The sequence below is a fragment of the Carcharodon carcharias genome, chromosome 17 (assembly GCF_017639515.1).
Source record: "Carcharodon carcharias isolate sCarCar2 chromosome 17, sCarCar2.pri, whole genome shotgun sequence".
Lineage (NCBI taxonomy): Eukaryota > Metazoa > Chordata > Chondrichthyes > Lamniformes > Lamnidae > Carcharodon > Carcharodon carcharias.
Window position 1 is genome coordinate 113,351,750 of NC_054483.1, and position 130,923 is coordinate 113,482,672.

General features: G+C 46.4%; 2 protein-coding genes and 1 long non-coding RNA gene across 4 annotated transcripts in view; 2 read left to right on the forward strand and 1 right to left on the reverse strand.

Moving 5' to 3' along the window:
* Nucleotides 1-2,855: 2,855 nt before the first annotated feature.
* Nucleotides 2,856-16,406, forward strand: LOC121290087. The gene is made up of 2 exons (XM_041210244.1): nucleotides 2,856-3,172; nucleotides 14,287-16,406. Exon 2 carries the CDS (start codon nucleotides 14,387-14,389, stop codon nucleotides 15,002-15,004), a length of 618 nt encoding a protein of 205 aa, XP_041066178.1. The 5' UTR covers nucleotides 2,856-3,172; nucleotides 14,287-14,386; the 3' UTR covers nucleotides 15,005-16,406.
* Nucleotides 16,407-28,296: 11,890 nt separating this feature from the next.
* LOC121290206 lies at nucleotides 28,297-61,582 on the reverse strand. The gene is made up of 3 exons (XR_005945721.1): nucleotides 61,235-61,582; nucleotides 44,547-44,617; nucleotides 28,297-28,596 (listed from the first exon to the last, which is right to left on the reverse strand). It is a non-coding gene; the product is annotated as an uncharacterized LOC121290206 (long non-coding RNA).
* A 61,345-nt stretch (nucleotides 61,583-122,927) lies between these two features.
* Nucleotides 122,928-130,923, forward strand: part of slf2 (SMC5-SMC6 complex localization factor 2) — a 103,837-nt gene continuing 95,841 nt past the window's right edge. The window contains exon 1 of one of the 2 annotated variants that reach the window (XM_041209783.1): nucleotides 122,928-123,071. In XM_041209783.1, coding sequence (XP_041065717.1) covers nucleotides 123,037-123,071 — 35 coding nt within the window. In that variant the 5' untranslated portion in view covers nucleotides 122,928-123,036. The remainder of the gene's footprint in view (nucleotides 123,072-130,923) is intronic. The other variant, XM_041209784.1, reaches the window with a different exon arrangement.

Here is a 130,923-nt window from a genome sequence, read left to right on the forward strand (position 1 = left end):
TCTCACATTTATACAGCAGCTTTCACATCCTCAGGAAATCCCAACCCACTTTACACTGTTGCAAAGAGAGGAAACACAACAGACAATTTGCATACAGCAAGTGACAGCAGTGAGAGTTAATGACCAGATAACCTGTTGCTTAGTGATTCTGATTGACGAACAGCAGTTGGCTGGGAGAATGGAAGGACTATACTGCTCTTTTTTAAAGTGGTGCCTTGGAATTTTTTAAAAAAAATTTCTCTGAGATGGAAGGCAGTTGCCTCAGTTTAGCATTTCACCTGAAAGACATTTCAGCAATCTCTCAGTACTGCGCTGAAGTGTAATCTTGGATAATGTGTTCAAGTCGCTGGAGTGGGGCTTGAACCCACAATATTCCGACTGAGGGGCAAGGGTGCTACCACCAAACCAAGGCTGACACCCTGGAGTGTTTCTGACACACAGACCGCTCCTCCACTCCAAGGCAGATAAATGTGAGCTGTATAGGAAATAGCTGGAATCTAACTGCTCACACAGGTTTTGCTGCATTTGTTCCTAAATAAGCGCACGTCAGACAAGTCAAACCAGTAATGATGCTAGAGCTGTCAAGACTCACATTCTCTCTTTCTGTAAACTAAACATGGCTGTGTCAACAATATCTCCCATTACAAGGTTCAAAATGACATTTTGGAACCAACAGCCCTTTAGACATTGGGCCATTGTTGCCTAGATGCCTAGTGGTGTAAACAAAAAATAAAGGAGACAAACGCTTCCTCTGTGCATGTGCCAAGTTCATGTTCCTTGTCAATCTCTGGCGTAAAACCACAGAGAGTAATTTTGAGTTTGAGTGCCAGTGTAAAACAATCAATATTAGATTGACCACTGTCAACTCTTGCTGTAGACTCTCCCCTTCTGACCCTTTCCTATTACTCTGCTGTGCGACAGCTCTGTTGCTGCTCCTAACTGCTTCTCAGCTGTCCCATGAAGTTTATTGCACTTTTTTTTAATGGTATAACACTAATAACTTGTCTGACGTGCGCTTATTTAGGAACAAATGCAGTAAAACCTGTGTGAGCAGTTAGAGAATATCAGATTCCATCTATTTCCTATACAGCCCATATTTATCAGCCTTGGTGTGGAGGAACAGTCTGTGTGTCAAAAATACTCCAGGGTGTCAGCCTTGGTTTTGGTGATAGCACACTTGCCCCTCAGTCGGAATATTGTGGGTTCAAGCCCCACTCCAAGGACTTGAACACATTATCTAGGATTAGACTTAATAGATAGCGTCCCATTTGCTGACAATGTTCTACACTGACCAACATCAACTAACTATGACCCAGCATATCATTTCCCTCTCTGTAAGATGATCAGCTCTCGGAGTTATCTCAGTTACATCTCCACCAGCTCCTTTCACACATCCAGCCACAACATTTCCTGAGGGCATTTCTACACTATCTGATTCAGTTCCATAGCTTATTCTCTTCTGCAGAAACACTTGTTTCACTGATTCAAACATCAATGATTTGTTTCAACATACCATGGTTCAAAATATATAAAATGCATCATGTCCCTGTACATTAGAATCTAACACCATAATAATGGAAACACCTGCAAACAATATCACACTAACAAGTCTGATCAGCGAATCAGACAGGCTTGCTGCATTATCCATTTCCACCGTCATCTCTGACATTCACCCAAAGTCTCACCCAACGGAATTAAGGTTGAGTTGGTTGGTACATGACCTCAGTTAAGCTGTAGATGGAGCAAAGTGTATAGTTTTGGTCATCCATTAGAGGCAGGATATAAAATTAATGGGAGAAGTTCAATGTAAGACTCAGTGTAGGAAGCCAACAGATGAGGGGTTACAGCTATGGAGACTAACTTAAGAATTGGGATTTGTCTCACTTTAGTTCAGAGAGCTGGGCAGTGGTTTAAAAGACGTTCTCAAGCTGATGTTGACCCTGAACTGTCTGAAGTATTTGAAACTCAGTTGTATCAAACTGCGATCTGCAGTAGTTCAAGCAGAAGGCCCTCAACCACATCGCCAAAGGCAGCTCAGGGGTAGGTAATAAATGTCAGCCTCGCCTTGCGTGTCCACATGCTGACAGTGAATTTGAATAAATGAAGTTAAAATAAATTTAAATTAATAATCCACTAGTTTGCGAGGTTGCAACGAGACGAGAGACATTTAAGGTTATCACAGGAAGGATTAAAGCGGTTAGTAAATGAATTCATAAATAATAATATAAAACAAAAACAGAATTACCTGGAAAAACTCAGCAGGTCTGGCAGCATCGGCGGAGAAGGAAAGAGTTGACGGTTCGAGTCCTCATGACCCTTCAACAGAACTAGGTGAATCCAAGGAGAGGGGTGAAATATAAGCTGGTTTAAGGTGGGGTGGGGTGGTGGTGGTTGGGTGGGGGGAGAGAAGTGGAGGGGGTTGGTGTGGTTGTAGGGACAAACAAGCAGTGATAGGAGCAGATCATCAAAAGATGTCACAGACAAAAGAACAAAAGAACACAGAGGTGTTGAAGTTGGTGATATTTTCTAAACGAGTGTGCTAATTAAGAATGGATGGTAGGGCACTCAAGGTATAGTAAATGAATTCTTTCTCTCTGTTTTGGAGAGGGTAGCGGGTTACCATTATTCCTCCTACTTTTAATGCTTTATTCTTCCCTCTGGCACCACTTCCTCCCTCCTCTATGCTCTCCTCTTCTTCTTTACTGCTTCCCACTCTCTTTCATCCTCTTGAGTCCTCCTCCACCTCTTTACCTCCTCCCTCCCTCCCTCCCTCCCTCCTTTCTTCTGTCTTGTTTTCCTTTCACGCCGCTTGGTTACCTTGGCGGATGTGACGGTCTGTGTGTGTTGGTGTTTGGGGGGTGGACGGGTGCCAGGGTGTGGGGAGCGGCAGCCGAAGGTGCCAGGGACACCGGGCACCCATCCACCGGGCACCCATCGAGGTGGCTGTCCCTCCAGCAGCAGGTTCGGTGTAGCAGTGATCATCCGCTCCTTCCAGTCACTGTGGGCAGCCGGCTGCATTTCACCCTTCTGCACGGCAAATTCTGCTTCTTGTTGCACTCCCCTGAACGCACTCCTCGTTTGGTCATTCTTAGCACGTCCGTCTGTAAGTTCCCTAAAACTTTAACGAAAAGCGGGTTCGGCCTTTCTCCAACCGGAGCACAACCAGATTCAGGTAAACGTCAGTTCAAGTCAAGCTGAAGAATTGTATTAACACATCAAAATCAGGTGTCAGATTGCGATAGACTATCCTACTCCGGCCCCCTTCCACAACTCTTTCTCCGGTACATCGATGATTATTTCGGTGCTGCTTCATGCTCTCGTCAGGACTTGGAAAAATTTATTAATTTTGCTTCCAATCTCCACCCCTCCATCATTTTCACGTGGTCCATCTCTGACACTTCCCTTCCCTTCCTTGACCTCTCTGTCTCAATCTCTGGTGATAGACTGTCCACTAATATCCATTACAAACCCACCGACTCCCACAGCTATCTCGACTACAGCTCCTCACACCCCACTTCCTGTAAGGACTCCATCCCATTCTCTCAGTTCCTTCGCCTCCGTCGCATCTGTTCCGATGATGCTACATTCAAAAACAGTTCCTCTGACATGTCCTCCTTCTTCCTTAACCGAGGTTTTCCACCCACGGTCGTTGACAGGGCCCTCAACCGTGTCCGGCCCATCTCCCGCGCATCCGCCCTCACTCCTTCTCCTCCCTCCCAGAAACATGATAGGGTCCCCCTTGTCCTCACTTATCACCCCACCAGCCTCCGCATTCAAAGGATCATCCTCCGCCATTTCCGCCAACTCCAGCATGATGCCACTACCAAACACATCTTCCCTTCACCCCCCTTATCGGCATTCCGTAGGGATCGCTCCCTCCGGGACACCCTGGTCCACTCCTCCATCACCCCCTACTCCTCAACCCCCTCCTATGGCACAACCCCTTGCCCACGCAAAAGATGCAACACCTGCCCCTTCACTTCCTCTCTCCTCACCGTCCAAGGACCCAAACACTCCTTTCAAGTGAAGCAGCATTTCACTTGCATTTCCCCCAACTTAGTCTACTGCATTCGTTGCTCCCAATGTGGTCTCCTCTACATTGGAGAGACCAAACGTAAACTGGGCGACCGCTTTGCAGAACACCTGCGGTCTGTCCGCAAGAATGACCCAAACCTCCCTGTCGCTTGCCATTTTAACACTCCACCCTGCTCTCTTGCCCACATGTCTGTCCTTGGCTTGCTGCATTGTTCCAGTGAAGCCCAACGCAAACTGGAGGAACAACACCTCATCTTCCGACTAGGGACTTTACAGCCTTCCGGACTGAATATTGAATTCAACAACTTTAGGTCGTGAGTCCCCTCCCCCATCCTCACCCCCTTTCTGTTTCCCCCTTCTCTTTTTTTTTTCCCAATAAATTATAAAGATTTTCCTTTTCCCACCTATTTCCATTATATAAAATAAAAAAAAACCCACTAGAGCTATACCTTGAGTGCCCTACCATCCATTCTTAATTAGCACATTCGTTTAGATAATATCACCAACTTTATCTTTAACACCTATGTGTTCTATTGTACTATTGTTGTTGACATCTTTTGATATTCTGCTTCTATCACTGCTTGTTTGTCGCTACAACCACACCAACCCCCTCCACCTCTCTGTCTCTCTATCTCTCCGCCCCCCACACACACACCTTAAACCAGCTTATATTTCAGCTCTTTCCTGGACTCGAACTCAAGTTCTGTCGAAGGGTCATGAGGACTCGAAACGTCAACTCTTTTCTTCTCCGCCGATGCTGCCAGACCTGCTGAGTTTTTCCAGGTAATTCTGTTTTTGTTTTGGATTTCCAGCATCCGCAGTTTTTTTGTTTTTATCTCTGCGATAGACTATTGTTGGGCTGGTTTTATTTTTAAAATTCACCTTCAGAAGCATCATTGGATTCTTCATTTTCATGATCCTTTTTGAAGCTATAGCTTATTTTAATATAAAAATTACATAAAATAGCCTTTTGAGTTTCAAACCAGCCAGTCTCACCTCTTAATTTTGCTGATAAAAATACGGGGAATTACTGTTCCTGGTAGAGAGCAGGACTAGGACTATCTGTACCTTGCTTGTCCTGCTTTCTACTCTTGATTCCTTAGATAATATCATCACTTTCAACACCTCTTTGTCCTTTTGTCTGTGACATCTTTTGGTTATCTCCACCTTTCACTGGCCCTCTATCCAGCTCTACCTGTCCCACTCCTTAAACCAGCTTATATTTCACCTCTCTTCTATTTTTACTTAGTTCTGTTGAAGAGTCATACAGACTCGAAACGTTAACTGTTCCTCTCCGCAGATGCTGCTGAGTTTTTCCAGGTATTTTTATTTTTGTTATGTGAAAAGTTAATCTTGTCATGGTAATGTTGATAGGGTGATGAACATTTGACAATATGCTGGGTGAACCCACCACTCTTATTCAGAAAATTACAAGATAATTGTTTACGTCCACTATCTCAATTATGAGCCTCTGTCTGCCCTCTCAGGTGAACAAAAGTTCCACAGTTATATTTCTAAAGAAGAGCAGGGGAGTTCTCCCTGGTGTGCTGACCATTATTTATCCTTCAATCAACATCATGAAAACAGATTATCTGGACATTAGCATGTTGTTTATTTTTGTGGGAGCTTCCTGTCCACAAATTGGCTGCCACGTTTCCTACATCCAACAGTGACTACATCTCATTGATTCATTGACTGAGAAGTCCTTTGAAGTTGTCCAGAGGTTGCAAAATGCGCTATAAAAGTGCAAATTTTTTCCCCTCTTTTTAAAAAATTCATTCTTGGTCAGGCCAACATTTGTTGTCCATCTCTAAATGTCCTTTAGAAGGCAGTGATGAGGCATTTTCTGGAACCACTGCAATCCCTGTGGTATAGGTACACTCACAGGGCTGTTAAGGAGGGAGTTCCTGGATTTTGACCTATCGACAGTGAAGGGACATTGATATAGCTCGAAAGTCAGAATGATTGAAGAGGAAGTGGTTTGAAGGGGAAGTTGCATGCGGTGGTGTTCCCACCTACCTGCTGCATTACCTTTCTCCTAAAAAGCTATACAAAACTGCTTCAGCACTACACTGTCATCCCCGCTTAGATTACATCCTGCAGTGGGCCATGAACCCATACTTGTTTTGACCCTGTAAGAGTGCTACCAACATCAAGGCCAGTTATTTTTGATTTCCTTCTGAAAGTTCCAAATGCACTGTTGTCACAGAGGGTCCACGGTAATGTGTTAATGTCAGCCTGTCAGATGACCTTGTGAATACTACAAACCACACTCTATAGATCTAATGGGTAAAATTGCTTGTGATGGTATTTGTAACAGGTTCATGCATTTTTGTCTGCTGTTTAAATCCATGAGTTACCCATTTAAGACAAACAGGTGACCACATGCATCAAAATAATGCATAGCCAAAGCTTATAAACTTGAGGTCATCCAAAACACTGCTGCCTCTGTCTTAACTTGCAGCAAATCCCATTCTCCTATCATCGCTGTGCTCACTGACCTACATTGGCTCCAAGTCAAGCAATGTCTTGATTTTAAAATTCTCTTCCTTGTTTTCAAATCTCTCTGTGGTCTTGCCCCTCCCAATCTCTGTAATCATCTCCATCCCCGCAACGTCAGATAGTTCCCAAGCTTGGTTATGAAGAAGACACTGGCACTAGGATGCTTTGGTAGAGACTGTTTATTGCTTGACACAGAGCTTACTTCACCATTACAACACCAGGCACCCAGTGCTGGCTGACTCTTCTTTATATACATATGAGTAATCAATATTAACTAATCAATACCCAACACCTGTTCACCTTATTAACTTAAACTACTGGATATTTAACATCCATACTAACAGATTCCCCTCTTCTCTTTAAATTAAATTGATATGCAAACAAAAACTATTCATAAGAAAAAACACAAAATGATAATACATGTTATCTTATTATACAGTCAGCCTTTAACATACTCCATATTCCCCATGCCATCTCGAAAGCAAAAAAAAAAATTATTAATGTTACAACATGAAAATTTCCATCTTGTCATAAACCATCACAACACAAAGCGTCCCTTTGAGGATATCCAACAGTCTCTTTGGACAAGCAGTTCTTTTTGTGAAACAAAACCAACAACAGGTGTGTCAGCCCATTTTATTTTGGAAATTTCCTTCCTTTCCAACATCTCTTTTATATTTGCGATATCAACCCTCAGCCCCTTTTCCGTGACATTCTTTGTTGAATGGACATTGCCCCAGAGCAAATGGTTATCTATATACCATCCTATAGGCACATTTTTTGCCAGTTGCCCCTGGTACAGGAGTTCCCTTAAAACACATAGCAGCTAAAGTGCCTTCAACTACTCTTTATTTTCTTTGATTCCTATGCTGATGGACAACATTTATTGTTCCTTCCTACAAAAAATACAATGTATCCTACTATACTCGAAGGTTAGCATTTAAGGTGTCACTAAATGTGACTAATTTCATCCCTTCTAGGTCACCCAGGTCAAGAAATCTGAGCCCACATTCTTCTAAATTTAATTTCTTCCTCAACGGTAGCATATTTCAGCACGTGGCTCAATTCTAATCTATCATAGCGCGCGCGTCTGGTCTGGTCTGGTCTGGTCTGTGTGCATAATAAGTTTAATTGCCCAATTAAGCTTCTTGGTTGATCTGCTTCTTCCTTGGTTGTAGAGTCTTCCTCTTGCGAGATCCTGGCCCAATTTATCAGGATCCTATTAACATTCATAAGGAAAGACTGTTGATTCAGGGTTATTCCCAACGTAGTCTGCCTAATGTCCAACCCTATGTCCTTAAAAGCTCCAGAAGCTCAACTTCCAATGTTGAATTCCTTTATAATTTTATCCATCACAAATTTCTTAGATGTTGCAGATTGCACCACCACCCCCCCACCCCTCCCCCCCTCCCCCCCTCCCCCACAGGAAATCATCTACCTGCATTAAGAAAATGCCTGCTAGTTTCCCTTCATCACACCAATAAAACATTACTGGATCTGCTTTTAGCTGAAGACATTTAGTAGGGACGGACAGACCTAATTAAAAATTACCAGACACTGGATATATTGTTTAGCCTATAAACACTTATTTGACCTCCACCTCCAGCTTCTTTTGGAGGCTTTAAGAGTACTTCTCTTTGAAATTGTTCCCCTTGCAAAAATGCTGACATTTACATTCTCAAGAGCGTGTCACTAAAAGCGCTAGGAAAATCCTCAAACTTACTTTTCCTGCTGTTGGGGAATCTACTCTAACTTCCTTGTCACCCAGCTGTTCCTCAAATCCTGAGCTACAAATCTAGCCTTAGCTTTATACATACTATCAGGAAGTACTTTCTCTGCACATATCCATCTATGGGACAACGCTGGCTGTCCTTTGTCTGGCACCTCCACATAAATGTGGCACTGATTACACATTGATGGAACCTGAACAGAGGATGGAAGCTGGAGATGCACCATGCACTTTGCACATACATATGCCAGATGTGTACAAATAACAGATTATGGCAGACAATGGGCTAACTGAGAGTAGACCAAGTGATAGTGAAGATCAAATGCCAAAACTCGTAAATGCCAAACTCTCTCCAACCGTCAAGTTATCTTGGTTTGCCATCTTTACAAATTTACCATCTAACAGCCGCTAGAGTTTCTCTATAGGGGATTCTTACTTGTGTTGTTCCTCACCTGTTCTTTGGCCCTTGTTCTTGTTAAATCACATCCCCTGTCCCTATCTGGCCAACTACTACCCGACCTGTCCCTCCTGTGACTAACCTTCCTTTCACAAGTTCTTGATCTTTTCCTTGGACTGTGATTGCCAGTAGGCTCACTGTCTGAACTTATGCATTTCCTGACTTTCCCACATTTTTATTTCCTTCTGTCAATCCATAGATCTGATATTCTGCCCCTTGTCTTCCACATTCAGCCAGTTTTTGTATTTCCCCATGGCCTTTCCTGCCCTTCCTACTATGGTGTCTTCCCTCCATTCACTCACTCACCCCTTCTGGCGTATATGCCACTCTAGTTCCAACTTTTGGTAGTTGATCTTTGTGATAAATGGCCCTCTCCTGATCTTCACTACCGCTTGGTCTACTCTCAGTTAGCCCAAACAGAGGCCCGAACAATCCCCATCCACCACTACTCTCCTCCGTCTGGCTGAACTTGTTCTCACGCTGAACAATTTCTCCTTCAACTCCTCTCACTTCCTCCAAATAAAAGGTGTGGCTATGGGTACCCGCATGGGCCCCAGCTATGCCTGTCTCTTTATGGGGTATGTGGAACATTCCTTGTTGCAGTCCTACTCCGGCCCCCTTCCACAACTCTTTCTCCGGTACATCGATGATTACTTCGGTGCCGCTTCATGCTCTTGTCGGGACTTGGAAAAATTTATTAATTTTGCTTCCAATCTCCACCCCTCCAACATTTTCACGTGGTCCATCTCTGACACTTCCCTTCCCTTCCTTGACCTCTCTGTCTCAATCTCTGGTGATAGACTGTCCACCAATATCCATTACAAACCCACCGACTCCCACAGCTATCTCAACTACAGCTCCTCACACCCCGCTTCCTGTAAGGACTCCATCCCATTCTCTCAGTTCCTTCGCCTCCGTCGCATCTGTTCCGATGATGCTACCTTCAAAAACAGTTCCTCTGACATGTCCTCCTTCTTCCTTAACCGAGGTTTTCCACCCACGGTCGTTGACAGGGCCCTCAACTGTGTCCGGCCCATCTCCCGCGCATCCGCCCTCACGCCTTCTCCTCCCTCCCAGAAACATGATAGGGTCCCCCTTGTCCTCACTTATCACCCCACCAGCCTCCGCATTCAAAGGATCATCCTCCGCCATTTCCGCCAACTCCAGCATGATGCCACCACCAAACACATCTTCCCTTCACCCCCCTTATCGGCATTCCGTAGGGATCACTCCCTCCGGGACACCCTGGTCCACTCCTCCATCACCCCCTACTCCTCAACCCCCTCCTATGGCACAACCCCATGCCCACGCAAAAGATGCAACACCTGCCCCTTCACTTCCTCTCTCCTCACCGTCCAAGGACCCAAACACTCCTTTCAAGTGAAGCAGCATTTCACTTGCATTTCCCCCAACTTAGTCTACTGCATTCGTTGCTCCCAATGTGGTCTCCTCTACATTGGAGAGACCAAACGTAAACTGGGCGACCGCTTTGCAGAACACCTGCGGTCTGTCCGCAAGAATGACCCAAACCTCCCTGTCGCTTGCCATTTTAACACTCCACCCTGCTCTCTTGCCCACATGTCTGTCCTTGGCTTGCTGCATTGTTCCAGTGAAGCCCAACGCAAACTGGAGGAACAACACCTCATCTTCTGACTAGGGACTTTACAGCCTTCCGGACTGAATATTGAATTCAACAACTTTAGGTCGTGAGCTCCCTCCCCCAACCCCACCCCCTTTCTGTTTCCCCCTTCCTTTTTTTCCCAATAAATTATAAAGATTTTCCTTTTCCCACCTATTTCCATTATAAAAAAAAACCCCACTAGAGCTATACCTTGAGTGCCCTACCATACATTCTTAATTAGCACATTCGTTTAGATAATATCACCAACTTTAACTTTAACACCTATGTGTTCTATTGTACTATTGTCGTTGACATCTTTTGATGATCTGCTTCTATCACTGCTTGTTTGTCCCTACAACCACACCACCCCCCCTCCACCTCTCTGTCTCTCTATCTCTCCGTCCCCCACACACACACCTTAAACCAGCTTATATTTCAACTCTTTCTTGGACTCGAACTCAAGTTCTGTCGAAGGGTCATGAGGACTCGAAACGTCAACTCTTTTCTTCTCCACCGATGCTGCCAGACCTGCTGAGTTTTTCCAGGTAATTCTGTTTTTGTTTTGGATTTCCAGCATCCGCAGTTTTTTTGTTTTTGTTTTTATGTCTGCCATAATCTGTTGTTTGTACACGTCTGGCAGATGTGCAAAGTGCATGGTGCATCTCTAGCTTCCATCCTCTGTTCAGGTTCGGTCAGTGTGTAATCAGTGCCAGCAAGCGGGCTTAAAACTCCTTTCTGATGGCCTGACTTGAATTTCAAAGCTCTCCCGATTCTTTTCTGAAACCTCCGCCTTGCTAAATAGTCTCCTCCTCCCTGCATGCATGGCATTCAAGTGTTCTGCAAAAATTGAACCAATGGTAGTTGTCTCCAAAGCCACGGATGGTCCCACATTATGGAAGGTATCCTCAATTTCCTGCCATAAATTAATTGATAGGGGCTTTATGTACCACACACCCCCCCCAACCATCTGGAGCATGTTTTTTTGCATGCACTGCATACGCTGGAGCAGCTACCAATTTACAGTTTGGCTGGTCAGCTAAAATTTTTCCAGACTATTTCGTCAATCACAGCGTGAATTTCTCTCACATATCCCATTGCTTAAAATTACTTTCTGCTGCTGTGAGCATTGCTACAATATTCAAATTTCCACACAAACTCCTGAATTCACCACTGGCAAATTCTCCATTGCCCGTTAAGAATTTAGCTAGTGTCCCCAATCCTGTTCAAATCCATCCTTCCGTTATCTTAATCGATAATTACTTTTTAGTCTTTACGAAAAGTTACCTTTGCCGGACTAAATCTAGTTGCTACATCTACAAAATGTAAATGAAAAATATTTTTATCTCATACTTTGAGGTCCATCGCTACGGTTTCATTAAAGTCTTTCGCCAATGGAAGACTTACTACTGGTTCTCCCATACTTTTTACAAATATCACAGTTTTCAGCAATATCCCCGGCAAGTTTGGTGTATTCCTCATCCAGTACCCCCACATCCTTTAACAGAATCTTCAACCTATGGCCAGCGGGATGTCAAATGTAGTTTGGTAATAATTTTCTTCTTCTCTGTTAAATCCTTATCCCCAGCTGTCATTAGTACCTCTTTAACATTCTGTCTAGAGATGATAGGCCTTAAAAAATACAACAATGTCCCATCTGTGTAAATTGCAAATCTAAAGATCTCCAAAACAGAACTGCTTTATCATGCTCCATGTCATCTTCATTTAGGCCTTTTTCGTTGAAGGCTTACTTAACAGTAAAGGTATTTCATTCAATACCACATCAGTACCGATAAAGTGATTCACTCCTGCTATTTTACACAGGATTACTAGTCTTTTCAGTGATTTCAACATGTTATCATCACCGAACCTGAAACAAGTAGAACTGTCATATTCTTTGACTTTACTTCAGTCTTACAAGAATCCATGTAACATTTTAGCCATCCACTCCACACACTATGGACGTACACCCACAATCTGCACAACTGAAGGAATCTGTGGCCAGGATACTCATTACTGGACTGAAGCTCCTGGTGACCAATACGATTCCCTCTGATTGGTCAGTATTGTTAAATTCCAATCGCCGTTTGGCAAAAAGACTGAGACCAAGACAGACTCTTTCAGATAAGAGTTTTATTTCTGGTGCATAAAACTCTACAGAGAGAACTTGTCTCACCTGTTTTCCCTTTTACTCTTTTGAGCAACCAATTAAACTAAATTAAGGAAATGAGGGACAAAGCAAGAGGCAGCCCCTTAAAGGGATACTGCAAAAGAAAACCAAAATCACAAAGGAAACTTACAACATCAAATTAAAATGTGATTAAAGGGGCCAATAAAGCACTCCAAACCCAGCAGTACCCATCGGGCATGGAAGGTTATTTTCTCTTTTATGCATCCAAAGGTACTTAGGTTGTTAACTGATAATCAGCAATTAGGTTGTTAACTGATAATTAGCAGTTGAACTCCTCGTGTGTTAACTGTTTCCGTCACCAACAGGTATTGTCACCCTCACTTTCTGTACCTTCCATGTCATGTGTCGCCTCTCCAGTTCTCTCTCTCCAAACCCTGATTTTCATTTTTGGGCGATATTCAGTCTCGAAATGCTGCTGGCATTGTATCCTCCATCTTTGGTGTCACTGCTGAAGAGCCCATTTCGTTATAAAACTGGAAACGATTGCTTTTCCAGAAATCTTTTTAAGGCTTTGGACATTTGATGCAAAAACATTTCTCTCTCTTTGAATCTAACTTTGATCAAAACCAAGAGCCTGTTCATAATTGATATCCTAGCACAGTGTAATCATTTAAAGGCAAGTACTGATTTAGGAATTTCCTAGTGGAATTGTTGGAATCTCATATATAGTCAGTTAAACTCCATGATATATCCTTCCAACATATATCCATTTTTCTAAATTTATCAAAGTCTGACCAACCCTCGTAGGCATTCGATAAGTCATCTTTCATACAAATTTTATCCATGAATTTTAAAAGATTGCCCAAGTCTTCTTCATTGCCTAGTTCCTAAGCATCTAGTTCCCAGAACACTTTGCAGTGGATCCTGCTTTTGGCAGGAAGTGTAAGTGCCAGAGCCATCCCTTGCTTTCTTTTTGGTAGAGACGTAATCCATGTCCATGCCTCAACCTCATTTTTCCATTGATCATACGGTTCCATTCCACAAAACAGTGGTGGAATATCATATCCTGCCACCTTATAACTGGTTTCAGTCATCTTTCTGCAAAGGGTCTCTGATTACAGTCTTCATTCAAAAAAACAATTAACTCCAATCCTAACCTTCTGTCTGGAAGTAAATCTTAGACTCCAATCTTCACTTTCAGGCAATCATTCTCAGCTACCAAATGTCAGAGAATTTCCAGACCTGGTTGTGAAGAAGACACTGAGACTAGAATGCTTTGCTGGAGACTGTTTATCGAGCTTACTCCTTCTCTCTATCATGAGACACCCAGTGCTGGCTGACTCTTCTTTATACACACATCTGAGGTATGATTAACTAATCAATACCCAATACCTGTTTACCTTATTACCTACTGGGTATTTAACATCCATCAACGAAACGTGTTAGCTACTAACACACTGCCCTCTGAGCTATCTGTGCTCCTGTAATTCTGGCCTCTTGTGCATTCCCAATGATATTGCCAATTGAGACACCATTGTTGGCTACGCCTTCAGTGGCTGAGGCCCCAAGCTCTGGAATTCCCTCTCTCCACCTCTTCTCCTCACTTTAAGACACTCCTTAAAACCTACCTCGACCTCCACCAGCTTTCAGTCTTCTGACCTAATATCACCTTATATGGCTCGGTGTCATTCTTCGTTTTATAATGCTCCTGTGAGATGTTTCATTATGTTAAAGGTGTTAGATAAATATAAGTTGTTGTTGGTTGAAGAAAATGTCACGGTGGGAAAAAAAATTGTGTTTTCTTCTCTCCACAGCACCACAAAATGTCAGGATAGAGAAAAAAAAAACAACAGAAACCCTTGACCCCATAAATCTGTGCAGCAAACCATCAGACTGGCGCAGTCCTGCCTGAACATGTACCCAGCTGCTGGGCTCTATGGACCTCTGGTCCCCAGGAGATTTGTGACCCCTGCAGAAGCCTTCGCACTACCTCCCATTCAGATGCACAACTTTTCTAGCAGGCCCCTGACCATAGTCATGACAGAGGCGGACAATTCCCAAGAAGGAATAAGGAAACATACTGAGTACCATCATTTCTACGGGACACCGTATTTCTATCCATATTGGTACATGCCACCTGCAAACCCGGCAGCGTACATGTACCCACTGTACTACCCACATAATGGTTATTTCCCCCAACAGCAGATGCTCGGTATGGCTGGCTGGCCTGAAGGATTTAGCATGAAGGGAGAGTTGCACTGGGGTAAGATGGAACGTGTTTTCGGACCCAAGAGGGAACTGCCCGACTTCGTCCAGGACGAACTGCGGAGGGTCTACGGCACGTACCCCAAAACAATTGTCACCGTGACCTACCAGAATGGGGAGTACCTGGTGAAGGGTGACCCCAAAGTTGGGGAGCAGAAGTACAAGGTGGAAAAGAAAGTCATCAGGAGGCCGCCTACTCCCAGCGACGAGGAAGGCGACAGTATTAGTGAAGTGGTGGAGAAGCGTAAAAGGAGATCGAAACGCTAACTGCGTTTCCATAGTACATTATATAAAGCAATGAGCACTATTAGTGAGAGGTTTGTTTGCATTCAAAGCACTGAGCTAATATGTAACTCGTTCAAGTACAAACCCGTTTCCATCTGTTTCAGATGAAGTTACATTGTTTCGCCATTGTGAGATTTGAACTCTTGATCTTAGGGTTACAAACCCAGTACCATAACCACTTGGCTAATTAGGCCAAGCAGCACTGAGCTAATACAACGCTGGAATGCAGTGAATCATAATGAGGACATAATGGGTGATCAAAGATGTGGGGGTGTGCTTGAGATCCCAGGTTATTTTGGGCTTATCAAGTACAGATGTGGCTACAGTGCCTGTTTGTACACAAACTCCAAAGCAACCATATCAGCAATGCACCCCCTGGAAAACTGTAATTTTATGTAATTTATTTGTTAATATATAATAATCCTCAAGTTGATAATATTTGGATGACTACAGTTTATTGAAATCGGGGTCAAGGCTGCAACAGTAATAGTAACACTCACAATTATTACCTTCAGAAGAGCGTGCTGTAACCTCTTAAAAAAAAAGCTAAAATTACAGGAAAATCTGAAATTAGAACAGAACATGCGGGAAACACTCAGCAGCTCAGCCAACATCGGTGGAGAGAGAAACAGAGTTAACGGCTTCCGATCAAAACCACTATTTTCCGTTTGCTTTCCTGATTTCCACCATCTGCTCTATGTTGCTTTTGAGTTACCATTGTGTGATTCTATGATTTTATTACTTTGTGGTGTTGTAACCTCTTTGAAAGCAACAAGCCAATATCCCCTTTATATTTGCTGACTGGGCCCTTGTGTACTCCCGGCATTTCCCGGCCTTCATTTCAGGTTTGCAGCTTTGCCTATTGATATTACAAAGATGCCAGCAATTCTGACTAGCATCAGAGGTGGCTCTTTAAGCCCCCACCTCTCGACTGTTGGCCAAAAGATGCACCAAATACTGGGACTAATTCCTCAGGTTTGAGGGACCTTCACTAGTATCATGAACAAAAACACAGTCGCTGTCCATCTTTCACTGAAGCCCTTTGAATGACTTATTGGCATTGATGACAGACTATTTGAAGAGTATGATACCTGGCACCTCTGGTATGAATGGCACCAGTCAGAAACACACTGCTCACAGATGGTCAGAATCAGTGAAGAGTTGAGTACAAAACTTTTGCCAACTTCCAACATAAAATTACAACCATGTCTTGGTACACTGGAAACGCAACAAGAAGCAGAACTTAATTTTTGGTTCTAAACGAACCAGAAAAACCTGCAAGGTGCACTGCAGGAACTCATTAAGGCCCCTTAGACAACACCTTCCAAACCCACGACCTCTACCACCTAGAATGACAAGGGCAGCAGACACATGGGAACATCGCCACCTGGAAGTTCCCCTCCAAGCCACTCACCATCTTGACTTGGAAATATATCAGTGCTCCTTCACTGTCACTGGGCCAAAATCCTGGAACCCCCTCCCTAACAGCACTTTGGGTGTACCTACACCACAAGGACTGCAGCGGTTCAAGAAGGCAGCTCACCACCTTCTCAAGGGCAATTGGGGATGGGCAATAAATGCTGGCCTAGCCAGTGACGCTCGCATTCCATGAATGAATAAAAACAATCAAGCAAAGGAAACAAGGGTGCGCTCTCTAGGCCACTATTACAAGCATAGTTTAATCATCTAATAATAGTGTAGAACAACATTGATGGAAACCTGAGAGTAGCTAGAATTGCACAGAATTTCCAGCATATGAACAGAGCATCCTATACTAGTGTTTCTGCTACACCAACCTCCTCCAAGCCTATTCATCCACCTCCATCAGCTATCCATCTATTCCTTCCTCCTTCATGTGTTTAACTAGCTTCCCCTTAAAACTGCATCTATTCTACTCATTTCAACTACTCCCTGTGGCAGTGGATTTCACTGTCTGGGTAAAGGAGTTTCTTCTGAAATCTCTACTATTGGATTTGTTAGTGACCATCTTATATTTATGGCCATCAGTTTTGAACCTTCCCTTCTGCCTCCTGTTTTGAAAGCAGCCGCTGCCATATCACTTCTTAAGGGATTCCCATTCCCAATAGCTCATGCTTTGTAAAATTAACGGGGTTATAAAGGCAATCTTTCCTCATGCCTCTTTCCATTTACGGAGAAAACCATATGATGACCTATTGCATGACTATGACTGTGACACATTACAACCTGATCTCTCAGGCATGTGACTCAATGACCTTTGTAATGCCGCTGATTTTTGCCAGTATCATTTATGGAACCCAGCTGGCGCAGGTTGTCAGTAATGGGCTCTGAAAAAAAAAACTTAATGTCATTGCAATCCAATCCAATTTTCAAAATGGACTGATTCATTGCTCACCAACAGTGGAAAATCAGTGGAACAATTCTGGGTAACATTTAAGCTTGAAGGCACAGCTTCCTAATATTTTAAATAGTAAGAACAAACACAGGGCTAATTTGATTGTTATAAAAGTAATCTCATTTGCATTTGATTCTAATTAAAAATCTGAAAGGAGAGAGAGATGGGTGCCATATAGTAATGGATTTTAACACAGCTAAGAGAAGTTGTGGAATATATTTAATACCTCCTGGGATTTTTCCCCCTTTATGTTCATGAGAATCAGCGACTATTGGTAATTGATACTGGAATAATTTACAGGTAAAATATTATCATATGTTATTGTGCAGCCATTATACAGCACACAAAATAGATCAGATATCAGTAAGTGTGACAGAGATAGATGAACAAAACTATAGGGAAAGTTACTTTGAAATCAATATCCTTTCATTGTTCTGACGTATGGGTTTAACAATGTATATTTGACATTGTATATGGTTTAGCAAGTTCCATGGAGTAGTTGAATTGTGGAGAAGGGAGGCTAATTATTGGCCAGAGAAAGGTACCAGTCCACAAGAACACAAGGAATAGGAGCAGCAGTAGACTATATGGCCCAATGAGCCTACTCCGTCATTCAGTATGATCATGGCTAATCTTGGACTTCAACTCCACTTTCCTTCCAGACCCCTCCCTCAATTCCCTGAGAGACCAAAAATCTGTCTATCGCAGCCTTAAATATATTCAAATATATGAAGCATCCACAACCATCTCAGGTAGAGAATTCCAAAGAATGAAGTAATTTCCCCTCATCTCAGTGCTTAAATGATTGGCCCCTTATTCTGAGACTGTGTCCCCGTGTTTTAGATTCCCCGACCAACAGGAACAATCTCTCAGCGTCTACTCTGTCAAGCCTCTTCAGAATATTGTATTTTTCAAAGAGATTGCCTCTCGCTCTTCTCAACTCCAGAGAAAATAGGCCCAATTTACTCAGCCTCTCATCACAGGACAGTCTCCTCATCCCAGGGTCCAATTTAGTGAACCTTTGCTGTACAATCCTAGCATCTGAAAACGTTGGCACCAAATTCAGTGAATGTGACAGGTCTGACAGCCCAACTGGAGAGGCAATGAACTCAGTGACTCCTGGTTACTGTCCTGACACTTTTAAAAGTAGGAGAAAGCAGGAATGCTACCTGCTCTTCTCTAAGCCAGCGGGGTTGCTACCCCTAATTCTCTTGCCTTTAACTTTGGGTGACAATGACAGGACAATGGGCACTATCTGCAGGTCGATAGTGTTGTTCCCAATGGACTTTCACACTCCCCCATCTCTTTCCCTTCCCCATCTCTCTCCCATCCCCTGTCTTATTTACTTCACCTCTTTCCTATCCCCATCTCATTCTCCCCATCTCTTTCCCATCCCCATCTCATTCTCCCCATCTCTTTCGCATCCTCCATCTTGTTCACCCCATCTCCTTCCCAACCCCCAACTTCTACCCCCAATTATTTCCCATCCCCCGTATCATTCCCCCATCTCTCTCCCATCCCCTGTCTCGTTCACCCTATCTTTCCCATCTCCGGTCTTGTTCCCCCAGCTCTTTCCCATCTCTCGTTCACCCCATCTCTTTCCCTTGATGGACTGAATGGTTTGTACTTTTATTTGTTGAACCCACTGGAATTATTGCATGTATTTTGGTAAAATTGTTATTTAAAATGGGAATCTTAGTGAGAATGGAGGAGGATATCACAATGGCCAAGCTTGTCCTCCATCCAGCAGTGGGACAGTCAGCCACAGACATGATTTCATGTTATGGCTCACTGTGAACTGTGGCCTTTTGTATAAATAAGCATCATGATTGTTAGGGGTCAGTAATCACAGTTTGCTTCACTGTACTCTTTCTTGAACCAAGGGTATGTCATCATGTTTGAAAATTAAGGGTTTAATCAAAACTGTGAATAAAACAATTCCATGTGGAGACTGTAGGTCAAGACATGTTGCACGTTGTTCAGAGATACAATTACTGTGCAGTTATTCTTTTTGTGCTTATTCATAGGGTAAGTAATGGTGTCTAAATTAGAAGTCTAACCAATATGTTCCTGATGATATGTTCCTTTAAGGGGGGCATTCGTGACCTGTTTGTTTCTTGGTTTTTCATGCTTATATCTCAGTGGGTCACACTCAAAACTCAGAGTTGGATAATTGTGGGTTAGTAATAAATGGAAAGGCTTTGTCCCCACCGTTCTTCCCATTTCGACCTTGCACATATTAAGATTTAGCTCTACACCATTGTTCCCAAAAGTTTAATTTTGAAACGAAAAAGGAATTGTATTTCTATAGAATAAAGCAAAAGGATATGGAGGCATTGATGGGCAGCTACTTAGGTAATGATACCCAAAGTGTGACAGGAAGGGACAGAGTGTACAAACATAAAGAGCAACAGCAGCAAATAGGATCAAAGGGGGAAAAAATGGGAAAAAGGCAAAAATAATAGCTCTTAAATGTATGTAGTATTCGGAACAAAATAAGTTAATTAATGGCACAAATAGAGGTTAAGTGGTATAAACTTGTAACCATTATGGAGACATGGTTATAAGGAGATCAAAACTGGGAACTAAATATTCAGAGCTATGTGACTTTTCAAAATGACAAGCAGGAGGGAAAGGGTGGTGAGGTAGCTTTGTTACTACGAGATGGAGAAAGTACGATACCAAGAAATGATCTTGGATCGGAAGATGTAGAATCATATGGGTGGAGGTAAGAAATAAGGGGAAGAAGATACTGATGGGAGTAATCCATAGGCCCCCTAATAGTAGCTATACTGTAGGACAGAGAATAAATCAGGAGATAATGGGGCATGTAAAAAAGGCAGTATATTAATCATGGGTTACTTTAATCTTCATGTAGATTAGAAAATTCAAATTGGCAGAGGTAGCCACGAGCAAGAATTCATAGAGTGTATTTGGGACAGTTTCCTAGAACAATATGTTGTGGATCCAATCAGGGATCAGGCTATTTTGGATCTGGTAATGTGTAATGAGGCAGGCTTAATAAATGATCTCAGAGTAAAGGATCCCCTAGGAAACAGTGACCGTAACATGTTAGAATTTAGCATTCAGTTTGAGAGTGAAAAACTTGGGTTGGAAACAACTGTGCTAAACTTAAACAAGGATAATTATGAAGGAATGAGGACAGAGTTGGCTGGAGTGGACTGGGAAGTGAGTTTAGTAGAAAAGGTGGCTGATGAATAATGACAGATGTTTAAGAAAATAGTTCATGATTCACAACAAAGATATATACCAGTGAGGAAGAAGGATTCAAGGAAGAGGATAAACCAACCATGGTTAACCAAGGAAGTTAAGGATAGTATCAAATTTAAAGGAAAAAACATTCAATGTGGCAAAGATTAGCGGTAAGTCAGAGGATTGGGAAAGTTTTAAAAACCACAAAGAATGACCAAAAATTAATAAAAAGAGAGAAAATAAATTTCAAAGGTAGCCTAGTAAGTAATATAAAAATGGACAGTAAGAGCTTCTTTAAATATATAAAAAGGAAGAGAGAGGCCAACGTGAACATAGGCCCCTCAGAGAATAAGGCTGGGGAAATACTAATGGGGAACCAGGAAATGGCAGAGCAGTTGAATAAATACTTTGCATCAGTCTTCACAGTAGAAGACACTAATAGCATACCAAAAATACGAAATAATCAAGGGGAGAAAGGCGGAGGAAATAAATACAATAACTATCACCTGAGAAAAAGTACTAGGGAAACTAATGGGGCTAAAGCCGATAAGTCCCCTGGACCTTCATTGCAATATTTAAACTAGATGGATTTTGATAAACATGTCCACATAGCAGTAAAGTTCTGATGGCAGCAACACCCTGGAGTAACAGGTTGTTCCCATCAGAACTGAGGGGCTACATGCTGCAGAGATATTGGATGCGCTGGTAGTAATCTTCCAAGAATCCTTAGATTCTGGAAAAGTTCCAGAGGATTGGAAAACTGCCAATATTATTCAAAAAGGGAGACAAAAAACAGGTAACTATAGGCCAGTTAGTTTAACATCTGTCATTGGGAAAATGTTAGAGTCCATTATAAAGGATGTAATAGCAGAGCATTTAGAAATGCATAATCTAATCCAACAGAGTTGGCATGGCTTCATGAAGGGGAAATCATGCCTGACAAATTTATTAGAATCCTTTGAGGTGGTAACAGGCAATGTAGATAGAGAGGAACGAGTAGATGTAATATATTTGGATTTCCAAAAGGCGTTCAATAAGGTACCACACATAAGGCTACTTAATAAGATAAGAGCCCATGGTGTTGGGGGTGGTATATTAGCATGATTTGAGGATTGGCTCAATAGAAGACAGAGAGTTGGGATAAGGGGGGGGCCTTTTCAGGATGGCAACCTGTAACTAGTGGAGTGCCACAGGGATCAGTGCTGGGAACACGATTATTTACAATATATATATTAATTGGATGAGGGAAGTGAATGTACTATCGCCAAGTTTATGGATGACACAAAACTAGGTAGGAAGGCAAGTGGTGAGGATGACTGAATCTACAGAGGGATATAGGCAGGTTAAGTGAGTGGGCAAAAACTTGGCAGATGGAATGTAATGTGGGAAAACGTGAGGTTATGCACTTTGGCAGGAAGAAAAGAGGAGCTGAATTTTATTTAAATGGAGAAAGACTGCAGAAAGCTGCAGCACAGAGGGATTTGGGGGTCCTCATGCATGAATCGCAAAGGGCTAGCATACAAGTTCAGCAGGTAATAGGGAAGGCAAATGAAATGTTGGCCTTTATTTCAAAGGGAACAGAGTATAAGAATAGGGAAGTCTTGCTGAAACTATACAAGGCACTAGTTAGACCACACCTAGAACACTGTGAACAGTTTTGGTCCCCCTATCTATGGAAAGATATACTGACATTGGAGGCAGTCCAGAGAAGGTTCACTAGGTTGATCCCGGGTATGGAGAGATTTTCACATGAGGAGAAGTTGAGTAGGTTGGGCCTGTGCCCACTGGAGTTTAGAAGAATGAGAAGTGACCTTATTGAAACATATCAGATTCTTAGGAGGCTTGACAGGGTAGATGCTGAGAGGTTGTGTCCCCTTGTGGGAGAGTCTAGGACCAGAGGGCATAATCTCAGAGTAAGGGGGTTGCCCATTTAAAACAGAGATGAGGAGGAATTTCTTCTCTCAGACGGTAGTCAATCTGTGGTATTCTTTACCGCAGAGGGCTGTAGAGGCTGGGTCATTAAGTATATTAAAGGCTGAGAGAAACAGATTATTAATGAGTAAGGGAATCAAGGGTTATGGAGGAGGTGAGTTATACCCCAATGTCCTCAGAATCACAGAATAATTGCAGGTGAGGCCGTTTGGCCTGTTAAGACCGTGCTGGCTCTCTGAAGGGGAAATTCACCCCGTAACCCTGCACATTCTTCCTTTTCAGGTAATAATCCAATTCCCTCTTGAATACCTTAATTGAACCTGCCTCCATCATACTGTCAGGCAGCGCTTTCCAGATCTTAACCACTCACTGCATGAAAAAGCTTTTCATATCTACTGCAAGCCTACCTTCACTGGTCAATATATGTGTTGGGATTCCTACAGTTCCACGGGCTATAAGATCGCCCTAGTCAGCAATCTCGTAAATAGGACCTGAGCCATTAACTCACCATACAAGCTTGATGCTGAAATAGGGTGCATCAAAGCTATTCTGTGGGGTAACGGCTACACTGATCAGATCATTGCTCACTGTATATCACCCAAACTCATGGATGGGTCTAAGGCCATCACTTTTGGCCCTTAAAAGTGCCCAGTCTACCTGAGGTTACCCTGGAAGGGCAAGGTATCTCAAATATTTGAGCAACAGGTGAAGCTAGCTGTTTCACGCTGCTACTATGCAGTAGCAACACGAGTGGTGTTCACCACTAACGGGACACTGTTGTCAAGTCAAAAAGATCTTCTGTCTATCACACAAATGAGTAATTTGGTATATGAATTTCAGTGCCGGTGTAACGCGAGGTCCTAGGCTGTAAGTCTCAAAGCCTGGCGGACGTATCAAACAGCATGTCCCTTCTGCTGTTCACAACAGGCAAGGTACCGACCATACCCAACCAGCCCATGCTTGGTTGGACAACATTCACTAAAAAATCCTGAATGTGCTAAGAATTACACTGACATCCAATTTAAGATATTGAAGATTACACATAAATAATTACGCAAGATTACATGTGCTAGAAGCTACATATATCAATACACAGGGCCCTGTTCTTTGCAGACAGAAAGAACATTTATACACATTGCACCTCTATCAACTAAACAAAACAGGTGACAAACATTCTCTGGTTCATTCCCTAGGCCAATGCCTTGACCAATCAGTGTCAACCTGCCTGGTTTGAATTTAAATAAAGCTTGGCAGTTAACTGTCATTCATCAGTTAACTGGTACATTCTCCAAGGTAACGCCTCTACCAATCAGAGTCCACTTGCCAACCTTTTTCTCTTTTCTCATGAAGTATAAATTGTTGTTCCCTATACTTTGGGTATTCTTGCAAATTGTCCTGATGAGTGCAAGGCAGAAGCTTCGACAACGTGTCTTTTGTCAGCAACGCCGGAAATGTTTTTCCTCATGTCGCCATTGCTTCTTTTGACAATTACATTAAATCTGTGCCACCTGGTTCTCTATCCTTCCATCAGTGGGAACTCCCTACCTAATCTGTCCAGGGCCCTCATGATTTTGAATACCTCTATCAAATCTGCTCTCAACCTTCTCTTTTCCAAGGGAGACAGCTCCAACTTCTCTAAACCATCTACGTAACTTAAGTCCCTGCTAATGTCTACCCCTCAATCAACAAGACAAAATCAGATTATCTGGTCATTATCACATTACTGTTTATTGGGGCTGGCTCTGTCCAATTTGGCTGCTTTGTTTCCTACAACAGTGATGACACTTCATTGGCTGTAAAGTATTTGGGAAGATGGGGTGGGGGGGGGGACAGCAGCAACCCCGAGGTTCTGGGGGCAGAATTTTACGAGTCAGCAAGCAGGGGCGGGGCCCGCTCACTGACGCTTAAAATAACGCATGGTGACATCGGGGGGTGGGGGGGCACTCTGCCCAATTTAAATTTTCAGGAAGGCGGGAGCGCAGCAAAATCAGCTGCGGGCCCATCCGACCTGTCAATGGCCAATTGAGGCCATTGACAGAGTCAATTCTGTAATAAAGGACCTGCCCGTCCAACCTTAAGGTTGGTGGGCAGGCCAGGAGCTCCGGCGGGAACTAGAAAAAACATGAAACCTCATCCACGGGCGGGATGAGGCTTAACGTAGGCTTTAAAACATTTTAATGAAGATTTTGTAAAAATTATGTGACATTGTCACATGAGGGGAAATGTAAGGGAAATTTTATTTTTCTATTTTTGTCTTTTTTACATGTGCGGCCGATCTCCCTGAGGCTGCGCTTAGCCTCAGGAAGGTGAGTGCATTCTTTTGTGCCTGAAAGGGAGCACTCTCAATTTTGGGATTCACCCCCACCCACCCCCGTGCGTACATCACGCTGGACTGGCCTTAATCGGCCCACCCATGTAAGATGGCGCTGCGCCTTCAATTGAGGGCGCCAATCGGAAGCATGCCCGTAAGTGCCCGCCCATCAACTCCCCCCCCCACCCCCATGACAGGGGGAAAATTCAGCCCTGGAAGTTTATTTTCTTTCACTGCAAAAGCTGTTAGCCTTTGTGACCCATCTAGGTTAAGTGCTTTCTACCAGTATCCCAATGTACAGCGGGAGGTACCCTCTGGTGGCATATGTGAACCTTGCTTGTGCAAGTTAACTTCCCCAGCAGAGGGCAGCAATGCAGGTTCCCAGGCTGCCTGCTTGGATGAAAGTCTCTCAGCATCTTATAAATATCTGTAGTCTGTTGCTCTGCTGCAAAAATAATCTGCTCTGCAATAAGAAAGGACAGGATTTTATAACTCCACAAACCCAGGCTGCTGAATGATGCACTTTTTAAAACAGGAGCGACACATAAGGAGAGTATAAAATGTTACACGGCGGCTGTGTAATTAAAGCTCCAGTTTCCAAATTGATTAAAGTTAAGGGCAGTTTCCTTTTGTGGGTGCTTTCTCAAGACAAAAGGGCTGAAATTTTACTGTGGTAACCTCTTCTGGAGGTCTTCCCACTACAGCCTCCCACTTCATAGTTCCCCAACCTCTCTCAGCCCGCTTCTACCTCCTGCCCAAGATCGAGGAACATGACTGCCCTGGTTGGCTTGTTGTGCTCCGTGGAACTGATTTCTTCCGACCTTGACTATTTTTTCTCCCCTTGTGCCGTCTCTTCTTATTTAGATCCACAACTCTTCCAGCATCTGCCTCTAACAGTTTTGAGTTTCCTGTCCCTAAACCACCTTCTTTTCACCATGGATGTCCAATCCCTTTACACATCCACCCCCCACAAAGAAAACCTGAGGGCTTTCCGCTTCTTCCTTGAACAGTCGTTCAAAAGGTCCCATCCACCACCAGCTTCCCAAGCCTGGCTGAACTTGTTCGCGCATTCGACAATTTATTTTCCACTACTACTTCTAAACAAAAGGTTGCTAAGGGAACCCATATGGATCTTAGCTATCTTGGAGTATGTGAAAAGTGGAACATTCCTTGTACCTGCCTTACTCGAGTCCCCTCCCTTTTTCCTATACATTGGTGACTATCACCAGAGTCGTTACCTGCTCTCATTCCAAACTGAATGTTTTCGCCAACTCTGATTCCAATTTCTGTCCCTCCCTTGCCTTCACTAGTTCCATTTCCAACTCTTCCCATCCTCAGCTTCTCTAGTTCTACCTCTCGGGATAGGCTATTGACCATTATTCACTGTAGATTCCCTGAATCCCACTGTTGTCTTGGCTATAATTCCTCACACTCTGCTTCTTGTAAGGGCTCTATTCTATTCTCCCCGTTTCTCCATCTCAGCTGTCCTGACAATGCCACCATCCATACCAGTGCTTCTGAGAGGGCCTCCTTGATTGTCAACTGAGGATTAGGGCCCTAGATGTGTTTGTTCTATTTCACACCCTTCTGCTCTCATCCCTTCCCCTCCCTCCCAGAACCTCCTTCCACCCCACCAACCTCCACATTTAATGGATCATCCTCTGCCATTTCCACCACCTCCAACATGATACTGCCACCAAACAGATCTTCCCTTCCCCTTTCAGTATTTCAAAGGGACTGCCCTCGCCCACATTCTGGTCCACTCCTTAATCACCATAACAATCCGTCCCCTTCGAAAGGCACCTTCCCATCCAGTTGTAGGAGATATAATTTTCTGTTCTTGCTCTGACTCTGACCTCTCTGTTCTCGGCCTGCAGCAGTTTTCCAAAAATGCTCAACGTTAGCTCGAGGAACAGCACCTCATCTTTCAGCTCGGCATGTTACAGGATTCTGGACTCAACGCTGAATTCAATAATTTCAGATCATAACCCATTGTTTCAAATGGCAGCTGTTGGTGAGGATTATTCCATTTATACATCCTCTAGACCCACCTTTTGCTTTGTCACTTGTCCTATTAACCTTGCACCATCATCCATTTTGTCATTCAATCTCTCCTATGCTTCCCACCCCAAGCACATTTCTCCCACCCCAATTTTAATCATCCAGATTTTGATGGCTGTGCCTTCAGTTGGTTGGGTCCCTCTCTAAACCTCTCGTTCTCACCACCTCTCTTCCCTCCTTTAAGACATTCCTTAAAATCTACCTCTGGAGAAAAGTGCAAAATAATTTTTACAAAGGTGTTACTGAAACTGAGAGGTCATAAATTCCAGGAAAGATTGAACAGGCTTGAGTTCTTTCCTCCAGAAGGGAATTCAAAAGCTAGGGACCACAAACGTAGGACAGACACTACTAAATCCGATTTGGAACTCAACAGAAATTTCTTCAACCAAACAATGGTTAAAATGTAGAACTCGTCATCACAAGGAATAGTTAAGGTGAATAACATTGGTGCATTTAAAGGGAAGCTAGATAAGCATATGAGGGAGATAGGAATAGAAGGTTATGTTGATGGGGTGAGATGAAGTTCGGTGGGGAGTAGGCTTGTGGTGGAGCAGGGAATTTGTGGGATCCATTTGGATAATCAGATTTGATCGGTAACTACCAAGATCTTGTTTATGAATAACTATATGGTTAAAACCTAAGCAGCAAAGCATGATGGTTAAGACTTCACAAAATGCCACGGTATAATTGTAACACTGCTCATGCTACAGCACATATATAGCAGTTGTGGAAGGAGATGTAAGATGAGACTGCTGAGTTAGAAATCCTCTAACCTGGATTGTATGTGAGACAAAGGTCAGGTGTATCCTTTTGGGTATTTTGATTCTTTTGTAGGAATATATATATTGATGTAACTGCAAGGCAGACTGATGAAGCTTAGCCGAATGTTATAACACAAACGTGACAAGGTGTAAACTAACTGTTAATGGATGGCTTAAGAAAAGAAAATATGTTTTTCTCTCTTTGTTAAGAGCAATGGTATTAATAGAAATTGCAGAAGTGTAAAATTGTGAAAAGGAGTTGATATCAGCAGGCATGTGAATTTTGGGTTGTCTGCAAACAGGTGAAGAATAGGAAACATCTGTGGGGGCTTCTGTCTTGACCCAAGGCATGACTGTGGACAATAATGAGGTAATTCGGGTCCAGTAATGCTGACTAGAGATAGCTATGGCCTAATATGGCATGAGAAGGGTGTTTTGACAGGATAAAAGGAGGACACTTCAAGACATCATTGGCGTACATCAGGAGAAGCCAAGACCATAGTCAGCAGAACATAACCCAGAAAACAATGCTCCAGTGACTTTGAAGAGCAAGAACCAGAGGTTGCTGTTACAACTACTACCATTGTTAAGTATCAATTTTGTGTTTAATAAACTCTTATTGCTAATTGAAACATTCAGTGTCCATTTCCATTGGGTTACTGGTGGGCAAGACACTAATTTCTAGCTCAAAATCCTTACAAACTGTTGGGCTGAATGGCCTGCTTCTGTGTCTTCATGACAGGAGCATCATGCGTCTTGCATCAGAGGTAGACTCTCACTGTTGGTGTGCAGTCACCTAACTGGGGAACTGGGTCCACAGACCGAGCATTATGTGGGTCAACAGTCTATGGAACTCAGTTCTCACAGCTGAGCACCAGGCAAAGTTTCAGCCAGCGTTCAGATATAGCACACACAAAATCACCTGTAAAAAGAGGAACAACACACGGTGCTTTAGTTAGCAGACAAGAATACTTTCTCCAAAGAAACTGTTAAATCAGTTTACTTGTAACTTTTCCTGATTAAAGTTTCAGTGATAAGACTCCTTATGTTGCTATTGACTGAAGTTTTGATTTCGCTGGGGTTACATAGGGGACAAGAGGACATCATTCAACGCCTCGAACCCATTCCACCATTTTATTAATCATGGCTGATCTGCAACTCAACTCCATTTCTCCACCTTATCTCCAAATTGTCCCATAGTCTCACTCCTCCCAATCTCAGTATCCTCCTCGAGACCTACAAATGTCCGAGATCTCTGCTCTCCTCCAATTCCGGCCTCTTGGACATCTCTGATTTTAATTACTCCATGATTGGAAGCCGTGCCTTCAGCTGCTTGGACCCAAATCTCTGGAATTCACCTCCCTACACCTTTCCAATCTCTCTCTCCTCCTTTAACACCGTCCTTAAAACTTACTTCTTTGACCAAGCTTTTGGTCATCCATCCTAATATCTCCTATGTGACTCAGTGTCAATTTTTATTTGATAAACGCCACATTGAGATGTTTTACTACGTTATAGGTGCTATATGAATGAAAGTTGTTGTTGTTACACCTGCCACATTTGATAAGGCATTCCTTAAAACAGCTCCAACGCCTTGCCCAAGAGCCATCCTTCTCTTCAGGAGTGAATGTCGGCAGCCTATTTAACTGCTGAAGCATCACAGTCAACACTCACACTTTCCATGGAGGCAACTGGATAACAATCCGGGGAAGGGAGCCTGGCTGAATTTGCCCCGCTCCTCGCCATCTCTAAACCAGAGGTGCTGATGTGAACTGCAATGCTCCTGCTGGCTAGTTGAGATCATGTCGTTCAGGACAGATAAACCTGGGGCCTCCGAATCTATTTAGTTCAGGCTTGCTCCAGGTGGTGTGTTGCTCCGTTGAGGAACTCGCTGCCTATGAAGGTGGTGGAAGCAGAGAGGGTCAATGATTTCCAGAAGAAATTGGATGGGCAATTGAGGGAGATAAATTTGCAGGGCTACAGGGATAGAGTGGGGGAATGAGATTGACTGGGTTGCGCTACAGAGAGGACTCGATGAGCTGAATCAGTGCCATCGTCACTCAATGCCTGAAGGATTTTGTTATTCAGTGAAGGGATATGTCATTGAGTTGTTAGTCAACTGCACTACAAAGTGTAGGACTGTAAACTAGAAGGTTATGGGTACTCTAAAACTCATTGAGAAGCTTGCATTGGTAATGAGTTTGGGCTTCAATGCAGTTGGTATGGGTATCACTAATTAGTGCCCTCAATTCAGTCCTAAATTGGTCATTTCACACAACAGGTGCACAAATACATAGGATCATATAGGATATATGGCACAGAAACAGGCCATTCAGCCCAACCAGTCCATGCTAGTGTTTATGCTCCACTCCAGCCTCCTCCTATCTTTTCCCACATAAACCTACCATCGGAGACATCTATTCCCTTCTCTCTCAAATGCTTTTCAAACTTCCTCTTAAATGCATCCAGACTATTCACTTCAATCACTCCTTGTGATAGTAAGCTGTGGTGTAGTGGTAATGTCATTGGACCAGTCGTTCAGATTAATGCTCTAGGGGCAGGGGTTCAAATCCCACATGACAGCTGGTGGAATTTAAATCCAATTAATAAATCTGGAATCTAAAGCTAGTCTCAATAATGGTGACCATGAAAGTACCATTGATTGTTGTAAAAGCCCATCTGGTTCACTAATCCCTTTTAGGGAAGGGAATCTGTCACCATTACCTGGCCTACATGTGACTCCAGACCCACAGCAATGCCCTCTGAGAATGGCCTAGCAAGCAATTGGTGATGGGCAACAAATGCTGATCTTGCCAGCAAAACCCACCTCCTGTGAAAGAATAAAGGAAAAATAATTAAGGAGTTTCTTCTGAATTTCCTATCGAGTTTCTTGGTAACCTCTTGCTATGCTCTTCCCCCACTGTCTCTTTATTCATTCTATCAAAACCTTTTATAATCTGAAGAGCCCCGATTGGGTCATTCTCTTTTCAAGAGAAAAGAGACCCAGTCTGTCAATCCTTTGCTATTAGGTTTACCCATGTATTTTGGTATCATCCTTGTAAATCTTCTCTATGCCCTCTCCAATGCGTCTAGATCCTTTTCGTAATATGGCGATCAGGACTACACACAATACTCCCAAGTGTGGTCTAAGCAAGGCTGGATAAAGGTTTACCACACCTTCCCTAAGTTTCAATTCTATCCTTCTAGAAAGAAAGCCTAGTAACAAAAACAGAATTACCTGGAAAAACTCAGCAGGTCTGGCAGCATCGGCGGAGAAGAAAAGAGTTGACGTTTCGAGTCCTCATGACCCTTCGAAGGGTCATGAGGACTCGAAACGTCAACTCTTTTCTTCTCCGCCGATGCTGCCAGACCTGCTGAGTTTTTCCAGGTAATTCTGTTTTTGTTTTGGATTTCCAGCATCCGCAGTTTTTTTGTTTCTATTAATAAAGCCTAGTGCTTGGTTTGTGTTTATTTTTTTACGGCCTGCTAACCTGCGATGCACCTATTGGTGATTGATTTGTTTGCATTCCAAAATCTCTTTGTTCCTCTAACCCCACCTAGACTTGCACCTTCCAGTGACCTCCCTTTTCTTCCTCCCAAAATGTACTATCTCCCATTTATCAGTGTTGAGCTCCATTTGCCAACTATTCGTCCACTCTGCAAGTTTATTGATGTCCGCTTGTAACTTGTTGCAATCCCCCCTCACTGTTGGCTAACCCCTCCGATATGGCGTCATCTGACAGTTGGGAACGTGTGTTTCTGTTTGCAACGTCCAAATGCAAAATTCCAATTCCCTGCAAGTTATGCAGTCCGCTCCTGCCCCTATCCTGACAGTGGTGGTCCCCACTGGGAGGTGTCCGGCTTGCATTGCCCCTTTAAGAAAGTGCCACCTGGTGGAAGGTCTGCACTGGTGCATGAGTGAAGTTCCCCTGTGACTGTAACAGAGTTGGGGGGGGCGGGGGAGGGCACATTTCCTGACTGCTACTGTTCTTTTGGAAATGTGTGATTCCCTCAGGTTACATCCCCCTGTGCGTTCTTTGATTGCAGAGCTTAACCCGTTTAAAATGAATTTTTTAAACGCAGGGTTAATGCAAAGAGATTTCCTGGGATTTTATTACAGGAACAGCCCAGCTGGAAAATACATCCCAAAGATAACAAACCTGTTCAGCCCACACAACCCATCATTGCAAGATGCTGAAGTCACAGCACCCAGGTTACTGCTCAGTGAGTCTAACTGACTGCAGGTTAAAAAAAAATTCGAGCCATCTTCTATCCCAATATAATTTATCTAATTAAATGCCATTTTTTTTTGTAACATTGCGCAGGTCGTAGGCTGAGAAACAAACTGGGGACAGTCACGCGTTTGTTCACAGATCTTTTTTACTGGAAGCCTTTGCCAAACAGGCGCCCTCTGGAAACTTCCATCTGTAAAAACAAAAGATTTTTAAAATGCATATTGAGAAACCTTGGCAAACTTCCGGCCCGTTGCGCAATCCATCACGAGGTTTGGGGACATGTAGATTGTGGGAGGAAACAGTGCAGACTGGTGGAGGTGGCGAGCTCCACAGGCTAAGGTTCCGGGAAAGCGGAGGGGGGTGGGGGGGGGGGGTGATTGCAATAAGTCGCGATCACAGCACCATGAGGATTCAGGGAGGGTGAGAGTACAGAGGACAGGGGCGGAGGAGATTTGGGGTGGACAGGGAGAGTACAAATCTCAGGGTCAGTGCCAGGCAACCCCAGCCAAGAATCTCTGCTGTTGACCCTGGAAATCCCCTACTTTGAACGCTACCTCACTATCGTATGGCTTAGCCTCCAGGGGCCACGCCGAACGGTTACAACACGGAAGGAGGCCATTTGGCCCATCATGCCTGTGCTGGCTCTCTGAAGGAGCAACTTACCTAGTGCCATTCCCCTGCACCACCCCCCCCACCCCCCCATCCCCCCCACCACTGCCAAGAACAGGGGCAGATGCTCATTTTGTCCCCCAACCCCTCAGAAAGTTGAAAACCTGGCCCCCACCAACCCACTTTGTGCAATGCTTCAAAATCAAAACGATGGCCAAACTCAAACCTTCAGGGAGCATCGGGGTCGCAGTCCTTGACCTGAATCGCCCCAGACTCACCCCATCCCCCAAACCCTCCCCAACATCTGGCAGCTGGCAGCCTGGTACCACTGACTCGAAAAGGCACCCCCCCCCCCACCCCCCCAGAGGCTAGGGACATGAACAGTCCCAGGACTGAGGCTCTCTGTCTTCTGCACTCGCCTCCCCCCACCTCCCCCCCCAACCCTCTGTCCGGCCTCTCATCCCATTGCCTTATCTTGGGCTGGGCAGAAGCTCCGCCCATCCACTCGAAGAGGAAGAAAATCATCAGGCTACAGGAAAAAGTAGGGACGTGTGATTAATTGGGTCACATCTTCAAAAGAGCTGGCACAAGCTTGATGGGTCAAATGGTCTCTTTCTGTGCTGTTTGATTCTATGGTTGCTGACAGCAGTGCCCTGAAGATTAATTGTTAATTCCTGGAGGCACCAGGGCAATGCTGGACGGTTGGTAATTATAAACCTGAAAGCAAAGAGAGGAAGGAACACTGACAGGAAAACTCCCCCAGCAACAGTTAAAGCGCATATAAATTCAGAGACAGCGAGAGCTCAGGCAGTTTCATGTAGATCAAAACAGCATGGTCACACCTGTCTTTTTTTTGCACCTTAAATTAAAGATGCCATCGACATTTTGTTTCGATGTATCAGGACCAGACTAAAAACCAAACCAAACACTTGTACTGGTTAGTGAACAGATTGACTGGTGACATGGATCAGGGACCGGGTGTGCCCAGTGTCAGAGATACGGTGACCTGGATCAGGGACAGAGTGTGCACTGGATCAGGGGCAGGGTGTGCACTGGATCAGGAATAGAGCGTGCACTGGATCAGGGATTGAGTGTGCACTGGATCAGAGATTGAGTGTGCACTGGATCAGAGATTGAGTGTGCACTAGATCAGGGATTGAGTGTGCACTGGATCAGAGATTGAGTATGCACTGGATCAGAGATTGAGTGTGCACTGGATCAGTGATTGAGTGTGCACTGGATCAGAGATTGAGTATGCACTGGATCAGGGACTGAGTGTGCACTGGATCAGGGATTGAGTATGCACTGGAGCAGCGATTGAGTGTGCACTGGAGCAGGGATTGAGTATGCACTGGAGCAGGGATTGAGTGTGCAATGGATCAGAGATTGAGTGTGCACTGGAGCAGGGATTGAGTATGCACTGGATCAGGGATTGAGTGTGCAATGGATCAGGGACAGGGTGTGCACTGGACCAGGGATACGGTATGCCCTGGATCAGAGATTGAGTGTGCACTGGATCAGAGATTGAGTGTGCACTGGATCAGGGATTGAGTGTGCATTGGATCAGAGATTGAGTGTGCACTGGATCAGAGATTGAGTGTGCACTGGATCAGGGATTGAGTGTGCACTGGATCAGGGATTGAGTATGCACTGGAGCAGCGATTGAGTATGCACTGGATCAGAGATTGAGTATGCACTGGATCAGAGATTGAGTGTGCACTTATCAGGGATTGAGTGTGCATGGATCAGAGATTGAGTGTGCACTGGATCAGAGATTTGAGTGTGCACTGGATCAGGGATTGAGTATGCACTGGAGCAGTGATTGAGTGTGCACTGGAGCAGGGATTGAGTATGCACTGGATCAGGGATTTGAGTGTGCACTGGATCAGGGATTGAGTATGCACTGGAGCAGTGATTGAGTGTGCACTGGAGCAGGGATTGAGTATGCACTGGATCAGGGATTGAGTATGCTGGACCAAGAATTGAGTATGCACTGGAGCAGAGATTGAGTATGCACTGGATCAGGGATTGAGTGTGCACTGGATCAGGGATTGAGTATGCACTGGACCAGGGATTGAGTATGCACTGGACCAGGGATTGAGTTTGCACTGGATCAGGGATCCAGTGTGCACTGGATTAGCCAGTGTGTAAATTTTTCCTGGGAATTTTCCCAATCTCTGCCACATGACATTCATTTTGGGTTTCCACCAATTAGTTCGATGTGAGTTTGAGATAAGGAGGAATTTTGGTCAGAGGAGCAGAGGTTTCAATGAGGGGGCCAGGAGGAGTTTTGGATGGGAGCGGGTTATGTGGATAGGAAGGGTTGTGGCAATTACTTTGTGCTATATTTATGGGGGATTATTAAGCATCTTAAGATAATTGGCAAAAGAATCCGAAGGGAGGTGAGGGGAATATTTTTTACTCAGTGAGTGGGATCTGGAATGCACTGCCTGTAAGGGTGGTGTCCCGGCCAGAAGACGAAGGAAATATCAATGTCAACCTGGCTACTTTATGACATTATTGAATTGGTAATTGAGGCTGAAATGCTCAACTTATTTAAAAAGTATCTGGATCTGAAGTGCTGTAACCTGCAAGGCTATGGACCACGTGCTGGAAAGTGGGATTATAATGAACGGCCAGTTCCATTTTTCTCTTTTTGGACAGTGCGGACATGAAGGGCTGAATGGCCTCTTTCTGTGCTGTAACTTTCCTATGGTTCTATTATTTCTATTTTAAAATTTGACAGTTGCTGGGCTGATAAAATGGCTGCAGCTGCCCACATGCTCATAGTTCTGGAAGATTCTAAGCTGTTCTAATGGACAAAGGCTACCTCATCATCCTCGTGGAGTGTGACTTGTATTGTATAAACATTCCAGCCAAGCCAACACAAAGGATTTGTAGATGATAAGACTGCCTCAGCCAGCTATGGACAAAGGTAGAGCTATTTCCTAATCTCCAGTGTTGTGCTAATGGCCCCACTGTTACCTGCTCCAGAACACAATGGGTTTCAACCAGGCGCCTCGTTAGCTGAATAGCTCGACCCAAAACCACCCTGTCACATGACCAAGACTTGGGCTGTTGGAATTCCTTTAATTGTACAGCTTTTGAATTTTATATTCAGTTGCAGTTTATCTCCGGAGAGAACGGGACTCTAAGCTAGCATCCTGCCTCTGATCTCCATCTCTCTCCAACTCTGATTTCCAGAAAGAATCCTGTATTTCGCCTACAGAGTGAACTAATTTCCAGGATACAAGAACACTTTGCTGCATCTTCAATGGACTCAACCTGCAACCAAGTTCCTGGGACCAAGACCAGGAATTCTGCAGACAAAGCTTCTTATTTTGCCTTATCTCAGGTTTGCTGTGGGGTTATTAATAGAGAATTGGATGACTCCAAAACTGAAGGGGCTGGGGGAAACATGACACCACTTTTGAAATGGGAGGAAGTCAAAAATCAAAAACACCTTTCCTGCTTACGGATGGGTAGTTGAGAGGAGAAATCAGGGCTGTTTAAATTCATCCCCCCTCCAGCCCCTAACAGCAATGAAAACTGATTCAACAATAACTTTCTAAAGGCAACTGGATAAAGACTTTAATGAGGGAAAACCAATTGCAGGGAAATAATGGGGAGGAATCAGCCTAAATGAACAGTCTTCAAAGAGCTGGCACAGGGTGTGATGGGCCAAATGGCCTCCTTCTGGGCTAGGAGGTTCTACGCTTGCGCAATATTCCTCTGTTTGCTCTTTCAACTAAAACTCCCTACCCCATTTGAAAGGAACAAGTGATGTCATTGCTTTTTAAACCACAGGAAGACCGTCACATAAGGGCAGGATTTGCTGGTATTCGGGTGAGCCGGCCAGGGAGTGGCTGGGAAATGGTCCACCACCCACGATCGCAACCCCTCCCCCAACCCCCACCCCCACACCCACCGATTTTTAAATGAAAGAGAAAGATTTTTAAAACCTGAAAAAAAAAATGTCCCGACAACGGGACTTGCTCACAATAACATAAAGAGAATTAAAAATTCTGCCCGAAAATTTATATATTTTTAAAATTTAATTGTGGAAACCTCATCTGTAAGGTTAAAAAGTAGCATCTAATTGATGGATTCGTGACCTTAATAGGCCTCTTAATTGTTGGCAGGCGCACTGCAATATCGCCTGATATTTCAAGCCTGATTGGGTCAGGCACAGGCCCGTCTGCAGGCTGTAAAATCCTGTCCAAGGAGTGAGTCCAGGCTGCAATTTCAGTCAGATAACAAGGACAGTGGAATGGTTCTCTCTGGTAAGCTATAGGATGAGCTTTTGTGGCTGCCCTCTCACTATTCCTTTATCGCTTCCACATTCACCCATAGGCGACCAGCTGTGGCATGCCTTCTCTTCCTGAGGAAGTGATGAGGTCCGAACGGAGTTAAATTATGGAAGGCGCTAAAAGCTTGTGGATCGGTTAAAAAAAAAAATACATTTGAAAGCTAAATGGAATGTTGGCCTGTTGGTGTTTATCTCAATGGGGTAGAATGCAAAGGGGCGGGAGACGTGTCTGTGTGTGTGTGTGTGTGTGTGTGTGTGTGTGTACGCAGTGGGGTGGTGTCTCTATCTGTGTTTGTGTCTGAGTGAATGGATGGATGTGTCTGTGTGCTTGAGTGTGCACTTGTGTTTGTATGAGGGTGTGTCGTATCTGTGCGTGTGGTGTGTCAGGGTGGGTGTGTCTGGGTGGGCGTATCTGTGCTTGTGGGTGTGTGTCTTTTTGTACAGGAGTAGAGATTCCGCAACACCAACTCAGCTTATGATTTTGCCATTTTTAAAGTTGTTACTTATGTCTCCTTTTACAGGGTCTAAGTGAGATTACAAAATTGAGGATGGTGGGGGAGAAAGACACTTGGCAGCATGGTGAATATTCTGGTTTAATACTTGCTGAGATATTGAATCAAAATGGCTTAATCCAACATTTATAGAAGATAAGGTCCTCTTAGCTAACAACAGACTCAGATTGGATTTCTCTTCACTGTTTGTTCAAAGGTAAAGAACCATTTTGACCATTTTAAAAAACATTCCTTTGAATGAGTTTTACAATGAGTGGATTGGAGTTTGCTGGTGGCTGCCACATATCCACCAATTAGATCCTGGCTTTAGATCACTTATTAATTTATGAGCACATTGTCACTGATACTGCTGTCCACTCAGGCATTGTTACTGATACTGCTGACCCCTCAGGCATTGTTACCGAGACCACTGTCCACTCAGGCATTGTTACTGATACTGCTGTCCCCTCGGGCATTGTTACCGAGACAGCTGTCCACTCAGGCATTGTTACCGATACTGCTGTCCACTCAGGCATTGTTACTGATATTGCTGTCCACTCAGGCATTGTTACCGATATTGCTGTCCACTCAGGCATTGTTACTGATACTGCTGTCCACTCAGGCGTTGTTACTGATACTGCTGTCCACTCAGGTGTTGTTACTGATACTGCTGTCCACTCAGGCATTGTTACTGATACTGCTGTCCACTCAGGCATTGTTACCGATACTGCTGTCCCCTCAGGCATTGTTACCGAGACCACTGTCCACTCAGGCATTGTTACCGATACTGCTGTCCACTCAGGCATTGTTACCGATACTGCTGTCCACTCAGGCATTATTACTGATACTGCTGTCCACTCAGGCATTATTACTGATACTGCTGTCCACTCAGGTGTTGTTACTGATACTGCTGTCCACTCAGGTGTTGTTACTGATACTGCTGTCCACTGAGGCATTGTTATTGATACTGCTGTCCACTCAGGCATTGTTACTGATACAGCTGTCCACTCAGGCATTGTTGTTGATACTGCTGTCCATTCAGGCATTGTTACCGATACTGCTGTCCACTCAGGCATTGTTACCGATACTGCTGTCCACTCAGGCATTGTTACTGATACTGCTGGACACTCAGGCATTATTACTGATACTGCTGTCCACTCAGGTGTTGTTACTGATACTGCTGTCCACTCAGGTGTTGTTACTGATACTGCTGTCCACTGAGGCATTGTTATTGATACTGCTGTCCACTCAGGCATTGTTACTGATACAGCTGTCCACTCAGGCATTGTTGTTGATACTGCTGTCCATTCAGGCATTGTTACCGATACTGCTGTCCACTCAGGCATTGTTACCGATACTGCTGTCCACTCAGGCATTGTTGTTGATACTGCTGTCCATTCAGGCATTGTTACCGATACTGCTGTCCACTCAGGCATTGTTACCGATACTGCTGTCCCCTCAGGCATTGTTACCGATACTGCTGTCCACTCAGGCATTGTTACCGATACTGCTGTCCACTCAGGCATTGATACTGATACTGTTGTCCACTCAGGCATTGTTACTGATACTGCTGTCCACTCAAGCATTGTTTCCAAGACCACTGTCCACTCAGGCATTGTTACTGATACTGCTGTCCACTCAGGCCTTGTTATTGATACTGTTGTCCACTCAGGCCTTGTTATTGATACTGTTGTCCACTCAGGCATTGTTACTGATACTGCTGTCCACTCAGGCATTGTTACTGATACTGCTGTCCACTCAGGCATTGTTACTGATACTGCTGTCCACTCAGGCAATGTTACTGATACTGCTGTCCACTCAAGCATTGTTACCGAGACCACTGTCCACTCAGGCATTGTTACTGATACTGCTGTCCACTCCGGCATTGTTGTTGATACTGCTGTCCACTCAGGCATTGTTACTGATACTGCTGTCCACTCAGGCATTGTTGTTGATACTGCTGTCCACTCAGGCATTGTTACTGATACTGCTGTCCACTCAGGCATTGTTACTGATACTGCTGTCCACTCAGGCATTGTTACTGATACTGCTGTCCACTCAGGCATTGTTACTGATACTGCTGTCCACTCAGGCATTGTTACTGATACTGTTGTCCACTCAGGCATTGTTACCGATACTGCTGTCCACTCAGGCATTGTTACCGATACTGCTGTCCACTCAGGCATTGTTACCGATACTGCTGTCCACTCAGGCATTGATACTGATACTGTTGTCCACTCAGGCATTGTTACTGATACTGCTGTCCACTCAAGCATTGTTTCCAAGACCACTGTCCACTCAGGCATTGTTACTGATACTGCTGTCCACTCAGGCCTTGTTATTAATACTGTTGTCCACTCAGGCCTTGTTATTGATACTGTTGTCCACTCAGGCATTGTTACTGATACTGCTGTCCACTCAGGCAATGTTACTGATACTGCTGTCCACTCAAGCATTGTTACCGAGACCACTGTCCACTCAGGCATTGTTACTGATACTGCTGTCCACACCGGCATTGTTGTTGATACTGCTGTCCACTCAGGCATTGTTACTGATACTGCTGTCCACTCCGGCATTGTTGTTGATACTGCTGTCCACTCAGGCATTGTTACTGATACTGCTGTCCACTCAGGCATTGTTACTGATACTGCTGTCCACTCAGGCATTGTTACTGATACTGCTGTCCACTCAGGCATTGTTACTGATACTGTTGTCCACTCAGGCATTGTTACTGATACTGCTGTCCACTCAGGCATTGTTACCGATACTGCTGTCCACTCAGGTATTGTTACAGATACTACTATCCACTCAGGCATTGTTACTGACACTGCTGACTACTTAGGCATTGTTACTGATACTGCTGTCCATTCAGGCATTGTTACCGATACTGCTGTCCATTCAGGCGTTGCTACCGATACTGCTGTCCACTCAGGCATTGTTACCGATACTCCTGTCCACTCAGGCATTGTTACTGATACTGCTGTCCACTCAGGCATTGTTACTGATACAGCTGTCCCCTCAGGCATTGTTACTGATACTGCTGTCCACTCAGGCATTGTTACCAATACTGCTGTCCACTCAGGCATTGTTACCGATACTGCTGACTACTCAGGCATTGTTACTGATACTCCTGTCCACTCAGGCATTGTTACTGATACTGCTGTCCACTCAGGCATTGTTACTGTTACTGCTGACTACTCAGGCATTGCTACTGATACTCCTGTCCACTGAGGCATTGTTAGCAATGCAGCTGTCCACTCAGGTATTGTTACCGATACTGCTGTCCACTCAGGCATTGTTACTGATACTGCAGTCCACTCAGGCATTGTTACCGATACTGCTGTCCACGCAGGCATTGTTACCAATACTGCTGACTACTCAGGCATTGTTACTGATACTCCTGTCCACTCAGGCATTGTTACCGATACTGCTGTCCACTCAGGCATTGTTACTGATACTGCTGTCCACTCAGGCATTGTTACTGATACTGCTGACTACTCGGGCATTGTTACTGATACTCCTGTCCACTCAGGCAATATTACCGATACTGCTGTCCACTCAGGTATTGTTACCGATACTGCTGCCCACTCAGGCATTGTTACTGATACTGCTGACTACTCAGGCATTGTTACTGATACTGTTGTCCAATCAGGCGTTGTTACTGATACTGCTGTCCACTCAGGAATTGTTACTGATACTCCTGTCCACTCAGGCATTGTTACCGATACTGCTGTCCACTCAGGTATTGTTACCAATACTGCTGTCCACTCAGGCATTGTTACTGATATTGCTGTCCACTCAGGCATTGTTACTGTTACTGCTATCCACTCAGGTATTGTTACTGTTACTGCTGACTATTCAGGAATTGTTACTGATACTCCTGTCCACTCAGGCATTGTTACCGATACTGCTGTCCACTCAGGTATTGTTACCGATACTGCTGTCCACTCAGGCATTGTTACTGATACTGCTGTCCACTCAGGCATTGTTACTGATACTGCTGACTACTCGGGCATTGTTACTGATACTCCTGTCCACTCAGGCAATATTACCGATACTGCTGTCCACTCAGGTATTGTTACCGATACTGCTGCCCACTCAGGCATTGTTACTGATACTGCTGACTACTCAGGCATTGTTACTGATACTGTTGTCCAATCAGGCGTTGTTACTGAAACTGCTGTCCACTCAGGAATTGTTACTGATACTCCTGTCCACTCAGGCATTGTTACCGATACTGCTGTCCACTCAGGTATTGTTACCAATACTGCTGTCCACTCAGGTATTGTTACTGACATTGCTGTCCACTCAGGCATTGTTACTGATACTGCTGTCCACTCAGGCATTGTTACTGATATTGCTGTCTACTCAGGCATTGTTACCGATACTTCTATCCACTGAGGCATTGTTACCAATGCTGCTGTCCACTCAGGTATTGTTACCGATACTGCTGTCCACTCAGGCATTGTTACCGATACTGCTGTCCACTCAGGCATTGTTACCGATACTGCTGTCCACTCAGGCATTGTTACCGATACTGCTGTCCACTCAGGCATTGTTACCGATACTGCTGTCCACTCAGGCATTGTTACCGATACTTCTATCCACTCAGGCATTGTTACTGATACTGCTGACTACTCAGGCATTGTTGCTGATACTGCTGTCCACTCAGGCGTTGTTAGTGATATTGCTGTCCACTCAGGCATTGTTACTGATACTGCTATCCACTCAGGTATTGTTACTGATACTGCTGACTATTCAGGAATTGTTACTGATACTCCTGTCCACTCAGGCATTGTTACCGATACTGATGTCCACTCAGGCATTGTTACCAATACTAGTTGGGCAATTGTTTCCTTCAATGAAAGCACTCAGTTTTTAAATTCTCAACCTTGTTTTCGAACCCCTCCAACACCTCACCCCTCCCTATCTCTGTAATTTCTTCCAGCCCCACTATCCTCCGAGATTTCTGCCCTTCTCCAATTCTGGCCTCTTGCACATCCCCTATTTTAATCACTGCACCATTGGTGACCATGCTTTCAGCCACCTAGGCCCTAGGCTCTGGAATGTGCTCCCAGCCCTCTCTGCCTCTCTGGCCTTTAAGACTGTGGAAGCTGTGGGACAACTGGAGCTTCTAAGATGAAGTGCGTAGATTTTTGTTGGGGCAATGGCATAAAAGGGATATGGAGATGAGATACAGATCAGCCATGATGGAATTGAATGGTGGAGCAGGCTGGAGTGGCTGAATGGCCTGATCCCAACTCCAAATGACTAATGTTCCCTGAATCTTTTTGACCAAGCTTTTAGGTCACCTGTCATAAGGTCTTGTGTGTCTCGGTGTGAAATCTTGTTTGATTTCTCTTCTTTGAAACACCTTGGGACATTTTACTACATTAAAGGTGCTATATAAATGTCAATCCTTGTTGTTGGGTGTTCCTCTCTATTACGGTGGCATACAATATGGTGCAGTTACCCTCCAAGCCATTGGAGGAGCTATTTCATTTTTTATTCATATTGGGGTCCCTTGGAGATTGACCTGATCATGTATCCAATTTACCAGGTTAATATATCGATGTTCCTCAACAGAGGCTAATGCACAAGGCAGGAAGGCTCCCTACATCAATGGTGAGATGTCTTGCAGCTAGTGTGTGTAAATAGTTGTACTTATGACAGGCAAAGCTCTCTGATCTGATGCAGAGTCTAACCAGAGTGGGGTAGACCCAGTGGTCATAATGGTAACAGCAGCCAAACACCCCTTCAACAAAGTCACAGTTTCTCATTAACTTCCTCACTGAATCACCCGGCAAATAGCCAAACTATACATATTAGGGAGCATTCCAATTGAACCCTCAATGCTGAGATGGGAATGGAGGCTTTATCCTGGTGTGTGGGTGGGTGGAAGGGAAAAGATCGACCAGGGTTCAGGGTCTGATAAGGGAAAGTTCAGATCCAGGGCTCAAGCAGTCAAATAACTTCCGGAATAGATGGCCTCAGGGTTCACACTTGACACTGAACCACTTGGCCACAAGCATCGTGGGCCAGCTAGTGTTCGAAGCCCTCAGACTTGAGTCAGTGCAATGAAGGGAGAGGAGGAAATTGAGGTGGGGGGGGGGGGGGGGGGGGGGGGGGGGGGGGGGGGGGCGGGGAGGGAGGTGGGGAGTGGGGTGCAGTGGGGGCAAGGAGATAGGCAGGTGAAGTTTCCAGTTTCTGCCATTGTGGAGCTGTCCTGAAGCAGCCCAACAATCGACACTTTCTAACATCGCCAACATCATGTGCATCAATGGGAATGAAGATGCTAGATTCAAACCACAGCCAAAAGAAGGGCATTTCCCACATAAACCACAGGCTCTTATGCAAATTAGCGGGTCATACAGTGAAGCAATTGCACTGCAATGAATGGGCAAAATCGGGCTGGGTACAGATGTTACCACCATCGATCCATTGCAGGATTCTAAGCTTACTGAAGGTTCACCTCACCAAAACCTGAGTACGGCTAGCCCAACCAGGTTCCTGCTACTGTTAATGATGTGAAGATGGGATCAGGCCCTCGAGCCAGTTCCACCATTCAATTAGATCTGCACCCCGCCTCCATAGGCCTTTTAAACCAGTGTCCCAACAAGAACCTAGCACTCTCCATCCTGAAAGCTCGGAGTGAGCCCCAGATTCCACAGCCTTTAGAGGAAAGAGAGTACCCGGCGATCCCACTAACTGAGCTGGCAGGGTGCAATCTGCATGGGCACCTCATTGGCACTCAGTTATACCTTGGTGCCCTGGTATCTACATCCAGGCGTCTGTTCATAAAGAGAGAAACCGGTGCCCATTTTAACTTGGAGTCAGGGAGAGCAGTGCAGGCAAGGCTCTTTTGCGTTTAGGAAACCTGGAAAATTCTGTCAGATCCTGCCTCCTTTAAACAGCAGGGCCTGATTAACACTTTATTTTCAACTCCGTTTTCCAGCCAATCAGATTGAGAGGCTGTGTGGGTAGACCCTCATACCAGGGCACATCTGGGGAGAGAAGGAAGGGACGAGTCAGAAAGATGGTTGGGGGGTGGGGGGGAGGGGGTTGGGAGCATTCTGGCTCATGGGGTGGAGAGGAGGTGTCACGGGGGCTGGGTCTGATGCTGGAGTGGGGGGGTACAGGTTCACTTGGTCGGCCCAGTTTGTAGGGGGGGTAGGGGGTTACAGGAAGCACTCCGGCTGCTGCTGAGCAGTGCTGGAAAGACACCTACCTCCTACCGGATCCATTGTTGCTCGCCTCCCTTTAGCTGCCGCCCAAGAAACCCAGCCAGCCAGGATTAACCTTCAATGGAGAAAAAAACATGAGGTGCGTAGCCTCATTATATGTAAATGAGCAACATGCCTCCTGGGGGTGAGTTGGTTACCAACGTACCCCCTCCCCACTACCCCCCCAACTTCCACCTCCGTTAAAAGCAGAACAGGCAGTTTCGAGGTAGGTTATGTTTAGATTCAACATTGATTTTATATATATATATATATTCACATATGATCAGGTTGGTGTACCATTTGTACTTACATTAGAGGTTGTGGGGTCACAAAGGGCTACAACATGTTATGATTTTTTAAAGAAAGAAAGTCTTGCATTTATATAGTGCCTTTCACAAGCTCAGGATATCCCAAAGTGTTTGACAGCCAATGAAGTACTGTTGAAGTGGAGTCACTGTTCTTTTGTTGGGGTTGGAATGCACTGCCCGATTGGATGGTCTAAGCAGGTTCAATAGTAACTGTGAGAAAGGAATTTGATTTTTATACTTGGAAAGGGAATATTTGGATTGTTCTTTCGAAGAGCTGACACAGGTATGATGGACCGAATAGCCCCCTTCTGTGTCTAAGATATTCTATAATTCAATGAATAATGTGCAATTTATGCACTGGGTTATGTAAGTAACACTGAAGTGATTACTAGGAGCGATAAGCAGATACCTATCTAGTGAAAATCTTCAAAGAAAGTAATGGAGGAAACACAGAATCCAATTTGCACAAAGCAAGATCCCACAAACAGCAATGTGATAATGAGCAGATAATCTATTTTTAAATGATGATGATTGAGAGATAAATATTGGTCACACCATTTGAGTGTACTCACCAGTTTCTCTTCAAGATAGTGCCATGGGATCATTTACACCCACCTAAAAGGGCAGAAGGGGCCTCAATTGAATGTCTCATACTATGCTCCACTGAAATGTCATCCGGGATTTTGTGCTCGATTGTCTGGAGTGTGATTTGAATCCATGACCTTTTGACTCAGAGGAAAGAGTGTCACCACTACTTGCTTTGAAGATTTTCACTAGCTAAGTATCTGCTTATCGCTCCCAGTAATCACTTCAGTGTTACTTACAAGAACACTTGTAAGTAAGTGAGGAGGCCATTCGGTCCATCATGCCTGAGTCAGCTGTTTCAAAAGAGCAATCCAAATATTCCCCTTCCAATGTCAAAATCAAATTCCTTTTTCACAGTTACTATTGAACCTGTGGGCTGTAGAGGCTGGGTTGTTAAGTATATTCAAGGTGGTGATAGACAGATTTTTAATCAGTAAGGGAATCAAGGGTTATGGGGAGAAGGCAGGAAAGTGGAGTTGAGGATTATCAGATCAGCCATGAATCTCATTGAATGGCGGAGTAGACTCGAAGGGCTGAATGGCCTACTTCTGCTCCTACGTCTTATGCTTCCACCATCCATCAGGCAGTGCATTCCAACATTACAACAGTGACTGCACCTCAACAGTGCTTCATTGTCTATAAACCACCAACTTGCATTTATAAAGCACCTTTAACCTAGTAAAACATCCCCAAGTGCTTCACAGGAATGTTCTCAAACAAAATTTGACAGCAGTAAGGAAATACCACGGCAATGACGAGAAGCTTGATCAAAGAGGCAGGTTTTAAGGAGTGTCTTCAAGGAGGAAAGCGAGGTAGGGAGGCAGAAAAGTGCAGGGAGGGAATTCCAGAGCTTGGGGCTTGAGCAGCTGAAGGAGTGTCCACCATCGGTGGAGCGATTAAAATCAGGAATGCACAAGAGGCAAGGATTAGAGGAACGCTGATGTCTCGGAGGGGTTGTGGGGCTGGAGGGGATGACAGGGGTAGGGAGGGGTGAGGCCACGGAGGGACCTGAAAACAAGGGCCAGAATTTTAAAAATCCAGACATTGCTCTAACCAGGAGGCATTGTAGGTCGGTCAGCACGGGGGTGAATGGAATCGGGACTCGGTCCGAGGAAGGACATGGCCAGAGTTTTGGATAACCTGAATTTTACAAATGGTAGAGTGTCAGAGATCAGCGAGGAGAGCATTGGAATAGTCAAGCCTAGTGGTTACAAGGCACGGATGAGAGTTCAGGAGCAAATGAAGCAGGGGCGGTGTCAGGTGATGTGACAGAGATGGAGATAAAACGTTGTTGTCGTCATCGACAGCCCATCATTGCCTTATAGGCTCTTGTTCCGAGAAGTATCATTGTGAAAGAATGAGTATTTACTGTGATGCTGAAGGCAGCCATTTTCTTAGGGTACTGATTCAGTTTGTCTAACGTTGACAGAGTTGCCCGTTGATTGCCCGAATTGGTTACTGAGGCTGAAACGCTCAACTCATTTGGAAAAGGTACCTGGATCTGCGCCTGAAGTGCTGGAACCTGCGAGGCTACATCCCAGCCGCTGGAAAGTGGGATTAAAAATGAGCAGCTAGTTTCGGTTTTTGTTTTGGTGGGGGGGCTGGTGCAGACACGATGGGCGGATTCCCCTCCCCCGCCCACCATCGCCCACGGGGGGTTTCGTGGCAGGTGGGAGCGGAGAATCCAGCGGCAGGCAAAAAAAAAAATTCGGAAACCCGCGGTGTTAAAACCTGGTCGCGATTCTCCCAACGGTGGTGTTTTCAAGGGGTGGGGGGGCGGGTCAATTATCTGGCCGACTAGTGGCACAAACGCCATTTGCATTCATTGGCTTGTCGTTAAAACAGCTGCTTGCCGGAATCTCACCAGGCCTTGCGACCTTCTGTTACGCCAGTGCGAAATTACGCCGGCATCCGTCAAACCCGTTGGAAAAAAGAGGTGGCAGTGCACCAGTGGGACCTCGGTTCACCGGTAACTTCGAGGGGAGAGGAACATACCTGTCGTGGCGCTGGCGCCGGCCTTGTTGTGATGAACGCTGCTCTGCTGGGGCCGTAGGGTTGGTCTGCTCCTTCTCTTAGCTTTCATTGTCCCGAGGAACACCGCTGTGCTGCGGTACTCATGCAGGCCTCTACTTTCAGAGACTAGCACTTCAACCGTGGGCTGTGGGTTGAGGAGTCGGGGCTGACAAACATGAGGGGAGCAACGGGGAGGGAGGGCTGTGGAATGGCTGTCGGGGGGGGAGGGCAAACACGAGGGGAGCCTTTCTGGGGTTGCCCTCTAACCTCTTGTGGCCGCCAGAGTGAGCAGGAGTCTGCTTAGAATGAAAGGAGGGAGACCTCCTTGCGACAAAGGCCAGTGAAAGCCAATGGCTTCATTAGCATTGGTAAAAGGGCTACACATCACAGCCTACACATCAATATGTGGTGGCACAGTGGTATTGTCGCTGGACTAGCGATCCACAGACCCAGGGTAATGCTTTGGGGACCCGAGTTTGAATCCCACCACGTCAGATAGTGGAATTTGAATTCAATTAATAAAAGATCTGGAATTAAGCAAGTCTAATGAAACCATTGATGATTGTTGTAAACACCATGTGATTCGCTAATGTCCTTTAGGAAAGGAAATCTACTGTGACTCCAGACCCACAGCAAATGTGATTGGCTCTTAAATACCTTCTGAGCAAGGGATGGGCAATAAATGCTGGCTGGGTCAGTGACACCCACATCCCATGAATGAAAATAAGAGTTGCTGCATCTCAAGAGTAAGACATAGGAATGTAAAGTTTGGAAAGGGAGGCACAGCTGTATCATATATGATATTCCACCAGATGTGAGACTCCTAATGGGCCAAAGGGCATCCACTCATTGGTCATTAATATTCCACATCCGCAATTGCAGCAGAGAGCTAGGTTGGGTCACTCATCTCAATTAAACTTTAGCATCCCAAGCAGGGCTCAAGATGTTACATATCTGAAATGCCATCCTGGTCACCTCAATGTGTGTGCTAGTGCCTCAGGGACAGGCAGCATCTGTCACTATGCAAGTAGGGAAGGAAATATTATGAACCCTTACAGTCTCCAAATGTGTCATCCTCTGAGATTCACTTTCTTGCCCCTTGAATCATTAATATCTTTAATGTTTCCTTTCAGAGAGAAGGCAAAAGCAGATATGGATCCAGGGCTCAATGCTGCCTTTAATCGGGGTCCTAATGCAATGGAGGAGGTGAAGGAGGGAGAGGCAACTCTGCACATAGATCCAGCGGGAGGGACATGGTCAAGCAGAGTCACAGCTTGAACAGGAGGGTCAAGAGGAGAAACCCAGACAATGGAGGCGACTCACCAGACCTAGGGTTTATTGTCCAAGGGTCTCCTATTTACAAATGAGCGAGAGGCAACTCTGTGCATGGCTTTGCTTGTATCCAGCTCTGGTACATCGCACATACCACATTCTTCATGTAGGCCTGACTCCACGTGGAGTTGGAGGGATATCCCCTGCCAGTGGCTTTGAAGGTGACCACAGCACTCAATTTCTTGGCCTCTGGTTCTTTCCAAGGATCAACAGGGGACCTGTGCGGCATCTCTCAGTCCACAACACATCGATATATAAGGCAGGTGATAGATGCCCTTTACAGGAAGGCCCATCATGATGTCAGGTTTGCTCTGGACAAAGACAGCGAGATTCACCGGCATCACCACCAGCTCAGGCTTCCCGAGAGTGCAGGATGCAATAGACTGCGCTCATGTGGCTATATGGGCTCCATGGCAGCAGCCCCTAATGTTTATAAACCACAAAGGGCTACCATTCCATCAATGTACAACTGGTGTGTGATCACAGGAAGCAATACTGCATGTTTGTACACGGCACCCTGGGAGCTGCCATGAATCCTACATCCTGAGTCACTCTCAGGTGCCTGAGATTTTTGAGGGCCCATTACATCTGCAGGAATGGCTCCTTGGCGATAAGGGGTACCCACTGAAACGCTGGCTGATGACACCGATGCGTCTCCCTCAAGAGTCGTTTCGAGGAGAGGCACAATGCTGCTCACAGCTCCAAACGCTCGCTTATAGAGCAGACCATAGGGCCTCTGAAGATGAGTTTCAGATGCTTGGACCACTCAGGGTGGCTCACTCCGATACACTCCCGACAGGGTTTCCTGCATCGTCACAGTGTGTTGTGCCCTTCACAATCTGACAATGCAAAGAGGTGACCCCCTGCCAGAGGATGACCCGGGGAAGGATGAGAGCTCATCGGAGGAAGAAGATCCGGGGGCCAGGAACCTCAGGTGGCTGCTGAGGGTCAGTATGAGCGCGATCACGCCATGAAGGAAGGAAGACATGGGAGACGTGCCCATGATACGTTAATCACTGATAAGTTCCAGGAAGAGTGAAGTTAGTGAGGGAATATGGCCACATCTCTCCTAGCCCTCAATGCCATCTTCTTTCAACTCAGGGGATGTCCACCCACTTGCAGCAAGAAAAAGTTCCACACTCACACTTGCGCATCCTGGCCTCATGAATCGCCAGGCCATGACCTTTGCTTTGGTCTGTGGCGCCATGTGAGTGAGTTCACTCTTGGAACCGAGAGCCCACTTAGGAGCAAGAGCAATGCGAGAGAAGACTTGAAGCCTTCGCTGCCATCTAATGATGCCAACACTGCTGCGACCAAGATGTAGACATGCCTACATGGCGCCACAGGGATCTCCTCCTCCTGGGCATGACTGTTCTTCTGCCACTACCACCAAGGGGACACACATGCCCCTAGATTATCAATGCTGAGGAGCTGCCCTCACTCAGTGGTGTTCCTAGAGGAAGAAGGGTTAGAAACGCTTACATTACACACTTCCAATAAAGATTTAAACACACCTCCCTGACATCACACAAGGGTGCGGAGACTAGTTTGGCTGAGGTTGACATTACAGGAATGTGAATCTCACAGTGGGGCACTATCACTGAGTAGGAGGAAGGCTAAACCTTGGAATAAGAGGACTCCAAAGTACAAAATCACAATGTCTTCAGTTGACAGGAACATTCACATAACCATCAAATATATTAACAAAAGTGCAATTTATTTACATGTCTAGCACACCCGTGACCCAAAAGTGATATCAATTTTTCTTAACATTCCTAACTCCAGCGTTACACTGGGCGCAGCCCCGACCTCCACAGCAGAGGTGGAGGTAGCCTGCCGACTGCTACATCCTGATGTCTGTGATGACCTTGGTGAATATCCTCTGGTGGCCCATGGCCTGGAGCTCCTGGCCTGATATGAGTTGCCTGCTCAGGGGTAGAAGTGCCCTCAGTGGCCTGAGAAGCTGGAGTGGATGGGGTCACAAGCAGAGGGGGCTGTGACACCCTTGGAGTTTCCTGAGAGGAGGCCCCGGGGTGTCCAGCCAATGCTCATCCTGCCTGTGGGTGCCTGAGGGCCCCACTCTGACTCCTGCAGGAGATGGTGCACCCGGAGGGAGGTCAAGGTGCCTTATCCCCATGTCTCCTACATCCTGATGGTGCCCACCAGGTTGTGTGGTCATAGAGTGCAGGGCAGAGCACAAATCCGGCAAGAGCTGCTGGACCACGGTCTCCATGGTGATTGCCAGCCTTCTCACGGTGACCTCGAGGCATGTCGGAGCCGCAACATCAGACAGAATGTGGACGGACTCCTCCATCATTCACTCCAGTCTGCTGAGTGACTGCCGAATCTTTGCCCGGTGTTCCGCCGCCTGTCATTGCATCTCCAGCATAGATTTGGCAGCTCCTTCCGGAGGCTCATCAAATGCCTCGGAGACCTGGGCTGTCCCGGCCTCCCACTGCTGAGGGGGCGTGTCAGTGAGGTGTCCCACCGAAAGGGGGCCTGATCATAACCTACATCAGTGCCCCCCCCACCGACATGCGAATCTCTGAGCTGGTGGAGGGTGCGTGCGAGCGCCGTGATGGTCCTTCTGCAGCTTCATCCTCGGATGAGGTCTGGGGGCCTGCACTGGTGGTGCTGGACTGGCTTGGGGGGGGCGGGGGGGGGTGTGAAAGGATGGAGCAGAGGGTGAGTGAGATGCATGTCCCCTGTGTGTGGTAAGCCTTCCGCAGAAGGGCCAGAGGATGGAGTGTGAGCAACATGACAGATGGGATGGTGGAGATGTGAACATCTCAGTGAGAGAACGAGTGTTGATATGCGCCCCAGCTCGTGGTTGCGTGAAACCCCTGAAGACAGTAGCCGTTTGAGTGCATGATGCCACGATGAGAGTTTGATATTGAAGGGAGTTGAAGGATGACTTACCCTGGCGAAGAGGATGATATCTTTCATCCTCTTTCCGCACTGAGTGGTGCTTCAGGCACGGGTGTCAGCCACACTGACCTGCGCCACGGAGGTAACTCGGGCCCGAGAGGTGAGGCTGTTGTGCTTCCTGCAGCCAACCGTGGGATACAGCATGTGCTGCTGTTCCTGCACCCCTCTGACCAAGGTCTGGCGGGCGAAGCCGGGTGTAGACTTTGTCCTGAGGCTCTTGGCCTTTCTCTTATGGGTTGCAGGCATCCCTGGCGGGCTGGAGAGAGTGAGACTGTGCGTGGGGCTGGCGTTCAAATATGGCACCCGGACCTTCGAGCCCGCCAGCTGATGGTGAGCGGACCAATCAGCTCTCCACCCGCCAGGTGATTCGGAGCGAAATGCGCCTCTGCATATTTAACGAAGCTCGAAGCACAGAATCCAGCGTGAGTTGCTGCCATTACGGACAACGGTCTGGGCACTGCCAAAACCACCCACCACCACACTTAGTTACATTCTGGGAGAATTCCGCATGATGAGCTGAATCACCTCTTTTTGTACTGTAGCTTTTCTATGGTTCTAATAATGTGTTGATAAAAACACTGTAGGGATAAGGATTTTGATATCAAATCATTGACAGCTTGTCAAGTTGACTGGCTTAAAAGTAACAGGCCCATATACATCGATAGAGCAAATGACCTGTTATGGTAAGTAGGCAACTTGTCATCTCTCAAACCCAATCAGCTAAGCAATCACCCTATCAGGATCATTTGTGACCTGCGAGGAGGATAGTGATACGACATCAAGAGGACTTGGTAGAACAGGCATGTGTCAGATTCAATTTAATGCAGAGAAATGTGAAGTGATACATTTTGGTAGGATGAACGAGGAAGGGCAATATGAAATAAAGGGCACAATTCTAAAGGGGATGCAAGAACAGAGAGAGGCTTGGGGATATATGTACATAAATTGTTGAAGATGGCAGGGCAGATTGGGATAGTGATTAAAAAGGCATATGGGATCCTGAGATTTATATAGAGGCATAGAGTACAATTGCAAGGATGTTATGATGAACGCTGAGTCACCCTCAACTGAGTACTGTGTATAATTCTGGGCACCACACTTGAGGAAGGATGTGAAGAATTTAAAGTGGCTGCAGAAAAGATCTGAGAACGCTTCCAGAGATGACAGTCTTCAGTTATGTTGTTAGATTGGAGAGCTGGACTGCAGCGCTTCAAGAAGGTAGCTCACCGCCACCTCCTCGAGGGCAATTAGGGATGGGCAATAAATGCTGGGCCCAGCCAGTGATGCCCACATCCCGTGAATGAATAAAATAAAAACTGGGGTTCTCCTTGGAGGAGAGAAGGTCAAGAGGAGATTTGGTGGAGGTGTTCAAAAATCAGGAAGAGTCTAGACTGGGTGGATAGGGAGAAACTTTTCCCATTGGTCCAATTACCGACAACCAGAGGACCTGATTTGAGATGATTGGCTAAAAGAAAACCAAAGGGGACATGACGGCAAACTTTTTTATGCAGCGAGTGAATAGGATGTGGAATGCATTGCCTGAGGGTGTGGCAGAGGCAGATTCAATAGTGGCTCTCAAAAAGAAATTGGATAAGCATCTGAAGAGACAATATGTGTGCAGAGCCACTGGGAAAGGGCCAGTGAGTCAGACTAGCCAAGTTGCTCTTAGAGAGCCAACACGGACACGAGCAGCCAAACGATCTCCTCTTGAGCTGTAACGATTCCATGATCCTATGCAGTCTCAAAGAGGAGGCAGCAAACAGCAGGTCTCACTGGGGCCTATTGGATAGCGAGAGTGGAAGAAAGATAAATCTGGAGCTTTATTTCAAACTCAGTCAGCAGGGCAAGTCATGGGGCAGCAAGTTCAAACTGGCAAGAAAAGGTCAAAACTAAATCAGATGCCGAAGAGCTCTCCAATCAAAGGGTGCCCAGCATGTAGATTTAATTCTGGAAATGTTAGTGGAAGCTAAAAGACTGTAACCAGTTAATGAAGAGATAGATGGAGGCATCACTGTCCCCGAATGAATCACTTCCTCATTTGTATCTATTTTACGAATCTTGAGATCCAGCTGTCATTGTGTAAGAAATAGCAAAAGGAATTAAAAACTGGGGGGTAGATTGGAGAGGAGGTAGTGGGCGGGGAGTGGGGGGGGGGAGGTGTGCTATTTTGGCCACAGGCTCAAACAGGCGCTAAAGGGGTTCCGTTTGAGTAAGATGTGAATTTTTGAAAGCCCAGATTTATCACACAATTTTGGTCCTAATTGCTGGTGACCACAATTTGAAATTGCCTGGAGGTCTGAAATAAACACATGTTTAAGTTTAGCACTTGAGCTGCTGAATAGACGCAATTTTCACGGAACAGTTTATGTGGGCTGAGGTACGGAGTGCTCTGGATGATGTTGCAAGGTGGCTCAGGGACCACAGGAGAGGGCTCATCCATTCTCGGTTGCAATAAAGGTCCAGAGGAGGAGAGTCCTGTACCTGCAGGGAAAAAGACCACTTCACCATCGTAGCCCTCTTGTCCCTCTCTCTCCTGCAGCAGCTACAGCTGCTCTGCCTGGCCTCAAGATCTCCGCTCATTCCTTGTCTCCACCAAAGGGGGACCCCCTAGCAGGATGCCCATCACCAAGCACTTCCCCTTTCTCCTGATGATTCCTATAAGGTGGAGGAGTGCAGCACTCACTCTTTATTGGCTGAAGCCCTCAGAAAATTTCTGGAATAAAAGTTACCCGAGAGTTGATGAAATCTTGGCAAAGTGTCCCAGAGATGTGTTTCAGAGATCCTCTTCACAGCTCCAGCAGCAATGAGCAGGAAATGGTGGGTGTTCCTTTAAGTAATGTGATGGAAACCAACCCTGTGGTTTCACCCAAACAGCTGGTTGCATTAGGGAAAGAGGTTTAGTTGAAGCCTTTAGCCAGCAAACTGACATGTATCCTCCTTAATGTGGGCAAGCAGGCATTTTAAACGGCAATCAGCTGTTTAATGAGCTTCCTGGGGTCTGTTCCCAGTGCAGGCTTCAACTCCTTTACCAAGGTGGTACCTTGTGTTAAACAAGGGCTGAAACCAGCCATTCAGCTGAATACACCACTTTGGGCCAATCTCATAGGTTCTTTCATGCTTGAATTGCAAATTGCTTCCTCTGGCTTTGTGCAGGTAATGTTGAATCTATAGCTACTTTACATCTCTGCCAATTTTTGTTTACATTGATTTGTGTTAATTTTTAAATTACGAGCTTCTGATGTATGCTTCCCAGTGATAAGTGTGCAAGATGAAAATAATGATAAGCGAAAAATGTGTTCTGCAAAATGCACTAATAGAACATAGGATAAAAATGGAGGAATTGCAATTTGGAAAATGACCATGGATCATTGAGTTTGCCTTCTACCATCCTTGTAGCTACATAACATAACGATCATGGAGTTCTTGTTGGTAAGCTATACAGTGTTACATGCATGATATCTTTAGCTCGGAATAACCGTGACCTGTCCTGAAAATACACTCCATCACCTCCTATCACTACCAGTCATAAAGGAGAGTCGGAGACACGACCATTGAAGATGCTATTGGTCCTGACAGTTTCAGGGCATTGCTGTTTTTTGGCAGTCTTGTATTTGTTTACGCACAGAAGGTGTACTGATCTCAGAAGGTGTACTGATCTCAGAAGGTGTACTGATCTCAGAAGGTGTACTGATCTCAGAAGGTGTACTGAACTCAGAAGGTGAACTGATCTCAGAAGGTGAACTGATCTCAGAAGGTGAACTGATCTCAGAAGGTGAACTGATCTCAGAAGGTGAACTGATCTCAGAAGATGAACTGATCTCAGAAGATGAACTGATCTCAGAGTGTGTACTGATCTCAGAGTGTGTACTGATCTCAGAGTGTGTACTGATCTCAGAGTGTGTACTGATCTCAGAGTGCTTCAGTGGAACTATATGAGTAAAGTTTTGCATGAGCACATATTTCTTACATGCTGTAAGACTGGAACTGAAACATAGCCCACGATTCTGATGAAAGGTCATCGATCTGAAATGTTAACCGTTTTTCTCTCTCCCCAGATGTTGCCTGACTTGCTAAGTATTTCCAGAAGTTTCTGTTTTTATTTCAGATTTTCAGCATCAGCAGTATTTTACTCTTGCCACATTGTTGATAGCCTGGCTCTGCGGGTAAAAAGTTCATCTCTGATGTGGCAAGTTCTATATCAAACCTCACTTCAGGACCAGACGACCCAATAGTTTGCAAGGAGACATGGTGCCCTCTTGTTTGGCATTGAACAGTGCACAAAATAGTTGAAGAACAGCAGAAAGACTGGCTGTTAGGGGGTACAGGACTATCCTTTGAATGCAGCCCTTTAAAAGCTGCTGCCTTGGCAGATTTTCCAGCCCCAGCTGTGCTAAAGGCCAGGTTGTGTGGTTGGGCTTCACTTGAGCCTGTGCCCTATTGGAATTAGGGGTCATGCCTGAGATTACAAAGTTCCATGCTGTCTGCTTATAGAACTGCTGGCATGGACAAGTTCAAGGCTTGCCAGGATCACAAAGTTGAGGGCGTGCTAGATTGTTGAAGGTAAAATATTCTTTGGATGCTAAATTAAACCGACACCCTGAGCCAGTGGAACCGAGGCCAGGGCACAGCTGGAAGAAGGCGGAGTTTCCAGTGGAGCATTTCACCTGAACCATCACCCTGGTCATTCATCTCATTCCTGTTGATAGGATCATTTAGCACATGGGGGAGGCCATTCTGCCCATCTTGCCCATGCTGGCTCTTTGAGAGAGCCACGCAATTAGTCCCACTTGCCCTGACCTTTCCCCCCAACCCTGCATTTCTTCTTTCCTTTTCGAGGATATAACCAACTTGGAAAGTGCCTATTGAATCTGCCTTCATCACACTTTCGGATAGTGCGCTCCAGGTTATGACAGCGGCATATAGAGAGAGAGAAAAAAAATCTTCTCATCTCCCCTCCAGTTTCTTTTTGCCAATTATTTTAATATGAATCCTCTGGTTACCGACCCTGCTAACACTGCAGACAGTTTCTCCCCATTCACTGTATTAAGACCCCTCAAAATTTTGAGCACCTCAATTAAATCTCCCCTTCACCTTCAGGCACATAGGATAAAAAAAATCTCAGCTTTGCCAGATTGTAGGACTCACCGTCGACAAATCAGGTGCCCGCATAACAATGCCACTGAACTTCAAATAATTTCATTGTATGTGATGTGCTACATGATGTAATAATTGGTGCTGCTTACGTGGTGGAAGATTTTTGTTAAAGCCATAATGGAAATCCAGGTTTTAAGTGGGATCATCTTGTATAACGTGTATGTTTCTGTTAATTCTCCAGCTTTGGAGAGCTAGGGGGGGTAAATGTGTCATTTTTAAAAATACTTCCTTTGTATCAGGAATCGCTTCTTCCCTTCTTGGAGCTTCCTGAAGGCCCCAAAACATTGGCCACACTTCCATTGGCTGTAAGGTGCTTTAGGACATCCTGAGGTCATGAAGGGCACTATATAAATGCAAGACTTTTTTTGCTTCCTTTCAACACAGTTATGTTCTTGTGTTCATGGGAATATCACAGATGAAAATCCATTTGCTATTACACAATGAATGGCTGCCATCTTACCCAACAATGCTCATATTTAACCTCATTTTACTTGGGCCTCTTGTTGGATGTCAGTCAAAGGTAAGGGATTGATTTGCTTCTTCACAGGGAGGGAGTTTAAACCACAGAGCCAAGTCACATTCGCTCAGCCAGAAGGGTTGCCAACCCTCCAGAATTGCCCTGGGAGTTCCCAGGAACTGAAAATTCATCTCCTGGACACTTGCGAACACCCGGCGAGAAGACTCTTAGGGGCCTAAGAAAATAATGGCCTGAATCTTACGTTCCTTGGGACATGTGATCAACGGGCCTGGAAGCGGACACGAAATGCACTTCCGCCTGCAATTGACCCCTGAACGCAACTTCACGCTGTGCGTGACACACGCGCTCCTGGGGGGGAGTGTGTGGGTTCTGACAGAAGTGAAGCGGAGCTGCCTCAGGGAGCTGCAGACCTGGGCAGATTTAAATGGCGAGAGAAACAAAAAATGCAGCAAACTGTGTGTCTACGCAGCACATTCAAAGCACCTGACAACAGAGCTCAAAAAAACATCGGTCCCCAGATATCTTATTAAATTATATTTCACCCTGGACATTTCGTCCCCCGCTCTGGATCGAGGCTTCAGCGAAAATGTAAAGGCCGCCTGGTCAATTGGCCCACCCGCCAGCCATGATTTCAATTGTTTCCTTAATGGGCTTAATTGCCCGCTTAATTGTCAGCGGGCACGCCTCCGACTGCTGTGCCCACCCGCTGAGCAAATCATGATGCTGGAATGCGCGCCCACCATCTTCTCCCACGGTTTCCCACACCTGCACAACCAGAGTAAAATTCTGGCCAATATTTTATTTTTCGATTTTATTATAAACATTTTCATCTATTAGTCAAAAAAATATTAGATACTGAGGAAAGGCTGCTCTACTAGGTGGCACGATTGGAAATGGGATGGTGGAGCACATGGGATTAAAATCTCCAGAAGAAGCGTGTCCAACCAGAGCTGGCAGCCTCATCAGATACAGCAGTGCTCTGCAGGCTAATTCATGTGTTTAATACTCAGCTGGACACACACTCATCGTCTGGAAGCACACTCATCATTACTCAGGCAGTTCCTTTGCAAATCTGGGCTGAGGGAGGAGAGGGAGTGCATCAGATCCTTGTCTATGTGGGGCCCTTGACCTATGACGAATGATTAAGTTTTATTTATGTTGGCGTCTAGTTCAGACTCACTGTAAACTCATGTACAAAAAAGGTTTCTTTGGGGTCATGCCTGGGGCCTGGCTACCAAATTACCAAATGCGTTTCTGTTTCCTCATAGGTCAACAAACTGAGGTCCCCAGACCCTAGTGGGTCTATGGGGTGATGCCAGAGGCTTATTCCAAGTTGTCAGGTTTCCATCCATCTGTCATCAGATTTCTGATACTTGTGGCCTTACTGGTACATTAGTTTAGTTGCTGTACATGAATAAAGCAGCCCACTAGATCAGCACCTCATCCACCACCTTTAACATTCATTCCCTCCACCACCAGCGCACCATGCTGCAGTGTATGCCATCTACAAGATGCACTGCAGCTACTTGCCAAGGCTTTTTCGACAGCACCTTCCAAGCCCGCGACCTCTACCACCTAGAACAACAAGGGCAGCAGATGCATGAGAACACCACCACCTGCAAGATCCCCCCAAGGCCACACACCATCCTGACTTGGTACTACATTGTTGTACCTTCATCATCGCTGGGTCAAAACCCTGGAACTCCCTCCCTAACAGCGCTGTGGGTGTACTAAACAACATGGACTGCAGAGGTCGTTCAAGAAGGTGAACTTGCCGCCACCCCCTCAGGAGTAATTAGGGATGGACAACAAATGCTGTCCTTGGCAGCAATGCCCACATTCCACGAATGAATTAAAAAAAATATTCACAGCAACATTTCTCTTTGGGTAGATGACACAGCTCTTCAGATGTTTGGACAGTGCAGCAATTAGGAGTGTGTCAATGTTAGCAGAAACCCCTGCAAATATGTCCTCTTACACAGCTAACCCACTGCTTCATTTAATACCAATGCACAATTTGTCACTTAATACATTGCAACCCATGGTATCAGTAAACGATTGCTCTTATTCTTGTTTCCTTCTCTCTTTCACTGCCAGTATTCTCTCTTTGCCCTTTCCTGAAGACCTTGACCCTTTGATAAGCACTTTTCCTTCTGTACCGCATGCCCAATGACGATTTTTCACATGCCAGCCTAGACAATAAGCATTAAAAGGCTATTCAATAGTGGGTGCATCACAGCTGTCCCCAAATCTGTCCTCAGATGATATCCAACCAGGAATTACTCTCAGCAACTATTAGGAGTGAAAACTGAGATTGATTTTTCTCTCCTTTATCCAAGGGGATTGAAGCCAAGATTAGCATTCGCGTGACCATCTCATCTAAGATATGCCAATTCAGCCCTGACAAGGCAGCAAAGAACCTTTTTAGACTGCATAGCTCTGCCAATCACCATGGATAGTGAAGCCACTTGGCGAAGCTGATTTCATTTTTAGTCTCTCTTGATTTGTGTCTCTTTACTCCAGTGACACCCTGTGGCTTAGTTGGGAGCACTTTTGTCACTGAGTCAGAAAGTTGTGGGTTCAAGTCCCAGTCTAGGAGTTAAGCACAAGTATCTAGGCTGAGACTTGCAGCTTAGTCCTGATAGAGTGCTCCACTGTCAGAGGTGCTATCTTTTGGCCGTGACGTCAAACAGAGATGAATGCCAAAGATCCCATGACACTATGTCAAAGAAAAGCAGGATGGTTATCCCTGACCAGGATAAATATAGGCCAGGACACTGGGGATAACCCCCTTGCTCTTACTTAATCAACATCAGAAAAATAGGTTATCTGGTTATCACACTGTTGATGTGGGAGCTTGCTGTGCACAAATTGGCTGCTGTAGTTCCCTACATTCCAACAGTGACTACACTTCAAAAAGTACCTCATTGGCTGCAAGATGGTGAGGCAAGGCAGGGTGGGGCAGGAGTGGGGTGTGGTGGAAAACTGCCATAAAATATAATCAAATCACATCATCTTCTTCCTATCCCTTGAAACAAAGAAATGCCCCAGGCATGACCCCAAAGAAACCTTTTTTGTACATGAGTTTACAGTGAGTCTGAGCTAGACTCCGACATGAATAAAACTTAATCATTCGTCATAGGTCAAGGGCCCCACATAGACAAGGATCTGATGCACTCCCTCTCCTCCTTTTAGTGAAGTAATGAACCTTGAAGTTCACACACATGTGACTGACATGCCAGTGAGGGTGCACAATCCAAATGTTCACCGTGTGGGCCTGTCCTTCTGCCCCCACCCCAGCCGTCCTGGTTCCATTACCAATCTCTCACCACCTCCAGTTATCTTGTCCTAACCCTGTCCCCAAACTCTGGCACAGCCTCCACCCTCCCCAACACCACCTCCCCCCCGCCCCCCCACCCTCCCTTTGTAAAACGCCATGAAGTGTTGTTGGCTGAAGGACCTATTAAAGTGTTTGAATCTACCTCTTACTAAATTTAATTTGCCTCCTGCTGCTCTCTAGGCGGATTTCCATGTCCTAATCCGACTTTGCTATAAAGCAGTGTTAGCATACAAAGCTGTAAAAACATTCGCAATGTGAGGGCACAATTCCTGCCAAACACCCTTTACACTATTAATGATAGAATTTTTAAACTTTGCGCATGGATTTTTTTTTTTTAAAAAAAACGAAGTTTTGTGGATGGAGGGAGGGAGAAAGCCTGTTCCTCTAACAAAGGGCGGAATGCTCAACAATAACTTCAGGAGTAACTTGAAGGAGAGAAATGAAGCAGGAGCCACAAAGTGCGCGGCTGGGCAGGTGTCAATAATGTGCCTGGTTCAAGGTCAAGGCGCAAGTTTCCTTCAAGTGCTGCGAGCTTTGAGAAGAGGTCTCACTCACCGGCGAACACCGACTGTAGACCTTCCGTCCACCCAGATTAGGCATCGAGTTCCCCGCTTCTCCCCATCAGAGTGACAGTCAAGCCAAAAACTCCAATTCTTTATATAGTTTCTCTCTCTCTCTCTCTCTCTCTATCTCTGCTGGGCATCGGTTTCCAGTGAAGGGACCGCCTCAGATTTCTTGGCGCTGCCGCTCCTTTGCTTTATCTCCTGGGATGTTCTGAGAATTGAGGAAGCGGTGGGAGTGGAGGTTCGCCCACGGGGAATGATTCAGCTTCACGGGAAAAATCATCGCTCCTCTCACTTCTCGTTAGGAATGGATTCTTAAGAAACATGGTGTATTCCTCCCCCTCCCCGCAACATCTCTCAATCCCCCCCCCCCCACCCCCACCCCTCCACACCCCGTCGCTTACGGCTTCATAGGAGCCTTTTGCAACTGCTGTTGTGCCAGCTGTGACTCAGTGGGTTCAAGTTCCCATTCAGGATATAGCATCATAGAATGGTTACAACGCACAGGGAGGCCATTCAGCCCAGTGTGTTCATGCTGGCTCTCTGCATCCCTTCACCTAGTCCCACTCCTTGCCCACCTGTTCCTGGTCGCCCAGCACTTTTTCCCTCTGCAGATGCTGATCCAATTCCCTTTTAAGAGCCACAATGAAATCTCCTTCTACCACATCCCAGTTCCTAACCACCTGCTACGTAAGAAGGTATTTCCTCGTGGTGTCATTGGTCTTTTTACCAAGCACCTTAACTCAGTGTCCTCTGGTTCTCCGCCCATCCGCCAATGGGAACAGTTTCTACCTATGTGCTCTGCCCAGACCCTCATGATTTGAACACCTCGCTAAAATCTATTCTTCAATCTTCTCTTTCAGCTAGGAGAACAGCCCCAGCTTCGCCAATCTATCCACGTAACTGAACTCACTCATCCCTGGAACCATTCTTGTAATATTTTTTCCCGCACTCTCTCTAAAGCCCTCACATCCTTTCTAAAGTGTGTTGCCCAGAATTGGACATGATACTCCGGTTGAGGCTGGTGTTTTGCAAATGTTCGCCATAACATCCTTGATTTTGTACTCTTTGGGCGGGAATTTCTGGCCCCATTGTGGCGGGAGCCCCACCCCCCCGCCGTGGAGATTCGGCAGCCCTGCCAAAAGCGCATTGACCTTTGGCGGGACCGGATGATCCCGGTAGCTTGAATTAGAAGCAAAGGTCAGAGAAATGTCTTTTTAAAGGGAATTAGAATTTGTGAAGATAGAGAAGGAGGAAAGAGAAAGAGAGAAACAAAGAATTCTACCTGAAAATGTTGGCAATTAGAAAAGAGACTTCAGTAGGTGAGAAAGGATTTATCTCCCGAGTAGAACCCAGTAGGGAGATGTTTAAATTTGTAGAAGCTCTTCCAAAGTTTGAGGAAACAGATATTGAAGCATTCTTTATTTCATTTGAGAAGCTAGCTAAACAGATGAAATGGCCACAGGAAAACTGGACATTATTGTTACAGCCTAAGTTGTTAGGTAGGGGGCTTGAGGTATATGCTTCGCTTTCAGAAGAAATGTCAGTGAATTATGATGTGGTGAACAAAGATATTTTGAGTGCACATGAGTTGGTTCCTGAAGCATACAGGCAGAAATTTAGGAATATGATAAAACAGCCTGGGCAAACTTATATTGAGTTTGAAAGAGTAAAATAAAGTAATTTTGACCGGTGGATGCAGGTGTTAAAAATAGAGACAACCTATGCAGCTCTTAGGGAAGTCATTCTTTTGGAAGAATTTAAAGATTCAGTCCCTTCCGTAGTGAGAACTCATGTGGAGGAACAGAGGGTTGATTCTGTAAGACAAGCAGCATTGCTAGCTGATGATTATGAGTTAGTTCATAGAGATAAACTTTTTTTCCATCACCCTTTCAAATTGGAAAAGGATAAAAAGTGGGAAGGTAAAAGGAAGGCAAGTTCTCATGGAAGAGAAGGAGTAGCTGGAAATTCCCAGGAAGTTTTTTCTCAGCACAAAAAGAAAGGGGCTGAAGGTAGAAGTGAGGTATTTTCATTGTAATAAAGTGGGGCACACGATGTCAGTGTGTTGGAGATTGCAGGAAAAATCTGTAGGAATTATTGTGGAACAGGAAAGTTCTGGAAGTAAAAGTACTGTGGGTTCTGAGGTTCAGGCACAGGACAAACCAGTGGTTTGTGTAGAGGCGAAATAGGGAGAATCAGTGAAAGGTAAAGAAATGGGAATGTGTTCACAGTTTACTCAAGAGGATTCTGAGAAGCAGGTTGCAGAAATGTTTAACGATTTCATATGTGAAGGGAAAGTCTTTCCTTGTGTTCATGGTGAAGTTATAGTTGGAGTCATGGAAAAATTGCCATTGCAGGGGGTTCAATTTATTCTGGGAAATGATAAATCCGGATCACAAATGTGGGTGATGCCTATGGTAGTTGAGCAGCCCGTAGAAGTGTTTTCAACAGAATTGCTACAGAAGGAACATCCTGGATTTTTTCCTGATTGTGGTCTAGTGACTATAGGGAAGCCTATAGGGAAGAACAAAATGAACAAGATAAGCAGGCAATTTAAAGGCAAGAAGAAGGTGTTGAAATCCAATTAGCTGGCACAGTATTTGATAACATTGTTCTGGAGGAAGTAATGCAGAACTGTTCAGCTGAAATGTTTAACTCAAAGAGATTAGTGGAGTTACAGAAAAACGATTTGCAATTAAAACAGTTGTATCAGAAAGCTTATTCAGAAATCAAAGAAAAATGTATTCCAACATGTTATTATTTTCAAGGGAATATATTAATGAGAAAATGGTGGCTGGATCATGTCTCAGCAAATTAAAGCTGGAGGGAGGTGCATCAGGTTATTATCCCAGGAGGTTATAGAAATGAGATTCTGAGGATTACTGATGAAATTCCAATATAGGGACATTTAGGAATTAGGAAAACACAGGAAAAGATACAGAGGTTTTTTTTTGGCCAGGATTGCATAGGGATGTAGTCAAGTTCTGTAGAGCCTGTCATAAATGTCAATTAACAGGAAAACCACAAGCAGTGATTAAGCTGGTGCCTTTAATTCCAATACCAGCACTTGAAGAAGCTTTTACCAGAGTCATGATTGATTGTGTAGGACCCATCCCTAAGACTAAAAGTGGAAATCAGTACTTATTGAAAATAATGGATGTGTTAGTAGGTTTCCTGAAGTGATACCTTTAAGAAATATTACAACTAAGAAGATTGTGGAGGAGTTAATTACATTTTTCACAAGATATAGTTTACCTAAAGAAATACAATCAGATCAGGGGTCAAATTTCATGTCACAGCTGTTTAATGAAGTAATGAACAGTTTGGGGATAAAACAGTTTAAGTCGACAGCTTATCATCCAGAGTCACTAGGAGCTTTAGAAAGATGGCATCAAACTTTAAAAACTATGATAAGTGTATACTGTCAGGATTATCCACAGGATTGGGATACATGAATTCCATTTTTGTTATTTGCTATTAGAGATGCTCCTGATGCATCGACTGGTTTTAGCCCTTTTGAACTAGTTTATGGTCATGAGGTAAGGAGACCACCGAAATTGATTCATGAGAAATTGGTGGGTCAAAATTCAGAAACTACTCTCCTGGATTACATATCAAATTTTAAGGAAAGATTGAACAGAGCACGTGAGTTGGCTAGGGAACATTTAAAAATCTCACAGCAAGTGATGAAAGTGAAAGCAGATAAGAAGGCTAAAATTCACAGTTTTGTTTCTGGAGAGAAAGTATTAATTTTGTTATCAGTGCTAGGGGATTCCTTAAATTCAAGGTTTAGTGGACCTTACAGGATTAAAAAGAAATTGAGTGAAGTAAATTATTTAATAAATACTCCAGATAGAAGAAAGAAGCAGAGGGTGTGTCACGTAAATATGCTTAAAAAGTACTTTGACAGAGAAGAGGGACAAAAAGAGGTGTTAGTGATGGTGGATGATGAGAAAGAGGTAGAAGTTCAGGACTCTGAAATTGATTTTCCTCCAACCAAATTGGATAATGAGGGGGGTGCTTGAAAATTTAAATGTAATATTGAATTACTTTCCAAGCAAGTGTCAAAGTGATTTGAAAAGCTATTGCAGTCACACAAACCTATTTGTGGAAATAAGTTGGGAAAGACACATTTAGCTTTACATGATGTATGAATAGAAATAGCATCTCCAGTGAGGCAAGAACCTTATAGCTTAAATCTGGCAAAGTTATCACAAGTACAAAAAGAAATTGATTTCATGCTTCAAAATTACATCATTGAGTCTAGTCGCAGTAACTGAAGATCGCCTGTTGTACCGGTGGAACACAGACTGTGTGTGGACTATCGAAAAGTGAATATAGTGACAAAAGCAGATTCATATCCTATACCACAGTTGGAGGATTGCATTGAGAAAGTGGGGCAATTGAAACTTATCACAAAGATTGGCTTGCTGAAAGGATATTAGCAGGTACCATTGTCGGAGAGGGCAAAGGAGATATCAGCTTTCGTAACATCAAGTGGACTATATCAGTTTAAAGTCATGCCATTTGGTATGAAGAATGCACCTATAACATTTCAAAGACTGACAAAGTAATTGTGGGTCTAAGCAAATGTGCGGTTTATATTGATGATCTAATTGTTTTCAGTCAGACATGGGAGAAGGACTTACAGCATCTGGAATAATTATTTACTGGACTACAAGAAACTAATTTGTGATGAACTTGGCTAAAAGTGAATTTGCAAAAGCGCAAGTTACTTATCTATGCCATGCCATTGGACATGGTAAGGTGGCTCCGAGAGGTGCAAAAGTCAAAGCTATCATGGATTTCCCAGTGTCTACAATAATACAAGAAGTCTTGAGATTTCTGGGCATGAGTGGGTTTTACCAAAAATTTGTACCAAATTTTAGCCAAGTGGTTGCTCCACTGACTGAACTATTAAAAAAGAACATGAAGCTTCAATGGACACTGCAGTGTCAGAAGTCATTTGATAGTTTGAAAACTGTATTAACTACGACACCAGTGTTGGCAGTACCCAATTATGCCAAGCAATTCAAGTTGGCTGTTGACGCAAGTGATATAGGCATTGGGGCTGTACTGTTACAAGAAAATGACACTGGAATTGAAAAACCAATAGGGTATTTTTGACGGAAGCTGAATGTACAACAGAGAAGATATTCAACGATCGAAAAAGAGACTTTGAGTTTGGTGTTAGCACTGCAGCATTTTGAAATTTATGTTGCAAACAATTCATCAGAAACAATCATTTATACAGACCATATCCTTTGAAGCTTTTGGACAAATTTCGAGATAAAAGTGCAAGACTTTTCAGAAGGAGTTTATTGTTACAACCATTTAATGTACGTATGATACATATTGCTGGAAGAGAAAATCTGTTTGCAGATGCATTATCAAGAGTTTGAAGCTTAAAGGAAATTGGGACATTTAAAAAAAAACCTGGACATGAACTGGAGTGATTTCTGTTGATGCCAAGGACTTGTGTATATATATTTATGTTAATGCGTGCATCTGGTAATGTAATTGTCTAATAAGTAGAGGAGATGGTGTGAGATGGGTTATTGAAATGATGCCATCTTTTAGAATTATGATGCTTCATTTTCTGATAAGGAGGGGGGATGTCATGAAGCTATTAATGTATATAATATTTTGGAAAATATTTTTCTTTTAGAATAGAAGTTTAGTCTGCGGGTGTGTCTTAATTAGGTTAAAGTTAGCTAGTCTGGGTGTTTTGATATGTACTAGTTTGAGATGTATACAGAGACGTAGAGTATATTTGCATTTTTTGAATGGAGCGTTCAAGAAGTGGGGTGAAAATTTGACGTCTTTCTTGCAGCTACCATGCCATATGTTTATATTACTAATAAAAGTTGGTACAATGAATGGGGTTTCATTGTTAAAAGGTAAAGTTCAAAGAGACAATGAGAATTTGAATTCAATCAGAGGTGGTAGGTATAACTTCAGTAGTTTTCGGGTGTGCAGAGCAGAGGCAATGTAAGATCAAAAGGCAGCTGTAAGCTTCCAACTGGCTCGACAGGATCCAAAATGCAACAAACCTCATTTTGAATTTGTAAAGTGAAAATGCTTTGCCTGGTGTTTGGTTAAGTCTATGGGTTGCTGTTGCCTTAATGGAGATTAGTTTGGGAATTTGTTAAAAGTTATGATAGTAGTAATTTGTAGCCATGTGTATATATATTTTTAACCTGTGTAACTTAATAAAATGTCTCAATTAGTTTAATGTAAAACCTCAAGAACTGATGGTCTGATTCTTGAATTTAGAGTCGCATCTCAAACATAACACTTAAAGTTATAGGTTATGACAGTTGTTTAAATCTGGGATTTTTAAATAACTCCGCTTTACCAACTGCATCAACCATAACACCAGACCAAGGAGGGATTGGAAACAAGGATGAGAATTTTAAAATCGAGGCGTTGCTTAAACGGTAGCCAATGTAAGTCAGTGAGAATAGGGTGATGACAGAATGGGATTTGGTGTGAGTTTGGACACGGGCAGCAGAGTTTTGGATGGCCTCAGGTTTACAAGAGTGTAGAATCTGGGAGGTCAGCCAGGAGTGCATTAGAATAGTCAAGTCTACAGGTAACAAAGGCAGGGATTTGGTTGTTAAGATCTGGTTTCCTCTACACTGGAAACCAAAGAAAGATTGGATGATTGTTTTGTTGAACACCTTTGTTCAATCCTTGACTGTGATCCTGAGCTTCCGTTATCATTTTAATTCTCCCTCCCACTCACACTCTGACCCTTCTTGCTTCAACCTCCTATACTGTTATTGCACTATCATCCCTTTTATCATTTAGTCACTTTTGCCTTCCACCTGATCACATTCCTTCCCTTTTGTTCTTTGCTCCCCTAGTTCCTTGCCCTGTCCCTGTACTTAAAACCTCTGACCTTATTCCACTTGTGATGAAAAGCTCATCGGCCTGAAATGTTAACTCTGTTTCTCTTTCCACAGATGCTGCCAGATCCTCTGAGTACTTCCGACGTTTTCTGTTTTTATATTGAAGGTTAGATGTTAATAGCACTCGATCTTCTGGGGTTCAAAGTATTTGCATAATCATTCAAAGCTTCGGGTTTGGATAATACACGTACATAGCCTAATGATGCACCAGAGAATTACATGCAGGTGAAATTTAAAGGGATATGGAAAGTAGAAGGGAAGTGGCAGAATCCTTGGAAAGGCTCCAAATGGTCTGAACACATTTCCAAGCATTTCCAAAGGTGGAGGAGAGAGGTAAGGAGGCCTGCAAGCCTGAGGCAAGCGGCAGAGAAGTTCCAAAGATGAGCCAGGTTTAATGGCTTTTGACGTATATGTTGAGCTACACCTCAGGTTTAAACTTCTCACCTTGTGTTCCAATCACTCCATGACATAGCTTTCCTCCCTGTTCTGTAACCTCCTCCAGCCCTACAACTAGCTGAGATCTCTGCACTCCTCCAACTTCTGACCTCTTGCACATTCCTGGTTTTAGTTGTTCAATCGATGGTCGTGCCTAGGTCTACACTCTGGGATTCTCTTCATACACCTCTCGACCTTGCTTTCCTCCTTTTAAAACACTGCTTACAATCTACCTCTTTAACCAAACTTTAACATTTGCCTCAATATCTCCTTATGTGACTCAGTGTTTGTGACTATGTGACTTTGTTTTATAATGCTCCTGTGAAGCACCTTGGGATTTTTTATTATGTTAAAGGTGCTATGCAAGTACAAGATTTTGTTGCTGAACACTGTATGCTAAATTGAAGCGAAATATTGTTTCACCTAGAATGATTGTTTGGGGCCCTGGACCCCTAAAGGGTAGTGGTGAAAGGGCAGGTGTTGTATCTCCTGCCTTACATGGGAAGGTTTTCTTTTCCTTTTACAGGATATGGGCTTTGCTGCCTAGGCCAGCATTTATTGCCCATCCCTAACTGCCCCTGAGAAGGTAGTGATGAGCTACCTTCTTGAACCGCTGCAGTCCCTGTGGTGTAAGTACACCCACAGTGCTGTTAAGGAGGGAGTTCCGGAATTTTGACCCAGCGACAGTGAAGGAATGGAGATATAGTTTCAAGCCAGGATGGTGAATGACTTGGAGGGGAACTTCCAGGTGGTGGTGTTCCCACGTATCTGCAGCCCTTGTCCTTCTCGATGGTAGTGGTCGTGTGTTTGGAAGGTGCTGCCTAAGGATCCTTGATGAGTTTCTGCAGTGAATCTTGTAAATAGTACACATGCTGTTAGTCGATGGTGGAGGGAATGAATGTTTGTGGATAGGGTGCCAATCAAGTGGGCTGCTTTGACCTGGATGGTGTCAAGCTTCTTGAGTGTTGTTGGAGCTGAATTCGCCCAGGCAAGTGGAGAGTATTCCATCACACTCCTGACTTGTGCCTTGCAAATGGTGGGCAGGCTTTGTGGAGTCAGGAGGTGAGTTACTCGCCGTAAGATTCCCAGCCTCTGATTTGCTCTTGTAGCCACTTTATTTATATGGCTGTCCAGTTCAATTAAAGTCTTGCTGTTCAAGGGTAACAAGCAATGTATTAGGGACATCCGTACTTACAGCTGGTATGGTTGACTCTGATTTCTGTGCTCTTGCATCAGCTTAGTCTGTAGTTCTAACAATAACTCAACAGAAGCGTAAACCACTGAGCAGAAATGCCCCCACTTGATGGATTGAATTGTAATATGAATTGAATCCCAATGACATCAGACAAACACCTCTAAGTCAATGTCAAAGAACACTTGATTAGACCACACTTGGACTATTGTCAATGGTCCTGGTCTCCATATTATAAAGAGGTCATAGAGGCACTGGAGAAAGTGCAAAATAGATTTACTAGAATGATACCAGAACTGAAAAGTTATACCTATCAGGAAAGATTGAACTGCTGTGGCTCTTTTCTCTAGAAAAGACTATTAAAGAGTTTGATGTGATCGAGAGAGAGTAGTCTACTTCATTTGCTAGGCAAGACCAGAATAGGAGTCATAAATATAAGACAGTCATTAATAAATCTAATAAGGATCAAGTTTCAAGTGAAACATCTTCACCTCCGGAGTGGTTAGAATGTGGAACTCACTGGCACAAGGAGTTGTCGAGGTGAAACGTATAAATGAATTTAAGGGGAAGCTTGATAAACGCATGAGGGAGGTAGGAACAGAAGGAAATATTGATGATGTTGGATGAAGAGGGATAGGACTCATTTGGCACTTAAACACTGGCATAAACTTGTTGGGCTGATAGGTCTGCTTCTGTGCTGTAATTACCTTGCAATACTTTATAACTTTTTATGATATGTCAGATGACAATTAAGCAAACCTTTCTTTTGTCTGTTTACAGACAAGCAACGAAATCTTTACAAACCATCACTTGCACATTGAAGCATAGAATGGTACAGTTCAGATTGAGGCCATTTGAATCACTGTGCTGGGCCAGCTCCACCCTTTCCCCATTGCTCTGGGCTTTACTTCTCTTCAGTAACTTCTCTTTAATATTGCCGAAAAAAGAGACATTTTGTCGAAGCTTTTCATCTTGCACTCATCAGGACAAATGCAAGAATGCCAAATTTCCAACAATTTATACTTCTCTGTTGCACATTATGATTGAATCTACTTTCACCGCCCTTTTGGGCAGTGCATCTCAGATCATAACAACCGCCTGCGTAAGCAAAAATTGTTTCCACATGTTGCCTCTGACCCTTTTGCCATTTGCCTTAAAACATGATAGCATTGGGATAGAATTGTACTGTTGCTTCCTTCACTCTCCAAGCATTTAACAACACTTTGTCAGATCAACAACGAGCTCTGTTTTCCTTCGGTTCATAGATTTTAGATGCATTTCCAGTGTCTCATTCATGTGGCTGTTCTTCATTCACAAGCCTGATCAAAAGGTCCTCAATTATTGAGAAAGACAATTTTGGTATAGATGGTATTGCAAAAGATCACAATGTAAACATAAGAATGCCATGAGATTGTGAACACGTTTAATTCTGGGAATCACATAGTTGTTGCTCATTTTACCCAACGCAACACTTGCCATAACCTCCCACGTTCATTTGTAATAGTTCACGGCAGGATGACAAAGCCACCAGATACAATCCATGTTATGATCTCACCAGAAATTTGAATTCCCGGTTATTAACTGATATGACCACACAACAAGATTTCACGTTTTAAAGGAAAAAAACTTGTACTGCCAAAAGAAAAAAAACTTGCATCATTAGCTTAACCCTATATCTCGTAAGCATTTATATTTTAAACCAAAAATTCCCAACAGAGCACTTACTGTTCATGTTTAATTTTAATGGCGAATCCCTTTTTAAGCTAAAGTTTCTTGAACGTTCATCCAGATCTCCTGAAAACAAACCAATGTGTGTCTTGGCTCCCAAGGATTTACCATGGTTTTTCTCTTTTTTTCCAGTTATCTTCTGGAGAGAGGGGTTTCTTTGGGGAGTTCTACCCCTAACATCCAGCTAAGCAAACCCTCCAGCCCTACTCCAAAACCTGGCGGTTTGGATTTCCTCTGCCTGACTGTGGGTCTAACCCACATCCTTGCACAGTGACCCCAAATCAGAAAAACCCCTGCCCTCTGCACACTTGTTCTGTCTGCTTGCAGATGTGGGGCTGAATTTCATGCTGATCGGGAGGGTGCGTGCCTGACCTGATTGGGTGTGAAATCACACGTGATGATGTCGGGCAAGCGTCCCGATGCCATCCCGCACTCGCGTGATATTTCGGTCGGTGGGCGCACTCAAAATTAGGAAGCGTGCCCGCTGACAATTAAGAGGGCGATTAAGCCCATTAACGCAATGTTACACAGCCCGTCCAACCTTAAAGTTGGTGGATGGACAAATCAGCCAGGGGCCTTTGCATTTTTCAACAAACCTCGTTCATGGGCGGGATGAGATTTCCGTGATGAAATAAAACATAAATAAATTTCTGTGGGCAGAATTTTCATAAGCTAAATTTTCAGGTGACTGATGCATAGATGCTTTTTCAGCTTTTGACAAAGCGAGAGTTCCGGGGAGACTCGGGGCTGAAAGCGGCGCCAGGATGGAGCGAGAGTTCCTGGGGAGACTCGGGGCTGAAAGCGGCGCCAGGATGGAGCGAGAGTTCCGGGGAGACTCGGGGCTGAAAGCGGCGCCAGGATGGAGCGAGAGTTCCGGGGAGACTCGGGGCTGAAAGCGGCGCCAGGATGGAGCGAGTGTTCCGGGGAGACTCGGGGCTGAAAGCGGCGCCAGGATGGAGCGAGAGTTCCGGGGAGACTCGGGGCTGAAAGCGGCGCCAGGATGGAGCGAGAGTTCCGGGGAGACTCGGGGCTGAAAGCGGCATGAGGATGCCACAATTCAAAAAGTAACGTGACGCATGGGAGGCAGCTGGTTGGTAAGTAGGGTCAGGTGAGTACTTCTACTTCTACTTTTTCTACTAATTAAACTGCTGCAGTCCATTAGCTTAAACAAAATAAGGTGAGGACTTTGGACTGTAGCGGGAGTGTTTGGAGTGGAATAAGGCCCCTAGCATAAATCATATTCTTTAAAAGTAGTAACTAATGAGCTTAATGTAAAGGGATGTCATGGCAGCAGAGCCTGCACCCATGATATGCTCCTCCTGCGCTATGTGGGAAGCCTTGGACACTTCCAGTGTCCCTGGCGACCATGTGTGCTGGAAGTGTGTCCAGCTACAGCTATTGGCTAACTGCATTTCGAAGCTAGAGCTGCAGGTGGATTCACTGTAGAGCATCTGCAATGCTGAGATTATCATGGACAGCATGTTCAGTGAGGTGGTCACATTGCAGGTAAAGACTGAACAGGCAGAAAGGGGATGGGTGACCACCAGGCAGAGTAGAGGAAGGCAGGTAGTACAGGATCCCCCTGTGGCCGTCCCCCTCTCTAACATATTTACCATTCTGGATACTGTTGGGGGAGATGACTTCTCAGGGGAAAGCAGCAGGAGCCAAGCATGGCACCACTGCTGGCTCTGTTGCATAAGAGGGGAGGAAGAAGAGTGGCAGGGCTTTGGTGATAGGAGATTCAATAGTAAGAGGAACAGACAGGCGTTTCTGCAGCCACAAAAGAGACTCCAGGATGGTATGTTGCCTCCCTGGTGCCAGCGTCAAGGATGTCTCGGAGAGGCTGCAGAGCATTCTGAAGGAGGAGGAGGAACTGGTTGTGGTACATATTGGAACCAACATCATAGGTTAAAGAGAAGGGATGAGGTCCTACAAGCTGAATATAAGGAGTTATGACGTGAGTTAAAAAGTAGGGCTTTAAAGGTAGTAATCTCAGGATTACTACCAGTGCCATGTGCTAGTGAGGTAGAAATAACAGGATATATCAAATGAACATGTGACTGTAGAGGGGAGGGATTCAGATTCCTGGGACACTGGGACCGGTTCTGGGGAAGGTGAGACCAGTACAAACAGGGCAGGTGGCATCTGGGTAGGATCGGGATCAATGTCCTCAGGGGGATGTTTGCTATTGCGGTCAGGGAGGGTTTAAACTAGAATGGTAGGGGGATGGGAACCTGAGCAGGGAGAGAGAGGAGGGGGAAACAAGGATAGAAACAAAAGACAGAAAAGTAAGGAGCAAAAATGGAAGGCAAAAAAAAAACAAGGGCGAGAAACAAATGGGGTCAGAGTAAAAAATAAAGCTAAGATGACTAACAAGGTTAAAAGAACAAGTCTAAAGGCACTGTATCTTAATGTGCGGAGCATTCGCAATAAAGTAGATGAATTAACAGCGCAAACAGATATAAACGGTTATGATATAGTTACAATTATGGAGATATGGCTGCAGGGTGACCAAGGATGGGAACTGAACATCCAGGGGTATTCAATATTTAGGAAGTACAGACAAATAGGGAAAGGAGGTGGGGTAGCATTGTTAGTAAAGGAGGAAATCAATGCAATAATGAGGAAGGATATTTGCTTGGAAAATCATGAGGTGGAATCTGATTGGGTGGAGATAAGAAACACCAAGGGGCAGAAAACGTTGGTGGTGGTTGACTATAGGCCCCCAAACAGTAATGGAGATGTAAGGGAAGGCGTTAAGCAGGGAATTAGAGACACATGCAATAATGGTGCAACTGTAATCATGGGTGACTTTAATCTACAAAAAGATTGGACAAACCAAACAAGCAATAATACTGTGAAGGAGGATTTCCTGGAGTGTGTACATGATGGTTTTTTAGACCAATACACAGAGGAACCAACTAGAGCGCAGGCTATCCTAAACTGGGTATTGTGCAATGAGAAAGGATTAATTAACAATCTTGTGTGGAGTCCCTTCGGGAAGAGTGACCATAAAATGATAGAATTGTTCATTAGGATGGAGAGTAAAGAAGTTGAATCCAAAACCATCAAAATAAAGGGAACTACGAGGGTATGAGGTGCGAGTTGGCAATGGTGGATTTGGGAACCTTACTAAAAGGGATAACAGTGGATAGGCAATGGCTAATATTTAAGGAACGTTTGCATGAATTACAACAATTATTCATTCCTGTCTGGCACAAAAATAAAACAGGAAAGGTGGCTCAACCATGGATTACAAAAGAAATTAGGGATCATATTAGATCCAAAGAGGAGACATATAACAACTGCCAGAAAAAGCAGCAAGCCTTGAGGATTGGGAACAGTTTAGAATTCAGCAAAAGTGGACAAAAAGATTGATCAAGAAGGGGAAAATGGAGTATGAGAGTGAACTTGCAAGGAACATAAAAACTAACTGTAAAAGCTTCTATAAATATGTGAAGAGATAAAGATTAGCAAAGAAAAACGTAGGTCTCTTATAGTCAGAAACAGGGAAAATTATAATGGAGAACAAAGAAATGGCAGAAGAATTGAACACATATTTTGGTTCTGTCTTCACAAAAGAGGACACAAGTAATTTCCCAGAAATGTTAGGGTATCAATTGAAGAAATCAGTATTAGTAAAAAAATGGTGCTAGAGAAATTAACGGGGTTAAAAATCCCCAGGCCCTGATAATCTACACCCCAGGGTACTAAACAAAGTGGCCCTGGAAATATTGGATGCATTGGTGGTCATCATCCAAAATCCTATGGACTCTGGAGCAGTTCCTACAGATTGGGGGGTGGCAAATGTCACTGCACTATTTAAAAAAAAGAGGGAGAGAAGAAACAGAATTACAGACCAGTTAGCCTAACATCAGTAGTGGGGAAAATGCTAGAGTCTATTATAAAAGATGTGGTAACAGAACACTTGGAAAGCATTAACGGGGTTACACAAAGTCAGCATGGGTTTATGAAAGGGAAATTAACTAATGTACTGGAGTTTTTTGAGGATGTAACTAGTAGAATAGATAAGGGAGAACCAGTGGATGTGGTGTATTTGGATTTCAAGAAGGCTTTTGATGAGGCCTTACATAAGAGGCTAGTGGGTACAATTAAAGCACATGGCAGCGGAGGTGATATACTGCCTCAGGGAGATCTCTCTGCTGTTTTGCGCGCATGCGTGAAAGAGCACAGGGAACCATTCAAGGAACTCCCCCCCGCACCCACACTGGGAGCGCCCAGCGCTTCCGGACGTGTGTCACAATGGGCGAGCCTTAATTGGCCCACCCACGTAAAATGGGGGCGTGGCCCCGATTGGGGGTGCCGACCGGGTTCACGACCGCCCCCTGCACAACCCCCCCCCCCCCCGGCAATGGGCCCCAGCTGCCTGAAGTCACACAGGGGTGCTCGGCAGGGTTCCCGACCACCGCCCACAATCAGCTCTGCACCGCAATTCCACACGGGCGGGCCAATTAAGACCCGCCCTGCGTGGATCGCAAGCGCTGACTGCTGCCTGTGCGGGCGGTGGGGGAGGGAGGGCCAGGCCTAGTGCGCTGTTCATGCCTGCGCAAGAAAGAGCGTTTCAATCTACCTGAGGCACGGAGCTGCCTCAGAGAGACTGAAGCTCTGTGTATAAAAAAAATTGAAGAGAATAAAAATTGAATAAAACATGTCCCCTCGTGTGTCACATGAGCTGGGACATGTTTATAATTCGAAAATAAAGTTTTTATTTCATGTTTATTTGATGCAGGAAACCTCATTCCGCTCGTGAATTTCCAAAAAGTTTTAAAGGCCGCCCGGCCTTTTTGCCTGCCCGCCAACCGTTAGGTTGGACAGGTAGCGTGAAATTGAAACTCATTAGATTGTTAATGGCCTTAACAGGCCTTGTAATATAGGCGGGCGCACAGCTGACTCCGGTGCGCACCGGCCGAACGAAATATCGCGAGACTGCGTGATGACATCAGGTCACGTGCCCGACATCACCGCGCATCATTTCACACTTGGGCGCGCACCCTCATGCCGAGCGTAATGTTCTGCCCATAGTGTTTGCGCCTGTGCAAGCACCTAGTACTCTTGTTGCATTGCGATGGTGTCAGACGCAGCAGGGGTAAATGCTTCTGGAAGCATGATCTGTGCTGTTAAACATAGAAACGCAGAAAGATCTATGGCACAGAAGAAGGCCACTTGGCCCATCGTGTCCATGTCAGCTGAATAAACACTATCCAGTCTAAAACAAAAACAGAATTACCTGGAAAATCTCAGCAGGTCTGGCAGCATCGGCGGAGAAGAAAAGAGTTGACGTTTCGAGTCCTCATGACCCTTCGACAGAACTTGAGTTCGAGTCCAGGAAAGAGCTGAAATATAAGCTGGTTTAAGGTGTGTGTGTGGGGGGCGGAGAGATAGAGAGACAGACAGGTGAGGGGGGGGGTGTGGTTGTAGGGACAAACAAGCAGTGATAGAAGCAGATCATCAAAAGATGTCAACGACAATAGTACAATAGAACACATAGGTGTTAAAGTTAAAGTTGGTGATATCATCTAAACGAATGTGCTAATTAAGAATGGATGGTAGGGCACTCAAGGTATAGCTCTAGTGGGGTTTTTTTTAATAATGCAAATAGGTGGGAAAAGGAAAATCTTTATAATTTATTGGAAAAAAAAGGAAAGGGGAAACAGAAAGGGGGTGGGGATGGGGAAGGGAGCTCACGACCTAAAGTTGTTGAATTCAATATTCAGTCCGGAAGGCTGTAAAGTCCCTAGTCAGAAGATGAGGTGTTGTTCCTCCAGTTTGCGTTGGGCTTCACTGCAACAATGCAGCAAGCCAAGGACAGACATATGGGCAAGAGAGCAGGGTGGAGTGTTAAAATGGCAAGCGACAGGGAGGTCCGGGTCATTCTTGCGGACAGACCGCAGGTGTTCTGCAAAGCGGTCGCCCAGTTTACGTTTGGTCTCTCCAATGTAGAGGAGACCACATTGGGAGCAACGAATGCAGTAGACTAAGTTGGGGGAAATGCAAGTGAAATGCTGCTTCACTTGAAAGGAGTGTTTGGGTCCTTGGACGGTGAGGAGAGAGGAAGTGAAGGGGCAGGTGTTGCATCTTTTGCATGGGCATGGGGTTGTGCCATAGGAGGGGGTTGAGGAGTAGGGGGTGATGGAGGAGTGGACCAGGGTGTCCCGGAGGGAGCGATCCCTACGGAACGCCGATAAGGGGGGGTGAAGGGAAGATGTGTTTGGTGGTGGCATCATGCTGGAGTTGGCGGAAATGGCGGAGGATGATCCTTTGAATGCGGAGGCTGGTGGGGTGATAAGTGAGGACAAGGGGGACCCTATCATGTTTCTGGGAGGGAGGAGAAGGCGTGAGGGCGGATGCGCGGGAGATGGGCCGGACACGGTTGAGGGCCCTGTCAACGACCGTGGGTGGAAAACCTCGGTTAAGGAAGAAGGAGGACATGTCAGAGGAACTGTTTTTGAATGTAGCATCATCGGAACAGATTCGACGGAGGCGAAGGAACTGAGAGAATGGGATGGAGTCCTTACAGGAAGCGGGGTGTGAGGAGCTGTAGTCGAGATAGCTGTGGGAGTCGGTGGGTTTGTAATGGATATTGGTGGACTGTCTATCACCAGAGATTGAGACAGAGAGGTCAATGAAGGGAACGGAAGTGTCAGAGATGGACCATGTGAAAATGATGGAGGGGTGGAGATTGGAAGCAAAATTAATAAATTTTGCCAAGTCCTGATGAGAGCATGAAGCGGCACCGAAGTAATCATCGATGTACCGGAGAAAGAGTTGTGGAATCACATCTGTGATTCCTCTGACACCTTACGTCACATCAACAATTTCCAGTTCCCTGGCCCCTACCGCTTCCTCTTCACCATGGACGTCCAATCCCTCTACACCTCCATCCCCTACCAGGATGGTCTGAGGGCCCTTAGCTTCTTCCTCGAACAGAGGCCCGAACAATCCCCATCCACCACTACTCTCCTCCGTCTGGCTGAACTTGTTCTCACGCTGAACAATTTCTCCTTCAACTCCTCTCACTTCCTCCAAATAAAAGGTGTGGCTATGGGTACCCGCATGGGCCCCAGCTATGCCTGTCTCTTTATGGGGTATGTGGAACATTCCTTGTTGCAGTCCTACTCCGGCCCCCTTCCACAACTCTTTCTCCGGTACATCGATGATTACTTCGGTGCCGCTTCATGCTCTCGTCAGGACTTGGCAAAATTTATTAATTTTGCTTCCAATCTCCACCCCTCCATCATTTTCACGTGGTCCATCTCTGACACTTCCCTTCCCTTCATTGACCTCTCTGTCTCAATCTCTGGTGATAGACTGTCCACCAATATCCATTACAAACCCACCGACTCCCACAGCTATCTCGACTACAGCTCCTCACACCCCGCTTCCTGTAAGGACTCCATCCCATTCTCTCAGTTCCTTCGCCTCCGTCGCATCTGTTCCGATGATGCTACATTCAAAAACAGTTCCTCTGACATGTCCTCCTTCTTCCTTAACCGAGGTTTTCCACCCACGGTCGTTGACAGGGCCCTCAACCGTGTCCGGCCCATCTCCCGCGCATCCGCCCTCACGCCTTCTCCTCCCTCCCAGAAACATGATAGGGTCCCCCTTGTCCTCACTTATCACCCCACCAGCCTCCGCATTCAAAGGATCATCCTCCGCCATTTCCGCCAACTCCAGCATGATGCCACCACCAAACACATCTTCCCTTCACCCCCCTTATCGGCATTCCGTAGGGATCGCTCCCTCCGGGACACCCTGGTCCACTCCTCCATCACCCCCTACTCCTCAACCCCCTCCTATGGCACAACCCCATGCCCATGCAAAAGATGCAACACCTGCCCCTTCACTTCCTCTCTCCTCACCGTCCAAGGACCCAAACACTCCTTTCAAGTGAAGCAGCATTTCACTTGCATTTCCCCCAACTTAGTCTACTGCATTCGTTGCTCCCAATGTGGTCTCCTCTACATTGGAGAGACCAAACGTAAACTGGGCGACCGCTTTGCAGAACACCTGCGGTCTGTCCGCAAGAATGACCCGGACCTCCCTGTCGCTTGCCATTTTAACACTCCACCCTGCTCTCTTGCCCATATGTCTGTCCTTGGCTTGCTGCATTGTTGCAGTGAAGCCCAACGCAAACTGGAGGAACAACACCTCATCTTCCGACTAGGGACTTTACAGCCTTCCGGACTGAATATTGAATTCAACAACTTTAGGTCGTGAGCTCCCTCCCCCATCCCCACCCCCTTTCTGTTTCCCCCTTCCTTTTTTTTTCCAATAAATTATAAAGATTTTCCTTTTCCCACCTATTTGCATTATTAAAAAAAACCCCACTAGAGCTATACCTTGAGTGCCCTACCATCCATTCTTAATTAGCACATTCGTTTAGATGATATCACCAACTTTAACTTTAATACCTGTGTGTTCTATTGTACTATTGTCGTTGACATCTTTTGATGATCTGCTTCTATCACTGCTTGTTTGTCCCTACAACCACACCCCCCCCCTCCCTCACCTCTCTGTCACTCTATCTCTCCGCCCCCCACACACACACCTTAAACCAGCTTATATTTCAGCTCTTTCCTGGACTCGAACTCAAGTTCTGTCGAAGGGTCATGAGGACTCGAAACGTCAACTCTTTTCTTCTCCGCTGATGCTGCCAAACCTGCTGAGTTTTTCCAGGTAATTCTGTTTTTGTTTTGGATTTCCAGCATCCGCAGTTTTTTTGCTTTTATCACTATCCAGTCTAATCCCACCTTCCAGCTTTTGGTTCTTAGCTCTATAAATTGGGGTACAGACAGGGGTTTGGAGTTGAGGCCACAATCAGATCAGCCACCATCTGATTGAGGAGCAGGCTCAAGGGGCCGAATGGCCTACTCCTGCTCCTAATTCTTGTGTTTATGTGTTATGACACTTCAGGTGCATATTCAAGAGTTTTTTAAATGTGATAGACGTCTCTGCCTCCGCCAGCCTTTCAGGTAGTAAGATTCAACTCTCCCACGTCTCTCTCTGGTCGTGAAATAATTTCTTTTCAATTCCCCTCTAATCCTTCTACTAATTACTTTAAATCTATGCACCTTGGTTATTGACCTCTCCATTAATTTTTTAAGAAATTATTCAATCATGGGATGTGGGCTTTTCTTGCTGGGCAAGCATTTATTGCCCATCCCTAGTTGCCTTTGAAACTTGCCTCAGCCCATGAATGAATTTTTAAAAAAGTGAAATAGGTCCTTCTTATCCTCCCTATCTACACGCCTCATAATTTTACACACCTCTATGATATTGCTACTCAGCTGTTCCTCATGTTCCAAAGAGAACAAACCCAGTTTGTACAACCTTTCGTCACAGCTAAAATCCTCCATTCCTCGCAACACCCTCATAAATCTTCTCTGTATGCTGTCTAACGTGATTGCATCCTTCATGTAATGTGGTGACCAGAACTTTACCTGTTTCAACTCGTGTTTTATAAAGCTCTAGCACTTATACTGTAGACCATGACTACCTTCAGGGATCCGTGAGCAGTCCAAGCTCCCTCTAATGCCTCTACATTTTTCAGTATCCTACCACTTATTGCTCATTTCTTTGCCTTGCTGCTCCTTCCAAATGCATTACTTCACACTTCTCAGGATTGAATTCCGTTTGCTATTTTGCCCACCTGACCAGCCTATTGACAACTTCCTGCTGGCTATAGCTCTCTTCCTCACTTTCAGACATGTGACCGATTTGCATTTCATCTGCAAACCTCTTAATCATGTTCCTATATTTGTTTAATTCATTGACCGGGGCTTTTCATTTCTGGGTTAGGAAACCAGCCCGTTCTAGGTCCCACCCCCGCACGTCACATTCCAGACACACCACCCAGATTTTTAGAGGGCTCACCACCCAGTTGAGGATGGCGGGCGGGCTCAAGGGCGAGGGCCATCGGGAAGCCCTTAAGCACCCACGCATTGGAAGTGCCACCGGCTGAGGTGGGAGCTGCAGATTCATAATGGAGGGAGAGTCGGAGAGGGTGCCTCAACATGGAGGTGTCCAGTGAAGAAGAGGTCAGGTTTTACAATTTAAAATGGTGAGGGATTGCAGAGGGATCTGGGTGTCCTAGTGCATGAATCACAAAAGGTTAGTATCCAGGTACAGCAGGTAATTAGGAAAGCTAATAGAATGTTATCATTTATGGCGAGCGGAATTGAATCAAAAGTAGGGAGGTTAAGCTTCAGTTGTGCAGGGTACTGGTGAGACCACATCTGGAGTACCATGTACAGTATTGGTCTCCTTATTTAAAGAAATATGTAAGTATGTTAGAAACAGTTCAGAGAAGGTTTACCAGGTTAGTACCAGGAATGGGCAGGTTGTTTTATGAGGAAAGGTTGGACAGGATAGGCTTGTATCCACGGGAACAAAAACAGAATTACCTGGAAAAACTCAGCAGGTCTGGCAGCATCGGCGGAACAACACCTCATCTTCCGACTAGGGACTTTACAGCCTTCCGGACTGAATATTGAATTCAACAACTTTAGGTCGTGAGCTCCCTCCCCCATCCCCACCCCCTTTCTGTTTCCCCCTTCCTTTTTTTTCCAATAAATTATAAAGATTTTCCTTTTCCCACCTATTTCCATTATACAAAAAAAAACCCCCACTAGAGCTATACCTTGAGTGCCCTACCATCCATTCTTAATTAGCACATTCGTTTAGATGATATCACCAACTTTAACTTTAACACCTATGTGTTCTATTGTACTATTGTCGTTGACATCTTTTGATGATCTGCTTCTATCACTGCTTGTTTGTCCCTACAACCACACCACCCCCCCCACCTCTCTGTCTCTCTATCTCTCCGCCCCCCACACACACACCTTAAACCAGCTTATATTTCAACTCTTTCTTCGACTCAACTCAAGTTCTGTCGAAGGGTCATGAGGACTCGAAACGTCAACTCTTTTCTTCTCCGCCGATGCTGCCAGAGCTGCTGAGTTTTTCCAGGTAATTCTGTTTTTGTTTTGGATTTCCAGCATCCGCAGTTTTTTTGTTTTTATCTTTGTATCCACTGGAGTTTAGAAGAGTAAGAGGTGACTTGATCAAAACCTTTAAGATCCTGAGATGGATGGGGAGAGGACATTTCCTCTTGTGGGAGAATCTAGAACTAGGGGGTCATGGTTTAAAAATAAGGGGTCGCTCGTTTAAGACAGAGATGAGGAGAAATGTTTTCTCTCAAAGGAGTCTTTGGGGCTCTCTTCCTCAAAAGGCAGTGGAAGCAGAGTCTTTGAATATTTTTAATGCAGAGCTAGATGGATTCTTAATAAGCAAGAGGGTGAAAGGTTATCAAGGGTAGACGGGAGGGTACAATCAGATCAACCATGATCTTATTGAATGGCGGAGCAGGCTTGAAGGGCAAGTGGCTTACTCCTGTTCCTGGCTTGTTTTTTAGTATGTTCGTAAACTGGCCGTAAGTACCTGGCCGTGATTGTGGACAGACAACTTCTCCGTGCTACAGGCATCTGTGGCCCAGTGGCCATTACTGATGTGGGTGGGGAGGGTCTCTTGCGGGATTAATCATGCCCCACTCCATTCCCAACTTGAGCGCGCTATGGTAGCCTGGCTGTTGTCTGTGCCGATGTCTCTTTTCCCACATTACCAACCGGAAATCCCAGTTGGTACGAGAGTGGAGCCTTAATAGGCTATGTAATCGGCCCTAAGTTGTCTCAATTAGTTAACTACAGCCTACCAACAGGTTGATCTGACCCTGACCAGGCCTCTCCAAAAATAGCTCCTGGTCAGGCTCATGACATCAGAACAGCACCACAACTGGTAGAGTAAAATTGTGGGCCCTGCCCATCTCCAATCCCGACCCAAACGTGTTTCTAAAATCCAGGCCAGTTGCTCGATAAACACAAAAAGCAAGAGACTGAGCCCTTCAGAACCCCACTTCCAATAACAAAAAAAAACAATCAACCACAAATAACCCTTTGCTTCCTGCTACCGAGAAAGGTTTGCAAGGAACTTGCCACCTTGCCTTGGATCACTTGAGCTTTCAATTTTCCAAGCAGTCTGCTATGTGGGACCTTCCTGAAAGCCTTCCTAAAATACACATGGATGATGTCAAATGCACCACCCTGATCAACCCTCCTTGTTACCTTCTCAACACAGAGAAGTGTGGAATGATTTTGGTATGAAGAATGAAGAGGTGCGACCTAATCTAGGTGGTGCAAGTGACAATGGAGAAACCTGGGGGATGTACGTGCACAAAAACAAGAACACCAGAAATCGGAGCAGGGGTAGACCACACGGCCCATCGAACCTGCTCCGCCATTCAGTACGATCATGGCTGATCTCAGGCTTCAACTCCGCTTTCCCACCCGCTCCCCATATCCCTTCATTCCCTGAGAGAACGAAAATCTGTCTATCTCTGTCTTAAATATATTCAACAATGGAGCATCCACAACCCTCTGGGGTAGAGAATTCCAAAAGATTCACAACCCTTGGAGTAAAGTAATTTCTCCTTTTCTCCTCATCTCAGTCCTAAACGATCAGCCCCTTATTCTGAGACTGTGCCCTAGTGTTTTAGATTCCCTGACCAGTGGAAAAAGTCTCTCAGCGTCTACGCTATCAAGCCCCGTCAGAGCTTTGTAGTCTTTGATGGGATCGCCTCTCATTCGTCAGAGGTGGTTAGAAAAATTAAGAAGGCTGTTTAAAAAAACACATTTGGAACCCTTGGCTTCATAAACAGCCGTGTACAGCACCGCAGCAAGAAAGTTATGCCAAACATTTATAAACCACAGATTAGGGTCCAGCTGGTGTATTGTGTCCAATTCTTGGCACCACACTTTAGGAAGGATGTCAAGGCCTTGAAGAGGGTGCAAATGAAATTTATTAGAATTTAGCCAAGATTAAAGAATTTAGCGACATGGAAAGACAAGAGAAAGTGGGATTGTTCTCCTTACAGCAAAGAAGGTTGGAGGAGAACAAAAACAGAATTACCTGGAAAAACTCAGCAGGTCTGGCAGCATCAGCGGAGAAGAAAAGAGTTGACGTTTTGAGTCCTCATGACCCTTCCACAGAACTGAGCGAATATAAGGAGAGGGGTGAAATATAGGCTGGTTTAAGGTGGGGGGTGGGGGTGGGGGGGAGAGAAGTTGGGGCGGGTGTAGTTGTAGGGACAAGCAAGCAGTGATAGAAGCAGATAATCAAAAGATGTCACAGACAAAAGAATAAAAGAACACAGAGGTGTTGAAGGTGGTGATATTATCTAAACGAATGTGCTAATTAAGAATGGATGGCAGGGCACTCAAGGTACAGCTCTAGTGGGGGTGGGGTGGAAAGATTAGCGGGCATAAAAGATTTAAAAATAATGGAAATAGGTGGGAAAAGAGAAATCTATATAAATTATCTTGAGTGCCCTAACATCCATTCTTAATTAGCACATTTGTTTAGATAATATCACCATCTTCAACACCTGTTTTTTTGTTCTCTTGTCTGTGACATCTTTTGATTATCTGCTCCTATCACTGTTTGCTTGTCCCTACAACGACACCAACCCCCCGAGCTTCTGCCCCTCCCAATTACCACCACCACCATCACCACCAACACCACCCCCCCTGCCCCCAACCTTAAACCAGCTTATATTTCACCCCTCTCCTTAGATTCACTCAGTTCTGTTGAAGGGTCATGAGAACTCGAAACGTCAACTCTTTTCTTCTCCGCCGATGCTGCCAGACCTGCTGAGTTTTTCCAGGTAATTCTGTTTTTGTTTTGGATTTCCAGCATCCGCAGTTTCTTGTTTTTGTTAAGGTTGGAGGAGACTTGTTAAAGGTGCTCAATACCTTGCCAAAACCTTCAAGGTAAATAAGGAGAAACTGTTTTCACTGACAGGTCGGTAACCAGGGGACGCAGATTTAAGTTACTAAGCAGTAGAACCAGGAATGACATGAGGGGAATAAAAATTACACAGGGGGCCGCTGTGATCTGGAATGCATTCCTTGAAAGGACGGTAGAAGCAGATTCAATAATAACTTTCCAAAGGAAATGCTTGAAAAGGAAAAAAAATTGTTGGGCTGCGAGGGAAGACATTGCTTGACCTGGAGCGAGCACAGACCGAGCCTGGATTGGCCAGCGAGTACAGAGCAGATAAGGGAATGGGACTGGCTGTGAGTTAAGATATGGGCAGCCAAGTTGTGGATCATCTTGAGTTTGCAGAGTAGAAGGTAGGAGAGCAGCCAGGAGTTTGTTGGAACAGTCTAGTCCAGAGAAAACAAAGGCACGTATGAGGAATTCAGCAGCATCACCTGCTGAAACAGAGGCGCTGTCAAGTGGTGTTATGGAGGTGGTAAAAGGCGGTCTTAATGCTAGCACAAAGATGAGGTCGGAAGCTCATTTGGGATCAAATGTGACTCAAAAGCTATGAACAGACTGGCTTAATCTCAGTTTGTTGCCAGGGAGAGGGATGGAGTCGGCAGTTAGGGAACGGATTTCAAGTGGGGATTGAAAACAATGGCTTCAGTCTTCCCAATATTTAATTGGAGGAAATTACTGCTCATTCAATACTGGATATCAGATAAGCAGTCTGATAGTTTAGCAACAGTGGGAGAGTTGAGTGAGGTGGTGGTGAGGTAGAGCTTGGTATTGACAGTGTACATGTGAAGACCAATGCTGTGTCTTTGGATGATGTTGCCATGGGATAGCATGTAGATGAGAAACAGGTGAGGGCTAAGGGTAGATCCTTGGGGGACACCAGAGGTAACAGTGCGGGAGCAGGAAGAGAAGCCGTTGCAAACGATTCTCTGGTTATGGTTTGGTAGATAAATATGGAGCCATGTGAGAACAGGTCCAGTTGGATGGCAGTAGAGAGGCTTTTGAGGAGGATGGTGTGGTCAACCATGTCAAAAGCTGCAGACTGGTCAAGAAGAACAAGGATAGAAAATTTACCTTTATCACAGTCACATAGAATGTCGTTCATGACTTTGATAAGAGCTGTTTTTGTATCGTGGCAAGGCAGAAGCCTGATTGGAGGAATTCAAACACGGAGATTTAGGAAAGATGGAAACAGATTTGGGAGACGACAACATGTTTAAGGACTTTGGAGAGGAAAGGAAGGTTGGAGATGGGACAGTAGTTTTCAAGGATGGAAGGATCAAGGGTTGTTTTTTGAGGAAAGGGGTGATGATGGCAGATTGAAAGGATAGGACCACACCTGAAGAGGGAGAACAATATATAATATTGGCTAAAACAGGGTCGAGGAGGGGAAGTTGGATGATCAGCTGTTTAGTGGAAATAGCATTGAGGGAAAAAGAGGTGGGTCGCATGGACAAGATGATCCCAGAGAGGGCATGAGGGGAGATTGAAGGGAAACTAGAGAAACATGTGGGTTTAAGCCTAGGGCAGGGAGGAGCATTAAAAGAAGTTTAGCTGGTGGGGCTAGTGAAAACGAGGGACTTGGCAGAGGCAGCTGATTGGATGGTCTCAATTTTAGTGACGAAGAAGTCCATGATCTCCTTGCACTTGTTGTTGTAGATGAGGGTGGAGGGGGCAGAGGAGGGGTTGGGGGGGCGGGGGGGGGGGTCAGCTAAAATACTGCGGACAGTTCTAGTCACCCGATTACAGAAGGAAGTGATCACACTTGAGAAGGTACCGAAGAGATTTACAAGGATCTTGTCAGGAACGGAGAATTTTAGATATGATGGATGATTGGACAGGTTGGGGTTGTTTTCTTTGGAACAAAGGAGGCTGAGAAAAGCTTTAATTGAAGGGCCAAGTTAGAGAGGAGGCAAGGATGTATTTCTGTTAACAGAGAGTTCAATAACCAGGCGGCATGGGTTTAAAGTAATAGGATTAGAAAGGAGTTGTGGAGAAAATTTTCACCCTGAGGGTGGTTGGGGGTTTTGGAACTCACTGCCTGATAGAGGCAGAAATCCTCATTGCATTTAAAAAAATACATGGATTTGTGCTTGAAGTGCTATTACCTGCAGGGTTACTGACCTAGAAAATGGACTTTAGACTGGATAGCTGTTTTTAACTGGCGCAGAAAGATTGGGCTGAAAGGTTTCCTTCTGTGCCATTTCTATGTTTCTAACTGAAGAGATGACCAAAAGCCAAAGCCAAAGGAAACAGCAGCTGTAAAATCCTTTCAGCGGGAATCGGTTTGAAGTGCAATTTTGTTGTCAATCTAAATCCAACAGAGGTGACTGCAAACCAATAAGCTTGTGCTTCTCGGTTACCTCCTCTGACAGCTCAGCTGGCAAACACAGTATATAACTGAAACACGTAGACAATGAAGACTCTAGATTTCAGCTAAGGAGCCAGGAAGGGAACTAGAATTGGCTTCAGTAAGAAGGTGAAAAACAGCTAGACCTTTCATCTCTGACCATTGAAGTGCAAGCGTGTGGACATCTGACAATGAGGAAAGAAAACTGTGAAAGGGTGGGTGAGGGTTGGGAGGGGGAAAGGCATTTCTGAACACTGGATAAGTAGCAACTCACGTGAGTAGGAAGTGTTGTTTCTTTAATTTCTTTCTCTGTATGTCACCCCTTGAGTACGTTTGTGTTTCTTATTTGTTTGCAATGTTGGCCCTACTTGTGGAAGAAACAGGCACTACCATTTGCACGCTGTGTGGCAGGACTTGGGGCTGTTAGCATGGATAACATGACAGTGATCACTGCTTTGACCCAGGAGATTAAAGCCTTTTGTATTGGTGACATGCAGGAGTGATGACAAGTTGTCCTTTCTCAAGTGCTCCAAGCTTATTGTGTTTTACAGACTGTCCACCTTAATGGAGTGTCAATTAGGTGCCCCCATTCAAAGTTCCAGACGTTATGGGATCTGCTGCGTATTTCCAGCATTTTCCATTTTTGTTTCATATTTCCAGAATTCACAGATTTTCTATTTTTTTAACCAACCCCGGCAATTATCAGCTTGACTGAGACCTGGCGAGCTGACATCCACAATGTTCGGTAAACCTTTATGTGGCACAACAGTACCATCGTACTTTTTAAATTGTGAAGATAGAGTTTGAAAAAAAACCACATTTGATTTTTCTCTTCATCTTTCTCCAAGTATGTCACTGACCATAAACAGGTGAAAAAAAGGCTTACCTCGCACGTCTATTGCAATGTAGCTCTGAGCCTGAAAACGGTTGCTAGGGTGTTGCTAAGAGCTCAGAGAAATTTTCTTCCAATTATCTCCTCCTCACTGTGGAGAAAAACTTGACCTCCTTTTGATACTTCCCCACAGTGATCAAGAATTCAACGATTTGGCAATATAGGAGAGGTAATTGGGTAGTTAGGAAATGACTTCTAACAAATTCTTGTGACACAATGAGTGAACAACATTTCTCCCTAAAATTGGACAAAGTAGTATTAATGACTTCAACAAAGAAGTAATGGCTCAAAACAAATACATTTACAGAGGTAGTTGGTGTTGATCCCTGAGTACTGAGAGACAATAGTGATTAGATTTGTAAGGTGTTAATAATTTTCTCAGAGTGAGGAGAGGTAGTAAATTGAAAAAAAAAGCATACATGATATTCATTTTCAAAAACGCACGCACAACAGATCCTAGGTCACTTTGTCCTACATTGATGTGAGGTAAAATATTGGAATTGATTATCAAGAATAAACAGGAAATGACATTTATATAGACATGGGAAGACCAAAGACTATGGGTGGGATTTTATGCACCCGCCCTCTGCCAGGACTGTCCGGTCCCACCACAGGTTAATGGGCTTCTGGCTGTGGCCCTGCCTTGCCCTCAGTGGCTCCCGCCCGCGATGGGACTGGAAAATCCCAGCCATTGTCTTTTTTTTTATTAATTCATGGAATGTGAGCATTGCTGGCAAGGTCAGGATTTATTGTGCATCCCTATTTGCCCTTGGTAAGGTGGTGGTGAGTGACCTTTTTGAACCACTGCAGTGCATATGGTGAAGGTACACCCACAGTGCTGTTTTGGAAGGGAATTCCAGAGTTTTGACCCAATGGCACCGACACTATAGTTCCAAACCAGGATGGTGTGTGACTTGGAGGGGAACTTGCAGGTAGTGGTGTTTTCATGTGTCTGTTACTGTTGCTCTTCCAGGTGGTAGAGGTCATGGGTTTGCATGATGCTGTTGAAGAAGATTTAATGAGTTGCTGCAGTCCATCTTGTGAATGGTATTCACTGCTGCCACTGTGCACTGGCGGTGGAGGAGTGAATATTTGTGGTGATGGATGGGGTGCTGATCAAATGGGTTGCCTTGCCTGGGATAGTGTTGAGCTTCATGAGTGTTTTTGGATTAGCAACTGATCCAGGCAAGTAGAAAGTATTTCAACACATTCTTGACCTGTGCCTTTTAGATGGTGGACGGTCTTTGGGAAGTTAGGTGGTAAGTTACTCACCACAGAATTGTCAGCCTCTGACCTGCTCTTGTGGCCTTAGTAGTTATATGGCTGGCCCAGTTCCATTTCTGGTCAATGGTAAATCCCAGGATATTGATGGTGGGGGGTTCAACAATGGTAATGACATTGAAAGCAAAGGGAACATAGTTAGATTCTCTTGTGTTGGAGATGTCTTTGGCTGGCACTTGTGTGATGCGAATGTTACTTGCCACTTATCAGCCCAAGCCTGAATAACTCTCCCTACATAGAAATACATGCAGCTTTATTATCTGAGGAGTTGCAAAGGGGACTCAACATTGTGCAATCCTCAGTGAATATCCCCACTTCCAAACTTATGTTGGAAGAAGATCATTGATGAAGTAGCTGAAGATGGGCCTAGGAAACTATCCTGAGGAACTCCTGCAGTGATGTTTTGGGGATGAAATGATTGACCTCCAACAACCACAACCATCTTCCTTTGTGCCAGGTATCATTCCAAACAGCAGAGAGTTCTCCCCCAGGTTCCCGTTGATTTCAGTTTTGCTAGGGCTCCTTGAGCCTTTTTATCCATGTTTGGACCAAGGCTGTAATGAGGTCAGGAGCTGGGTGCTCCTGGTGGAACCCAAACTAAGCATCGGTCATCAGGGTAATGAGCAAGTGCCACTTGATAATGTTGTTGACAACACCTTCCATCACATTGCTGATGATTGAAAGCAGAGTAGCGATTGGAGTGTGTTCAGAAAAAGATTGACACCAAGCCAAAGAAGGAGCTATGATTATGTCGGATCAACAGTTTCATCTTTTGTTGCTAAGGCTTTTCAATAGCTTCCTGCCAATGTGCTTTCAATTCCTGCTGTAAATGTCTTTTTTCCTCAGTTGTTTTCCAAGCCTGCACAATAATATTGACATTCCGAACATAGCAGTTGTACAGCTGGATTGCATATTGTAGTTTTTGGCGACAGGATACACTTTAATATCTTTATGTTTCCAACTGTCATTTTCATGTAGCTCCACAAATCCACAGCAAGAAGCACAATGAGCTCTCATCCACAGTCAGCAATAAGACACTCAGTAGGTGTTATACCCTAAATGCTTCTCTTGTGATCTCTTCATGTGGACTAATTTGGCTCTTATCCACAAGTTTACTGTATGTACCTTAATACAGTGATTTGACTCCACGGTTGTAATGGAGTCCCAGTTCTGCTCACAATCCCAGTTCTGTTTGTTGAAAAGTATCGCTTCAGACAGTGGGTGATCAACAGTGGACCCGTTAATACTGGCAGTGTTTGCTTAATTGCATTCTGTGTGGTCCTCAGATCTCTATTAATCCTTATATCAAACTGGCATGTTTTAATTTCCTCATTGTATTTGAGGCTGATGTCTTTCAGTGGCTAGATATCCTGAATCCTTAAAACATGGTTACAGTTGAAGAATTTCAATTTTTGTTTCTTGAACAATGTTATCACACTCTGGCAGATACAAATGGGATTGAAATTAGAGAAATGTATAGTTCGAAATAAAAATGTTAATGGTATTCAATAACAACAACAATTTGCATTTATTTAGCACCTTTAATGTAGTAAAACATCCTAAGGCACTTCACAACAGTGTTAGCAAACAAAATGGGACACCCCCGTGCCATATAAAGAGATATTAGGGCAGGCAACCAGAAGCTTGGTCAAAGAGGTAAGTTTTGAAAACCCTCTAAGGAGGAGAGAGAGGTAGAGGAACAGAGAAGTTTAGGGAAGAAATTGCAGAGCTTAAGGCCTAGGCAACTGAAGGCATGGCTGCAATGTTGTAGCGAATAAAATCGAGGATGCACAAGACACTGGAATTAGAGAGGCACAGTTTACGGAATGTTGTAGAGATAGGAAGGGGTGTGGCAACGGAAAAGTTTGAAAACAAGAATTAGAATTTTAAACGCAAGGCATTTGCCAGCGTAGGTCACCAAACACAAAGGTGATGAGTGAACAGGACTTGGTGTGAATTAGAGGGAGCACAATCACATCTAAAGCTACCCACAGGCTCACCGACCTGGACTTGGTCATTTGAATGTTGCTATTCACCTTTCTTGTCATACAAAAGTAGTTGTAACTGTGGGAAATAATTCTTTCAATTATTTTTAATGGCATTTTCTTAACTGAGTGATTATCAATAATTGCAGCTCTAAGTGCTTTTTTATATTAGGAAAGAACTTGCAATTGTGTTTCAACTTGTGCATTCACAGAACATTATAAAATACATCAACACCAATGAATTACATTGAAAGCATTAGTCTAGGTTCTTTAAGTCTCCGGAATGGCACTTGAACCCACATTCTCACAACTGAGAAGCAAGAGACCTACCATTGACAAATGATAGACAAGGCTGACAAATAGGTAATGCAGAACAGCAGAATGCTCAACTTTAGGGAATAAATGCTGGCCCAGCCAGCGAAGCCCACATCCCATGAATGAATAAAAGATTTAATCCTGCATTTGAGGTTAACAATCATCTGCATATAGTATAGTACCTGCAGGGAAATGCCCTTATTTTAAAAACTCAATCAACATAGTCCACCGACCCTTCCTCAGAAGTATTGTGATGTCTTTTGGATCAGAAGTTCAGCTAAAATCCTCCTCTGTCCTCTCAGGTGGACATAATAGATCTCTATTATGCTGGAGAGCAGAGTTCTCCCTGGTGTCTTGGCCAACATGTATTCATCAACCAACATCACTAAAAAAACCAGATTATCTGCCACGGCTGTTTATGAGAGCTTGCTGTGTGCAAAGTAGCTGCTACAATTCCTACATTACAACAATGACCAGACCTCAGAAGTAAAATTGGCTGCAAAGTGCTTTGAAATGTCCTGGGGATGTGAAAGGTGATATACAAATGCATGTTGCTTCCTTCTTCTTTACCATGGAACTTTTTGTTAGAAAATATATAGAATCATGTCCAGGATAATGCAGACTGAAGTAATGTCAGCAGTATTCCGTGATTACTTATGTTCTCATGGTCCAAAGTGACTGTGAGGAAAGAAATTTTGTATTTACATCAGCACTATCGGCAAGAATTCAACTTCATCCCTTATATCCCAATAAAGGAAACAATGGATGAAATTCAAATTGTTCCTCGCATCAAAAGGGACCAATAAATTGGATGGAATTGAAAGTCAGGTGATGAAGACAATATTTTTGGAACTCTTTCACAGACAGTTTGATATGGTGATGAGGGGGCCTGCAGATTTACCTGAATAGGCTGCCTGGGACCACGCGCATTTTCTTTGTCTTGCGACCTTATGAAATCTCTCCTGAAGGGGACTCTTAGCTGTGAATCCATTTCAATTTGCATATTGCAAAGAGGAAATCAAATTGATTCACAAAATTGAAGAGAGCTAATTTGAGCAGTTATGGGACTAAATGGGCAGCTCTTGATGGCAGTGTTTGCTTAATTGCATGCTGTGTGGTCCTCAGATCTCTATTAATCCTTATATCAAACTGGCATGTTTTAATTTCCTCATTGTATTTGAGGCTGATGTCTTTCAGTGGCTAGATATCCTGAATCTTTAAAACATGGTTACCATTGAAGAATTTCAACTTTTGTTTCTTGAACAAAGTTATCACACTCAGGCAGATACAAATGGGATTGAAATTAGAGAAATGTATAGTCTTTCAAAGAGCTGGCACAAGCACAGCAGGCTAAATGGCCTCCTTTTGTGCAGTAAGATTCTGTGGCACTGATTATACGGTAGTAATGGCAGTGAAACAGTTTGCGTTCAGCATCATTACTACTCAAAGAGACTGACAGCAACTTCTGAAGGCTGCACATGCACAGTTAATATGTGAAAATCCAGGAGCTGCTGTCAGTGCTTCAACACTTCCTTATAGGATGAGCTGTTGAAGCTCTTAGGGACTGCAATCAAGTAGAAATCACTGAATTGACAAGAACGTGTTGCGCTATTAGTTACACCTTGTTGAATATTCATTATTTCATAGGATGTAGGTGTCGCTGGCTAGGCCAGCACTTTTGTTGCCCATGCCTAATTGTCTTTGAGAAGGTGGTGATTAACCAGCTTCTTGAACAGCTGCAGTCCTTGTGGTGTAGGCCCACAGCGCTGTTAGGGAGAGAGTTCCGGGATATTGACCCAGCGACAGTGAAGAAACGGCGATATAGTTCCAAGTCAGGATGGTGTACGGATTGGAGGGCAACTTGCAGGCAGTATTCCCATGTGTCCGCTGCCTTTGTCTGTCTGGTAGAGGTTGCAGGTTTGGAAGATGCATTTGAAGGAGCCTCAGTGAGTTGATGCAGGGCATCTTGCAGATGGTACACACCGCTGCCACTGTGCGTCGGTGGTGGAGGGAGTGAATGTTTGTAGATGGGGTGCCAATCAAGTGAGCTGCTTTGTCCTGGATTGTGTAGAGCTTCTTGAATGTTCTTGGAGCTGCACTCATCCAAGCAAGTGGAGAGTATTCCATCACGCTCCTGGCTTGTGCCTTGTAGATGATGGATGTGCTTTGGGGAGTCAGGAAGTGAGTTAATCACTGCAGAATTCCTAGCCTCTGGAACTGCTCTTGTAGCCACAGAATTTATATGGCTAGTCCAGTTCAGTTTCTGGTCAATGGTAACCTCCAGGATGTTGACAGTGGGGGATTTAGCGATAATAATGCTATTGAATGTCAAGGAGAGATGGTTGGATTCTCTCTTGTTGGAGATGGTCATTGCCTGGCACTTGTGTGGTATAAATGTTACTTGCCACTTATCAGTGCCCAAGCCTGAATGTTGTCCAGCTCTTGCTGCATATGTGCACAGACTGCCTCAGTATCTGAGGAGTCACAAATGGTGCTGAACATTGTGCAATCATCAGTGAACATCCCCACTTTTGATCTTAAGATGAAGGGAAGGTCATTAATGAAGCCGCTGAAGATGGTTGGGCTGAAGATGGTTAGAACATCACCCTGAGGAACTCCTGCAGTGTTGTCCTGGGACTGGGATGATTGACTTCCAATAACCACAACCATTTTCCTTTGTGTTAGGTATGAATCCAAGCAGTGGAGAGTTTTCCCCTTTGTGGCCATTAACTCTAGTTTTGGTAGTCTCTTTGATATCACACTCAGTCAAATGCTGCCTTGATGCCAGTCAAGGGCAGTCACTCACCTCACCTCTGGAGTTCAGCTCTTTTGTCCATGTTTGGACCAAGGCTGTAATGATGTCAGGAGCTGAGTGGCCCTGGCAGAACCCAAACTAAGTGTCAGTGAGCATGTTATTGCTGAGTAAGTGCCGCTTGTCGGCACTGTTGATGACCCCTTCTATCACTTTGCTGATGATTGAAAGTAGACTGATGGGGTGGTAATTGGCCAGGTTGGATTTGTCTTGCTTTTTATGGACAAGACATACCTAAGCAATGTTCCACATTGCCCGCTAGATGTCAGTGTTGTAGCTGTACTGGATCAGCTGGGATGTTGTCAGGGCCCAAAGCCTTTGCAGTATCCAGTGCCTTCAGCTGTTTCTTGATATCATGTGGACTGAATCCAATTGGCTGAAGACTGGCATCTTAGATGCAGGGGCCTCAGATGAAGGCCGAGATGGATCATCCACTTGGCACTCCTGGTTGAAAGTGGTTACAAAAGTAAGAGTACAACATTAAGAGTCCAGTTACAAAGTTCATAGTTACTACTGGACAGCTTCAGCGATCCCTGAAAAACGAATTCTATATTTGTGAAATGTCAAATTTCTTCATTTTGAAAAACTCTACATTTTTAAAAATAACTTATTTCAAATAACCCTGTTCATTCTATTTCAGATCCTACCTTCATCCCATGCATATGTCCCAATCATTTATTTTGCTATCTGTAAAATGATCATTGAAGAATAATCAACACATTTTACTTCCTGCTTTGCTGTCTGTGATTGGCTGCATACCCTGCTTAATGACATCACTGCTGCTGGCCGTTTAGAGGTACCTTTGACTTGGCACCAGTTTCAAACTAGCAATGGGAGAGGGAAAGCCCACACCACAAGGGATCGTGAGATCCTAGAGGGCAGTTTCCTTCAAGGTCAGGTCGGGTGCCATTGTTTCAGACCTGGGCCTGAGATTTATAAAAATTTCATTGTGATCCTTTCCACATCTTGCACCGCAAATTGTCATGTTCTGACTTGTGAAGTTCATGAAATGATATTGTCTACACTCACTGTTGCGCTGGAACTGCTTTTATGTTGCAAATCACCAGGCTAAACCTTCAGGAGACATATATTGTCTTTGTCTACACCTCATTGTTTACACATGTTATCAGTTGCACAGAAGGAGAGTTTTGCATGAGATTGTTATCTCTCTCTTTCCTTCCTCAAGATTGTTTTTCTTTGTCTCTCTCTCTCTCTCTCTGAAGCAAGAATGAATTTGCATATTGTGTCTGTCATGGCCTGAAGACGAGATGAAGTGCTTTAGAGCTGATGAAATGATTTTTGAAGTGAAGTGTAGTCGTTTTAAATATAGGAAAATGTAGCAACCAAATTGGCACACAAATCGCAAAACAGGAAGCAGATAATCTGTTTGAGTTAAAAGCAAAATACTGCGGATGCTGGAAATCTGAAACAAAAACAGAAAATGCTGGAAAAACTCAGCAGGTCTAGCAGCATCTGTGGAGAGAGAAACAGAGTTAACATTTTGAGATAAAAACAGAGATAAAAACCCCATGCGGTCTCCTCTACATTGGAGAGACCAAACGTAAACTGGGCGACCGCTTTGCAGAACACCTGCGGTCTGTCCGCAAGAATGACCCAAACCTCCCTGTCGCTTGCCATTTTAACACTCCACCCTGCTCTCTTGCCCACATGTCTGTCCTTGGCTTGCTGCATTGTTCCAGTGAAGCCCAACGCAAACTGGAGGAACAGCACCTCATCTTCCGACTAGGCACTTTACAGCCTTCCGGACTGAATATTGAATTCAACAACTTTAGGTCATGAGGTCCCTCCCCCATCCCCAACCCCTTTCTGTTTCTTCCCCCTTCTTTTTTTTTCCAATAAATTATAAAGATTTTCCTTTTCCCACCTATTTCCATTATAAAAAATAAAAAAAATATAAAAAAAAATAAAAAAAAACCCCGACTAGAGCTAAACCTTGAGTGCCCTACCATCCATTCTTAATTAGCACATTCGTTTAGATAATATCACCAACTTTAACTTTAACACCTATGTGTTCTATTGTACTATTGTCGTTGACATCTTTTGATGATCTGCTTCTATCACTGCTTGTTTGTCCCTACAACCACACCCCTCTCCCACCTCTCTCTCTCTCTATCTCTCCACCCCCCACACACCTTAAACCAGCTTATATTTCAACTCTTTCTTCGACTCGAACTCAAGTTCTGTCGAAGGGTCATGAGGACTCGAAACGTCAACTCTTTTCTTCTCCGCCGATGCTGCCAGACCTGCTGAGTTTTTCCAGGTAATTCTGTTTTTGTTTTTAACATTTTGAGTCCATTTGACTTTTCTTCAGAGCTTAAGAGCATCTTTTTGAGCGCTCCTCTTTGAAGGATAAATATTGGCTGGGACACTGGGGAGAACTGGCTCTGTTTTTTGACTAGTGCTGTGGGATCCTTTACATCCACTTGAAGGGGCAGTTTGGGCCGAAGACCCAGAAAGGTGTTACCAATACAAAAATAAAAATAAAAATACCTGGAAAAACTCAGCAGGTCTGGCAGCATCTGTGGAGGGGAACACAGTTAACATTTCGAGTCCGTATCACTCTTCAACAGAACTAAGTAAAAAAAGAAGAGAGGTGAAATATAAGCTGGTTTAAGGGGGGGGGGGGTGGGACAAGTAGAGCTGGAGAGAGGGCCAGTGATAGATGGAGATAGCCAAAAGATGTCATAGACAAAAGGACAAAGAGGTGTTGAAGGTCATGATATTACCTAAGGAATGAGTTAATTAAGGGTAGAAAGCAAGACAAGCAAGTTACAGATAGCTCTAGTGGGCGTGAGGTGAAGGAATCGAAATAGGCTAAAAGGTAGAGATAAAACAATGGATGGAAATACATTTAAAAATAATGGAAATAGGTGGGAAAAGAAAAATCTATATAAATTATTGGAAAAAAGGGGAGTATCAGAAAGGGGGTGGGGATGGAGGAGAGAGTTCAAGATCTAAAATTGTTGAACTCAATATTCAGTCCGGAAGGCTGTAAAGTGCCTAGTCGGAAGATGAGGTGTTATTCCTCCAGTTTGTGTTGAGCTTCACTGGAGCAATGCAGCAGGCCGAGGATGGACATGTGGGCATGAGAGCAGGGTGGAGTGTTGAAATGGCAAGCGACAGGGAGGTCTGGGTCATGACTGTGGACAGACCGAAGGTGTTCTGCAAAGCGGTCACCCACTTTACGTTTGGTCTCTCCAATGTAGAGGAAACCGCATTGGGAGCAGCGAATGCAGTAGACTAAATTGAGGGAAGTGCAAGTGAAATGCTGCTTCACTTGAAAGGAGTGTTTGGGCCTTTGGACGGTGAGGAGAGGGGAAGTGAAGGGGCAGGTGTTGCACCTTCTGCGGTTGCATGGGAAGGTGCCATTGGTGGGGGTTGAGGTGTAGGGGGTGATGGAGGAATGGACCAGGGTGTAACGGAGGGAATGATCCCTGCGGAATGCTGCCAGGGGTGGTGAATAGAAGATGTGTTTGGTGGTGGCATCATGCTGGAGTTGGCAGAAATGGCGGAGGATGATCCTTCGAATGTGGAGGCTGGTGGGGTGATAACTGAGGACAGGGGGGACCCTATCATGTTTCTGGGAGGGAGAGGAAGGTGTGAGGGCGGATGCGCGGGAGATGGGCCGGACATGGTTGAGGGCCCTGTCAACCACTGTGGGTGGAAAACCTCGGTTAAGGAAGAAGGAAGACATGTCAGAGGAACTGTTTTTGAAGGTAGCATCATCGGAACAGATGCGACGGAGGTGAAGGAACTGAGAGAATGGGATGGAGTCCTTACAGGAAGCGGGGTATGAGGAGCTGTAGTCGAGGTAGCTATGGGAGTCGGTGGGCTTGTGATGAATATTGGTGGATAGTCTATCACCAGAAATTGAGACAGAGAGGTCAAGGAAGGGAAGGGAAGTGTCAGAGATGGACCATGTGAAAATGATGGAGGGGTGGAATTTGGAAGCAAAATTAATAAATTTTTCCAGGTCCCAACGAGAGCATGAAGCAGCACCGAAGTAATCATCGATGTACCGGAGAAAGACTTGTGGGAGGTGGGTGGAGTAGGACTGGAACAAGGAATGTTCCACATACCCCATAAAGAGACAGGCATAACTGGGGCCCATGTGGGTACCCATAGCCACACCTTTTATTTGGAGGAAGTGAGAAGAGTTTAAGGAGAAAATATTCAGTGTGAGAACAAGTTCAGCCAGACGGAGGAGAGTAGTGGTGGATGGGGATTGTTTGGACCTCTGTTCGAGGAAGAAGCGGAGAGCCATCAGACCACCCTGGTGGGGGATGGAGGGATTGGACGTCCATGGTGAAGAGGAGGCGGTTGGGGGCAGGGAACTGGAAATTGTTGATATGATGTAGGGTGTCAGAGGAATCACGGATGTAGGTGGGAAGGGACTGGACAAGGGGAGAGAGAATGGAGTCAAGATAGCAAGAAATGAGATCCGTGGGGCAGGAACAGGCTGACACGATGAGTCTGCTGGAACGGTCCTATTTGTGGATTTTGGGTGGGAGGTAGAAGAGGGCTGTCCGAGGTTGGGAGACTATGAGGCTGGAAGCTGTGGAAGGAAGATCTCCAGAGGAGATGAGGTCAGTAACAGTCCTGGAAACAATGGCTTGATGTTCAGTGGTGGGGTCATGGTCCAGGGGGAGGTAGGAGGAAGTGTCTGCGAGTTGACGCTCAGCCTCCACGAGGTAGAGGTCAGTGCGCCAGACAACAACAGCACCACCCTTGTCAGCAGGTTTGATGACAATGTCAGGGTTAGCCTGAGAGAATGGAGTGCAGCAAGTTCAGAGAGAGACAGGTTAGAGTGGGTGAGAGTAGCAGAGAAATTGAGATGACTAATGTCACGCCAACAGTTCTCAATGAAAAGATCAAGAGAAGGTAAGAATCCAGAGGGAGGGGTCCAGGTGGAGGGAGAATATTGGAGGTGGGTAAAAGGATCCGTTGAACGGGGAGAGAACTCCTGGCCAAAGAAGTGAGCCCAGAGACGAAGAAGGCGGAAGAAGAGTTCAGCATCGTGCCGAGTCCGAAATTCATTGAGATGAGGGCGTAAGGGTATGAAACTAAGTCCTTTTCTGAGCATTGAACGTTCAGCATCGGAGAGGGGAAGGTCAGGGGGGAATGGTGAATACACGGCCAGGGCTGGGATTGGAAGATGGGATGGGGACAGAGGGACAGGCAGGGTTGGAGGGTCCTAGATGGGTGTTGGTGTCGATGAGTTGTTGGAGCTTGCAGGTGTTACCAATAATGGGTTGTAGAGTTGTGCTGGAACATGTCCTGTTGTTTCTAAGGTGAAAAGTTGTTGTGGTCAGAGTTAGTTGGTTAATATTTCTACTTAGATATAAGGCTAGCCTGTTTCCCATTGCCTTGGAAAGGAGTGTAGAAGAAGCCGTTCTGGGATCAAATTTCAGGCTTCCATATTAACCCAGAGATATCACAGAGAGAAGGGCAGGTGCAGTTTGGTCGTGGGTGATCTGCAGCTGACTGGGAGTCGGCGAACAAAGAGAGATAGCTGTTAGCCGGGTCTGTACCTTAAGCAGGGAGAATGCTGACAGTATCGTTCACCACCGGACTATGGGTGGGAGCTTGCACTCAGTTTGAAGACCAAGTTCATGAGGAGTTAAAGCAAGGCCGGAGGGTTTGCCTAGTTGAAACTGGAGGGACAATCCCCAGGAACACACTCACAATAGAATATGGAATTGGGAAAGGAGAAGAACAGAATTAAACCCTTGCGAGCTGTGAAGTACTTTGGATTGGTTCCACAATTTTAGATGTCTACTAAAGGGACTGAGTAATGTTAGAAAATTGGGCTTTTTGCTTGTCATTAAAAGTAGAAAGGGCAGACTCTGTTCAGTAGTTTAAAGTAGAAGTTGCTTTCAAAAAGTTAATAGTGTGTAATTCATAGTGTTTTTCTTTAGTTATTGATACAATAAAAGTTCTCTTAAAACATGAAATTTTGATGTGTCATCTGTTCAGCTAATAACTGGAAGTTTGAATTCAAAGCATTACCTGTCTCTAAAAAGATTGTAACACCCGGGATTCAAAATCGATAACAGAATTCCTAAGCAAAGTCTTCAGAGTGTCCCTGTAGCGCTTCCTTTGACCAGCATGAGAGCGCACACCAGACTCAAGTTCTCCATGGAAGATTCCCTTTGGAAAGCGAGTGTCAGGCTTGATCAGCCCAACTCAGTTGTGACTGTCTGAATGTGGTGTGAATGCTTAACACGCCAGCTCGGGTGAACAGCTCAATGTCTGGTATTTTGTCCTGTCATCTGATCTTCAGAAACTTCCAAAGGCATCTCAAGATTAAATGTTTGAGCTTCTTGGCATGATGTGGGTACATAGTCCAAGTCTGGTGTGTATAGCAGAGTGGGCAGGACTATTGTTCTATAGACTTTCAGTTTGGCAGGCAGACTCCTCTTCATTCCCAGACTGATGTTCGAAGTCCATCAAAAGGCTACATTTGCTTTGGCAATTCTTGTATCAGTCTTGTTGTCAACATAGAGAGCTCAAGAGAGTGGGCTGCTGAGATAAGTGAACTAACTCACTGCTGATAGGTTCTGGTCATGGACTGAGACCTTGGAATTGAGATAGGGTTTTCCTGGAGCAGGCTGGTATATTGCTTAATTTTTCTTTGTGCTGATCGTAAGGCCCAAGTTGTCACATGCGTTGGAGAACAAGCCCATGCTACATTAAATATCCAGCTCTGAATCAGCAGCTACCGCACAGTCATCGGCAAACAGGAAATTGCAAAGTATGTCCTTGGAGACCTTGCTCTCTGTCTGGAATCGTCTCAGATTGACCAGCTTCCTGTCCATGCTTTATCTGATTTCGATGCCAGGATCACCATTCTGAAATACATCAGAACAGAACAACATGCTGAAGAGGGTTTGTGCTAGTACCAGCCCTGTTTAACTCCATTGGTGACTGGAAATGGATTAGAAAACTCACCATCATCCAGGGCAAACACGAGCATGCCTTTGTGGAACTGCTGAACCAATGTGATGCATTTCTCAGGGCAGCCGAATTTCTCCATTACCTTCCAAAGGCCCACATGGCTGACTGTGTCAAAGGCCTTGGTCAGGTCAGTAAACGTAGTGTAGAGGTCCACGTTCTGTTCTTGGCATTTCTCCTGGAGCTGATGGTGACATAGTGGTGAAGAGCTGGATTTTTGATGACTTGGACTCAGGAGCCCTTGAAAAATGGCAATTCTGATTTCTGGAATTTCCGACCTCATTCCTAGGGTTTCAATTTTTGGGAGTGCCTTTTAAGGGTGTGGGCTGGTTTGGGTTGCGAACCCATACCTGCACTCCTGACCTGGTTGGCTCCATTGCGATGATAGGCATGTCCTCATTTACTGCAATTTTCATGGAGTCAAGCCAGCTTTTCAAAGAGTTGTGGTTCACAGCACCTCAGGTGTCATGAACCATAGTCCACACGAGGGAACCTTTTGAAAGGTAAAAGGTCCTCCTCATGACCCTCATGCCAAAGTATGCCCCCAAACAACCCCTGTGGCCCCTTATGCCTCCCATGCTAAGCCATGGCACTTTCATGCCTATTCACTCACTATACACCATATAGAAGCAATGAACCCTATAGCGACAGCCGTGTCTCATTTTGAGATCCCAGAAATCCATTAGCCTTTTGAAACGCCCGAGGCCCAGAGAAAACATTTCTTGATTGACAGCTCATGTCCTCTGATCTATACTGTCAATTTCACAATATTTAATTACATAAAATAAAGAGGTTTCAAGTGCTTGCAGTTTCGGCTATTGATACTTTAAAGGGTCTCAATGATTTACACAGTAAAAAGAGTTTTTTTAAGGAAGTGGAAAGTTATCAATGAATGATTTTTTTAAGCTTTTTTTTTACACATCCTACTGTTACTACAAGGTTCATTGCTTCTATCCAGTATAGAGTGGGTGGATAAGTGTGGAAGAGCCATAGCTTGGCATGGGAAGCATAAGGGGCTATAGGGTTTGTTGGGGGGCATATCTTGGTGTGGCCAAGGACCAGAGGGGATGGGTGGGGAGTGTGAGGTGGCAAGGATGTTCATGAGGAGTGTGTGGGGGATGAGTGGGTGAGGGCTAGAGGGCCTTTCTGGTTTTATAATAACTAGGACGATGTCCCACAGCATCACGGCGGCCCTTTTAAACAGCCCACCTCTGCACCTGACAGCCCTTTTGGCTGCCTCCAGACTTTTCCCTGAGTCAACTGTAGCTTGGTGGCAGATCCTGCTCGGGATATTGGATGAAGTGGTTCAGAAGAATTCTGGTGAAGATTTTGCTGGCAGTGAAAAGGAGTGAGATCCTTCTCTGACTGTCACATCCATCTCTCTCTTATGCGGAAGGGTAAGGCAGGCCAAAACCATGCTCCAGAATTCCCCAGCCTCCTTTACATGGGGGCACACCCAGGTTCCACAACAACTTGTTCCAGCAACAGTTCTGATGCTTTCCCTTGCTCCCGTTTACCACTTATGCAGCTTGGGTCTGAGGGTGGATCAGGAACACACCCCCCCCCCTCTAAGTCACTAGACCAGGCAGGTTCTATGAACTGAGATGGTTGAGCTGCGTTAGGATATCAGCAAGGAATTACAATGGGACGGTGGTTCCTTTAGGTGCTCGATGGGTACGCTAGGTCAGTGTTTCTCAAACTGGAGGATGCATAGACAACGTTCCAGGGGTCAGTAAAATAATCAAGTAGTACACACCTGAGCAATAGCTTGAGGTGGGCTCGCTGCAAGCAGGGCAGCAGCAGCAGAATGAAGTCGGCACATGTGCAGTGCAGAGTTGAGTGGCTGCCTCACCTCAGTGGGATTGTGCACATGGGGGAGATCATCATCAGACTGATCCGCAGTTACCAAGGCTGGTGGTGGGCACCAGGTAAGTTCAGCCATGTTTAAGAGAGGGTTTTCTTTAATCTTTAAAGGGCACCAATATATAAGTTTTTGCCCAGGTATTAAGTATGTTACATGGTGCACAAAACACAGGACAGTCCGACCCGGCCAATTACAGCCCCATCAGTCTACATCGATTATCAGTGAAGTGATGGAATTGGTCATCAACAGTGCTATCAAGCAACACTTGCTTGGTAATAATCTGCTCACTGACGCTCAGTTTGGGTTCTGCCAGGGTCACACAGCTCCTGACCTCATTACAACTTTGGTTCAAACATAGACAAATGGGCTGAACACCAGAGGTGAGGTGAGAGTGACTGCCCTTGACATCAAGACAGCAGTTGACCAAGTGTAGCATCAAGGAGCCCTAGGAAAAATGGAGTCAATGGGAATCAGGGGGAAAACTCTGGTTGGAGTCATACCTAGCACAAAGGAAGATGGTTGTGGTTGTTGGAGGTCAATCATCTCAGTTCCAGGACATCACTGCAGGAGTTCCTCAGGGTAGTGTCCTAGGCCCAGCTATCTTCAGCTGCTTCATCAATGATCTTCCTTCCATTATAAGGTCAGAAGTGGGGATGTTCGCTGATGGTTGCACAATGTTCAGCACCATTCGTGACTCTTCAGATACTGAAGCCATCCATAGAAACCATAGAAAAGTTACAGCACAGAAGGAGGCCATTCGGCCCATCTTGTCCATGCCAGCCTGAGGACACCCAGGTGCCCTTTCTAATTCTACCTCCCCGCACCCAGCCCATAACCCTGCAGCTTACAGCACTTTAGGTGCACATCCATGTACTTTTTAAAACAGTTTAAAGTTTCTGCTTCTACCACCAACTTGGGCAGCAAATTCCAGACACCCACTACCCTCTGCATAAAAAAGTTCTTCCTCATGTCACCCCTATACCTTCTGCCCTTATCTTGAATCTACACCCCCTGGTTCTAGAATTCTCCACCAAGGGAAACAATTTTATCCTGTCCACTCTATTTATTCCCCTCATAATTTTGTACACCTCAATCAAGTCACCTCTCAGTCTTCTTTGTTCTAAGGAAAATAACCCCAACCTATTCAATCTGTCCTTGTAGCTACACTTTTCTAACCCTGGCAACATTCTTGTAAACCTCCTCTGCACTCTCTCCAGAGCTATTACGTTCTTCCTGTAATGTGGTGACCAGAACTGCACACAATACTCCAGTTGTGTTCTCACCAGTGTTTTATAAATTCCAACATTATATCCTTACTTTTATATTCTATACCTCTGGCAATGAAGGAGAACATTCCATATGCCTTCTTTACGACCTTGTCTACTTGAACTGCTGCCTTCAGGGACCTGCGTACCTGTACGCCAAGATCTCTCACTTCATCTGCCCCTCTTAGTATATTCCCATTTATTGTGTAATCCCTGTAACTGGAGTACCAGCCCAGTGAGAATACCACTATGCCACCAGCTCCCCCCAAAAATATTTGAGAAACACTGAGGAAGATAAGTGTTGTCTAATAGAAATTATAGAAGTATAGCTACAGGTGTGGCTATAGTGACACCGTTTTAACATTACACATTATTTTTTCACAGAATTCGGCCCATTGTGTCTGCACCGGCTCTCTGAGCATTTTAATTTAGTCCCAATCTCCTGCATTTTCCCCATAAACATGCACATTGTTTCTATTTAAATAATCATCCAATGTCCTCTTGAATGCCTCAACTGAACCTGCCTCCACCACACTTCCAGGCAGTGCATTCCAAACCCTAACTACTTGCTGTCTGACAAAATTTTTTCTCACCTCGCATTTGCTTCTTCTGCAAAACACTTAAAAATTGTGCCCTCTGGTTCTCGATCTGTTTATGAGCGGGAATAGTTTCTCCCTAACTACCTTGTCCAGATTCCTCATGATTTTGAAAACTTCTATCAAGTCTCCTCTTAGCCTTCTCCTCTCCAAGGAAAACAGTCCCAACTTCCCCGATCTTTCCTCATAACTGAAGTGTCTCACCCTTGGAACCATTCTCCTAAACATTTTTGTGGAAAATGCCTTACACATGCTCACACAAAACAGATAAATATGCTTCACGTGTGTATGTTCAATAAGTATTGTTATCACTGGTGAATGAGGAAATAAAGCACTTAGAACCATAGGAAAGTTACAGCACAGAAGGAGGCCATTTGGCCCATCTTGTCCATGCCACCTAATCCCAACTCCCTGCACCTGGCCCATAGCCCTGCAAGCTTACAGCACTTAAGGAGCGGATCCAAGTACTTTTTAAAAGAGTTTAGAGTTTCTGCCTCTACTACCAACTTGGGCAGCGAATTCCAGATACCCACTACCCTCTACATAAAAAAGATTGTCCTCATGTCCCCCCTACACTTGTCTACTTGAACTGCTGCCTTCAGGGACCTGTGTATTTGTACGCCAAGATCTCTCACTTGGAACCTTGAACACTTTAATTTTACCAAGAAAGGCACAAAAAGTTTAAACTATTTATTTGCATAGTGCATGCAAATATGAATGTTGAGATCTCATATTCAACAACAGTAATTATTATTCATTTTTTAGTTACTGTGTTCAGAAGTACAAATAGCAACATCTGGATTTCCAGGTAGCTCCATGTGGCTTGTGGCTATTATACTGGACAGTGCTATGCTAGATGAGGACAGAATTCAGGTTGACAAGGAATCCTGCATAGCTGCTGTCTTGCCTGCAGGCAGTGACTGTATAATTCATAAGTGTCGGAGAGTATTTGACAGCCCTGTGTCCCTGCAATGGTATTGGAAGAAAAAGGGGAGAAAAATAAAATAGACTAAATGGGTTTTATAGGAACAGTTCTGTTTTATATGAACAAAACTGTACAGAACTGACTGATGATCTCAACGCAGGATTTGCCTAATGTTGGAAGTTCTGCAGCTGTGTTATTTAATTGCCAATCTTGGTTCCATAGTAAGGTTCTTGCTTTTGTCATTGCAACCAGGGGCTTAAATACATAACCGAGATTGGTGCTTTCAATGTAACTAATTGCTTTGTGATGTGCTGAGAATGTAAAAGGTGAAGCATAAAGAAAGGGAAGTTCTTTTTTTTAACATAAAAGCCTTAAGAACTGCAATTATTGATAATCACTCAATCAAAAAATATCATTAAAAGTAATTGAAGTAATTATTCCTCATAATCACACTTACTTTTGAATGACAAGAGAGGTGATTAACAACGTTCAAATGACCAAATCCAAGTGGGTGAGCTGATGGGTAGCTTCTGAAGTCTCTAACTCTGCTGCCTGTATCCTAACTTGCACAAAGTGCTATATGACATCATCCCCGTGCTCACTGACCTACATTCACATCCGCACTGGAAATGCTTTGATTTTAGAAACCTTTGTTCTTGTTTTCAAATCCCTCCATAGCCTCGCCCTTCCCCATCTCTGTAACCTCCTGCAGCCGCCTGACTCTGAGGTCTCCGCGTTCCCCCAATTCCGGCCTCCTGCACATCGTCAATTTTCTCTGCTCCACCACTGGAGGCCGTTCCTTCAGCGGCTTGAGCCCCAATCTCTGGAATTCCCGACAGATACTTGAGTAAAAGCGAGAACGCAGACCGCTTGCAGCGATCGGATCAGGAGGGCCCCAAAAAACGGTGAGTAAGTTTAATTTGTTTGTGTTTTGCCTGAAGTGGGCTCCACAAGGAAAGGAAAGCAAAGTACTACAGATACTGGAGATCTGAAATAAAAACAGGGAAGTGCTGGAAAAACTCAGCAGGTCTGGCAGCATCTGTGGGGAGAGAAACAAAGTTAATGTTTCGAGTCCAGTATGACTTCTTCAGAAGTTTTAACTTCTCCTGAAGAAAGGTCCATGTTGGACTTGGAAAGTTAACTCTGTTTCTCTCTTCACAGCTGCTGCCAGACCTGCTGAGTTTTTCCAGCACTTCCCTGTTTTTATTTCACAAGGAAATGTTGGGCCATCCCTGCTCTGGATGTCCTCTTGATTTTCCTTGTCTGACCACTTACCTGACTGCCCCTTCCCAACAGAAACGACCTGCTCCTGGAAATCCTGCTGGCTGACTAGCTGCCTGTTCTCGATTTTTTTTGGAATAAAATCTTCTGGGCCTCTCATGGGGCAGAGGATTCCCCCTGCTTTGGATTGTCTCCCCACCTCCCCCCCCACCCCGCCGATCCCCGCACTCACATGATTCCCACTGGGGGTTAAAATCAGGGGCGGAATCTTATGGCCGCTCCCTCCCACTGGGAGGGATTTTCCGGTCCTGCCAAAGTCGACTGACTTTTGAATGGCTCCCGCATTTTGTGGCCCTACCCCCGCCATGAAGGGGCCATAAAATTCCACCCAAAGTCCTGTTCTCACTTGACATTCATTTCCAAGGGGGATCGCTGGATAACCATCTAGAATCTTGTCTGGTTCAGGTGGCATTTAAAGATCCCGTGATGATATTGAAGGAAGAACGAGTAGTTTTCTTCTTGTGTTGGCCAATATTCCGCTCCCAACCAACAGCAGCGAAAGAAAAGTATTAGATACATTCCTGATCCTCTGCAAATATCGATACATTCCTGATCCCAAGCCATAAATACTGATAAATTCCTGAACACCCTGTAGACACTAACACATTCCTCTTTCCTAACCCACATAAATATTAACACAGTCCAAAGGGTTCTTGCAAATATTAGTAACACCTTGACGTAACTTCCAAAGAAACAGTGCCATCAATGTAGTGAAATTTTTTTATTAGCATCAAAAAATCAAAATAATGTCCTAGAACATCGACATTTACAAGCAAAACCTGATAACAGCTTAAGATACAGGGACGCTATGGGCTACATGTTATTCAAAAGTTCAAAGAAATTAAAAACATGCAAGGTCTTTGGCTTAGGTGCTCAAATGTCCCCTCCAGGTCTCTGTTACTATCTGCTACTGTTGCCAGAACTGAAATCTTTTACTATGTTTTGAAACAGTCGTTACATTTTTGCATTATTGCTGGAGATTTGATAGAATGGTTCCACTGTCCTGTTAAGCAAACAGCATTGACGTGGAGAGATTTGAACAGATACATGTAGATGTAAATGTGACCTAGGCAAATCTGGCATTTACATAATATTTTAAAAAATAACTGCATCACCATCTTTTGTTTCCTTGTAGAGGCATGGTCTGCATGCTCCTTGGAAGAAACGTTAGGAGAATGGGCAAAGAAGTGTCAGATGGAATACAACGTGGGCAAGTGTGAGGTCATGCACTTTGGTAGGACGAATAGAGCCATAGACTATTTTCTAAATGGGGAGAGAATTCAGAAATCTGGAGTGCAAAGGGACTTGGTAGTCCTAGTCCAGGATTCTCTTAAGGTTAACTTGCAGGTTGAGTCGGTAGTTAGGAAGGCAAATGCAATGTTGGCATTTATTTTGAGAGGACTAGAATATAAAAGCAGGGATGTGCTGCTGAGGCTTTATAAGGCTCTGGTCAGACCACATTTAGAATATTGTGAGCAATTTTGGGCCCCGTATCTCAGGAAGGATGTTCTGGCCCTGGAGAGGGTCCAGAGGAGGTTCACGAGAAAGATCCCAGGAATGAAAGGCTTAACATATAAGGAATGTTTGAGGACTCTGGGTCTATACTCGATGGAGTTTAGAAGGATGAGGGGGGATCTGATTGAAACTTACAGAATACTGAAAGGCCTGAATAGAGTGGACGTGGGAAAGATGTTTCCATCAGTAGGAGAGACTAGGACCCAAGGGCACAGCCTCAGAGTAAAGGGAAGACCTTTTAGAACAGAGATGAGGAGAAACTTCTTTAGCCAGAGAGTGGAGAATCTATGGAATTCATTGCCACAGAAGGCTGTGGAGGCCAGGTCATTGAGTGTACTTAAGACCAAGATAGATAGGTTCTTGATTGGTAAAGGGATCAAAGGTTACGGGGAGAAGGCGGGAGAATAGGGTTGAGAAACTTATCAGCCATGATTGAATGGCGGAGCAGACTCAATGGGCCGAATGGCCTAATTTCTGCTCCTATGTCTTATGGTCTTATGGTCTCATAAGCTCTTGACGTGAGATTCTGGTTGTTCAGCACTGAGAACAAGGTAATCTTGAAGTACCCTGCAGGTGCCCTACCTGTTCTCAGGTAAGTTACGACGATGACGTATGGCTTAGAGACAGAAACATTCAGGGAATGCAATGTCCCTCCCCACTACAACCCCCCCACAACATCCTAATTATTCCCACCCCACCGCCATCACTGCCACGCCCACCATTCCCCCTCCCTCCCCCACCACCCCCCCACCCCTCTATCTCATGAGACTGAAATCCATCCCCCCCAAATGCAGCAACCATGAATCAAGCAAAATACGCGGATCCTGGAAATCTGAAATAAACCAGAAAATCTTGTAGCATCTGTGGAAAGAGAAACAGAGTTAACGTGTGACTCTCCTTCGGAACTTCGTTAATTGTGAACCAGTGTTGGGAACGCATACTTTCCACAAAAGGAAGATTTGCATTTATTCCACATCCAAAAATATTTAATTAGCTATTGCAGCTGGTGAAATAGAGTTAGCAGGACTGGCTGCATGCTCACCTACATAAGAGCAGTCACTCACATCGATGTGCTGACTTCTACATGAAGAGCTTTGGGGACATGATCAAGTGCTACTTATGTTTTCTTTTCCTGTCATCCTGCCAAAAACCATCTTTCTTTACTTCCAACTAAACAGGTTATAAAACAGATTCTATTCCGCTGCCAAGATTTCAAATACCTCTTACTAAATTTACATCAACTGTGCACTGGCTGTTGTTATGCAAGAAGTACATGATTGACCAGTTTTATGATTTGCCTTGCTAAATTTACGCTGCTGGAGTTTGAGACACTCCATCAGTTGTCAGCTCAATTATTGTTCAAAGAAAGCCATTTGAAGGCTGTTAGGGAGGTAATGGCATAGATAGTGTGCTGTGTGATGTGTAATTATCGGTTGTTCGTGAGCAGGAATCTGTGATCACCAGAAAGGGAAAAAAGGAAGTTAAGTGGACTTTCAGCCTCTAGACCTATTTCAATATACTCCTGCCTGGCCTCCCATGTAAGCTTAAGGTCATCCAAAACTCTGCTGCCTGTGTATTGGCTTGTACCAATGAAGTACTTTAGTTTAAAACAAAAACAAAATTACCTGGGAAAACTAAGCAGGTCTGGCAGCATCGGCGGAGAAGAAAAGAGTTGATGTTTCAAGTCCTCATGACCCTTCATGATGCTGCCAGACCTGCTGAGTTTTTCCAGGTAATTTTGTTTTTTTTTTGGATTTCCAGCATCCGCAGTTTTTTGTTTTTATTTTTTATTTAAGTACTTTAGTTTGTTGTCACTGTTGTAAAGTCAGAAACACGGCAGCCATTTTACACAGAGCGAGTTCCCACAAACAGCAATGTGATAATGATCAGGGAATCTGTTTCAGCATTGGTTGAAAGATAAATATTGGGCCAGAGTACTGAGGATAATTCCCCTGTTCTTCTCTGAAATAGCATCCTAGGGTCTTTTATATCCACCTGAGAGAGCAGTCTTACAGCGCGTTACTATGCTATAAGGTACTTCACATCCAAGAAATTACTTGTGACGTGCAGTCACTGTGGTGACAATGGGGTTGAATTTCTGCCCCAATGTGGTTTTATTGGTCTTGGGTGAGGATGGGCACCACATGAGCTCCATATTCTTCTTCAGATAGTGTTACGGGATCTTTTACACCCAAACAGGCAGATGGAACTTCTTTTTACATCACAACAAATGACAAGATTATTCAGCACGCCATAATACTGGACTAAAATTATTTGCTTCCATTCAGTGGTTAGGCCCTAGTATGAGGCTTGAACTCATAATCCTCTGATTCCAGAGGCAAAAGTATCAGTAACATTGCCAAAATGATCCCCAGCAATTTTCTTCCCTCCACATAGGAATCTATACAGGTCACATGACCTTTCATCAGAACTGGTTCAGTGCTGATGTGAGGTCACTCTACCTGAAACGCTAACTCTATTTCTCCCCACGGACACTGCCTTGCCTGCTGAGTTTTTCCAGCATGTCTTATTTTTGTTTCAGATTTCCAGCATCCCCAATATTTTGCTTTTATTTCCATACGGCCACATAGGTCGTAGATTTGAAAGCAAAGGATAGCGGATGCTGGAAATCCAGAACAAAAACAAAAACAGAAATACCTGGAAAAACTCAGCAGGTCTGGCAGCATCGGCGGAGAAGAGCACAGTTGACGTTTCGAGTCTTCATGACCCTTCAACAGAACTAAGTAAAAATAGGAAAGGGGTGAAATATAAGCTGGTTTAAGGGGTGGGGTGGGGTGGGGGGGGCTGTTGTTGGGACAAGAAGCCAGTGATAGGTGGAGATAACCAAAAGATGTCACAGACAAAAGGACAAAGAGGTGTTGAAGGTGGTGATATTATCTAAAGGAACGCGCTAATTAAGGGTAGAAAGCAGGACAAACAAGGTACAGATAGCTCTAGTGGGGGTGGGGTGAAGGAATACTAAAGATGCTAAAAGGTATCTGACACTTCCTCCTAACTCTCCCTGGATCATGACCCCACCACTGAACATCAAGCCATTGTTTCCAGGACTGTCACTGACCTCATCTCCTCTGGAGATCTTCCTTCCACAGCTTCCAACCTGATAGCCGCCCAAACTCGGACAGCCCACAAACGGGACTGACCCGGCAGACCGATCGTGTCAGCCTGTTCCTGCCCCACGGAACTCATTTCTCACTATCTTGACGCCCTTCTCTCTCCCCTTGATCAGTTCCTTCCCACCTACATCCGTGATTCCTCTGACACCTTACGTCACATCAACAGTTTCCAGTTCCCTGGCCCCAACCGCTTCCTCTTCACCATGGACGTCCAATCCCTCAACACCTCCATCCCCCACCAGGATGGTCTGATGGCTCTTAGCTTCTTCCTCGAACAGAGGCCCAAACAATCCTCATCCACCATTACTCTCCTCCGTCTGGCTGAACTTGTTCTCACACTGAATAATTTCTCCTTAAGCTTGTCTCACTTCCTCCAAATAAAAGGTGTGGCTATGGGTACCCGCATGGGCCCCAGCTGTGCCTGTCTCTTTATGGGGTATGTGCAACATACCTTGTTCCAGTCCAACTCTGGCCCCCTTCCACAACTCTTTCTCCGGTACATCGATGATTACTTCGGTGCTGCTTCATGCTCTCGTTGGGACCTGGAAAAATTTATTAATTTTGCTTCCAATCTCCACCCCTCCATCATTTTCACATGGTCCATCTCTGACACTTCCCTTCCCTTCCTTGACCTCTCTGTCTCAATCTCTGGTGATAGACTGTCCACCAATATCCATTACAAGCCTATTGATTCCCACAACTACCTCGACTACAGCTCCTCACACCCCGCTTCCTGTAAGGACTCCATCCCATTCTCTCAGTTCCTTCACCTCCGTCGCATCTATTCTGATGATGCCACCTTCAAAAACAGTTCCTCTGACATGTCCTCCTTCCTCCTTAACCGAGGTTTTCCACCCACAGTGGTTGACAGGGCCCTCAACCGTGTCCGGCCCATCTCCCGCACATCCACCCTCACGCCTTCTCCTCCCTCCCAGAAACATGATAGGGTCCCCCTTGTCCTCACTTATCACCCCACCAGCCTCCGCATTCAAAGGATCATCCTCCGCCATTTCCGCCAACTCCAGCATGATGCCACCGCCAAACACATCTTCCCTTCACCCACCCCGGTGGCATTCTGTAGGGATCGTTCCCTCCGTGACACCCTGGTCTACTCCTACATCAACCCCTACTCCTCAACCCCCTCCCATGGCACCTTCCCATGCAACCGCAGAAGATGCAACACCTGCCCCTTCACTTCCTCTCTCCTCACCGTCCAAGGGCCCAAACACTCCTTTCAAGTGAAGCAGCATTTCACATGCACTTCCCTCAACTTAGTCTACTGCATTCGTTGCTCCCAATGCGGTTTCCACTACATTGGAGAGACCAAATGCAGACTGGGTGACCGCTTTGCAGAACACCTGCGGTCTGTCCGCAAGAATGACCCAAACCTCCCTGTCGCTTGCCATTTCAACACTCCACCCTGTTCTGATGCCCACATGTCCATCCTTGGCTTGCTGCATTGTTCCAGTGAAGTTCAACGCAAACTGGAGGAACAGCACTTCATCTTCCGACTAGGCACTTTACAGCCTTCCGGACTGAATATTGAGTTCAACAATTTTAGATCATGAGCTCTCTCCTCCATCCCCACCCCCTTTCCGATTCCCCCTTTTTTCCAATAATTTATATAGATTTTTCTTTTCCCACCTATTTCCATTATTTTTAAATGTATTTCCATTCATTGTTTTACCTCTACCTTTTAGCCTATTGCGATTCTTTCACCCCACCCCCACTAGGGCTATCTGTACCTTGCTTGACAAAAACAGAATTACCTGGAAAAACTCAGCAGGTCTGGCAGCATCGGCGGAGAAGAAAAGAGTTGACGTTTCGAGTCCTCATGACCCTTCGACAGAACTTGAGTTCGAGTCCAGGAAAAGCAATGTACCTTGCTTGTCCTGCTTTCTACCCTTAATTAGCACATTCCTTAGATAATAACCTTCAACACCTCATTGTCCTTTTGTCTGTGACATCCTTTGGTTATCTCCACCTATTACTGGCTTCTTGTTCCCCCCCCTACCCCCCCCCCCCACCCACCTTAAACCAGCTTATATTTCACCCCTTTCCTATTTTTACTTAGTTCTGTTGAAGGGTCATGAGGACTCGAAACGTCAACTGTACTCTTCTCCACCGATGCTGCCAGACCTGCTGAGTTTTTCCAGGTATTTCTGTTTCTGTTTTTGTTTAGGTCTTAGATTTGGTTCCCTATATTGAGTTAGACAATCAGTAACAGCAACATGCCCATGACCGTAGGGTTCATGAGCCCAGGCGATCATTGTGTACTTCAACCTTTGTATCTGAACCTTACTAATGAACGTCAGCAGACCATTAGATTGTCAGGATGATGACTGCTGAGCCAAATCCTTTTCCCTTTTGCATTTCCAGCAGGGGATACTCGCTAATGAGCAGGAGTGGAAGCCCTGGCTTTTTTCCACTTTCTGCAGTGGGGAGGGTGATTGGAAGAGGAGAGATAGGGAGGGTTAAGTTAACACTGAAGTGCACGTTGGAAGGCATAAGACAACAGCTCGCGTAAACTGATATCAAGCTGATAGCAATTGAATTATCAGTGGGAGCCATTCCCGAGCAATGCACAGAAGGGAGGCAGGCACACAGGAGCAGGGCTGTGATGAGGCAGATGACATCTTCAGAGATTGAAGAGTGAAGCGGTTTCTTTGGAATGGTGACTTCTCCAGTCCTGTCAGCGATGTTTTGTCTATCGGGGAGAAACGAATCTTCTCCCAATTCCTGTGCCATTTTTTTGAATTTGCAAACTTGGCTGGAATTGACATTTTAATGAGAGGCGGAAGACAAATTGAGCAGTGATTCCACACTCCTGGTTAACATAAAGTAAGTTATGGTGACATTTTATATATTTATATACACACACGCGCATGCATTGAGAAGGCTACCTCACAGTTGAACACACACATTGACAGTCACTTTCCAAAGTCATATATGAGGAGATAGCACTTGAGACAAGGTACCCGAGAGATGCTGGCTCCATTATGACTAGGCCCCAGCCCAAAAGGAGTAAGGAAGCGAAAAAGGAAGAAAACTAAGCAAGGAAAGAAGAATCTTGCATTTATATAACAAATTTCCCAACCCCAATGTCCCAAAGTGCTGTACAAGCACCAGAGTACTCTTTTCAAGCAGAGCCACTGTTGCAATGTAGGAAACACAGCAACAGCCAATTTACACACAGCGACTTCCCCCAAACAGAAATGAGCTGTTACCCAGATAATCTGTTTTAGTGATATTGATTGAAAGATAAAAATTGGCCAGGATAACTCTCCTGCTCTTCTTCCAATAGTCCCATGGGATCTTTAACGTCTATCAGGGAAGGCCGGCAGGGCTTCAGTCTAACATCTCATCTGAAAGAGGTTAGAAAGAAATTCTGATTGCAATTGGAACCTTACTCCTCCACTTCCTTGGCACGTCACTCTTCTCCTGAAAGTGTTGATTCAGGTTCAGAGTGTCAGATCCAGAGTTGCTGGCAGGACTGCTTGCTGATAAGCTGTTTTTTGTATGCGAGTCTAGGTGCTGAATCCCATCAGGCTATGGAAGCATCAAAACTGAACCATCAGCTGATAGTTACGCATGTCCTCTTTCCAACAAAGGTCACTTAGTGATCAGCAGCAGGAGATAGAATTTTGGCTGTTGGCTATTGAAAGTGCAGGTTGAAATTTCCTCCTCTGATTGTTACAAATGTGTAACATCTATACATAATGACAACTGCATGTAATGTGACACTGCCAGTGGCTCCTCTCCAACTCTAGACAGTACTACTGTTCCATTGCAGTGAAAGCTATGCTAGTGAGAGATAATTTCCCTGATCACCATTTAAATACACACAAAAGAAACGATGTTTACTTACAGATTCAGACAGAACAGTGACCCTCCTCATGTAATTAAGCACTTGTTATTCAGATGACCTTGGTCCTTGTTTTCCTTTTGTAAAACATGACGTTACGTAGTTTAGCAACGAAGCACAGCTTCATCACACCCAAAGATTGTGGCATGCTTGAAAGCAGTGGTGCTGCTCCACAACATAGTTGTTAGATTTAACATGTCGGTTCCTGGCAGCAAGTTTTTACTGTTCAGCCTCTGTTCTCACACCCTCACTGTTTCCTGTGAAGAAACTGGTTTGAGAAACTGACGGATTAACAAGTCATGCCAGTTTCCTGGTCTGTATAGCTTAGCCAACTGCACAGTGAGAAAACCCACAGAGACATCCAAGGACTATCCCACATGTAAAAAGATTAATTATGCAGTCTAGAAACGGTATAATTATTGGAACCACACACTGGATCTTGAGATTCATTGGATTCACTCCAGTGTTTCTCACAGTAAAGGTACCACTGTGGTTTGGTGATGATAGTTCTCCCCTGATAATCTCTGTAGCTTTCTACTTGGGAATTTAAGGTAAAAGCCACTTTAAATGATGATGTATATCTTAAAAATATTACTGTAACAATATTTAGACTTAAAACTTGGATTCTGTATTTGAAACAAGATTATACTTTCTTTTCCTTGAACTATTAATACTGCAACTGGCTTTCCCATCAAAAGCGAATTGCATGTTCAGTCTTTAATAAACTTACATGTAATTTAGAAAATATATTGTCTCATATAGTCTTCTGTATCCAAAACTGAGGACCCATCTCCCGACACTCTTCAGTGGAGAGGTGTATTCTTGAGGAGATACCTGGACCCTTATAATACTGTATCCGGTTTGCTATAATCTGGCTAAAATTTATTAAAAAGGCTGTCTGGAGGACGGTAATATTCTCTGCTGCTTCCTTTCCTCTGGAGAGCATCAGATCAGCTCTTCAGACCCATTCAAGTGTCTGTGAGACCTGTCTTTCTCAACCTTAAGTGAAAGTGATCACTGATCTGGGATACACCTGATCCGGAATAGTGCAAAAAAGGGGCTAGGTTATAATCCATCTCACTACTTGCATTTGTATTGTGCCTTTAATGTAGTAAAATGTCACAAAGCTTTTTACAAGAACATTATCAAATAAAATTTGACAACCCAGCCACCTAAGGAAGTATTACTTCAGGTCACGAGAAACTTGGTCAAGAGTTATGTTTTAAGTAATGCCTTAAAGGAGGAAAGCGAGTGAGAAAAACAGCAAGGTTCAAGGAGGGGAATCCAGAGTTTAGGAGCAAGACAGCTGAAAGCTCAGCTGCTGATGGTAGAGCGATAAAAATTTGGAATGCACAAGACCAGAATTGGAGGAACATAGAGATCAGGGAGGGTTGTAGAGCTGGAGGAGGTAGGTAATAGATACAGCGAGGGTGAGGCCATGGAGGGAATTGAAAACAAGGATAAGAATATTAAAATTGAGGCATTGTAAGACTGGGAGCCAATGTTCGTCAGTGAGCCACAGGGTTGATGGGTGAATGCGATGTTGTGAGTAAAGTACTGGAGTAGGACATTCAGTCCCTTGTATGCTCTGCTGATCAGTTAGATTTTGACTAACCTTATCTGAGTTTGCTTTATATCCCTTGATACTCTCGCCTAACAAAAATCTATCAATCTCAGTCTTGAATGCTCCAAATGTCTGTGTCCACAGCCTTTTAAGGGAGAAAATTCCAGATTTTTGCCTTCCTTTGTATGAAGTGCTGCCTGGTTACCCTTCTGAGCAACCAAACTCTAAGTTTATGATTATGTCCCTTCTTTCGTGATTCCTCCACCAGAGGAAATAGTTTCACTGAAACCATCCTGTTGGAATCCTTTCAACATTTCAAAAATCTTGATCAGATCATCTCCTAATCTTCTATACCCAAGGACCACTAGCCAACAAGGCAAACTTCCCTCACAATTTAACCCTCATAACCAGTTGTCTGCGACCTGCTGCTCTGGAGCTCATTAAGGGCTCAAGTGCGAGTCCCGACCTTGATTGATCAAATTTGCTTTGATGGAAATGAAATGGCTTGTTTCATTGTGCTTGTGAGAAAGTATCATTAAATGAGCAACCTTATAAAAAACCTTTAAAATACTGTTGAAATGTGTTTGTTTTTCATTGTTATTGCTATTGGAGTAACAGCATTGCGGCTCTCATGCATTTTGAGTACATTTTAAAAATGGCTCTTAATTGTTATTAAGGTTGCTGAACTCCTACTCGAAGCCATCTGACATTCTCACAAATTGTCACTGCACCCACTCCAAAGCCAATATTTCCTTCCTCAAGTACAGTGCCCAAAAAAGAATGCAGTGTTTCTCTGTACAACTGCAGCTTAACTTCCTCCTCTTTGTGTTGCAGCCCCCTTTGAGGTAGAGATCAACATTCTATTGCCATTTTCTGTACATGTTTACTGGCTCCCACTGATATATATATATATATATATATATATATACTTGGACCTGCTTTGCTCCTCTATGGTGCTTATTTTCACACCATTTATAAAACATTAGCTTCCTTAGGCCTGAAGTGGATAACCTCACACTTGCCCACATTGCACTCAAATGGGCCAAAACAAAAATAGCTGGAAAACTCAGCCGGTCTGACAGCATTTGCGGAGAGGAACACAGTTAACGTTTCGAGTCCGTATGACTGTTCATGAGAACTATGGAAAAATAGATTCACTTAATCTGTCGACGTCCTTTTGAAACTACATCTGCACTACTTACTTTCCCTTGTCACAATGATATGACTTGTGCATGAGTAGTAAACCTGCAATTTCACTGGCTAACTAAACATACACTGAACTGTTTAAAAGGGACGTTTTAAAGTCAAGCAAAGACACTGACTAAAGATGACTGCCACACCGGTATTGCCAGTTGACCAGCTTCTGGAAAATTCCGATGTGGAATTACAATTCAAACTTTGAAATGTGAACTAAGAAAGAGCAATCTGCTTTAAAATGCAAAATCCCATTCCAAGGCAAAGGTGAAGAAACAAACAAACATTCAGACCCATCGAAACTCATCGCTAAGGAAGAGACATTAAAATGCAAAGTGCTAGATATTGAAACAATGGCTGTCACAGGCAGGCCCATCCAAAACCCCTTGGAAATACACAATGAGTGAAGTACAACAGGCCAGACTGCAGCTACTGCAGAGAGATTGCAAGTGACACGGGTAGTGTCAAGAAAGTTTTCAGCACAGGAAAAAGGCTGAAAAGCTGCATTCACTCTCTCTTATGGTTCAATAAGTCAACTATCCTAAACATACCAGTGAACCGAGGACTCATAATAATTGCAACATCTTCCACATCTGACTGCATCCACGAAACCAGCTAATCCAAATCGACTGCAATGTTTAAAAATCTACACCTGGACTTTAACTTCCATTGTCTCTGATACCTGTGCATGCGTGTGTATGTGGACCTGAATGACTGCATGAGGGCCAAATGCTTGATGTTGCCTTTTATTATTTTTCCTCGGGTTTAGTAGTTAATAAATTTGAGACCATAAGATGTAGGAGCTGAAGTAGACCATTCGGCCCATCGAGTCTGCTCTGCCATTCAATGAGATCATGGCTGATCTGATAATCCTCAACTCCACTTTCCTGCCTTTTCCCCATAACCTTTGATTCCCCTACTGATTAAAAATCCATCTATCGCAGCCTTGAATATACTTAACAACCCAGCCTCTACAGCCCTCTGTGGTAAAGAATTCCACAGATTCACTACCCCCGGGAGAAGAAATTCCTCCTCATTCTGTCTTAAATGGGTGACCCCTTACTCTGAGATTATGGTCTCTGGTCCCAGACTCTCCCACAAGGGGAAACAACCTCTTAGCATCTACCCTGTCAGGCTCCCTAACAATCTTATTTGCTTTTTCTTTAACTCAAAAAAACCTTGTTTGATTTTGACTCCTTATTGCTCGCAGCTTAAATAGTTAAATACATTCTAATTTGGAAAAGGCATATCCTTGTGAAAAAGAAACTTAAACCTTTGTGGTTCTCATATTGAGGAGGTTGTATAGAGGAGAGCCAGTTCAACCCTTCTCCCCTGGTCATAATATGCTCCTAAATTAGTCTCATCCCTGTACTTCATCCAAGTCACTAATAAATATGGTGAAAGTTTGAAGCGTCAGATCAGAACCCTGGTGAGCATCACTTAATCTTGCTAATCTGAGTACAGATATTTTATCATCACTCTTGGTCTCTCACTTTGCAATTCATTCCGAACCGAAATCAAAAGGCCCATCACCAAATTGGTGGAATCTCTATTTTAAAAACAAACTTTTAAAAAAATGTAACCATCAAATTTCACATCAGAGAATATCAATACTTATTCATGTTAGCCAACATTTTCATGGCTTGAAATGAAACAAAATGGTGCAATTTTTGCCATAATATTCCTGATGGAGTTTTGCGATATATCTTCATATTAAGATTTCTATGCTATTATGGTTCTCTCCTTTTCAGTTAATGTCTCTCTTCCTTTTGCCACCCCCTCTGCCCCCACCCCCACCCCCATCCTGGCTCACTTCTTGCTGGCACTTTTCTACTACCCAGTAGTTCACAATGGCTTTCTTCACATAGGTTGGTTTTGAGTTGTTTGATTTTCTGTGGCTATTATTAGATTCTGTTTGCATATTTGCTATTCTGAAAGAAGATTCACAATTCAAGAAAAACTTCCCTGACATTGTTAACAGTGCCACATATAGAAGCTGAAATTCAGCCAAAGAGTAATAACAAATGAATAGAATAAGGGTGATAATAAATAATAGAATAAGGGCTGCAAACTTCTATGTGTTATAGATGCATTAAATACAATTTCATCCAGGACACAGAGGCCCGTGAAGTAGCTTGGAAACATGTTTGATGCCTCTGCTTCATGCTCTCCACACCCCAGATCCCTAATGACACTGCGCAGGATCTATGCTGAGAGTGCCTTTCCATTGGAGTCTCACACCTCCAGTGGATGGCAAGATAGAATGTCAGACTGTGTCCAGACTGAGGAGGAATGTGAGGAAGTGGAGAGTCTGCAGGAGCAACCCACACAGGAAATTCATCCACTTCCAGTGGGATGGAATGGTGCGGGGAGTTATGGCGTGACAGAGCAGAGATTGGGCTGATAGGGTAATGTTGATAGGTGCTCTGGAAGCGGTTGTGAATTTAACAAAAACAGAATTACCTGGAAAAACTCAGCAGGTCTGGCAGCATCGACAGAGAAGAAAAGAGTTGACGTTTTGAGTCCTCATGACCCTTCGACAGAACTTCTGTCGAAGGGTCATGAGGACTCGAAACGTCAACCCTTTTCTTCTCCGCCGATGCTGCCAGACCTGCTGAGTTTTTCCAGGTAATTCTGTTTTTGTTTTGGATTTCCAGCATCCGCAGTTTTTTTGTTTTTATCTCTGTGAATTTAACAGTTTAGTTTAAGTTCAATATAGTTACAGGGTCAGAGAAAGGATGGGGGGAGAGGTAGGAAATAACAATGTGGGGGGTCTGTAATAGGATGGAGTGCCAAAAGCTCCAATGCAAAAGTGTGTGGGAAGGGGACAATGAAAGATGCAAAGGATGGGTCCAGAGAAGATGTAAATGGTGCATTATCAGCTCATACAGAAAAGCAAAATACTGCAGATGCTGGAAGGCTGAGTTAACGTTAACACTGTGTCTCTCCCCACAGATGCTGCGGAGCACTTCCAGCATTTTCTGTTTTATTTGACATTACACCAGCACAGGCTGCCCGAGATGTCGTTGCAATCTGCAGCAGTTGAATTCACTGCTGAGGATGGAATGCTGTCAGGTACCGAATTGAAAGGTGAGGTGCTCTTGCTTGAGCCTGCTTCGGAAGAAAAAAAAGTCAACTGGTGTGAAACTAAAAGCATAGCACTCAACAAATAACTCTTCCAAAACTTTTTGGTGCTTGAATTCTCCAGTTCCAACGTGCTTTGGAGGAGAGAAGGAAATAATATAAAATAAATCCTAATGCTGGAATGTGAGCATTGACAGATGCATTTCTTCCCCCCCCCCCCCCCCCAAAGAAAAGTTAAGGCAAAATTGGGGTTAAACTGTTTATTTTGTGTGCAGAGTTTGTGCAGAGTTTGGTGACTTTGGAGGCGCGCCGCCCTACCTTATGGGATTTGTAGTCCAGCCGCTCCTGACCCCGCGTGCCCCAAGATGGCGGCTCCTTCCGCCGGGGACTACAATTCCCAGGAGGCCTCGCTCTGGTGTCTCTGCCACCCCCCTCCCCCGGGGTGACAAGCGCCGCAGTGAGAGGCCGAAGCCGGGCCCGGCCCACAGTTACTGGCGGTTTGAAGCCGTCCCGCTCTCCGCACGGCGGCCAGTGGGGACAGGAGAGGAGAGTCTCCCAGCCGAGTAAGGCGGAGGAGAGGGGAAAAAAATAAACCACACATCGTTAGCTGGGCTGGGCTGGGCTGGGCTGGGCTGAGGTGGGGGGAGAGGGATTGCGGATTGCGGATTGCGGGAACATGCAGCAGCAGCAGCAGCGGCAGCAGCAGCGGCGGCGGAGCGAGCGCGGCCTTTCCTGCCCGGAGCGTCCACAGCAGCGGCTCGAGCTGAAGCCATGAAGCAGCGCAAAGCCCTGACTCCCGGGAAAGGGTAGGTAAACACCCCGGCCTCACCCCCACCCCCACCCTCACCCCCACCCTCACCCTCACCCCCTCACCCCTCACCCTCACCCTCACCCTCACCCTCACCCTCACCCCCTCACCCCTCACCCTCTCACCCCTCACCCTCACCCCCTCACCCTCACCCTCACCCTCACCCCCACCCTCACCCCCACCCTCACCCTCACCCCCTCACCCCTCACCCTCTCACCCCTCACCCTCACCCTCACCCCCACCCTCTCACCCCTCACCCCTCACCCTCTCACCCCTCACCCTCACCCCCTCACCCTCACCCTCACCCTCACCCCCACCCTCTCACCCCTCACCCCTCACCCTCACCCCCACCCTCTCACCCCTCACCCCTCACCCTCACCCCCACCCTCTCACCCCTCACCCCTCACCCTCACCCCCACCCTCACCCCTCACCCTCACCCCCACCCTCTCACCCCCACTCCTCACCCTCACCCCCACCCTCTCACCCCTCACCCCTCACCCTCTCACCCCTCACCCTCACCCCCTCACCCTCACCCTCACCCTCACCCCCACCCTCTCACCCCTCACCCTCACCCCCTCACCCTCTCACCCCCACCCCCCACCCCCACCCCCACCTCACCCCCACCCCCACCCTCACCCCCTCACCCTCACCCTCACCCTCACCCCCACCCTCTCACCCCTCACCCCTCACCCTCACCCCCACCCTCACCCTCACCCTCACCCCCTCACCCTCACACTCTCACCCCTCACCCTCACCCTCACCCCCACCCCCTCACCCCTCACCCCTCACCCTCTCACCCCCACCCCCACCCTCACCCCTCACCCTCTCACCCCCACCCTCACCCTCTCACCCCCACCCCCCACCCCCACCCCCACCTCACCCCCACCCCCTCACCCTCACCCTCACCCCCACCCCCTCACCCTCACCCTCACCCCCTCACCCCCTCACCCCTCACCCTCTCACCCCCCACCCTCACCCTCACCCCCACCCTCACCCTCACCCTCACCCACACCCCCTCACCCTCACCCCCACCCTCACCCCCACCCTCACCCCCACCCCCACCCTCACCCCCACCCTCACCCTCACCCCCACCCTCACCCTCACACCCTCACCCCTCACCCTCTCACCCCTCACCCTCACCCTCACCCCCACCCTCTCACCCCTCACCCCTCACCCTCTCACCCCTCACCCTCACCCCCTCACCCTCACCCCCACCCTCACCCCCTCACCCTCACCCTCACCCCCTCACCCCTCACCCCTCACCCTCTCACCCCCACCCTCACCCCTCACCCTCTCACCCCCACCCTCACCCTCTCACCCCCACCCCCCACCCCCACCCCCACCTCACCCCCACCCCCTCACCCTCACCCTCACCCTCACCCCCACCCTCACTCCCTCACTCCCTCACCCTCTCACCCTCTCACCCTCTCACCCTCTCACCCTCTCACCCTCACCCTCTCACCCTCACCCCCACCCTCACTCTCTCACCCTCTCACCCTCTCACCCTCTCACCCTCTCACCCCTCACCCTCACCCTCACCCTCTCACCCCCACCCTCACCCCCCACCCTCACCCCCACCCTCACCCCCACCCCCACCCTCACCCCCCACCCTCACCCTCACCCTCACCCTCACCCTCACTCCCTCACCCCTCACCCTCTCACCCTCTCACCCCTCACCCTCACCCTCACCCTCTCACCCTCACCCTCACCCCCACCCTCACCCTCACACCCTCACCCCTCACCCTCTCACCCCTCACCCTCACCCCCACCCCCCACCCTCACCCTCACCCCCACCCTCACTCCCTCACCCCTCACCCTCACCCTCTCACCCTCTCACCCCTCACCCTCACCCTCACCCTCTCACCCTCACCCTCACCCCCACCCTCACTCCCTCACCCCTCACCCTCTCACCCTCTCACCCCTCACCCTCACCCTCACCCTCACCCTCACCCTCTCACCCTCACCCCCACCCTCACTCCCTCACTCCCTCACCCTCTCACCCTCTCACCCCCACCCTCACCCCCCACCCTCACCCCCACCCCCACCCTCACCCCCCACCCTCACCCTCACCCTCACCCTCACTCCCTCACCCCTCACCCTCTCACCCCTCACCCTCACCCCCCACCCTCACCCTCTCACCCCTCACCATCACCCTCACCCTCACCCCCACCCTCACCCCCACCCTCACTTCCCTCACCCCTCACCCCCACCCCCACCCTCACCCTCTCACCCCCACCCCCACCCCCACCCTCACCCCCACCCCCACCCCCCACCCTCACCCTCACCCTCACCCTCACTCCCTCACCCCTCACCCTCTCACCCCTCACCCTCACCCCCCACCCTCACCCTCACCCTCACCCCCACCCCCCACCCTCACTCCCTCACCCCTCACCCCCACCCCCACCCTCACCCTCTCACCCCCACCCCCACCCTCACCCCCACCCCCACCCCCCACCCTCACCCCCCACCCTCAGCCCCAGCCCCCACCCTCACCCTCACCCCCACCCCCCACCCTCACCCCCACCCTCACCCTCACACCCTCACCCTCACCCTCACCCCCACCCTCACCCCCACCCCCACCCCCCACCCTCACCCCCACCCCCACCCCCCACCCTCACCCCCACCCCCCACCCTCACCCCCACCCTCACTCCCTCACCCCTCACCCTCACCCCCCACCCTCACCCTCACCCTCACCCCCACCCCCACCCCCCACCCTCACCCCCACCCTCACCCTCACCCTCACCCCCACCCCCACCCCCCACCCTCACCCCCAGCCCCCACCCTCACCCCCACCCTCACCCCCACCCTCACTCCCTCACCCTCACCCCCTCACCCCTCACCCCTACCCTCACCCCCACCCCCACCCTCACCCTCACCCCCACCCTCTCACCCCTCACCCTCACCCCCCACCCTCACCCTCACCCTCACCCCCTCACCCCTCACCCCTCACCCTCTCACCCCCACCCCCACCCTCACCCCTCACCCTCTCACCCCCACCCTCACCCTCTCACCCCCACCCCCCACCCCCACCCCCACCTCACCCCCACCCCCTCACCCTCACCCTCACCCTCACCCCCACCCTCACTCCCTCACCCTCTCACCCTCTCACCCTCTCACCCTCACCCTCACCCTCACCCTCTCACCCTCACCCCCACCCTCACTCCCTCACCCTCTCACCCTCTCACCCTCTCACCCTCTCACCCTCTCACCCCTCACCCTCTCACCCTCTCCCTCACCCTCACCCCCCACCCTCACCCCCACCCTCACCCCCACCCCCACCCTCACCCCCCACCCTCACCCTCACCCTCACCCTCACTCCCTCACCCCTCACCCTCTCACCCTCTCACCCCTCACCCTCACCCTCACCCTCTCACCCTCACCCTCACCCCCACCCTCACCCTCACACCCTCACCCCTCACCCTCTCACCCCTCACCCTCACCCCCACCCCCCACCCTCACCCTCACCCCCACCCTCACTCCCTCACCCCTCACCCTCACCCTCTCACCCTCTCACCCTCTCACCCTCTCACCCTCTCACCCCTCACCCTCACCCTCACCCTCTCACCCTCACCCCCACCCTCACTCCCTCACCCCTCACCCTCTCACCCTCTCACCCTCTCACCCTCTCACCCCTCACCCTCACCCTCACCCTCACCCTCTCACCCTCACCCTCACCCCCACCCTCACTCCCTCACCCTCTCACCCTCTCACCCTCTCACCCCCACCCTCACCCCCCACCCTCACCCCCACCCCCACCCCCACCCTCACCCCCCACCCTCACCCTCACCCTCACCCTCACTCCCTCACCCCTCACCCTCTCACCCCTCACCCTCACCCCCCACCCTCACCCTCTCACCCCTCACCATCACCCTCACCCTCACCCCCACCCCCCACCCTCACCCCCACCCTCACTCCCTCACCCCTCACCCCCACCCCCACCCTCACCCTCTCACCCCCACCCCCACCCCCACCCTCACCCCCACCCCCACCCCCCACCCTCACCCTCACCCTCACCCTCACTCCCTCACCCCTCACCCTCTCACCCCTCACCCTCACCCCCCACCCTCACCCTCACCCTCACCCCCACCCCCCACCCTCACTCCCTCACCCCTCACCCCCACCCCCACCCTCACCCTCTCACCCCCACCCCCACCCTCACCCCCACCCCCACCCCCCACCCTCACCCCCCACCCTCAGCCCCAGCCCCCACCCTCACCCCCACCCTCACCCTCACACCCTCACCCTCACCCTCACCCCCACCCTCACCCCCACCCCCACCCCCCACCCTCACCCCCACCCCCCACCCTCACCCCCACCCTCACTCCCTCACCCCTCACCCTCACCCCCCACCCCCACCCTCACCCTCACCCCCACCCCCACCCCCCACCCTCACCCCCAGCCCCCACCCTCACCCCCACCCTCACTCCCTCACCCTCACCCCCTCACCCCTCACCCCTACCCTCACCCCCACCCCCACCCTCACCCTCACCCCCACCCTCTCACCCCTCACCCTCACCCCCACCCCTCACCCTCACCCCCACCCTCACCCCCTCACCCTCACCCTCACTCCCTCACCCCCACCCTCACCCCCACCCTCACCCCTCACCCCCACCCTCACCCCCTCACCCTCACCCCCACCCCCACCCCCCACCCTCACCCTCACCCTCACCCCCACCCTCACCCCCTCACCCCCACCCCCACCCTCACCCCCACCCCCCACCCTCACCCTCACCCCCACCCTCACCCCCCACCCTCACCCCCACCCCCACCCTCACCCCCTCACCCCCACCCCCACCCCCCACCCTCACCCCCACCCCCACCCTCACCCTCACCCTCACCCTCACCCTCACTCCCCCACCCTCACCCTCACCCCCACCCTCACCCCCACCCTCACCCCCACCCCCACCCTCACCCTCTCACCCTCACCCCCACCCTCACCCTCACCCTCACCCTCACCCCCACCCCCACCCTCACCCTCACCCCCTCACCCTCACCCCCTCACCCTCACCCCCTCACCCTCACCCCCTCACCCCTCACCCCCACCCCCCTCACCCCCACCCCCCACCCTCACCCCCTCACCCCCACCCCCCACCCTCACCCCCTCACCCCCACCCTCTCACCCCCACCCCCACCCTCCACCCTCACCCTCACCCCTCACCCCTCACCCCCACCCCCACCCTCTCACCCCTCACCCTCACCCTCACCCCCACCCTCACCCTCACCCTCACCCCCACCCCCCACCCTCACCCCCCCACCCCCTCACCCTCACCCTCACCCTCACCCTCACCCTCACCCCCACCCTCACCCTCTCACCCCTCACCCTCACCCTCACCCCCACCCCCCACCCTCACCCTCACCCTCACCCCCACCCTCACCCTCACTCCCTCACCCCCACCCTCACCCCCACCCTCACCCTCACTCCCTCACCCCACCCTCACCCCCCACCCTCACCCTCACCCCCACCCTCACCCTCTCACCCCTCACCCCCACCCCATCACCCCCACCCCCCACCCTCACCCCCTCACCCCCACCCTCACCCCCACCCTCACCCCCACCCCCACCCTCACCCCCACCCCCACCCCCACCCCCACCCTCACCCCCACCCTCACCCCCCACCCTCACCCCCACCCTCACCCTCACCCCCCCACCCTCACCCCCCCACCCCCACCCTCACCCCCACCCTCACCCCCAGCCGCACCCCCAGCCGCACCCCCACCCTCACCCCCACCCTCACCCCCACCCTCACCCCCACCCTCACCCCCCCTCACCCTCACCCTCACCCCCTCACCCCCACCCCCCCCCTCACCCCCACCCTCACCCCCACCCTCACCCCCCCCTCACCCTCACCCCCTCACCCTCACCCTCACCCCCCACCCCCACCCCCTCACCCCACCCTCACCCCCACCCTCACCACCCCCCCTCACCCTCACCCCCACCCTCACCCCCTCACCCCTTCACCCTCACCCCACCCCTTCACCCTCACCCCCACCCCCTCACCCTCACCCCCACCCCCTCACCCTCACCCTCACCCCCCACCCTCACCCCCTCACCCTCACCCTCACCCTCTCACCCTCACCCTCACCCTCACCCCCACCCTCACCCCCTCACCCCCACCCTCACCCTCTCACCCTCACCCCCACCCCCTCACCCTCACCCCCACCCTCACCCCCCCCTCACCCTCACCCTCACCCCCTCACCCTCACCCCTCACCCCCTCACCCTCACCCCCAGCCTCACCCCCACCTCACCCCTCACCCTCACCCTCACCCTCACCCTCACCCCCACCCCCTCACCCCCACCCCCACCCCCACCCCCACCCTCACCCCCACCCCCTCACCCTCACCCTCACCCCCACCCTCACCCCCACCTCACCCCTCACCCTCACCCTCACCCTCACCCCCACCCCCTCACCCTCACCCTCACCCTCACCCTCACCCTCACCCCCACCCCCCTCACCCTCACCCCCACCCCCTCACCCTCACCCTCACCCCCCTCACCCTCACCCTCACCCCCGCCCCCTCACCCTCAGCCCCACCCCCCACCCCCACCCCCACTCCTCACCTCTCACCCCTCACCCCCACCCCCACCCTCACTCCCTCACCCCCACCCTCACTCCCTCACCCTCACCCTCACCCTCACTCCCACCTCACCCCTCACCCTCACCCTCACCCCCACCCCCTCACCCTCACCCCCACCCCCACCCCCTCACCCTCACCCTCACCCCCACCCCCTCACCCCCACCCCCACCCCCTCACCCTCACCCTCACCCTCACCCCCCACCCTCACCCCCACCCTCACCCCCACCCCCACCCTCACCCCCACTCCTCACCCCCACCCTCACCCCCACCCCCACTCCTCAGCCTCACCCTCACCCTCACCCTCACCCCCACCCCCACCCTCACCCTCACCCCTCACCCCCACCCTCACCCCCACCCCCACCCTCACCCTCACCCCCCCACCCTCACCCTCACCCCCACCCTCACCCCCACCCTCACCCTCACCCTCACCCCCACCCTCACCCTCACCCCCCACCCTCACCCCCACCCTCACCCCCACCCTCACCCCCACCCTCACCCTCACCCTCACCCCCACTCCTCACCCCCACCCTCACCCCCACCCTCACCCCCACCCCCACTCCTCACCCTCACCCTCACCCCCACCCCCACCCTCACCCTCACCCCCACCCTCACCCCCTCACCCTCACCCCCACCCCCACCCCCACCCTCACCCCCACCCTCACCCCCACCCTCACCCTCACCCCCCACCCTCACCCCCACCCCTCACCCTCACCCTCACCCTCACCCCCACCTTCACCCCCACCCCCACCCCCACCCTCACCCTCACCCTCACCCTCACCCTCACTCCTCACCCTCACCCCCACTCCTCACCCCCACCCCCCCCCCCACCCCCACCCCCACTCCTCACCCTCACCCTCACCCTCACTCCTCACCCTCAACCTCACCCTCACCCCCACCCCCACCCTCACCCTCACCCCTCACCCCCACTCCTCACCCTCACTCCCACTCCTCACCCCCACCCTCACCCCCACCCCCACTCCTCACCCTCACCCTCACCCCCACCCCCACCCCCACCCTCACCCCTCACCCTCACCCCCACCCTCACCCCCACCCTCACCCCCACCCTCACCCCCACCCTCACCCTCATCCCTCACCCTCACCCTCACCCTCACCCCCACTCCTCACCCTCACCCCCACTCCTCACCCTCACCCCCACCCTCACCCCCACTCCTCACCCTCACCCTCACCCCCACCCTCATCCTCACCCCTCACCCCCACCCTCACCCTCACCCTCACCCTCACCCTCACCCCCACTCCTCACCCTCACCCCC

Coding starts and splice junctions, on each gene's coding strand:
- LOC121290087 (XM_041210244.1), top strand. CDS start 14,387: ATGTACCCAGCTGCTGGGCTCTATGGACCTCTGGTCCCCAGGAGATTT.